The following is a 144,179-nucleotide window of genomic DNA, read 5'->3' as shown; positions in this document are numbered from 1 at the left end:
GATGAATAACAAATTAGAGGAAGAAATGCAACACATGAGGACAAACCATGGATCAGCTACAAGCTTATAACCGCATGTTAGAGAATCAATTGGCTCAACAAGCAAGCTCATCGAGAAATAAATCATATGGTAAACTACCTGGCCAACCATAAAACTCCCAAGAACAATGTAAGGTGGTGACCTTGAGAAGTGGAAAAAAAGTTGGGCAAGAGAATGCAAACAAGAAAGAAGAAAAAGATAGCACAAAAGAAGAAAAACCAGTTCAGAGCAAGAAAAATGAAAAAGAGAAAGAGAGCAAAAGTGAGTAAGATGAGGGAGAGAAGCCACACATTCCACCTGAACCTTATAAACCTACCCTTCCCTACCCTCAAAGATTCTTCAAGCAGAAGCTAGACAAACAATTTGGCAAATTCCTTGAGGTGCTGAATAAGTTGTATATCAATGTCCCCTTCATTGAGGCATCATCCCAAATGCCAAGTTTTTGAAGGAAATTCTTACTAATAAAAGAAGGCTAGAAGATTATGATACTATCAACTTGGGAGAGCAATGCAGTTCTAACAAAAGAAGTATTTGGGCACCCAGAAAGAACTGAATTTGAGACAGAGGAGATGGTTAGAGTTAATAACAGATTATGATTGTTTAATAGACTACCAGCCAGGGAAAGCTAATGTTGTGACTGACGCTTTAAGTCGCAAGACTATGGCAAGTCTACGGGTTACTCCTTTGTGTATGGTACATGAGTTGAGATCATTACATGCCAGCTTAGAGATTAATGACGAGGGGCAGACAACAGTTGCATGGCATGTACAGCCAGTGTTGATTGATCATATCAGAATGGCTGCTCAAAATGATCAGAAGTATCAGAAATTGTTAGAAGAAGTTCGACAGGGCAAGAAACCAGAATTCTCAATAAGAGATGATGGTCTATTGCTACACCAGGGCAAAATATGTGTTCCTAATGGTGTTGATTTGAGGCAGATCATTTTGAAATTACACATGAGTCTCCTTTTGCCATGCACTCTGGTGGTACAAAAATGTGTAGAGGGCTAAAGGAGCATTACTGGTGGATGGGTATGAAAAGAGATGTGGCAGAGTTTGTTTCTGAATGCCTAACTTGTCAGCAAGTGAAGGCAGAGTATCAAGTACCAACTGGATTGTTACATCCACTACCAGTACTAGAATGGAAATGTGAGAGAATAACAATGGATTTTATGATGGGACTTCCGAGGACACAAAAGATTCATGATGCAGTATGAGTCGTAGTTGACAGACTGACCAAGTCTGCTCATTTTCTGCCAATTTGGATGGATTATAGTTTAGAAAGATTGGCCATACATTGATGAGATTGTGAGACTACACAGAGTGCCAGTATCCATCGTATCAGACAGAGATCCTAGGTTCACTTCTAGATTCTGGGGTAGTCTTCAGAGAGCCCTCGGAACTAGATTGAACTTCAAGATGCGGATTCCACCCACGCATGCATGGCCAGTCTGATAGGGTAATTCAGATCTTGGAGGACATGCTACAGGCTTGTGTGATTGGTTTGAGGGCAGTTGGGACACACACTTGCCTTTGATTGAGTTTACTTATAACAACAGCTACTAATCAAGCATTGGGATGCCTCCATATGAAGCTTTGTATAACAGAAAATGTAGAACCCCATTGTGGTGGGATGACGTGGGTGAAAGGAAGATGATTGGGCCCGAAATTATTCAGCAGACTGAGGAGAAAATCAGGGTGATCAGAGATCGACTTAAGACTGCATCAGACCGTCAGAAGTCCTATATTGATCTGAAGAGAAGGGATATTGAATATGCAGTGGGTGATAAAGTATTCCTCAAGGTTTCCCCTTGGAAGAGGATTATGAGATTTGGTAGGAAGGGGAAATTGAGTCCTCGTTTCATTGGGCCATATGAGGTTCTGGAAAGAGTGGGTCCTTTAGCATATCATTTGGCACTACCTCCAGAGTTAGAAAAGATACATAATGTCTTCCATGTGTCTATGTTGAGGAGGTATCGATCAGACCCATCTCATGTACTACCAGTAGAAGAAATTGAAGTGAATCCAGACCTCACATATGAGGAAGAACCCATAGAGATTCTGGATTATGAGGTGAAGCAGCTACGAAACAAGCAAATCCCGTTAGTGAAAGTGTTGTGGAACCATCATTTGGGCCAGGAGGCTACCTGGGAACGAGAGGAGGACATGAGGAGACAACACCCACAGCTGTTCAGAGACTGATACCAGGTAAAATTTCGAGACGAAATTTATTTTAAGGGAGGGAGAATTGTAACACCCCTATTTACATAGCCTGGTATATTTCATTGTTCAGATGACCGGTGTCGATCCAGATAATTAAGGGGATTAGAACCACACTTAAGACAACTAGATAAGTCCTGAACACAAATAATTAGTAATTGTCAATTAGTTAAGTATTAATAAGAAAAACAAAACATAAGAAGTTAAATGAGCTGAGAGTCACAGCGATGGGTGACCTTCTCGGGAAGGTTGCGAAGTCAATTTAAACTCAAATTTCGAACTATAAAATGTGACGCTGCAGTCCTTAGAACTATTGCGAACACAGTGGAAAAGAGAAAATCATGAAAAAGAATTGTTAAGCCAGTCAAATAATTAGGTCAGGGATCCGAAAGAAATATTGAATTATTTGCAAATCGGGTCAAACAGGTGATGGGCAATTTGGTCAATTGACCCCGAGAGCTGACTCTTGACCTAACTGTCAAATAAAATCGGAGAAAAGAAAATTTCAGAATCGGGAATTAAATTAAAGAACTAATGGAAAAATAAATAGAAAAAAAAAAAGAAAATGAAAAAATGAAAAGAGATGACATCATGCATGACATCATGCATGATGCCATAAATATTATAATTAAAAATTTATTTAATTTAATTTGTGGTCTTCCTAATACACATAAAAGAAAAGAAAAAAAAATAAAATTCATTTATCTTCATCTTGTTGCCGTCCCTCTTCCTTAGCTCTCTCTCTCTCATTTTTCTTTCTTGAAACCATCATGGGAGCTCACCTTAAGCTCTCATAAACCCTAAATTCAGCCACAAATTCCCTAACCCCCTTAAGCAAACCTTGCAAGTGAACCTTAATATGAAGCTTGGATACCATTAAAACCAATAAAGTGAGGAGAATTGAAGATTAAAATTCTGCACTAAGGTTAGTAATCCAACTTGAATTTTTTTTGTTTGATTCTAGTATTTATAGCATGAAGAACTTGGAAATATACTTAAAATGAAATGAAAATAATTGTTGGAGGACTAGAAGTAAATTTGGCCAGCTAGGGTTTGATGGGTGTATACATGTGTTTTGATTGAATTAAAAGTGTAGGTAAGTTTGTATGAGTGTGGAATTGATGTTGGTATGCTTAGAATTAATTAAGTGTAACAAATTGGTGAATTAGGGTTTAGCACCTAGGGTTTAGAAGACAAAAATATGAGAATATGTTAAATGGTGTGTTGGACTTGGCTTGAGGTGAGAAATGGTCATTTGTGACCAATTGGAGTATGTTAGAAGTGTTGGAACCAAATGCAAATTCGAATTGCTTAGGGTCATGCTGCAGGCAATAGGACCAAGGTCCCTTTCAGGGACCAAAACTGAAAATTTACAAGTCCAATTGGTGTGAGGCCAATTGAAAATGAAAATAGACACAAAATGGAACATTTTTCATTTAGTAATTATGCCTAAAAAGTGACCAAAACCTAGTGAATAAATTGATCAAATCTAAAATTAGCAATCTGACCTGTACAAAAATGACCAAATGAACAGTGTTTGTTCATTTGGCCATAACTTGGGTTAGGCAGGTTTAAATGATCTAAAATTTTACCAGTGGAAAGCTGAGATAACTTTCATGAAGAACACAAACCCAAATTATGCCCTTAACCAAGTCATCTAGCCACCCAAAGTTGGTGACCTAAAACTGCCAGAACCAGTTTGGTGCCCAAAAATCTGGGTTAAGTCCAATCTGGCAATCATGATTCAAATGGCTATAACTTGAGCTACAAAACTCTAAATGGAGTGATTCAAAAAGGAGAATAAAGTTAAGACATTAAGGGACAATTTCTATGAAGAAAACTTAGCCCAATTCTAACAGCAAAATGACTAATGGAACAGTGCAACATAAGACACAAAAACTAAAAATTTGCAATTTTGCCTAAAAGACCTAAGTTTTGAGAAAACAACCAAAACCAACAAAATTGGTGACCAAAATGTGGTATGTGGGTGAAGTTGGAGTTCTCATACCTGTTAAGCCTTAGAAAGTCAATAAATTGACTTGAATAGTATCATGAATAGTAACCTCAACATGAAATTGCAAGAATGTAAGTTTAAATATATTGGAATTAGTTATTTGAATTGTTATGAAGTAAAGATACTGAGACACTATAAATTTTATGTTTCAACTGAAAAAGATTCGAAAAGTCTGAAAGACTGAGTCAAGTCCTAGAGGTGATTCACGTCAGGTTTGTGCACAATAAACCCTATTTCAACATTTTATCCTTGAAAATTTGATTTAATACGCATTATGAGTTTAAGAACTTTTGTGTTGCCACTTTGTGATGAAATTGTAACTTTGGAAATTGATTTGATTTTTGTATGCAATATTTGAATAAAATGTTTAAAATGGATTTCTGATTCACACTTAGCATGACAGTACCTTATTATTCCTTCTCCATTTATAGGGTTGAGATCGATTATTTTCCTCCCTCTCTGGTTTACCAGTTGAGGTTGTAGATCGGATGAGTTCTCATTAGCTAGCTAGCCACCTCCCTCATTGATTTCGATTAGTGGGGTTGTAGATTGCTTTGTCGTGGTGTACAACATGGTATTGATCGAAAATTTTGTGTCATGGCTTAAGTTGTGTATGAATTGGCAACACTGTGTTTATTAAATTATTTGATCAAAATTGTGCTATAATGAGTTTTAATAAATTGTGAAATGTGATTATGAAATATTCAAATTGTGAATTTGTCAAGGAATATTTTATGTATTGCATTTCAATTTTTTATTGTGCACCACTGAGTATTTTTATACTTAGCGATAGTTTATTTTGCTGTCGTAGATAAGGGCAAGGAAAAAGCAGCAGAGTGAGCTGCTGGATCAGCAAGAACTTCTGTGATCACTTTTGTACGGGTATTTATTTAGACCCTTGTAGTTAATTGATGTCAATATTATAATGTTTTATGTATCAATGTAAAATTGAGTAGTTGTATAATAAATTATAATAATATTATTTTTGTATTTTATCTTTGTAAATTAAACTTGTGAATATAAATTAGCTTTATTGAATGAAATGATAATATATTTTGAGATAACAAACTTGGATTAAATTGTGAAATTATTTTGAAGTGGTTTGATTTGAGAATTTTGAGTTAATTTGGGTTGGGAGTTATGAAAAAATTTATTGGAAGTGTTTTTCTCAGGTATTTGAAGAACTGTTTTCTCAAAATACAGGCGACACTCTGCTGAAATTTTTATAAAATTTGCGAAAAAATAAAATGGACAAAAGTTTTAACTAGTTTTAAAACTTCAATTAAATGATTTTAATTCCTACCAAAGCGCTCACCACTTCCTAAATATAAGAAAATGGTTTTAAAATCCCTTGTAGTGTACTTAATGAATTATCGATAGGTGAAGTTTGGTAGTTCATTAGGTATTCTACGGGATCATGTTATGCCTTATAGAGGGGTAAGGTGTGACATGTTTTAGTGGTATCAGCTCTATGAGCTTCCAGCTAACAAAAAAATTTGTGTTAAGAATGAGACTACACAGCTCTATGAGCTTCCAGCTCCAGTAGCAACACTACCAGATTTCCCTGCTACAACTGGTTCCCCTACACCATCTGTACAACCTTCTAAACAACCCGTAGCATAACCTTCGCATCAAGCTCCACCATCAGCATAACCTTCTGCATCAACAGCTTCTAGTCCTACTAACTCAACCCTTCTGACATTCATTGAAAATATCAGTGATGAGATATATGCCTTCCATCAGATGGCAGATATGTCTTTTCAGACATTAAGGGATCTCGCACATATTTATTTGGACAGGAGTGCTAAAATGAAAGATGAGTTGCAAGCTATGCATACTAAGTTAGAGTAGATAGAGACTAACCAAGCACTAATTCTGAGCATTATTTTCCCATAACAGTCACCAAAATCACCGCCACCTCCATCAGATGGCAAAGGAAAAGGAGTTGTTATTCTTGGCTAGACAACTTTCAATTATAGCATTTATATTTCATGTCTTTGTTTAGTTTCTTATTTAGTTAGTACTTTTAGTTACTTGTTCAGTTAGCTTTATGCTTGCATAACTTTCTCATATCGTTAGCTTATTTAGTTAGTACTTTACTTGTGTTTTTTATTTGAGATAGTTGCTTATTCAGTATTTTTACTTGCTTATAAGTACTTTAAATATGTAGTTTCTTTCTATTTTGAATCTTTAATGCTTTGCTCACTTATTTTTTATATTCTCATTTGGAATTTCACTTGTTGAATGGCTATCTCATGCTTATATTCTTAACCTCCATATTTCATTTTTTAGCTTAATTGATTTCATGGATTCCATTCTCTGTTTCTTTTTGCAAAGTGTGCAGCAGCTGTTCAAAATTTTCTTTAATTAAATTAACTACATCTTCACTATGGTAACACTTTTTATCTCAACTTGTGTTTTTTATAGCACAAGTTGTGCTTTACTTATGTAGCAAGGTAAAATCTATACACATTCTTTTAAGTTCATTAGGCTTACTTATCCATTTTTTATACACATATTAGCCATATATTCTTTCTGCGTTGTATTTGAGTGAGCCTCTTGAATTTATTTTCTAGCTAAATTATCCCATTCCTTGCAATCTATTTGACATTGAGCACAATATCCAATTTGAGTATGGGCGAAAGGGTAAATTTTTGCAAAATTATTTTTCCTTTTCATTTGCATATAGTTACACAATCATTCATTAATTAATACTTGTACACATTCACACATGTTCACGGCATATAGTTTTATATACTTAATTATATAAACTTAGTTGCATATAGGTTCATTATACATTCATGCATTTCATTTATTCATTTAAAATTTTTGGATTTAAACTAGTCTTTGGAATTCTAGAATTTGCTTATTCAAGCAATTTAACTTGCCTCTAGATGGTTAGTAGAATGAAAGTTTCCAGCTAGGTACAAAGTTTTAAGTATTATCCTTTCTTTTACTTGATAGCTGAAAGTTAATTAATTAATCTAGGTATGTAAATTCTGATTAATTATTTTGAGTTCTTGAGTGTCTGAATAAGCCTTTGAGGAAGAAAATGGTCATTGTTGTCTCACCATTCTTAGAACAAGCATATTAGATATTTCAAAGAGAAATTTTTAACTTGCATTTGATAAGATTATGATTTAGGCATTTCTTCATAATTTAAACCCTCATATTTAGCCTTAACCGACGCTTAACTTTGTTTTAACCCTTACAAAGCCCCTTTGAGCCTTAATTCTCTAATTTTTTTGGAACCCAAATCATTTACCTAGCCATAAACTTAAACACTACTACCCATTTACCAGAATAATATTTTAGTAATCAAGTGCATTTGATTAAAAAAAAATTTAAAAAAAATAAAAGACAAAACCAAACTCTTAGATGATTGAAATATCTTAAAATGTGCTAGAATAATTGTGACAATCTCCTAAAAAGTCACCAAAATATCTCAAAGGTAATTTTGGGTGTGACATGAAATAGGGACAAGTACAAAATCAAAAGAATATAAAAAAAAACCCTCTATATAATCATAGAAGTAAGTTAGCTCTTGAGGTTCACTGTGAATTTCTTTCCTCTTGAGTTATTATAATAAAACACACACACACGCACACAACACATACACACACACACACACACACACACACATATAATGAGAAAGAAAAGAGAATATTTGATGCACTTTGAGTTTCATGATTATTATTCTCATATTTTGTTTTCCTTATTACCTTTCTTTGTTAACCATAATTTTACTCGATTTGACCTCATAACAACCCTTAAAAGACCTAATAATTCTTTGAAAATGCTTGTTATATTAGTGGAGTTAGATCTTTTATGCTTACATATAGGTTTGGCAATACAATCCTCCATATATTACTCATCATCTATTTGAGACACATTGGCTATCTATTTCTTCTAGGTTTATTTAGGCACAATTGACTCTTGTAGCTAATTGATATTTGTTGCTTGGGTTCATTAGTTAACTCTTAGCTATTCTGTAATTGTTTAAAGTGATTGCTTTATTCTTTGTGCTTTGCTGGTGGGAATTTGGAATGTTGGTGGCTAGAGGTAAGTTGGTAGTTTGGATTAGTTATTTTTGTATTTTTAAAGACTGATCCCCTTCTAAATGAGTTTTAATGAAATTTTGCTTGGGGACAAGTAAGAGTTTGAGTCTGAGGGAATTTGATGCATGCATTTTATATCATTGTTTGGGTATAATTTTGCAACTAATTTATCTTTGTTTATGACTTTTATAGTAGAAATTAGCCTTTATTTAGTTAATTTTATCTTTCCATACTTTTTAGTTTAATTTATAGAATTATTTATTTTGCAAGTTAAAATTTGGAGAATTTTAATGATATTTTGATCATAGCAGTCATTTGAAAAAAATCAAAGCTGAAGTGCAAAGTTTTAAAGAGAAAAATTTGAAGTTGAGTTTTAAAGAAACAGAAACTTACACAACCTATAACACAACTTGTGCAGCTTGCGTCGCAGATTGTGTCACAGTTAGAAATAAGTTTTTCTCAGGTTGAAAAGTTACACAAGCATGGATACAATCTCATTTAGCTTGTGTTGATGCACTTGATGAATCTCAGAATTATCGAGAAAGTTACACAACTTGCAACATACGACGCAAAACAACTCGATTCAGCTTGTCTCATTTTAATGAAAATTACTGACGTGACACCTTTTCTCCTCTGACCTAATACAACATTTCTCTCTAGAATCTTTTGTCTTTTAACCTATTCTAGGGCAGAACCTTGAAGGATATAAAAGTATATTTTTCTCTTTCTTACCCGAAGGAGAAGAGAAGGACAATTTTGCTAGAAAGAAAAGGAGAGAAAAGGAGCATTCTTAGGTCTGATTTTGCATCAGTTGAAGGGACTTCTTATCCAACGTTCCAGCAGCAGATTTTTCACCATTTTACTAAGTTTTTCTTTTCCTTAACTTAGTTTTTCATTTCTTCTTCATTTCTTTACTTGGGTTTGTCTTGAAACCATGTTTAGTGAGTAAAACTTTGAGATTCTAGAGATGGGTATATAAATATTGCCTTGTAATATGGTTTTTAAGTTGATTTAGCTATTTAAATGAGATTTACTGCATTTTTTATTTATTACTTGTGAACTTATTGTCTTACTTGATGAAGAGCCCTCATTACGTTAAGTCTTAATTTACAGATGGACTAAAAAGTGAATGTTTGGGATAGATAATCTTGCAATGAACTTGATTTTCTCAGTGTTAGAAATAAGCTAAGAAGATTAAGAGGACTTTAAAAATCAACTAGAGATTTAAATAGGTTTTTATCTGGTTTGAAATACTGTGAAAACTATGGGTGAGCATTTAGTTAGAACTGAACCGAACCGAATTAAATTATAAAAATCGAATTATATATTTTCGAAACCGAACTGTCACGACCCAACCTATGAGCCGGACCGGCACTAGGACCTGGGCCAGCCTAAAGCCCCCGAGGCCCGTAGTAAGTCTAACTATTCCTCAACCCAACTCTAAGGCCCATTTGGGCCCAATTTCAAGAATTCAACCGGACAGAGTCCGGCCATAAAATGGACCTTTTAACGGAGAGTTTTTTACTCACTCGACCTGTAAACACAATATATAATCAATTGGGGAGCTCAGCTCACCCTCCATATACTCATAATATCATAAAGTCAAATGGGAGCTCAGCTCCCTCATCCAGTCCAACATATATGCATATAATAAGTTTACAGGTCCAACATGGCAAATTATATTACAGACCCAAATCAAATAAATATTTTTAACACATGTGAAAATTCTAGGAGTTAACAGAATTAAACAAATATTACAGACATTAATAGATGACCTGCGAAGAAGAAAAGTAGGTTAACCATAACAATAATTCTCCTATAGCTTGGAAAAATAATGAACAGGAGTGAGCGTTCGACTTAGAGAGTAAAATATCAATTTTAACCATAATCTCTATAGCTATCTAAAACTAATGCACCCTGTGAAGTGAAATGCAACACCGTCATAATTTTCATACAAATCACATCAAAAGGGCAATTTGGAGCACTCACACACCCAACACTGTCAAACAATACATATATGGGAGCTAATCTCCTATACAGCCCTCTTAATCCAATCTCTACCAGCGAAGATCTCAAGCCAGACTTTCGCTTAATAAACCAATACGGGGTCTCAGCGAAGAACTGAAGCCGTGTCTACCACGAAGGATCGAGTCCCGATGAAGATCTCAAGCTGTGTCTACTCATCATGTCCATATCCAATACTATACCACACGCACGCCAACGCACACACACTGCTCCAAATCACCACAAACAACATCCATGATACTTCAACATTTATAAATGCAATGTAAAATATGCCTAGTGTTTAACTACATAGATACATACATATAAGTGATGCATGGACATGCTTGAACATATAATAATATCGAAATTATAATTAAAATTAATATTTTATTCACAGACTCAACCGAAGTCACTGTGGCAGCTGAGCGGAGGAGGAAGGCTGTCCCGGCTCACCTGACAATTTTTATTACAATTATTTAGTACATTTGACTCAATACAAGCTAAGGAAAAGATCAAAGATGTCCTAAGTCGTGCCGAAAATTCGGCAGAGTCTCCCCTATATCTAGGACCTACCCAACCTAGAAAAAGGCTTAAAACACACTTCTATATCCACAAACCATACATCCACAACTCAATCACATCACACAGCCCCTCCTGAGCCCATCCAAATAGTCATCAATCACAATATGTAAAATTACAGTTTAGTTCTTATAATTAACCATTTTTTTTGCAAAAACTATCCAAATAAGCTCCAAAAATTCTAAAACTTTGCACCGCTGTCCTTAGCAATATTACTAAGCTAATGCAAAAAGAATCATAATTTTTTGAGCTACCACGAATATTTTATGAATTTTTAATCCAATTCAAGCACTAGAAAATTACGAAAAAATCAAGGTTCGGGTTTATCTATGCCGATTCTGACTCTGAGGACGCGCTCGAGACATTTGACAATAGTGGGATAGCCAAAATCTCGATCCAATTCTAAGACTTTTTCAGTAGCATGTCTATCTGGCCGAAAATTTGTAAACCTGGGCAACTGTCGAATTTCCGTGAATTGAAGGTACCTACACGAAGCTCACAACACAGAGGTTAGTACAAAATTTTTATGGAATTTTCTAAGCTCATTTAGTACTTGGAAAAATACTATGAAGTTTCGTGGGACCCACCGAAAATGGTATCAAAAAATTTTGAAATTTATATTGCCGCGAAGCTCTCGACGAGTATAGCTCTTTAGTACTCTCGGATTTCTCGTGGGGTTCACGGTTTGCGAGAAATCTAGCCCAAAAATCGAAATGGGCTAAAACTTCCCGAACAAAAATTGGGCAAACCGCTCAATGGATTTTGGTGTTCTTGGTGTCTATGGAAAGCTCTTGAGGTGTAGATGGTGTTTGACACAAGATCCGATCCAATCGGTGGCCGAATTGGCCGGGAAGCTAAAACGGCGCGCTGCGCGTCACGTCTCTTCAGCCACTTGGAAGGTCGGCCGGCGGGCTGTGGGGAGGGCTGGGTGGCAGCGGCGTGGCGTGGGGAGGAGGGAGGAGAGAGAAAACGGGAAAGAGAGGAAGAGGGGTCAGGGACGCGCGCGGAGGAAGAAGAAAAGGAGCTGGCCAGTTCGATTCGATTGGTCCGATCCGGTCCGGTTCGATTCTGCCGGTCTGATTCAAGATACAAAATTTTAAAATTTTTACTCTGCCTTGGGACCGAAAACGAGGCCCAAAAATTTCAAAAAAATTCTAGAAAACTCAAAAAAATTCGTAGAGTCCAAATACATTTTTAGTTTTACCACGTCGTCTTTAAATTAATTTTTAAAAATAATCAAAGTTTTATATTTTCAAAAAATCGAACCCAATTTCTAAAATCCGAAAAATTTCAAATGATTTTCTAAAATTTAAATAAAATAAAATATTAATATTTACTCACAAAATAATAAATTTAAAAATTAGAGGTGTTACACGAACCAAATCGAAATTGGTAAAAAATCGAATCGAACCAAATCGCTCTATTTCGGTTCAGTTCAGTTTAAACCGATCGGTTTTGATTTTTGATTGATTTTTTAATTTAGACTTGAATTTTCAATTTATTTGGTCTAATTTTGACTTTAGTTTGAACATAATAACCATTAATCAATAAAATTAAATAATTAATATATATAAAATAAAATATAATTCATAAATTTCTCATAAAAATAAATAAATTCAAAAATTGATTCGGTTCGATTTGGTTCGATTTGAACATATAAATTACTATTTGGTTCGGTTCGATTTAACCAATTTTTTTTCTTTAAAATCGAACCGAACTGAAATAACTAAAATTTTTATAATGTAAAACCGAACCGAACCAATTGAACCGAAATGACTCGGTTCAGTTCGGTTTTTTAGTTTGAATCGAAATCTGCTCAGCCCTAGTGAAAACAGGGTTTGATTTGAAGAAAACCAACTTTGAAATGCTTGAGAAATGTTTCAAAGAGAAAGGTTTCAAAGAACTCAGAATTAATTTCCTTCAAAATTGCAAATCTCATGTGTTTGGCTAAATTAGGGGTAAACCACATATAAGCAACATTGAAAAGCCCTATCTCTAGAATCACTTTAATTTTTATTAAAATTAGATTTAAATCATCTCAAATCTGTAATTTATAATTTTAATTTAAATTTTAATCATCTAATTTAATTAATTTAATTAATCGTTTAATTTAGTTTTAATTTCTCAAATATCAGTTTCATTTTCAATTTTATTTTAATTTTTTTAAAACAAATCTTTGACATTCTAATCAATTTGTTCTTTTATTTTTAATTTAAATATAATTTTTTATAAAAATAATATTTTTAAATCTATACTGACATGTGCATTTGCGAGAATTATTTTACAGCACATCACATGGATATATGTCCAAGTGTCTGATCCATCCAAAAGTCAAAACATAGGACACATGGACACACATTCAAAGGGGGTACGTTGTGCGCGATATCAATGATGAACATATGATATTGATTTCTTGTCATAATCATTATTGTCTTTGTCATGATGCCAGGGACTGAAAGCTGGAACCTTGGCAGTAAGCGAAGGAACAAAAGACCTGGACAGGACTGACAATAAAATGGGCACCAGACGCTGGTGGCCAGCCTGATCTGTTCGAGGAGAATTTCAAAGAATTTCAAAAATGGGTTGATGTGAAGTCCTCTAAATATGGCACCCCCTTAGTGGTACGTGAAAGACGACAAGGGAGGCTTGGAACGGCTCTAAAGGTAATTTTTCCTTTTACGTACTTATGACATGTTACCTTGATAGCTTGTTCCTAAACAAAAGAAGTTTATTTTTATCATTTTATCTTACTGCCGAGGCACATGCATCGAGTAGTTGTTTCAACCCTAGCTCCTACTTCATCATAATGATGTCTGAGAAGAAAATTATCTGGGGAAGAATAAATTGGCTTTCGATATTCTCATATCTCAAGTGTGTTTCTCATTTCTTTAACCCAACAATTCACTGGATCAGGTGTTGAATGACATGATTCAAGACGACGGGGATCCTCCAAAGAAGAAGCTTTACGAACTGAAGATCTCCTTTCTTGATGAGATTGGATGGAGTCATTTGGCAACCTATGAGAGACAGTGGGGCAAATTACCAGGAGGGGGCAAATAAAAAATTTAAATACTAAAAGGGACAAGGTATAAAATATTTATTAAAAGATGGTGAATGCTACTGAGGTGGAGGAGAAAGAAAATGAGATTCCTCTATGACTAGCGTCTAGGAGTTAATGTGCAATTTAAAAATTTTTTATGGATTGAAGCGTAAAAAAAAAATTAAACAGCATGTTGTAGGCTATATAAACAAGCCACCAATGTCTCATCAAAAATTTCTGCAACAATAAAAAAAAATTGTTGCAATTGGGTGCTACCCATAGTAGCACCTAGCTGCCTAGTCATGTCAAAAGGTAGCCAGATGCTACTTATGATTGCGTCTAACTTGTATGGTCTTCTCATGCGCAGTCCCACACAGTCTCACAGCAGTCCCTTCAGATCATATGGTGCTGCAACAGTCAGTTCTAATAGCATTTTGGCACGTAAACTATATTTATAATAGTGTCTAATGACACTATATAAATGAAAATTTCAATGCTATTTTAAATAATTGGACCATTTAATGTATGAGGGCAAACTAAAAATATATTTTCCTTTTCGATTAAACCAATCGGACCAATAAGCTCCATAATATAAAATTTTAATATTATTATTTGCAATAAATTTTTTTGGGTTCACATATATATAAATTAACAATTAACTATATAATAAATATAAATAACTATATAATAAATATAAATCAATTATAAAATATAACTGATTACTAATCCTTTTTTTTCCTAGAAATGAGGATCAATTGCAATATCTTCAAATTCAAAAGTCTCTTAAATCCAGGTACTTGACTTCTACCAAAATAAATTTACATGTACACATGAAAAATTATATTATTTCTCTTCATATTAGTATCTTCAATTGAATTTTATCAATTTAAATTTAAATTATCAAAATTTTATGAATAAACAAAAAATTTAATTACAATTACTAACAATATATTGTTTACACATAAAAAATTATCACACATACATTTTTTTTCCTATTTTTCTAAATCAAATAATATATTCACAATTAAAGTACAGAATTTTTTTTATAATAATATAAATTTACATATTTTAAATATAAGACATATAGCAAAAAAAAATAATTTCAATTTACGATTTTTACTAATACAAACTTTTTACCATACTAATAAATTTATTATACATAAAAAAATAACACATATGTAGATTTTATCCTATTTTCCTAAATCTAATAATATATTGAGAATTATACTACATAATAAAATTTTTTTAATATATTGAGAATTACACTACATAATAAAATTTTTTTAATAATATCAATTTACCTCATATTTATTTTAAATACTCTATAAAAATTTATATTTTTTTCTTATAAAATATGTAATATATTATCTATATTTTACCTAAGTAGTTTTGCCAAAAAAATATAATAAACTTAAAAAAAATTAACGTCCGAATTTTTTACAACTTTTTATACTGTTAATATTTTTTCATTATATATAAACACAAATTACATTTTATATTAATTTCACCTAATTTTTTTCCCTCAAAAAATTTCTGAATATATATTCAAACTAATATTAATATTTTTTTTCCTTTTTTAACTATTGTATTACCTTCTTTACACATAAAATTATATTCTATACCAAATCATTTTTCTAATTAAATTTTATAATACAATATTTATATTTTAATAATACAAATTATTAACTACACTATTACAATTATCATATCATGTTTTATTTCATTATTAATTTTTAAAAATATTTTATTAGTATATAAAATTATATTTTATTAGTGTGTGCATATATATATATACACACATTTTACTTCATGTCATTTAAAAAAACATGCATATACACACACACCCCTTACTGCATATTAATTAAAAAAAATTGTATATAAATACACATACCTTAAAATGTTGGAGAGAGTCGATGCATAAGATGAAATGAAGTGGGATTTATATATAAATATAATTTACTTGCCAAAATGTTATTTGAACTGACTGTTACGGCACTGTACAATGTGAAAGGACTGTTGTAGGACTGCACATGGTGGAGAAGACCATACAAGCTGGACGCTACCATAGGTAGCGATTGGTTACTTTCTGACATGATTAGGCAGCTAGGTGCTATTAGGAGTAGCACCCAGCTGCAACAATTTGTTTTTACTGTTACAGAGATTTTTGACGAGACGTTGGTCGCTTGTTTATATAGCGTTCAGTATGCTATGTAATTTTTTTTTTCATTTCAGTCCATAAAAAATTTTTAAATTACACAGTAACCCCTAGACGCTAGTCATAGATGAGTCTCCTTCCCTCTTTCCTCTACCTCAACAGAATTCACCCCCTTTTGATAAATATTTTATACCTTCTCTTTTTGATATTTAAAATTTTTATTTGCCCCCTCCTCGTAATTTGCCCGAGAAAGTGGATGCACGTGCGTTTTCCACCAAGTTTGCCTCTTTTTTAAATGAGTGCTTTATATTTAGGACAACTGGACATGCCATACTGAATAACTTGGTCTGACACCAGACCCACTTCAATATTTCCAACATTGTAAGGACAATTCCATCATAATAAACTCAATACTCTTTCTGTGACTGATTTCCACCCACACCACCCCACCCGCCCCCACCCCCTCCCCCATACTTCCTGTTAATATTTTTCACTAATTGTTATTTACTCGATCCACCAGATCACGCTTTTTTTGTAGCTATAGATGACTATAACTGACTACAAGAAAATGAATTGCGTTCTGTGGAAGCTATAGTATGTGAATCACTTGATTTCCTTGGTAACAAAAAGTAGTAATAATGCCCTTAGCCCTTCAGTCGATTGATTAATGGGAGGGGTTGCGTGGATAAAGTTGGTATGGAGCTTCATGTTGGGTGTTTTCCCAGATAGAGGCCAGTGCGGTTCTATAGCTTTAGTACAATTACTTCTAATGCTTTACTTGATGTGGAACGACATCTTTTTATTCTGTTTTGATGATTAATTTGGTTGAATAGAGAAGCACGGCATACTCACTCTATAATCACCTGGAAGACTTATGCAACGAGTCTGTACTGTTGGTAATTTGACAAAACAAACCTTGTAAACAGCTAAAGGTCCACAGTAAATAGAGGAAATCCTCTTTCAGTCTTCGTGCTCTGTCTCTCTCTTTTTCTTATTTTTATTTAAGTGTTCTTATCATATAATGACAACTTTTGCCCCTTGATTAAAACCATGAGTTATTACATGGTAAGATGCCTAACGTTGCAAATCTTGAACACTTACGTGTTAAATTGTCCCTGTTGAAAATGTTAGTAACAATAATGCTGTTCCTGTCTTGCCGAGTAATTAGGGTTTGACTATTCATCTAGTATAGCGCGTTCATTACCTCGAAATTTATATGTTTGACTACATTAAAACTTTTTCCCTTTTTTAGGTCAGTTAGGTTTGAAGTTTGAGTTCCCCCCTTAATTTTCATCCGTACCAGATCAATTTCATTAAAAGTCATTTTCGGATAACCGACTTGAACCAATCAAAGTATCAAATGACAAATTATAGAAGCATTCAATAAGAAGAGAATGAACAGAGGAACATGCTTTCAGTTATTTTCCACATATATTACAAAACATCAAAACCACTACGAAAAAACACAGGCCCATGGTGGCTGAAAGAGTACTGCACATGATGATCAAATTATTTTCAGGGTAAAAACTACTACCCTACAGGGGGTGAACAATGAGAGGCAGCCCAAAATTTGGTCTCAGGGAGAGCATAATAGAAGGAGAATGAGAATAATTTGGGGACAGGGAGAAAGAAAACCTAGTCAGAATTAAGGACAGAACAAGCTTATACTCCATCATGGTCAAGTGCCTACCTACACACATTCTCCCTCCAAACCCAAATGGTAAATACCCCATCTTGTGGTTGCATCCACCATACAAGTCATTATCGAACCTCTCAGGTTTAAATTCGTAAACACCTTTTCCCCAAAGACTCGGGTCATGGTGCATGCCTACAACATCAATCCAGACGTTGGTTCCCTTGGGGATGGTGAGGTTATTTACAGTAATATCTTCTCTGGTTTGCCTTTGAACATTAGGTGCTGGGGAGTAAAGCCTCAAAACTTCGTTCATCACCCATCCCATCTGCAAAAAATTTCACATGGTTAGCCGAAATTCGAGAAAAAGGATAAAGAAACGACACACACGTTCTACACCCAATTCCAGAATTTCCCTCGTGCTTCTCATGTCGTATTAATTTCCAATAACAGACAAAACGCTAAACGCAATGGCTGTCATCGTCTTGTAATAATAGCTGGCTAGATAGAGCCACGGCCGCGTCCACTACCAGGCCCAGCTAGCACTTTTGGCTGGTCAAAGGCTTTGGGGTTTAGCCACTTGCTGTTTTCAATTCTCATATCGCACGGAAGTGATGTTTTGTTGCTTGCTACGTAGTTTTAATGACATTGACTTGTCATCTTTTCTTTTCTTTTCTTTTCTTGTCCTTTCTTTTTCTTGCCCCAAATCCTGAAAGCGCCATGACAGCATTTCTGTGATCATGTGCGCGTGGACTGTTGCTAATGCTGTTTTGACCTTGACCATTGTGAATATGGTCTATGAACACCACCTACCCAATGGTACTCTTCAAATCCAATTCCACTATTCCAAACTACTAGAAAAAAGATATAATATGTTTTATTTAGGCCATTTTCTTTTAAGTACCAGGATCGAAACACCTACTTTAAAACATTGAAAATTATTTTTAGGTGTTTGGTAATTAAAGAATACTAGTCATGCATGATTATGTATTTGATTTTTCAAAACTACTAACATTATTTTAATGGAAACCTCTTCATCTTAGCTAGGTTAATTTTAAATTAATTAAAGATCTCTTCACAGAAATGAGATACCCCAAATCCTTTTTTGGTTAAGTAAAACAAGTGCTTTTCATCGTTGTAAGTGAGAAATGTGTTTTATAGTGGAAGAAATGCATGTGATGGTATTGTTAATTTTACGTATGCATAGTGCATGTTCACTTACTCTAATTCCAATTTTTTCACCTACAAGAACTCAGATCTCTGAATTATATACACACAACTCATCAAGCAAGTAATAAAACGTTCAAATATGTGTGAGAAACGTGTATATGTATACCTTCTTAAGCCCAGCAAGCGTGGAGAAATCGATCTCTTTGTCCCCAGTAACTTGTCTAATTTCCTCTCTTAATTGATCTTGCCACTCTGGATGTACCGCCAAAAGCAGCAATGTCCATGACAGTGCCAGTGCAGTGGTCTCATGGCCACCAAAGAAGAAAGTCTTGCACTCATCGACTAGTTCCATCGTTGTCAAGGTCTTCCCTAGCCGCCCCTCCTCATGATTCTCCTCCAGCAATAACCCTAATAAGTCCTTCTGAGAATACCCTCCATTGGAATTTCTACGATCTCTTATAATCGTCATAAGAAGGTCATCGATTTCTTGTCCAAGATTTTTGGCCTCTAGGGTTTGCTTAGGGCACAGAAATCTGCTGAAGGGCACTCCCACGTAACGGTTAGTCTTGAACAGAATGAACTGCATGGCCCTCAATTTCTCGAACACTTGCCTCCCATTTTCGTAGCCTATCCCAAAACTTGTCTTGGCGATGATTTCTCCGGCTGTTGCAATGATTTCTCTCTCGACGTCAACTTCTTGGCAGCCGGAATTTACGAGGCTTGTCCACTTGTCCAGCATCTTAGTGGTGGACTCCACCATTAAGCTTGCCATAGCCTGTTTATAGGTCATGCAACAGAATTTAGTGGGTTGATAATGTAAATATGAATATAAGACAAATCACTAGATAGCTAGCTTAGACATATAGGTTGTATCTCCTTAAAATTGTAAAAGTAACACTTCGATGCAGAAATTTGCTTATATATATATATATATATATATATATATATATATATATATATATATATATATATATATATATGTATATATATCATAGATTAGGATTCATGACTTCTAAGACAGTTAAATTCTAGGCATTCATTCTGCAGAATTTGTACCCGCCAATCTTTTAGCTTTGGCCATAATTTTGTAGAAAATTTAATTAACTTCTAGATTCGTAGATAGTCACACACACCTTTATCCATTCATTTGATTTAACATTTATATATATAAATATCAAGTTTTCAGTGTTTTTTTTTTCTATCTTTATTCTCAAAAATTCACCATTCTTCAACTTACGCAACTTATATTAATATTAAATTATCATATACTTTTGCCACGATAACGCTTCTCACTCACATTTAAGTGGAATTCGTTAGTGAATTTTCACTATACAAAATTCATAATAATGAAAGAAGTAGAAAGTAGCATCATATTGATTACTTATAATTTCTCATCATGTTAGTGATTGAGTGATCATGGTGAACGGTGCAGCTGATTGAAAATCAAAACTGTTGAATGTAAAGAGTGAAGATTTTTCCACCGAACCAAATAACTTAAATATGTAGAATATTCCCTGAGACAGAGAGAGAAAGAGAGTTAACCTTCACGCTGGCCGGTGAGAGTGCAGGAGTGATAATATGGCGGTGACGAACCCAGTCATCACCTTCAACCATAACCAAACCATTACCGAACATTGGTTTCCTGTCATGTTTAAACACATTGGGCTTTCCCCAGCTTTTGCCCATGACGCCTGTTGACATCCTTTTAAGGAACTCTGGGTCTGCTATGTATAAAAATGGCTCTGTACCTAACCAGTATATGAACACCTTCCCTGAAAAACAAAAATATACCCGTATTAAGGACCTTTATCATTATTATCTACGTACCATGCGCAATCGCAGTGCAGCGAATAGTTCTCAACAGAAATAGAAAAGAATGATGATAATAGTGTGAAAAACCAGAAGAATTACACATACCATGAACCTTCTGCCATTGAGCAAAGTAAGGAAAGACAGCAGAGTGAATATCATTGGAGACTGCTAAAGATCCAGCAGAAGCTGCAGCAACACTACTTCTACTGATCTTTTTCATCTCCTCAATATTCCCTAGAGGGAAATTTGGGGTTGGACCTCCAAACCCATTCTTTTTAAGCTTCATATAAGTCCTAGCAGGTGAAATCCACAAAGAAATCGCTAGTCTAAACAACAAGTAAAGGAAAACGCCAGTGAAGGTCAAGTTAAAAAGCTGGAAAAACTCCATCTCTCTCACAGAGCCAGAGACAGAGACAAGAATCGAGCTAGTTAAAACAACACAAAGAGACAGCTATATCTTTGAAGTTGATCGCTAATATACGTTGGTTGATGTAAAGGAGAGAAACATAATGGGTATTTATAGATGGAAAAGGTCGGAGTTTGGACTGAGGAACTGCACATTTATATGTCTTTTTGAACATTTTTCAAGCGTCTATTGTTCAACTTTTTGGGTCTCTCTTATCTCTTTTTTTTTTTGACCGGAAGACTTTTGCCAGCCTGCGTTTTTAGTTGGCCAATTTGCTCTATAAGGAAGCCGTCCAAGTCCAGCCAATAGAACTTCGCCACATAAGATATTTGACTGATCTTCTGCGCACGTGGACTCATAAGAAACCGTCTATTTTTAACAATAAGAGCACTATAGTAAATTAAAATTGTCCTACATTTTTTTTTCGTATTCCGTGAGCCGTGATCTCATATGTGTAGGAAATAAATATATCCACACCACCACCAACAACAATTCTAATTCTAATTCTAATTTAGACTGAGAAGCCTTCAAAATCAAAGTCATATTAAACTTTATAATGTGAAAATATAAATATGTACATGCAAAATTACAAAATTATGAAAGCGTGATGGATCGCTTTTATAGTAAAGGTTTGGTCATTTTAACAAAAATATTTCTCAATTTTAAATCATTCACACCCAACAAAATATTCATATTGAAGTTTTGTTTTTTATTTGAGTTTTGAATTCAGTTGCATCACACCCTTCTTCTATAGCATTAGAGGGACATACATATCTCATTCATCGCGAGACTCACTCAAGTCTATCTGGTCAAAGATCAAATATTGAACGCATAAGTCAATGATCAGATTCTCGTTTTTTCTTAACGATGAATAATCAAATGTAATTGATTAACAACCTCCCACCCATCCCAAGATGAAGAAAGCCAAGGTTATATCCTTTTACTGATTCCTTTTTTTAATTAGATAAAAATGATAAAATCAATTTTTTTTTAAGCTGGTTAAAATAAACTACTTTTTATCCAAAAGGCTATAATTGGTGAATTTTCATGCATTGCATTCAATTCATTTTTAACTTTATCTTAGCTTATTATAAGCTGGTTATTATACGTTTTAAAAATAGATCTGGTTATGATCTTGCTATTTGCTTGAGTTTTTTTTGTTTGTCTGGTGGGTCAGTTTTGTTTTCTGTCTGATCCTTTTATACCGTGTTCTCCAAGTTTTTTTTTTGCTTGTTTTGCTTTTTTCTAAGCTGGTACGTGCTAGGGAGGCTTAATGGTTGGGCCTTAACTGAACGTTATATGCTAAGTTTCTCCTGTATTTTATAAATAAATATAAAAGCACTTATAAAAAAAAATAATAAACTGAGTGAATCAGTTTTTATTTCGGTGCTTATAAGTTTTGTGTTTATAAGTTAGTTTGACTAAATATTTTATTATATTATTCTCATTTAATTTTTAAAATTTATCATAAATCTCATTTAATATCTTTTTAAGATATTTTAATAATAAATATACTTATAAGTTATTTTTTTATCAAATACATTAGTTATTTATCAGTCACTTATAAGCACCTTAACAAAACACGTAACTGTATAAAATTTTAAATGATTATAAGTTAATTTTCATAAACTAAATCAAACACCCTCCAATTAAACGAAGATCATTAACTTCAGGCAGTTAAGAAACTAGAATTTTACAATAACTCAATTGAATTGATTTTTTTTTTTTATCAATTCTCATATTAGAAAACTTAATAAATGAAAAAATTCAAGTCTTTTTAATTTAAAAAATCATTTTAAAATAAATAAAAATCATGTTAAAAATAATTATAATTATGTAAGAATTGAATTGAATTCTTTTATTATAAATAATTTTTTCCAAACAAAACCTAATAGTGTCTAACCCAAGAATTAGACTTTGTAGATTAACGTAAGGTACCAAACCGTTGAAAAATGAAAGAAAACCCATGATTTTGTCACCAATATGAAGCCAATAGTACAATAAATGAACACAGACAACATGATTATAAACAAGAAAATAAAAGCAACTATAGTCCTTTTCTTCTCATGATATTTTTCATTTAAACTTTTAAATATAGTCGAAAAAAATTAAAATTATTATTCGAGGTAAAATATTTGTTGAAAAGCAAACAATTCTATTTGTTGTAATTGATTTTTGTTTTCTTTTTGCAATGTGTACTGAGCAAGCACATAATTACAAGTTTGCAATGTAACATGAGTTTATGCATACGGGAAAATGCCGTGTTAGAGTACTCCATCTCTGCAGCTCCGACAATGCATTCCATGGAGAATTAACTAGATAGCTTAAGGAGATTATTAATATTTAAACTATTAATTCCATGTTTGTAACACCCTTAAATTTTTTTAAAATACTTATTTTATGTGTAAATATTAATATTTTATTTTATAAAAAATTTGAAAATTTATTTGGAATTTTTTGAATTTTAGAAATCAAGTTTGATTTTTCAAAATCAATAAATTTTGTTAATTTTTAAAAATTAATAAACTTTGTTAATTTTTAAAAATTAATTTAAAGACCATGGGACAAAACTAAAAATATATTTGAACTCTAAAAATTTTTTTGAGTTTTCTGAAATTTTTTCAGAATTTTTTAGCCTCGTTTTTTGTCTCAGGACAGAGTCAAAATTCAATTTCGAGTATCATGAATCAGGCCAATCAAATCGGACCGGCCTTCTTCTTTTTCTTCTTTCTTCCTCGTGCGCCCCGACATTCTCTCTCTCTTTCATTTTCTCTCTCCTCCCTCCTTTCCACCTCAAGCAAGCCGCTCCCCTCCCTCCCCCACACGTCGACGACCACCCTAGTACCCTCCCCCTCGCCGGCCGCCATCTGAAACCATCAGAAAATGCACCCCAAACCTCCATTGTGGCCCGCACAGTATCGCCCCTTTTTCGACTAAAATCTGGCTGATCTGACTACTAATTGGACTGAGTCTTGTCTCAAACACCTTCTATTCATTGAGAGCTTTCTATAGACACAAAAAATATAAATTTTCTTCGAGTAGATTTGCTTAGGAAGTTTTAGACCATTTTAAATTTTGGGCTAAATTTCTCCCAAACGGGAAACCCCACGGAAAACCGAGAGTACCGATGTGCTCTACACGATGAAAGCTTCGAGCTTCACGAGGATATAAATTTCAAAATTTTCCGACACTAAAATTTCAGTGTATCCTGTGAACTTTGTAGCATTTTTCCAAACTTTAATTGAGCTTAATTAATTTCATAAATATTTTTTTCTAACCCCTGGTATTGTGAGCTTCACGTAGGTACCCTCGTTTCACCGAGATTCGACGGTTATTCGGGTCTGTAATTTCAAGCTAGACAGACGGGCTGCCAGAAATACTTTAGGACTGAGTCGAGATTATAGGCTACTTCACCATTTTCAAATGCCCCTGACACGTTTCAAGTGTTAGAACTGGCATAGGTAAATCCAAAACCTAAGTTTTCTTAATTATCGAGTGCCTAAATTCGATTAAAAATCTATAAAATATTCGTAGTAGGTTAGAAAATTATAATTCCTTTTGCATTAGCTTAGTAATATTGCTAAGGACTGCGGGGCAATATATTAGAATTTTTAAAGCTTATTTAAGTGGTTTATACTAAAAAGTTGGTTCTAGGGATTAAATTGTAATTTTCTCAGATTGTGAGTTTTGATTAATTTGAAGGGTCCAAGAGGGGCCATATGTTATTGATGTATTATGATTATGGGAAATTACGAATTAGAATTGTTATTTAAACTTTTTTGCAGGATTGGTAGATTCTAAGTATAAGGGAAACTATACCGGATTTTCGGCAAAACCTTATGGTTGTCTTTTAATTCTCTGTAGCTTTTATTTCAAGTTGTTTATTGATAATTTTGGTATATTATTAGGTGAGCTGGGAGATTCTTCTTCCTCTGCCCAGCTACTACAGTAAGCTTTAAAGTGTTGTGAATAGATATTTATTTTATTTACAATTTTAATATTATTATATTTCTGGCATGCTCATGCATCACTTATATTTATATAGTTAAATATTAGGCATGCTCTGCTTTGTATTTATACTTGATGATATTACTTTGGTTGATGTGTTTTGATAATCTGGAGCTGTGTGTGTGAGTGGGTGTATATGTAGTGTGTATGGATATGGGTAGGATAGGCAAATCAGCTTGAGCTAGTCTCGCTTGGGACCCGGTCCTTTTTGAGAAAGTCAAGATGAGTACGACTTTGAGTTGATCTCACTGACCCCCGCATATGAATTATCAAGCGAAAGTCCTGCTCGAATTGATCTCGCTGGCAGGCTTTGGATTAAGAGAGCTGGGTAAGGGATCAACTCCCCATATATGTATGTGTGAGTATGGATTTGATACAGATGTGTGAGTACTCCAGATTATCTTTGATGTGACTTAATATGATCTATATGACTTGTATGAAGATGATGCATTTTATTTACAAGGATGCATTAGAATTAGATAGTTATAGAAATTGTATGTGAAATAAATATTTACTCTCTGAGTCGAACTTTCATTCCTGTTCACTATTTTTTCGGGTTACAAAAGAGCTTTTTCTATGTGTTTAACCTGCTTTCATTCTTCGCATGTCTACTGCTATTAATTTTATGTTTTGTGTTGTTAATATAAATCCTAGCTTTTCACATGTGTAGAAACATATTATTTAGTTTGGTATTGTAATATTTATTAATATTTGGGATTGTAACTTATTAAACTTTATGTATATATAATTGGGTGGTCAGATACCTATGATGGATGAGGGAGCAGAACTTCCATTGATTTTATTTTGGATTGTGGATGATTGATGGGTGAGCTGAGCTCCCAAAATGTATTTTTATTGAGATTATAGGTCGGGTGAGTTAATAACTCCCTATTGAATAATTCATTTTATGATCGGATGCTATCCGGTTGATTTTTTGAAATTGAACCCAATATGGGCCTGCTGATAGGCTAGAGTTTAGTTGGGCTTACTACTAGCTTTGTGGGCTTTATAGTGACCCAAGTCCTAGTATCGATTCGGCCTATAATTTGGGTCAAGACAATGTTATTACTAGAGCAATTAAATACTTATCCATCAATGAAACTTTATTTTTTGTTTTTGTTCTTTGACTAAAATTTGAATTCAATATCTTGTTATTTTGAAAATGAAAAAATACCCAATATTAGCATGCTAAAATTCATTGGTTCAATAAATTTTACTTTAATAATATTTAATTAGAAAACTTAAAAAAAAAAAGATTTCATAATTTTTAGCTTACTCAGGAGAATAGATCAAAGAAAAAATTAAGAGGGTATTTGGATTGACTATTAACTTTGAACTTTTAATTTAAAATGTATTTTTGAACTTATAAGTTAATTTAAAAATAAGTAATTAATTTTTTGGTAAAACTAGTTAAAATTAACTTTTAAATAGTTTAAGTGTTTAGTTAAAAGGCGCTTAAAAATAATTTAATTTATCGAAATGACTAAAATAGATATATCATTAAGTATCGTGGTTATTAAAATAAAGATAGTACTGATATTTTAATTAAAAACTTTTTAGGATAATATAGTCCTTTGCTTAGTTAAAATTATTATGATTATGACTTCTGCTTTATTTTAAGTAATTTTTTAATTTATAAGTCCAACAAAATACTAATTTACTTTTGATTTTTTATTTATAAATAGATTTGATCAACTTTTAAGATAAAACAAATACCCTTTCAGTCATTTTTAAGAAAAATGACCTTGTCTTTTCAAAAAAAGAAGTCACTTTCATTTTTTAGATTTTGATAATATTATTAAAATGTGAAAATAAATATATATACATGATATAAACATATAACATTAATTTAATATTATAGCTAAATAATAAAAAATATTTTTATAAATAATATCTTTTAAAAAATATTTTTTTATATACAAATTATTTTTCACGAAACAAACTGATCATAATCTCTTAATACTTTCTCCTTTACTTTAGCTTTAGATACAAAATAATAACTGACGCTTTAGTGGTGTGATTAAAATTTGTATACATATATGTTTCTTCATTTATTATTGTCAAAGCTTATATTTTGTAATATCTCATATTTCAACTTTGAAATCCTGAATTGAGTGAGTGTATGACTAATAATATATAATATTATGTTAAATGTTGAAAATGAATGTTTCTTAAAAATGAAAAAAAAAAATCTTTCTTTAAATTTGTATCAGGTGTTATGTGTATTAATTCATATGAAATTGCAAATAAACAAGAAAACGCGTATTTGTATTCATAGAGTGCAATCTCCACTGCACCACTTCAAATTGGGTCAAGACCTGAAAAACCCTTAAATCCAGGATTCAAGCCTGACATGCCTCTGTCAGTTTCAATTAATGGTGAGCCTTCTCCCTTTTCTTTTCTTTTACTTTATTTTCAAAAACGGTAAATTGTAGAATATATTAAAAATATGACAAGTATACCTATATAATTGTTAGCGAAAATAGTATTAAAATCTCATATTTATTTGTGATAGAGGTAATGTATTTTTTATATAATTTTAAGTATTTTATTTTTAAAAGATATATAAATATAAAAAATTAAATTATAAGAAATTGATTATAATTTAATTTAATTTGAGTTAATTTAATACTTACAAATTTTAAAAATTTTCTTTCCTTTTAAAAAAAAAATCAATTGGAAGTGAATGGGACTTTGTTGGGGTACAACTAAGGCTAAAAGAAACAACTTTTGACGCATTCAAAAAAAATAAAAAGGAAGGCAGCAGCATGCTATGCCGAAGTTGTAACACCGCGTGATAAACAAGCATTTTCAACGGTTAATAGTTGATTTAGGACTCATTATCAAAAGAAAAAGGTTGATTTTAGGACAGGTACTATTTATGGTCGGTGAGCGATGATATTGGGGCCGTAACAGCCATATATGTTAACTGAACTATTAATGTTTTTGCGTTGACAATCAAATCTGCCGTGGCCGTTATCTCCACACTCATGTGGGCCTTACGTACATTTTTTTTATTAGTTGGTGTTTGCTGAGGGTCAACGCCCAATCCAACTCAACCAGGGTCTAAGCCCTTTTTTTTTTTTTTTTTATCAGAACCAGGGTCTAAGCCTAGTGGCCATAAACAAGGATTATTCATATTATAAAATCATTTCACCACATGATCATTGATTTTTTTTTTCGAAGACAACATGATCATTGATACATGACAAAATTACAGATATGGAATGTCTCCATGCTTTTTTAATTATTGTCATTATTAATAATTAATGAAACTTCATCATCCTGGTGTTGGAGTTCCTTTCATTTTCATAATAAAATAGAACATTATTATAATAACCCAACAATGGGGCCGATATATACCCACCGAATTTTGGAGACGATCAACCATATATAACTGCATGAGATTTTAGTTTTTCATTTATTTTTTTTTTCTCTTTTAGTGAGAAAAATACTTTAAATTATTTTTTAACAAGATTAAAAAAATATTGTTTTAAAAAAAAAAAGAAAAATTCAAACTCCTAATTTCAAGCCCAAACAAAGGAAGACTTTAAGTCTCAATATATAAGGGTAATAATAATGTGTTAAGTGTGTGCCAAAAAATTTGGAAAATGCTATGAGATTACACGCAATTTATAAATAGAAGCATGAAATTATCATGTGAGATATATTTAGGTATTTAGGATACAAAATTTGCAGCAAGTATAAGCAGTGCGTATCTGCTTGCAGCTTTTGCCATTATCTTTTTACTTTTATTATTAAATCCATCGTGAAAATTGTGGCATTTTTTATGAAATGCATGGACGGTCACAATATAAAATTTCATTTCATCTTATTGCGCGAATTATTTTTTCACAAACTTCTCTATTTAATTAAGATAGTAAGAATTTGTTAAAATAATGGTAATATTTGTATTTTAAAAAATTATTAAAATAATATAATTTTTTATTTAATTAAAAAATAATTTTATAATATTAAGTAAACTATTAAAAAATAATAATTTATAATTTTTTACTTAATCTGAAATTCCTTTTTAATTTATAAATCAAGTCAAATGTTATTTTATTTATAATTTTTTATTTAAAAAATTTATTGACTTGTAAATTAACTAAATTGTGGGCCGGCTCTGTAGAAGGGAACGATGGAAAAGAAGGCAGAAAACAGCAAACTCCGAAGTCCAAACTCTAAAGTCCGCCCAATGGCCGTGAAGATCTGCGCGCATACCAACTTTTTCTTCCTGCGTGTTTGGACCATATCCTTCTATGCAACTATACACACAAGGCCCAGCATTTTTCATGTGATACACTGTCCTTGCCGCATTATTTTACTACTACTTAAACATTTAATTACAGTTTTGTTTATTTCTATATTATCTACTTTCTCTCTCTAGACTCATAGAAGATTTGAGAGAGGGATAACTTCTTGTTGGTAACAATCCCTGCCTCTATCTTTTAAATCTTCTTTTCTTACCTTTTTTTTTTTTGTCTTTATTTTTTTTTCAATAACTTTGAAATACATTACCTTTACAATAGATATTGAAAATTTTATTATCAGATATATCATTCTTTATAGGTCTTAAATTTATTTCTCTCAATTTTTATAATTATCTCTTTTATTATGAGTGTTTAATTTTTAGTTATTATAAATAAAAGTATGTTTATTAAATTTATATGGTTAGAAATTTTACATCTTAATTTGTAGATGTAAATTTTTTACAAATAGAGTCTGGTAATGCGAATTATTTTTTCATTGATGTATAATAACTTAAACTCATTTATACAAGTCATATGCATTATATGCATCAAGTTTCTAAAAAAAAAAATCACGTATGAAGGATTTAAATCAATTATTTTATCATACAAATCAAATAAAAAATCAGTGACTATTTAAAAAATTTATATATTTTGTCAATATCATTTTTAAGCAAAAAGATTTAATATTATTATTTTAAAATATTCATAAATTTTATTATTTATAGTAGTAAGTTCTATGCATGATCTACATGATTTGAATATTGTCTCTCTTGTAATTATTTATAATAATTAAAATTTTGATATTATTAATGAATTTATGCTTTTATAAAAAATTACATCTTTGTTTATTTTACATATAGATGACCTTTTTGTATACATTCACTTAATAGGAAATTAACATATTGAAAAAAGTTAAAAGATCCATCTTGTGTTTTATTCATACTTCATGAATGGATAAAATAAATATGCACATGTTGAATATATCTGTAATAAATATTACAAGTGAAACGAAAATAAGTTCACTGTTTTATTAATAGAATATGAAGTTTATATAATTATAATTTTATTTTAACAATTTAGGATTATGCTTTACTTAATAATAATTATTTATAAAATTAAAATATGATGCAAACCTCACGTAATGCGCACGCAAATATATTGCAAATATTGGGAGTGGGGAGGAATTAGGGTCTGAAAAATTCGATTGGCCGGTGAAGAATGTTCAGCTCAGGCCTTGCAGTAGTTGTCGCACGCTAACTTCATCCATGTGCGTATGCTCTAATTCCTCAACATTGTTGGAATATATATACACCCCGAGCATTATATATACGATTACCTTGAATTTTCCAAATGATGCCAATCATGAATTATTATTATTATTATTATTATTATTTACCTTTAAGATGTAAGATATAAGAATGTCTTAAATTTGAATTTTCTCATTTATTTATTTTATAATTATTTATTTTTATAATAAAAAATGATATTTTATTGTGTAGTCAATCAAATTATTATTTATTATGTTCTATTGCATTACAAGAATTTCTAATAATTAAAAAATTATTTAATATTTTATATATTATTAATTGAAAATAATTCAATGGGCAACATATCAAACTGTACCTAAATGATTAATCTTTGTGAATCTATGTTAGGATGATAACGAATGAATATTTATGATACTCAATTTAATTGAATATTAATATAATATATTTAAATAGTATATAGTTGAGTTTGAAATGTTTTTAGATTTGATAAATAATACTTATATAAGATAGGGTTTGTATATTAGGTACCTATTATCAAAACTTATTTATATAAATAATTAATTAAATATAAATATATTTTTTATAGTAACATTTTTAAATTTTTATATGTACTATATTTTAAATAAATAGAATTTAAATATTTTATAAAATTATTAAATTTTTAAATATAATTTATTAGTAAAAATATTATTTAATATAAACTATTAATTAAAATATAAAAAATTAAATGAATTTGAGTATTTTTTAAATAATAATAATTAAATTTAAGAGGAATTGAGGCGGTTAATAATAAATTTTAATTAAATTAGTAGCCTGAGCCTAGCAAGCTTAAGCCATAAATAAAGCCCAACTTCACATCAATTAAAAATAAAATAATTAATAATTTAATAATATTTATAAATTAATTAAATAATATTAAAATTTAATTTAAATTAAAAATTAAAATAATAAAAAAACTAAAAAACTAATAAAAATAAAAAATTTAACACAAATAATAAACTTTTATAAAAAATAAATAAATTAAAAAATTGTTCTTAAAATTTAAATAAATCAATTAACAATAACTTATTCTAAGTACAAAATTTATTTTTTAGAATTTAAACAATTAAAAGATTTTAAAACAATTAAAAAAATAAAAATAATAAAAAATAAAGAAAATGAAAAAAGAAAAAAAAGAAATCTTAAAAAATATGACTCCTCAAATTGGAAAAAAAAAAATGTCAAAATTAATATTAATCGAAAAATCTAAATACAATTTTAACTCTAAGAAACTAATGCAAATATAATACTAAATGCTATTATAAATAAACTAAATAACAAGACGACATCAACATAATAACATCAAAATAGCATCAGGTAATATCAATAATACAAATATCAATAAAAATCATCAAATTCTCACGAATCCAATATTAATAATAATAATTTCCTCAAGGACTTTAAGCCCTTCAACTAAATCCCTTAACTTTAAGACAGAAAAGAAATCGCCAGAGAACTAGAGGGAAAGCCCCACCGGTGAAACCCGTCTGCCAAGATCTCGCAATGTCACTACCACACACCCCCACACACCCACACACACACGCCACCAATACCACCACCCATCCCGCTCCAAATTACCACAACACCATCCATCATAAATTAATACTATAGTTGCAACAATAAATAATTTACATATAAACATATATTAATACATATAAGTGATATATGCATAATAAATTGAACATATAATATAATTAAATTAAAATTAAAATTAAAATTTTAAAATTAGAAAATTAACGAATATTCATATAACGGATGCGTAAAAAATAAAAATCTAATAGGATCTAATATTAAATTTAATTATTAATTAATAATATTAAAATTAAAAAAAAATAAAACAACAATTTGCAAAATTTTTCAGTGAAAAAAATAGAACAACCTCTATACAAAACCCCTAAAACCAAACAAAAAGGCTCAAACAACACTTCTACCTTCTCAATTTTCAAAATCACATCTCATCAACATCTCTCACTCCCTCCCAACCTACCCCAACAAATTAATCAAAAAAAAATATAAAAAATTAAAAAAAATAAATTTTTTTAAAATTTAAAAAAAACCCAAAACAAAATCTAAACAAAAAATAAAATTTCAAAAAATTATAATATTATATATAAAATATATTAATTTTATAATAATAAATATAATATTTTTAATGATATATTTATAGTTTTTATTTTTAATTAATGATAAATTTAAATTGCAAAGTTGGTATCGTTTGAATATCTGGATGAATTTATAGAATGATTTGTAATTATGATTACACAAGTTTTGATTGTAATTATTGAATCTTAGTCGACATGCTCAAATGCAAATCCGATCGCCGGGCCCAAAATTAAATCAGCGATGAAAATTTGAAATAAATTTTGTTATTAAATATTAAAATAATTATTTTTAAAAAATTATAAAATTATTTTTAAATCAAAAAAATCAAAAAAGTTCAAAAATCTCATTTTTAGCGATTTTATCGCTTTCGATCATGTTTTTTTTCACCAATCGATCGATCTATCTCGAAGAGTCTGTCGTTCATCCTGTTGCCTTGGTTCCTCCGTCGGTCGGATTGCCGAAGTGGCCAAAAAAAAAAACCCATATGTTTCTTTTTCATTTTTCTTTCTTTTTTTTCTTCTTCTCCCTTCTTCTTTGAAGCGTCACCTGTTGGAGGCGAAGCGTTTGCGCGTGAGTGAGTTGCCAGGGCCACGTCCCAACCGATGAAGCAGGCCAACGACAACCACCTTGAAGTGGCGGCCTCTGCAGTGCATCCCTCTCCTCTCTCTTCTTTGCCTTCTCTCTCGGTCTTCTCTCTTCTGCTTGTGGTGCCGGGGAGTGGGGCAGGCTCTTAGGTAGAAGGCTTCAGGAGGAAAAAAGGGAGGGTGGAAGGGAGGGGAGGGGGGGAGAAAGTGGGGGGAGAGTTTTTTTTTTTTTTTTTTTTTTTTTTTTTTTTTTTTTTTTTTTTTTTTTTTTTTTTTTTTTTTTTTTTTTTTAAGGAAAAAACAAGAAAAAGAAGAAAAAAAAGAAGAAAAAAAGATTAGAAGAAAAGAAAAAAAAAATTACTCCTCAAACATTTATTAACAACTAAAACAAATGGATTATTCAACTATATATTATATTATATACGACATTATATTCTATCATCCATCTACTATTGTGTCTTTTTCTCTAGTCTCTTTCTTTAGGGCTTTCTTCTTGAGGGCTTTATCTTGTAACTTTCATTTGACCATTTTCCCGATATTTTTTTACATTTACTCTATACTTGACTTCTCATTTGGATTTTTATTGAATGTGCTTTACTTTCTTATATGCTTGCTTTTTCTCTCTCTCACACTTCTTCTTTACTCTTCTTTATGTAACTTTTTCATTATTATAATGATTTTGTTATCATATCTTATGTTCCTTATCTTATCCTATCAGTAGCTTTAGGCATCCCTAATCTAGCTTTCTCTTCTCATCTTCTCTCTTCTCTCAATCCCTATAAATCCTATAAATCTAAATCTATCTCTCAATCCTTTACTCAAATTACTAATCATTTTTTCATTACTTTTGTATCATTACTTTAGTTATCCATCATATGTCTTATGTAATCTCTCCTCCAAGTAAGTAATTAGTCTATAATTTATATCAATATCATTTATCAACATTGGAAATATCTAAAAGAAAATCTAAGATCAATTAAAAAAAAATCATAAAATCGATCCATCAAACTTCAATCCTTCCGACTTTATCAAATCTAGACTTCTTCTATCTAACTTCTTTATAATAGCTTTACCTACTACATATTTCCTCACACACACTTTTACACTCTCGGCTCTAATACTCCTTTAATAATTTATCTTATCTATCTCTGTTTTGTATATCTCTTAGTGTGTTTATATATATATATTATCCTCTCTCATACTCTCATTTTTTACTCTTCCTTTCTTCCTTCCTTTATCCTTTCCTTTTATCCTATTTTCTTCCTTTTCTATTTTTTTATTATTTTTCTTACCTTTTTTTCTTAATCTTTAATCTTATCCTTATCTCTTTCCCTTTTCCTTTTCTTCATCATCATCATCAATCATCAAATTTAACTTTCATTTTATTTCTTTATCTTTCTCTATTTTATTTCTTCTATTTCTATATTCACTCATTTACGATTTACTCCTACATTACACACTTTTCTTCCTTTTTATAATTAAATATATAATTTTATTTTTTTGTATTTTCTATCCCCTATCCCAAACAACAACACAACATTATTCCCTCTCACCTCTCTTAATAGGAAATTACACATGGATAGGGATATAAAACTATAAGAAATAAGTTCCATAATACTGGGGAGGAATGTGTGTGTCATGCCTTCCATTCCAACAAACAACTTCACGTGTTCATTCTCCTTAATATAAATATATACATCGCCCATAGCCCAAAAACTTCAGCCTCATCTTTTCTCCTAGCAACAATCTCATCATTTTGTAACTCATTCACAACTCGTTTATTACTCGATCGTCCTTTCATACTTAATAGATTCCAAACACTAATTCCACCCTTATCTATGGTACCTTTTCACTAGTTCTAGATTTTAAATTTAAAAAGATAATAAAACAATTAAATAATTAACAATTAAATTATAAATTTATTAGTACTAAGTTAGAATAAAGGAATTATAATTTTAATATTTTATGAATTTTATTCTAAATCGATATTTAAATTAAGTCCAAATTTTATTAATAATTATTATAAAATTATTTTTTGATAAGGATTCTAATATTAAGAATATTAATAAGATTTGAATTTAAATTCAAGTAAGGTAATTTTCTTGATACTCTGTCTATTATCATCATAAATTTCTCTCTCTATTTTTTGTTTTTTCAAAATCTCTACATGGTTTAATTGGCTCATTATCATTAGATGTGAGGCCATAATTCTGATGGTTGACTGACTCCTTTCATGCATGGACCACAGACTTGTTGATTGAAAGCACCTAAACCAATAATCCCATCGAAACGACCACGCAATGCATGTGATTAGAGTTATAAAACTTTGCACAATTTTTCTAAATATGCCCTTAAAACTTATTTAGTTAGATAAATTAATTATTATAAGCATTACGCTACCTTCAAAACCACTTGATTATAATTATTTGAAAAAAAAATGCTCAAACATAACTATTTATTTAATTAATTTATAATATCACTAAATGAAAAAAAAAAAGAAATTATGTATTTAATTATTGAAAATTGATATAGTAATTTTGGTGTAATTTTTATATTATAATTTAAATTATATAAATATAAAAATATTATTTTATTGGTGAGTGCAGTTCATTCACATAATGAATCGGAAGCTGCCATTCCCACTTTCTTTAGAAGCACGCAAAAACCTTAGATCAGACCGGGAGCTCAATATTCAACAAAATCCGGCTCAGCCCAGTCCATTGTCATTCCTATCCTAAATGATTTAATGATGGGCTGGGTCAAGCCTGGAGAGCAAGCCCATATAACACCTATGCCATCGCTCGGTCAGAGGTGAGACGGTGAGGGTCCCATAACAATTCACGCCTTCTCCTTCCCATAACATCCAAGTTGGAACGGGGAAGGACAATTGGAAAGCAGAGAATTGATTGAGAGAGAAGCAAATCAAAAGATCCACGCTCCGTGGTTGTGTAGGCCATAGGGTTCTTTTCAATGGAAGAAACAAAGCCCGTTCAATTCTCCACAGATCCACAACCACCACGAACCCACTCCAACAAAAGAAAGCTTAGCAGCGTCGAACTCCGCAATTCCTCCTACTTCAAAATTCGCGCCCTTGTTCGACAACTCCGTCCCCAGTTTATCCAGGTAAAAGCTTGGCGTCTGTTTTATCATGGTGAATCTGTTGGTATGTTTCTTTTGTATGCTATTGTTAGACTTCAGCGCATGATTCTTTTCTTATTGTTTATTAATGAAAGAAGATCAAAATTTGATCTCTTTTCGTTATATGAGCAGTCTGAAAATACTTACCTGCTAACATGGTGATTCCATGGATTAAATTCTGCATTTAATTTCTGTTATGGGTTTATTATATTTGTCGAGTCGGTTTCTTTGAAGTGCATACATTTCTCGATCACTTTTTGCTTTGGTGCCGAGAAAAATATGGAAGTATAACAAAATATTGAAGTTATGAATATCAACTCTTTTTTTTTTTTTTAAATATCATTATCTTCTTTTTCTTCTAATTCTCCGCTTTTGTATAATTTCAGAATATTAAGAAATTATATGTGTTTATTAATTAATCGATATGAAGTGCTAATGTTGTTGGAGAATAACTGATATGACTATTTTTTCCCTTCTGGATTCCTTTTGCTTTTTCTATATTGTCTATTTTTGTTTGATTTATTGGGGTAAATGGGAACCTGTGGCTACTTGTTTTGGTGAATTCTTATTTGGGTTTAGATCTAGTTGTTCATGGATAATAGCTCCATGATTAATCCATTCAAGGAAACAACTAAGAAGAATTTATGTTGCTATTTTTTTCCTAACTCTAAATGCAAATTACAATCTGTCAATCACTAGTATTTGGAATATTGTGTTATTTCAATTAGCTATAATTCACATGATAGTTTTTGAGGTTATGGATTACCTTAGTATGCTGAACGGTTGTTGCATTCTGTAACTGGTGGGCCATGCTTTTTGGAGCTTCAAGGCAAGCTCACCAAGTTTGGATTATGTTTTGCAATATGGGCCAGTATAATTCTCTTATTGATGGTAGAACTTAAAAATTTTGTTGCTGATAGTTGAATTTTGGTATGTTATTTGGCATCCATAGAGGGTTAATCTTGGTGTAACCCTTAAGGTTGCTCCTTTGTGACTGTAAAGTCACAGATTTTTGTGGAAATAGCCTCTCTGCAAAATGTTAAAAGAGAGGCTGTGTTTGCTAAATGATTGCCCCTTGACCCTTGGTAACTGGGGAGCCTAGGTGTGCCCTTTATTTGGGCTTCTGTATCTTACCATTTTCAGGTTTGTTCTTAACTTGGTCTTTGTCAGTTAAAAATGGTTTCTTGGCTTCTTATTGTATTATTTTAACTTAAGTCTTATGAATGGGGATGGGTAGTGGCTGTGCTGCAAAGTGCAAGTGTGGTTGTGAGATTGAAGCAGGTGCATAGACAATTTAAGTTTTGTTTTTGGGAATTATTTTACCAAGAAGTTGGCTTTATTTCAAGCATTCACGTGTTATTATTGATCTATCATTTTGTCTTATATTTTAAATTTAAGAATTTGTATATTTCCATTTCAATAGTACATTGTTAAGCACTTGAATGATTAAGTAATATGTTGACACCATGTGAAACCCAACGACTGCAACCAGTGGTACCAATTTGTTTAACCCTGCATGGACACTAAATTCTAGATCTGTAGTCCAATCAAGTGCAATGAACGCGAGATGTAGAGAAACAGATGTTATCAGGAAGAGTATCATAAATACAGGGTGCAATGAGAGGCATATTAAAAGCACGTAAAGAAGTAATATTCGTCATTTTTCTTGAAAAGGCAGTTGAGGATGTGCTCATCCAGGCCATTGCAAAGCCCCCAATATTTAGGGACAGAGAGGTAGCTGGATCGCTAGAAGTTGTATTATCTTCACTATGGCATTTAGTTTTTCAATTATTTCAATGAATCTAGGGGATTAGTATTGGCATGCATGAGATTGAACTGATAAACCTTACCGTGGGCTGACCTATGATTTATTATCCCCTTATTGTAATTCTCAGGGATTCCAAAAATGATAAAAAATTATAAATGGCACATATAGATCAGTGGTTTGAATATAACCCTGGATCTTTGTTATCTTGAGTTTTATAAAACTTTTGTATGCATAATACCTGTGGTGATCATTTATCATGCACTTTATTTTATTACATGATTACTTCTAACTCTATGATGCAAAGTTTTGACTTTTGATATAAAAGTTGACGAAACAAGAGCCATTGCAATTGTTGCTGCTTTCTTTAACGGAATCCCCTAGGAATCCTAGAGTAATTCAACCTAATGGTCTCCTTTCCCCTTTGTTATGTCTTACATATGCCTTTTTTCTTTTTGCAAACTAAATAATGTTTCTCAATGCAGGTGCTTCAGTCACCTGACTTTCGGAATTGTAAAGCAGCTCATGAACTTCGAATACGTTAGTCCCTCTTTTTTAACTGTCTTGCTTGATGCTGTTCCTTATGGAATTTTGATTGACATATATTGGCCGTATTAATTTTCTCATATTTGTAGGATTTGCTGTATGGTGATAAGAAAATCAAAATTTCTGTCTTGCTAACTCATGTTCATGTATCCAACTTGTAGAAATGAAGCTTGTGATGGATTCATGCAAGCAGATGACCATGGAGATAGATCCCCTTGAGAAGTTTGTGTTGGAATGTCAGCCTTCCTCAGGTAAAAGCATGCCTGTAAAACAATCCTGGGACAGACAAAAGGATAGAGAAGTACCAGAGTTGCTTCGGCATAACAAGCCATCAGAACAACCTGCAGAACAGAAAACACATACAAATTTCAACTCACAGATGAAGCTTGATGATCGCCGGACACGAAAGAGTTATATTGTTGGTGGTTCAGTTTTTGGTTGGAACTTCATAACATTTGGAGGCAGTAGCCCTGTTTATTATGGGGTGACGAAGGAGTCTTACAGAAACACCCTTAACAGGAAAATGTCATGAACTCCTCTTTTTAAGTAATAATATAGAAAATGCACATTCTATAGTGTAGCAACTTTGAATTGGCCATTGCTCGAAAGAATAGAAAAACTTTGAAGTAGCCATTAGAAGCCAGAAAATATTCATTTTGTTTAAGAAAGTTGAAAATTTTGATGGAAAGAAGCCAGTTGTCATGTTGTTTTTAACAGACGGGACCAATTTTGCCATTACTGGGTGGGAATGGATTCAGCACGGTTTCATATTTGCTTTCAAGGTGGGTAGGAGTGCAACTTATTGTTTCCATTTCTCTTGCTTCTAAGTTATGCTTCAAGGTTCAAGCACGTGCATGTTTTCTGTTTCTGGTAAATATCTTTTAGTGAATGTTGCTAATCATAGTGTTTTGTTGCCATTTTCCCTGAACTATGACAATACCCGAATATAGATCCGGTGACCTGCATAGCCAGGTGGTTCGAGCTTGGGAATTTAATACATATATGTAGAGCTTAGCTCAGCTTGCCGTGCCTAATTTATAAAAATTATTTTATCTATTTTTTATTATAGAGCTGTACATAATTAAATATAGAAATCCTAATATTTGGGTCTGTTGTAGGACATGCCTACTTATGGGTAGTGTTGTTGAACCGCGGTAAGACTGGACCTGGACCATTTTATCAACCCGATAGCTTCCAGCTCATGGCACGGCACCCTCCTTCATGGCGGGGAAAAAATTAACATTAATGCACTATAATATAAAAGCGAAGACAAATTGCACGGTGCAATTGATTTTGAGGGACTACAATTACAATTTCGTCCTTCCCTCCACGATTTTTGGCCTTTTCAAGATCTGGGTTTTGTTGTCTTTTGGTTCTATGTTGCTGTTTGACGATTTTACCCATCCTTTTTTGACCTTCTTGCCCATACCACCCCCCTCTCCCCCCCCCCCCCAACCCAAAACGACGCCGTTCAAAAGCCTTTCTTTCTGTAACTTTGCTTTTCCTTCGCGCCTGTTTTTGTGTTTTCCTCCAGCTTCTCACCCTAATCTTCTGAAAGAAATAAACATATCCAGCGCCGTCTCACCGCCTTCGGAGCATCATACCGCCATTCCGCCGCCGTCGCTCCCTTCATCAGGTCCGGAGAACCCAGTGGTACCAATCCGACAGCGTGGGGTGGCCCGCAGCCAAAGATAGGCCTGGGTTCACCACGGACTAATCAACTGCAACTTCCGTCGTTTATGCCTCACTAAAGCATAGTCAGCTCCAGATGACATCCATTGCTTTTTCAGGATCTGCAGAAAGTTGGGTCACTAACATGTTGAGAAATCAGATTTGCAAATCATATTTTTTTGCGTTTTTTAATGTGTTTTTTTCCCTCTTTCCATATGGATTATTGTATCTGGGATCTCTTTTGCAGAGACTGGTATTAAATATAAATCTGAAAATGGAAAACCATTTTCCCAAGGAAAGTCAATTCGTGGTTTTAATCATCAAAATTTGAAATTGAACAGTTAATTTCCCAACTCTTTTGCAATTAAATCAAAATCATCTTTGTCGAATCTCTGATCTTAGATATGACTGAGGTATGTTAATGCTAATCAGAAATGCCATTTCTCTTTCTATTTTGAAATTTGATAATTGGCTATATGTTGTCTTTTCTTATTGAGAAATTGAAATGGCACTTAATAAAGCCAAATCGATCTCCACTTTTGTTCCAGTCGTCGTTTAATGTCTTCGTTTTTTTGTTTACAATAAAAAACATACTGTGGTTATTGCAATAGGTTCAAGCAGCTGCTGACACAGTTAGGAGCAGGTTTCAAGGTCATTGAACTGGATGAGGAAAGTAAGAGTATAAGACCTCTTTGCCTGATCTAAAACTGTTTTTTGAGCTAAAAAATTCTGCATTTTAAATCAAATTTCTCTTTTTTTAAAGGTGATGGAGCTGAAATTCAATCAGCTTTAGCAGAGTGGACTGGACTGAACTAAGGACTGTACCTGACGTGTTTATTGGTTGTAGTGATTATAAGGCCAAACTCCACATTGCTGTTGCTTGATTTCAATTTTGTTCTCGAGGATCATTACTTGGCTATAACAATAAATTGATCGTTGGAAAAATGAACACAGATGTCAAAACGAAATCAATCCTTTTATTTTATTGCTTTGTTTTGATTGAACCCTTGGTATGTAGTGATTGGTATTTGATGGGGACATCTGCTTCAGATCCTGATGGTACATATGAATATGATCTTCGTAATACTCTTATGTACACTTTGTTTCTTCGTTTAGCTTATTATTATTATTATTATTATTTTGCTGAACTAGCTTATTTTCTGTTGTAGCAATTTTGGTTCTTAATTCTAAATTGTTAACTTCTAATCCATTGGCTGAGAATTGAGTGATCTAGAGTGTGAGACAAGGCATAAGAGATTGTGTTGGTGACCCGGTTGGCCTCAATAAAATATCTGGTTAGCGTACAATGTACGATATTTTGTTTGTTATGCCCTATATTTTTGCTTTATTCCTTTTCGTTCCTGCTCATTGTTAATGCACATTACTGTAGGGTCAAAGCAAAGGAGGGGAAGTGCTGTGGGAGCAGGTGCTAATTCTTCATGTAGACATTGTCCAAGGAGGCATCCAGCATTAGGTTTTCTTTTCTAGCTTGAATTTCAAAACATGAGCATGTTTCATTTCCCCTGGCTTTTATCATGGTCATCAATGCAAATTTTTTTCTCAATGGTTTAGGTATATGTACTGTGCAAGATAAAATATTTCGTCTCTTTTATTTTAGTTATTACTAATTTTTCCACTATTGTTACTTTTCCTTCTGTACATCCTATAATGTGAAAAATTATTTTGTACTTTTTACATATGAGTTTTTGGAGCTGATTGCTAAGTCATTTAAGAATTTCAAGGTTCTGGTGCTTTCTTCGTGTGAGGGTTTCTCCACTGATGAACTTGCTGCCAATTGCAGGTTTTCATTTTTACTCTTCGCCACTCTTGATGCATTTCTTAAATCCTAATTGTTGGGTTGTATATGCATTTCATAAATTTGTTTCCATTTCAATTATTTAACTTGATTAATTTTTAAAAAATTTTTGGTTTTTTTTTTTTTCAATAATTTGGATGGTTTTTGATTCTGGCATTCGAGAAGTTCAATGTAAAGAAGGATGTAGCTGAGCACATAAAGAAGGAATTCAATAGGAGGCATAGACCGGCTTGGCATTGCTTGGCTGGTCAGAATTTTGGTAACCTCATTTGAACCGTATTCTTTTTGTGGGGCATTTATTTTATTTTTCTCAGATTTGAAGCTTTGTGTTGCTATTTTTTCTTTGATATTGAAGTGTTTTCATGTGCAAGGATTTATGCTTTTGGTTCCCAATTCAATTCATTATTTGCTGGACGACTGATGCTATTTCTATAATTAAAGCATGGAATACTTAGATCTAAGCTTAGATTAGATGTTATTTACTTATATCTATGTTCATTGCCAATATTGCATGTATGGTTTTCTCCTCTTTACTTTTGCTTGATTGTCAGTATAAGCTTCAGCTTGAGGCTTGCCTTTTGCAATTATTTTTTTAACAAAAGGATCATAAAAGCTTGCATTTTTTTTCTCTCACGCTAATGTGAATATAATGGGTTGAATAAAATTGTGATGTAGCAGGTGTGGTTTGATTTATTTGTATTCTTTATTCCTGTATATTTTTTGTTTAGCCGTAGGATTTGGTGTAATGTACAGGATTAGCACTTTGTAGATGAGAGTTTAAACTTCGATATGGTTGAAGCAATGACATGTGACTCTTGCTTCTTCTCCTCCTTTTTGACGTGTGGATCATACATGCACAAACAGGAAAGTCAAATCCAGCAGTTGAAACTCCGAATAAATTTGGGGCAAATCTATTTCCTCTGATACTTAATTCAGTGGACGTCCAACTTCTAGACTTGATTTGTTTATGAACTAGATGCACAGTTTAAAATAAATAACCTCCAGGAATCCTTAACTTGGATTTTAACTGGAACCATCATTTGATTTCTCAATTTAGTTGACTCTTAGAAAAAAGTTACTGGCTAAAATCAGTAAATTCAACCATATGTTCCTTGTTTATATCACTTTTTCTTAATGTCCCTGCAATAATTTAATGTCTTGCGGCATAGAAAAAGTTACGACTCAAGGGTTGCACTACAAGATTATGCGAATTTTGGTATATCAACCTTCAAAAAATTTCTTTAACCAAAACTATAAGCCTAAGAGAAGTTCGCAAACTGTATCATCAACCTTAATTTATTAATAAATATGAAAATATTTTTAGAATTATTTAAAAAAAAAATTCTTGCCCGAAGCAATCTTAATTTATTAATAAATATGAAAATATTATTAAAATTTTAAAAAAAATTTCTTACCCGAAGCATGAGGGTGTATCTCTAGTAATATATGTGAAGGATATGACATTTTTTGTTGCACCGCGGTTTTTTTTTTTTTTTAAACAAATTGAATTTCATTGCAGCCTAAATCGGCATAAAAGAAGTTACGCAATGAGCTTGATCCGCATCATTTACAAGAAACGAGAAATCACGAAGGGCCTTAGAAGCCCGACCATGGGCTGCTCTGTTACATATCCTTTTACGTGTCCAACAAAAAATATTTAATTATTTTTTTATTTTTTAATATTAAAATATTATTTTAATATTTTAATTTTATTAAAAAATTTTAAATATTTTATTTAATTAAATATTATTTTAATTTTTTTTAATAAATAAAGAATATTGTTTAGGCAAATCATAATTTATTTCTTTATGTTTGGTAAAATTTATAAATTAATTTTTATATTTTTTAAAATTTACCTATTTAGTTTTGATATTTTAATAAATCTATAAAATAATATCTAATTGGGCAAAATTAAAAATTTATACAATTATATATTTTTGATTTCACAAATTAAAAATTGTAAATTATATATTAAAATTTTTAACATAATTAATATTATTAATTTTAAAAATTAATTATTAATTATAAAATTAATTATTTATTAAAATTTCAAAAGATAAATATAGATTTTAAAAATATAGAGACTAATATATAAATTTTGCTAAATTTTAGAGATAAAATTATAATTTATTCTATTTTTAATTAGAAATTATTTATAATTCATCACTAAAAACTCACGCACTAAAAACTCACGCACTCACAGGACTGGTTTCTGACGCGGCGGCGCTAAACTTTGTTTGCCTGATGGGTCATCTGCGTTTCCAGTTGTCTCGCCTTGATTTTGTAATAGCTATGTTTATTATCATTGAGATTCTATCTTTCGTTTTTTTTTAAAAAAAAAAATGAACAAAAGAAGCAGAGAGGTTGACGATATCATTGACCAAGTCTTGTATTTCAAGAGCCTCGAGTCTTTGGAAGAGAGTCCCCTTCGAGGACAACCCGATGCGATGGAAGCCTTTGGCTTTGACAAGAAGGACAGCTTCCCCGCTTGCAAGACAGTCTAAAATTAGCGGGCTAGTGATTGCTGGAACGCGCTTGCAGAACCAACCAAGGGAAAACCTCAGGTGGTCTCGGCATATGCCCACCACAGCCCCATGTTTCCTCGTTTGGGCACTGCTGCATCACAATTGAATTTGATAGCGTGAGCTTGCGGAGGGGACCAATGCATTTCCAGTTGAATGGTTGAGGGTGCTGCATGGTGGAGCTCTCTTGAGCTAATGGAAAGTCCTCAAGATGGTGCTGAGCTGCCGATATCAAGTCCTGGAAGGATGGGTACTGGTTCTGATTATAGGAGTTAGGAACCACATCTTTTCATAGAACCAGGAGAGTTCCCTCTCTTATCATGGCCAGACATCATCAATTGATCACCTTAATAGGCATATATGTGATTACACTTTCCATGGAAAACTTGTGGGCTTTCCTTTCGAGCCCATCTTCACAAACTATGATAAGAAGCCGCGATCAGGCAGCTTTCTGCTCCATTATCTGTTTCTGTAAACAGAATGGATCGCCTGCTAATTTATTGTCTTCTGCGTCAGTACATGTTTCATTTGCTTCCATGCAGGTTTCTGAAAGTCGTCTGATAATTTCTTTTCTGGCCACTCAAAAAATATTCAATGAAATAATTTACTGAATTCTGTTGTGAAAAATGTTATTACTGTTATTTTATTTGAGAGCCCAAAGTGGGTTCCCATTGTACAAGCCCAATGTCCACCCCTGGAGTTTAGGATTCTGAAAAATGCTAGGAAATAAAACCAATGGAAGTCGATTCTGGATAATATGAATATAGCAAATGTTGGGTTGCGCATGCTTGGTTTGAAACAGAAAAGCGTTTGTAGAAGGAAAAATTCCAAAAAAGAAAAACTACTCCAATTCCTCTGTAAGCCTAGCGAGCCACAACGAAGCCATAGAACAAAATTCAGCGAGATTGGGTGGTGATATTGCAGTGATCAGATGCACTTTAATTTAGAAGTCATGGAAAAGCATAATAGCATCGTCAAGCTTCATCTGTGAGGACTCCATCAAAATTCTCATTTTTTTAAGTTTCTCGTATTTATCTTTCATCGGCCCCTCGCGTCTATCAATGGGCAGATTTACAATCTGAAACAAGTTGACACAGTAATATGATTAATACCTGAAAATACTACGTTATAGCAGCCAAAAAGCAGTTGTTGCAAAATATTTATTGAAACAGCACAATATCAGAGATTAATTGCCAAACCTCCTTTTGCTGTTCTAGCTCATAAGCTACTCGAAGACTCAAATTTAAGGCAGCATGGAACAGCTCATCCAGTACATGTTCCCAAAGAACAAGCTTATTTACCTTCCACAACAAGAAAGTTGCTGTTCCCACAACTAATTTCTGCATGAACGATTCAATAACATCTTTAATTAGTGATACACTTGCACACAAACATATAAACAGAAACACTTGTTTACCTCCATAAGCAAGTAGTCATCCTGCCACAGCTTATAAAGAATCTTAGTTGTTTCCTTCTTTTCAACAAATATAGTATCTGAAATCTAAAGAAAAAGGTAGAGTGAACAATATAGCAAAAGCATCATCCAAATTAATCTCACAGAGGATAGAGAATAAAAAACTACTAAACAAAGCCAAAAAGAAAAATAAAATAAGCCCAAACAAAAAAATTAATGGGCATATGGTTTTAAGCACATCAAGTGACACTGAGATTTTGCTTAGTTAAGATTTCATCCTAGATCAAGAAATAACAGAGGCTACACATATGTTACATGATTCCATGCAAAAAAGTTTGCACTACCATGACCAATATTCAGTGTCATTCAAACTCAAGCATAGGGCAAGAATGACAAATTTCATAAAACAACTTCCTTACACCTCTTCAACTTAAAAGTCTCAAATGCACTTAACACCTGAGTATTGCATCCATCATGGGAGTTATAGCATATTGGAAATTTAAATCAGAACAATAATTCCTCTAATATTTACAAATTCAGAGGAAAGTTGGTCTAACTCATTACCTTATCAGTCTCAAGTAGGCGACTGGCCTTGGACAGTAACCTAAAAATTCTATACGCATCCCTCCCATATCTTTTCAGCACAATTGATTCCACCTGCAGTATAGGAAATGTAGCCATAATTTATTTTATAGTGAAACACCAGAGCTTCAAATTTTGAGGAAAATCCATAGATCAAACAGACCTCTTCGCTCTGAGCTGCTTCAATAATATGCTTGAAATCTGCATGATAAGTACGATGGTGTCACAAAAAACCAGAGTAATTACTCATCCAAAAGAAAATATGGAGCTCCATCTTGGAAGGAAACATAGTTTTATATTTCAAGAAGAACTGGACTGGAATGAGAAAAGACAAACGATACCTATACTATATGATTCATCAGCCACTGTTACAAAAGGTGGGGGAGAACTCAACTGAACAAGGGCAGCCCTGACATGATCAAAGGTCATGTTACGGCCTTTTTCACTCTTAATTACTTCTTCATAAATGGAATTCACCGATAATGGAACTGCAAAAGTTATAGTTATCAGCATTGACACATGTAACTGGGGGAGTTGCATGAAAAATGGTAGGGAAGAGGATTTCTCATTTTTCTTGCTCTTTTAAATTTTTCCTCCTTTTTTGTTGACAAAACATTGGAACAATATGGGAAAAAAAATTATACATAAAATAAAAATGTAAGTAAATATAGCACTAAGTGAGTCATAACTAACAATATGTGCACCTGCACTTGTAACAGATATAATTATCTGATATTATCTAATAAAGACATCTTTCACTAAATCCAGTTACAAAGCTACAAAACTGATAAATTTGAACCTTATATTGGTTAGAAGTAGCTGCTCTAACTAGATAGAACTTAGTGAACTAGGACAAACCCAATTCCTAATTTGGGCCTGTGCACTGACCAAATCATTTAGTCAACACAGAAACCATCATCTTTTGCATCACTACATAAACTCAACTCAACAACTTCAACATAATTTTTTTGCCTACTCAGATCTAGACTCAGGAATCATTAGTTGTAAATCTATTTATAGCAAACACCTTCAATTCTTCCACCTATATATATAGTGGATCTTTGTTTGTCTTATATATGGAAATACATCCAATCATTTAAATATGAATTAGAGCAAGTAAGCAATCATCTAAGAAATCTTATCACCTGAACTTGCTGTTTTCACTTTCTTCTCTTCAGTTTTAGATGCCTCTAGCATTGCACTTAAGACAATGGCAGCTCCATCGTCCAGTCGTGCTCTCACATTCTCAATGCAATCCTAGTATACAACAAAACAGAGAGCATCATTAAAATATAAACATACAACAAAGCATATATATATATATATATATATATATATATAGAGAGAGAGAGAGAGAGAGAGAGAGAGAGAGAGAAATACACAATAACCAGTGCCCGCAGGGAAGTTTAGAGGATATAATCAAACCCTGCCTCCAACATTTTGGCCTTGTTACTTTACCATCTGGAATTTTATCTAAAAGAAAAAGCTCCTGAGTTTTAAGAACTTTCACTTTACACCCACTTTAAACCAGCCTAGGCAAGGTATCGGAAAATAGTCACGCATGCATCATGTGACTTCCAGAAACTATCTTCCGCCTATTTCTTCAATGAATCCAACTTCTCCGAAAACCATGTTATGCAGAGAATACTCAACTCAACTCAACTAAGCCTTTATCCCAAAAATTTGGGGTCGGCTATATGGATTTGCTTTCTCCACTCTAAACGATTTTGAGTTAAATCCTCAGAAATGTGTAATGTTTCTAGCTCATGTTGTACTACTCTCCTCCAAGTCAATTTAGGTCTACCCCTTTTTTTCTTTCTATCTTCTAACCTAATGTGCTCTACTTGTCTAACTGGAGCCTCCGTATTTTTACGCTTCACATGACCAAACCATCTCAATCTCCCTTCTCTCAACTTATCTTCAATTGGCACCACTCCTACCTTTTCTCTAATACTCTCGTTACGGACTTTATCTAGTCTAGTATGGCCACTCATCCACCTTAACATTCTCATCTCTGCAACTCTTATCTTAGACGCACACGACTCTTTCAGTGCCCAACACTCACTACCATATAACATAGCCGGTCGTATGGCTGTACGGTAAAATTTTCCTTTCAACTTATTGAGAATCTTACGATCACATAAAATGCCGTGGCACATCTCCACTTCAACCATCCGGCTTTAATCCTATGACTAACATCTTCCTCACATCCCCCATCTACTTGAAGGACTAAGCCTAGATATTTAAAGTGATTACTTTGGGACAGTACCACTCCATTCAAACTAACTCCTTCCTATCACTAGTTTGGCCTTCACTGAACTTGCAATGCATATATTCTGTCTTCGTTCTACTTAACTTAAAACCCTTTGACTTTAGAGCACTTCTTCAAAACTCTAACTTTCTATTGACTCCTTCTCGTGTCTCATCTATCAGAACAATATCATCCGCAAACATCATGCACCAAGGAATACTCTCTTGTATATGTTTCATCAATTCATCTAAAACTAATGTAAAAAGGTAAGGGCTTATGGCTGATTCTTGGTGTAATCCAATTGAGATCGAAAAATCTCTTGTGTCCCCTCCCACCGTGCGCACAATAGTAGTTGCTCATTCATACATATCTTTCAACACTTGTATGTACCTAATAGATACCATCTTTTGTTCTAACACATTCAATAAGATATCTCTTGGAACACTATCATAAGCCTTCTCCAAATCAATAAAAACCATATGCAGATCTTTCTTCACATCTCTATATTTCTCCATCAAGCTTCTAATGAGAAAAATCGCTTCCATAGTTGAACGACCGGACATGAAACCAAATTGATTAAGAGAGATAGAAGTATCATGACGTAGTCGATGCTCTACAATTCTCTCCCACAACTTCACAGTATGGCTCATGAGTTTAATTCCCCTATAGTTTGAGCAACTCTGTATGTCTCCCTTATTTTTAAAAATGGGTACTAAGATACTCCTCCTCCATTCATCAAGCATTTTCTTTGAGTTTAGAATTTTATTAAATAATTTAGTTAACCATACCACTCCCATATCTCCCAAACACTTTCACACTTCAATTGGTATTTCATCGGGTTCACAGGCTATACCCACTTTCATTCTCTTAAGTACTTCCTTTACTTCTAAAGATCTAATCCTTCTAGTATAATTCACATTTTTTTCTATTGTTCTATAATCTATATTCACGCTATTACCATTTTGACAATTATTAAAGAGATCATTAAAATAATTTCTCCATCTTTCTTTAATGTTCTCATCTTTCACCAACACTTTTCCTTCTTTATCCTTAATGCACCTAACTTGATTGAGATCTTGACATTTCCTTTCTCTCCTCCTTGCTAATCTATAAATATCTTTCTCCCCTTCTTTAATTCCAAGTTTCTCATATAACTTTTCAAAGGCCTGTGCTCTTTCTTGACTAACTGTCTTTTTTGCCTCTTTCTTTGCTATCTTGTACTGTTCATATGTCTCATTATTATCACATTTAGGTAATTTCTTATACCATTCCCTTTTTCTCTTCACTGCCTTTTGTACTTCCTCATTCCACCACCATCTCTCTTTTGAGGGTGGTCCATGTCCTTTAGACTCTCTAAGTACTTTTCTAGCTACTTCTCTCATCTTTGATACCATCTGTATCCACATATCATTGGCCTCCATATTCAGCTTCCATACTTCGGACTCGAGAAGCTCATTTTTGAACTTCACTTGCTTTACTCCTTTGAACTCCCACCACTTTGTTCGAGCTACACTATTTCTTCTGACCTTACTTGAATTGTTCCTAAACTTGACATCCAAGACCACCAACCGATGTTTACTTGTTAAAGCCTCTCCTGGAATGACCTTGCAATCCTTCCATAAAGCTCTATTTGTCTTCCTAGTTAAGAGGAAGTCGATTTGGCTTCTATGTTGCCTACTTTTGAAAGTCACTAAATGTGACTCTCTTTTTATAAAGTAAGTATTTGCTAGCATTAGGTCGTATGCCATAGCAAAATCCAAGATACTTTTTCCCTCCTCATTTCGACTTTCAAAACCAAAACCTCCATGAACATTCTCATAACCTTGTCTATCACTTCCTACATGTCCATTCAAATCTCCACCAATGAAAACATTCTCTTCATTCGGTATGCTTTGTATTAAATCATCCATATCTTCCCAAAACCTTTATTTACTATCATTGTCTAGTCCTATTTGTGGGGCATAAGCACTAACTATATTTATTGTTTCTCCTTCTAGTACTAGCTTTACTAGTATAATTCTATCTCCTACTCTTTTCACAGCTATTACTGCGTCTTTCAATTTCTTGTCTATGATTATGCCCACTCCGTTCTTATTTCTCTCCTTTCCGGTAAACCACAGTTTGTACCCTGAATTACCCACTTCCTTACTTTTCTCTCCTACCCATTTAGTCTCCTGAATGCAAGCAATATTCATCCTTCTCCTTTCCAAGGTATCCACAAGCTCCATTAATTTTCCTGTAAGTGATCCAACATTCCAAGTACCAACCCTGATCCTCCTCCTAACCTGCTCCTTCCTAATTGGTCTCTTTCTATGATATATTCTATTGTTTTCTATGTCTATCTTGTGTTCTGTTCCACTATCTGTTCTACCATCTGTCCTATGGACTAATTTCTTTACCCACACCCGTCCATGATGTGGGAACCCTTGCTCACTTAACACCACACCCAGGCGCCGGCATAGCTAGTCGCTTTCGGTGAACGCCCTACACCCGGGCTCCGATGTAGCGCGTCGTTAGTAGAGGACGCCCCAACGTTTATATCATTTGAATCCATATCATAAGGTGTGACGAAATTTTTACGCTGGTTGTCACCTACCGCAACCCTCCTCCTTTATCTGGGCTTGGGACCGGCTAAGCGCAAACTACTTAGGCTGAGTTCATGTTATGCAGAGAATAATAGCAAAAAAGAGAAATGACCCAATTTAAAAGTTAAAGAGGGCAGTAATCTTCCAGTCCTTTACAATTTTAAGACCTAAAATATTTACCTTAATCATGAAGAGACGATACAAAGCATCAGCAAGAAAACAATTAAAAATTTACACTTGCATTTTTCAAACATTATCAATGCAAAATTTATTGGAAAAATATCATGCTCTTGTTTGTTTGAATAGACAGGTGCAATGAAATGATCAAACCAACCTTATGCCTAAGCCGGCGAATAAATTCCTCAAAATTAGCACGCCAAAGAACTACTTGATTTTCTGCAGCCTCACTATCTATATCAGGCTCTGAAGCAACAAGCTTGCGCTATAAATGTTAGAATGAAAGATTAGTACACGTGTGAAATTCATAATTTAAGAAACAATTGAACTTCAGAATTTAAGAAACAATTAAACAATTCATAATTTCATATACAACCTTGTCTCCGACATGTTTGTCAGGGGATTTATTCTGGTCCTTTTCTCCATCATCATTTAGTTCAGAATCCATTACAAGTGAAAATCTTCTTGCTTCCATAGGCACCGCTGCTGCTAGAACACGTTGTTCTATCGCTTCTGATTCTATAACTATCTGCAAATAGTAGCAGGAAGAAAAATTTTAAAAAATGAGAGCTATCTCTAGAACTATCACATCAAGGAACCTAATCATCTATTTTTGGAAGATACATGTTCCTTTAGACTACAACATAGTTCAATGATAAGTCAATAGTGGCTCATGCATAAGAAATCAACTGTTACTTCTTTTCCATATGACAAGACACTGCCAATAAATTGCATGCAAATAAGTAATAACCTTAGCAGACTTAGCACCTCGCTTCCTAGCAGGAGCATCTTCTTCAGTTGGTGATGCAAGAAAGGGTTCAGAAGCAGGGCAGTGTTCAACATAATGGGCCATCACAAGTTTATGAAGGTTTTCTTGCACAGCATCCACACCTATACTATTTCCTGCAAAAAGGATAATATATTTATTATATATAAATATTACTTGCGTGAAATTTAATTGCTTAAGTGGAGTTGCAAAAATCTTTCACAATTCAATGAACTAAGATCAAATGCTGCTCTATTCTAAACCTAAAAGCTCAGGCATCTGGAGTCATTCTAGGAGACATGGTGTAATTCATTGAGCAAAACAAGCCAATCAGGTACATATTCTGAAAAGGCCAATATGAGAAAAAACAATAAAAGCCAAAAATAAACTTTCCATCAAAAATAAAACTGCTGAAAATTTTTCCCTCATGAATATCCATCCCATGGCAAAATCATATCAAAGAAAGAACAAATGAAGCCCAATTGTGAATTTTTCATCATGGCCCACTAAACAATTGTTTGGCAGTGGCACAACAGTCCAGCAAAAACAAACATAAGGTGCCAGTAAATACTTCCAAAAGCATAGTGAAGTGTTACCTAAAGGTAGAAGCAAAGTACCTTACAAATCACACCACTGGTCATCAGACTTTAAAGCCAGTAATACATGAACAAGAGAATTTCCATTAAGAAAAGGACCAAGCCTTTTCAGCAACAAGATTCTCCATTCTTAAAAAGTGAGAAGTCCAGGTAGAATCCACAAGGCTTCCCATACCATGCTTGGCAAAAATCTTTCACTCAAAGACTCATGCCTCCTCACACACTACCCAGACCCTGTGCTACCTATCCTGGTTCAGTTCTGCTGAACAAGAAGTTGGGATGGGTGTATTTTTTTCAGTACAGGGATAAACACTATATCATCCTATTAACCATATGCACAAATGGACACAGCAGTGATGTCAAGCAATAGTTGCCGATTTGATAATCAGGTTTTACAAGATGATTTTTCTCATCAACAATTTAACCTTGTTTATTACCAATTTAACATTTTATCCAATGTTGTTTTCAATAGAGGCAAATCCAAAATAAGAAGAAACTCTGGCTTACATAAGAAGTACACCTAGTACATAAATTGCAAGATATCCAAGCATTCATTAAAAAAAAAAAAAAAAAAAAAAAACATTCAGGAGATACTTGCCCTCCTTATGACTTGAGTTGGCTCTCTCAACAATTTGCTTCAGTGTTAGCCTACCATGCTGAAGCAAACCCTCAACAATGTCTACACACTGCAAAGATCAATGGTCCAAAAATGAATTATCAAAATTTAAGCCAACTTCACAAAGTTAGTATGCATCTAAGAGAAACTAAAACAACTAACCAGTTTATCGAATTCTTGAGATATAATTGCCAAAAATTTGGAAAACCTCACACGGTGGAGTATGTTATCAAACAATGCCAAGTACTGAGTACTTTGTTTTGGCGCACTCTGAGAACCACCTACAAATACAATCATTCAAAAGATCACCGTTAAGCTTCTTACCTGAATTTGATTTAGTATTATTCCTCTAAACTAAAAGCCCTATACTTCCAAGTGCATCAAGTTATTATCAAACAACCTGACTCAGCCCTGAGAAATTCAACTAGAATTCCATTACTAAAATTTTTAGTACAGTCATAATCCGCGCAAAAGAAAACCCCACCAATCAAACGGAGAATGAACATAAATTGCTAGGGGCCAATACAGGCCTGGCTGTACACTATTTTTTTTGCAATTTCTGGGTATCCCAGCAGACAAGAAACTCAAAAAGCTATCTATTGAGGGAAAAAACAGTGAAATAGAAAAAGAAATGGTTTACCTGTTTCGTCGATACGGTAAGCTTGAACGCAATTGTGCTGGATTAAGACTAGTAAACTGTTCTTCACTTGCATCTGAGAGAGCTCAGTGTATCGGACAATAGTATGAAGAGGTAGGGGTCCTTTGCGGAGAAGACATTCACAAACTTTCTGTTTCACATTAAACTCATGAGAACTCGTAATACCAATAACGGACGTTTTAGACATAATATATAATAGAGAGAGAGACTTACAGCGACGAGATTGCCAAAGTGACTGGTGATGAGGTGGACGGCGTATCTGATGCCGTGCTGAGTCTTCACCATTGTTGTTGCTTGCTACCCTTTCTGACTAGGAGGGGCGGGAAGAAGAGAAGGGAAAGCGAGTCGAATGTGAGGTTTCATTTGGTGCAAATAATTGTTATATATTGTCGTTCAGTCTTTTTGCTATGTGCTGGGTCCATAGCTCAGTGGTAGAGCATTTGACTGCAGATCAAGAGGTCACCGGTTCGAACCCGGTTGGGCCCTTTTTGTTAATTTTTAAATATTAATTCTACTAGTACTTAAAAAAAAATATCATAAATTAATGAACTTTTAAAAATAAAATATTATTTTATATAAATTTATAAAATAAAACATATAAATTTAATAAAACTTTAAAATTTTTTTATTAATAAAGTAATTTATTTTATTGTAAACAAAATAACCATAAAATACATTTTTTAAAAATAAAATTTAGGCTTTTCTATTTATTAATGGGTTTCCGTACTATTGAGTTTTCCTGTTGTTAATTGACCTTTTCTGCTGGGCTGCTCGCAAAATTTCTGCAATTGCAGAGTGGAGTTATTAAAGCATTCCACTAACTCCTTTGATTGATTAATAAAATGAAAAAAAAATTATAATTTTTTTTATGATTGTTTTTAACTGAGATTCAAATTGGTACCTAACAGTTTAAAGACAATTTTAATACTACTAAATTAAAATTGATTGGTAAAATTTATGTTGTATTCATATCAAGCATCGTTTGATAGATACATCCTCAGAGTGATATGCTGATATTTTTCATAGTGACATTGAATTTTTATTTTTTTTTATAACTGAATATGACATTGAATCTTTCTCTATATATATAAAAAAAAAATTAATTAGAATTAATTCTTATAAGACTCTTGTAACACCCTAGGCAAATCCCACATCAACAAAACACGGGAGAGATGCTGGGTTTATAAGTTGGTGGTTCGTAACCCCTAGTGACGCGTTTTAAAACCGTGAGGGCTTCGGTCCAGAGCGGACAATATCACTAGTGGGCCGGGCCATTACATTTGTGGTATCAGAGCCGCTCCGCGTGCAATCTTGAACGATGGTGGGGCAAACCTCAACGAGGACGCTGAGTCCCATAAGGGGGGTGGATTGTAACACCCTAGGCAAATCCCACATCGACAAAACACGGGAGAGATGCTGAGTTTATAAGTTGGCAGTTCGTAACTCCTAGTGACGCGTTTTAAAACCGTAAGGGCTTCGGCCCAAAGCGGACAATATCACTAGTGGGCCGGGCCGTTACATTTGACATTGTAACACCCTAGGCAAATCCCACATCGACAAAACACGGGAGAGATGCTGGGTTTATAAGTTAGTGGTTCGTAACTCCTAGTGACGCATTTTAAAACCGTGAGGGCTTCAGCCCAAAGCGGATAATATCACTAGTGGGCCGGGCCATTACATTTGTGGTATCAGAGCCGCTCCGCGTGCAACCTTGAACGATGGTGGGGCAAACCTCAGCGAGGACGCTGAGTCCCATAAGGGGGGTGGATTGTAACACCCTAGGCAAATCCCACATCGACAAAACACGGGAGAGATGCTGGGTTTATAAGTTAGTGGTTCGTAACTCCTAGTGACGCATTTTAAAACCGTGAGGGCTTCAGCCCAAAGCGGATAATATCACTAGTGGGCCGGGTTACATTTGTGGTATCAGAGCGCTCGCGTGCAACCTTGAGCGATGCGAGCGCGGGGGACGCCCATAAGGGGGTGGATTGTAACACCTAGGCAAATCCACATCGGCAAACACGGGAGATGTCGGTTTATAAGTTGGTGGTTCGTAACCCTAGTGACGCGTTTTAAAACCGTGAAGGCTTCGGCCCAGAGCGGACAATATCACTAGTGGGCCGGGCCGTTACACTAATGATATTGTCCGCTCTGGGCCGAAGCCCTCACGGTTTTAAAACGCGTCACTAGGGGTTACGAACCACCAACTTATAAACCCAGCATCTCTCCCGTGTTTTGCCGATGTGGGATTTGCCTAGGGTGTTACAATCCACCCCCCTTATGGGACTCAGCGTCCTCGCTGAGGTTTGCCCCACCATCGTTCAAGTTTGCATGCGGAGCGGCTCTGATACCACAAATGTAATGGCCCAGCCCACTAGTGATATTACTTTTTCACGACCCAAAATTATGAATCGTGATCGGCGCATAATTTAAGTATTCTTAAATCATGCAAGCCTTATCAGAGTATCTTGAATGAATATATTGTCACTTACTAATCCCAAAAATAGACAAAATTCAAATAAATAAAAAAATGCTGAATAAACATCATAAATATCCCATAAGTAAACTGCGGAGTCTCTACAGATTTCAAATAAAAACTTAAACTGTTCAATAAACTAAACTAATTATTAGCCCGAGAAAATATGAATTCGGGCATACCATGAGAACCAATCAAAGTTGTCCCTCTCCAGAAAATGAACTGAATATTTGGATCAGCTGCAGAATTCTACTGATCTGAAACAGATAACAGACAGAGAAAACGTGGTTTGAGCTAGATGCTCAGTGAATGATAATTATAGCACACAACGGAATAGGAACAGGCAAACGCTTGATTAATTTCACAATAAATTTCTATTCAATAAAATCATGCTCATGCTGTCAAAATCATTAATAAAATAACTTCAATAAAATATAAATATAAAAGAAATTCATTCAATAAAAATTTTATGGTACAGTGCACCAGGGTGATGATACCCCACATCACCAAAGGCCAGATGGTAAGCGCGCTACCAGATATCAGATACTTTCCTCCTCCTTCACAGATATCAATGCATATGATACTAATGCAACCATAAACTGCAATGATGCATGACTCAACAATGCAACCTAATACCGTGATAGTCCACACGGCGGGGCCAGATAACAGAAACAGATACTGGGCACAGGTACCAATTCAAAACAGAAAACCAATTTGTACAAATCAATCAAAATCAATAAAAAATTTCAGATATCAAATAATAACTGATAGTGCAATTCCAATAATGTATTTCAATAATTTCAGAGAGTCGAATAAATCAAATCAATCTCAAATCAATTCAATAAAATCAAATCAATCTCAAATCAATTCAATAAAATCAAATCAATCTCAAATCAATTCAGTAACACATCGGTAAATTTTATAGTCAAATATCAATCAATATAAATACATTAAAGGCCTGTTCCCAGAATCCTAATGGGTCTAATGCAGAGATAGTTGACAAAATCAATTATTTAATCAAAATCGAGATAAAATTCAATAATAAAATAAAACTCTAGAAAATCACATATAAAATTATTGTTAAAATATTGATTTAAAATTTCATTTAATAACAAACTTAATGCTAAGAAATTTTTAAAGGGAAAAAAACGGTGCCATGTACTATAATTACCACTCACCTGGAACCTTCAAGACAATAATTATTTTCAATGGAAGAGAGACAATTTTAACTGACTGATTGAATATTTGAATCTCCTACATACCCAAAATATAAAAAAAAATATTAAATAATAATAAAATAAAATAACTTTAATATATATATATATATATTGGGTGGGACGAATTTGGTTTGCCGATGTGGATGAACAGGGGGACAAAGGTTTTATATATATATATATATATATATATATATATATATATATATATATATATATATATATATATATATATATAAAATCTAAATTAAAGGTTATTATCTCACAGTAATTATGATTAACCCAATTCAATACCAATGATCAAAGGAAAAAAAAATTTCTAAAGTAGTTATAACAAATCGAGAAAAAAAAAATAAAATCAAATTCACCAATTATTGAATAAAGAATGAGAATTTTTACCTTGAAAATAGAATCGAATGTGATGAATAGAGAAGTAAAAATTTAGGGATTCTCTGTTGAGAGTATTTGATAGAGGTGACAACCAGGTTTTGAGAGCAAAGTTTAGCAAAAGAGATAATTAGGGTATATATATATTTCAAGAGTTCTATTAGGTGTACAATGGAAATAGAGTTATTATTCAACTGGGTTGTTCAGATTGCAGATATATATTTAATTTCAAAAATAATATATATATCTAAAAATAAATAAGCAGACCATCTAATAAAAATATATATTTTTTTATAAATATATTGAATTATTGTTAACTAATTAAAATAAAATAATAATAAATAATAATTGTATATGGGTTTTCACATACTTCCCCCCTTAAAAAAAATTCGGTCCCCGAATTTGGATAGACAAAAATTCTAACCTGAAGAATCAAATAAATGAGGATATTTGGCTCGCATTTCAGATTCTGCCTCCCATGTGGCCTCACTACTTGAGTGATTATGCCACAAGACTTTGACCAAAGCCACTTCCTTAGACCGGAGTTTCCTAATTTGTCGATCTAAAATCTTTACTGGTTGCTCCTCATATGACATATCATCCCTAAATTGCATGGTTTGAGGTTGTAAAACATGAGATGGATCTGGTACATACTTCCTAAGCATAGAAATATGAAAAACTGGATGTACATGTGCAAAACCAGGTGGAAGGGCTAAACGGTAAGCAACTGCTCCAATTCTCTCCAAAATTTCAAATGGACCAACAAAACGAGGGCTAAGCTTCCCTTTCTTCCCAAACCTCATGATTCCTTTCATAGGGGAAACTCTCAGAAATACATGATCACCAATCATAAATTCTACATCTTTACGCTTAGGGTCAGCATAACTTCTCTGTCGACTTTGAGCAGTCAAAAGTCGATCACGAATTAGTCGAACCTTCTCTGAAGTTAATTGTATCAACTCTGGTCTAGTAAGCCTTCTTTCTCCAACTTCATCCCAACAAACCGGTGACCTACACTTTCGACCATATAATGCCTCATATGGAGCCATCTCTATACTTGCCTGATAACTGTTATTATAAGCAAACTCCACTAAAGGCAAATGATGATCCCAACCGCCACCAAAATCCATAACGCATGCACGAAGCATGTCCTCTAATATCTGTATGGTCCTTTCTGACTGTCCATCCGTCTGAGGGTGAAAAGCAGTACTAAAGTCTACTCGTGTTCCTAAAGCTTCTTGGAATTTCTTCCAAAATCGAGAGTACCACGATCAGAGATAATGGAAACTGGAACTCCATGAAGACTAACAATCTTGTTTATATACAACTGTGCAAGTTTAGCAAAGTCATATGTAGTCTTCACAGGAAGGAAATGAGCAGATTTTGTCAATCTGTCCACTATCACCCAAATTGCATTGTAACCACCTCGTGTACTAGGTAAACCCACAACAAAGTCCATGGCAATATGCTCCCACTTCCACTCGGGAATAGGCAATGGCTGAAGTAACCCAGATGGTCTCTGATGTTCTGCCTTAACCTGCTGACAAGTCAAACATTTAGCAACAAAGTCTGCAACATCCCTCTTCATGCCACCCCACCAATAATGCTCCCTTAAATCACGGTACATCTTAGTTGAACCTGGGTGTACTGTGTAAGCAGAATGGTGTGCCTCCTCCATGATTTCTCTTCTCAACTCATCAACATTGGGGACACAAAGTCTAGTGCCATAACGAAGAACTCCATCATCATTCAACATGAATCCTTGAGCTTGGCCTTGATGAATATTATCTATAATCTCACACAGCTGAGAATCCCTCTTTTGAGCAGCCTTAATTCGATCAATCAAGATAGGCCTAACTCGAAAATGTGCTAAGAATGATCCAGCTATGATTTCAAACTCTACTCCTTGATCTAGCAACCCATGTAATTCACCAATCAGAGGCCTCATCTTGGTAGATATATGGGCTAAACTACCAGAAGACTTCCTGCTTAGAGCATCAGCCACCACATTAGCCTTTCCAGGGTGATACTGTATGGTGCAATCATAATCCTTCAGCAATTCTACCCATCTCCTTTGCCTAAGATTAAGATCACGTTGGTCAAAGATGTATTTGAGACTTTTGTGGTCAGTGAAGATTTCACAAGTCTCACCATACAGATAGTGCCTCCAGATTTTCAAAGCAAAAATTACTGCAGCCATTTCCAAATCATGAGTTGGATAATTCTGCTCGTGCCTTTTCAACTGACGAGAAGCATATGCAATAACCCGTCCATGCTGCATCAAAACACATCCTAAACCAATTCTAGAAGCATCACAATATACTACATAACCCCCTGATCCAGATGGAAGGGCTAACACTGGTGCTGTAGTTAAACGAGTCTTAAGCTCCTGAAAACTTTTTTTCACAAGCCTCAGACTACTGAAATTTCACATTCTTCTGTGTCAACTTAGTTAAAGGTGCTGCAATACGAGAGAAGTCTTGAACAAACCGTCTATAATACCCTGCTAAACCCAAGAAACTACGAATCTCTGACACAGTTGTGGGTCTAGGCCAATGAAGCACTGCCTCAACTTTCTTCTTATCAACGCACACCCCATCCTTCGATACTGTATGGCCTAGGAAAGCCACACTGTCTAACCAGAATTCACATTTTGAGAACTTGGCATATAGCTTGTGTTCTCGTAAGGTCTGAAGGACAATTCTCAAATGTTGTTCATGCTCCTTCTTACTCTTTGAGTACACTAGGATGTCATCGATGAACACTATAACAAATTGATCTAAGAAAGGCTTGAAAACTCTGTTCATGAGATCCATAAAAGCGGCCGGAGCATTGGTAAGACCAAAAGACATTACAAGAAATTCATAGTGTCCATACTTAGTCTTAAAGGCTGTCTTGAGTATGTCTTCTTTCTTGACCCTTAATTGATGATACCCAGATCGAAGATCAATCTTGGAAAAATACTTTGCACCTTGAAGTTGGTCAAACAGGTCATCTATGCGTGGAAGAGGATACTTATTACGCACAGTTACCTTATTCAATTGCCTATAATCAATGCACATTCTCAAAGACCCATCCTTCTTCCGTACAAATAACACAGGAGCACCCCATGGAGAAACACTAGGGGGAATAAACCCCTTATCTAGTAGGTCCTGTAGTTGCTCCTTTAACTCCTTAAGTTCTGCGGGTGCCATACGATAAGGTGGCATAGATATGGGCTCAGTTTCAGGAACTAAGTCTATACCAAACTCTACCTCTCGCTCCGGGGGTAAACCTGATGAATCTTCTGGAAACACATCAGGAAACTCCTTAACCACTGCAACATTCTCCAAACCTGCACCTTCTACCTGAACATCTCTAACATAAGCTAGATACCCTTTACACCTCTTTCGCAATAATCGTCTAGCACTCACTACAGAGATAAGATTACTAGAGGCTATACTGCAATCTCCCTGAAATTGAAATTCTGCCTCCCCAGGAATTTAAAGAGTACAACTTTAGTATGATAATCCAATGAAACGTGATAAGTGCCTAACCAATCCATGCCTAAAATCACATCAAACTCAAACATATCCAAAGAAACAAGATCTGCAACTAATTCCCTATCTCCAATGTGAACTATACATCCCCTATACACCATATTAGTGTCTATTGCGTTCCTCATAGGTGTTGATACAGATGAAGGATACTCTAACAAAGTAGGTGGTGTACTAAATATCATGGAAAAGTATGGAGAAACAAAAGAATGGTTGTGCCCCAGTCTTAGCCATAGGCATCTGTTCAGATGTCTGATTAATAGTTTTAGGGGGTACCTCCCTTGTTGGATCAAGGTTTGCACCATTAAGACCCTTGACCCAAGCTCTCCTCTTACGTTTAACAGACTCAGGCACTTATTCATTTTAATAAACAAGTATTAAATTTGAAAATGTGAGCCAAATTAAGACAGGTGAAAAAGTACGAAGGACGCAGATATCTGAAGCAATGATAAACTGAAAAGACGTTAAGGATCCTATGCTCCGCAAGTTTACTAGACCTTAACCGAGCTCTGATACCAACTTATGTAACGGCCCGGCCCACTAGTGATATTGTCCGCTTTGGGCCGAAGCCCTCACGGTTTTAAAACGCGTCACTAGGAGTTACGAACTGCCAACTTATAAACCCAGCATCTCTCCCGTGTTTTGTCGATGTGGGATTTGCCTAGGGTGTTACAATCCACCCCCCTTATGGGACTCAGCGTCCTCGCTGAGGTTTGCCCCACCATCGTTCAAGATTGCACGCGGAGCGGCTCTGATACCAACTTTTTCACGACCCAAAATTCTGAATCGTGATCGGCGCATAATTTAAGTATTCTTAAATCATGCAAGCCTTATCAGAGTATCTTGAATGAATATATTGTCACTTACTAATCCCAAAAATAGACAAAATTCAAATAAATAAAAAAATGCTGAATAAACATCATAAATATCCCATAAGTAAACTGCGGAGTCTCTACAGATTTCAAATAAAAACTGAAACTGTTCAATAAACTAAACTAATTATTAGCCCGAGAAAATATGAATTCGGGCATACCATGAGAACCAATCAAAGTTGTCCCTCTCCAGAAAATGAACTGAATATTTGGATCAGCTGCAGAATTCTACTGATCCAAATAGATAATGAGACAGAAAACGTGGTTTGAGCTAGATGCTCGATGAATGATAATTATAGCACACAACGGAATAGGAGCAAAACGCTTGATTAATTTCACAATAAATTTCTATTCAATAAAATCATGCTCATGCTGTCAAAATCATTAATAAAATAACTTCAATAAAATATAAATATAAAAGAAATTCATTCAATAAAAATTTTATGGTACAGTGCACCAGGGTGATGATACCCCACATCACCAAAGGCCAGATGGTAAGCACGCTACCAGATATCAGATACTTTCCTCCTCCTTCACAGATATCAATGCATATGATACTAATGCAACCATAAACTGCAATGATGCATGACTCAACAATGCAACCTAATACCGTGATAGTCCACGGCGGGGCGGATAATGTAAATCGGGCATCACAGGTACCAATTCAAAATAGAAAACCAATTTGTACAAATCAATCAAAATCAATAAAAAATTTCAGATATCAAATAATAACTGATAGTGCAATTCCAATAATGTATTTCAATAATTTCAGAGAGTCGAATAAATCAAATCAATCTCAAATCAATTCAATAAAATCAAATCAATCTCAAATCAATTCAATAAAATCAAATCAATCTCAAATCAATTCAGTAACACATCGGTAAATTTTATAGTCAAATATCAATCAATATAAATACATTAAAGGCCTGTTCCCAGAATCCTAATGGGTCTAATGCAGAGATAGTTGACAAAATTAATTATTTAATCAAAATCGAGATAAAATTCAATAATAAAATAAAACTCTAGAAAATCACATATAAAATTATTGTTAAAATATTGATTTAAAATTTCATTTAATAACAAACTTAATGCTAAGAAATTTTTAAAGGGAAAAAAACGGTGCCATGTACTATAATTACCACTCACCTGGAACCTTCAAGACAATAATTATTTTCAATGGAAGAGAGACAATTTTAACTGACTGATTGAATATTTGAATCTCCTACATACCCAAAATATAAAAAAAATATTAAATAATAATAAAATAAAATAACTTTAAAATATATATATATATATATATATATATATATTGGGTGGGACGAATTTGGTTTGCCGATGTGGATGAACAGGGGGATATATATATATATATAAAGATGGGATGAATTCAGTTTGCCGATGTGGATGAACAGGGGTCGAATTCGGTGGATAGAATTCGATGAACAGGGGATGAAGGTTTATATATATATATATATATATATATATATATAAAATCTAAATTAAAGGTTATTATCTCACAGTAATTATGATTAACCCAATTCAATACCAATGATCAAAGGAAAAAAAAAATTTCTAGAGTAGTTATAACAAATCGAGAAAAAAAAAATAAAATCAAATTCACCAATTATTGAATAAAGAATGAGAATTTTTACCTTGAAAATAGAATCGAATGTGATGAATAGAGAAGTAAAAATTTAGGGATTCTCTGTTGAGAGTATTTGATAGAGGTGACAACCAGGTTTTGAGAGTAAAGTTTAGCAAAAGAGATAATTAGGGTATATATATATTTCAAGAGTTCTATTAGGTGTACAATGGAAATAGAGTTATTATTCAACTGGGTTGTTCAGATTGCAGATATATATTTAATTTCAAAAATAATATATATATCTAAAAATAAATAAGCAGACCATCTAATAAAAAAATATATTTTTTTATAAATATATTGAATTATTGTTAACTAATTAAAATAAAATAATAATAAATAATAATTGTATATGGATTTTCACAACTCTCGACAGACTTTTTATTTTTTTGAAGAAAAAAGTAAAATATTGTTGAAAGAAAATATCGTACTTAGGAGCCCAACTGTTGAGCATAAATTAAAAATAATAATAATAATAATAATTAATTGATTCCAACAAACCTAAGACATTTCAGTGCTTAGCATTGAGTTTCAAAATTTAAAATTATTTTTTTGAATAAAAATATTATTTTAAATGTTATTGAAAAAAATAATTTAAAAAAAAATTATTTTATTATTTTAATATTTTTATGACTAAAATTAATTAAATTTAATTTATAATTATTTTTTAATAATATCTAACTAATATATTTAAAAAAATAATTTTCTCAACAGTAATTTCAAATAAACCCTTCAAATGCTGAATTTCTAATATTGCTGAACTCCAAAAGGCATGCCTCGTTTCACATGGGAACATTAATGGATGGACATGATCATGATATAACAAGGCAATTCCTACATGACCAAACTGAAAATTACTGCCACCTCTATTTAGTATGTTGATGTAGAATGCAAATTTCTTTCCAAATAGGGCAAATGCTATGACTAATATCAAAATTATCCTATACATGATAATTATTGAGTTTAATTAATCAAACCCAACAAGAAGAAAGAAGAAAAGTGTAGATTAATTCATGTGAGATGAGATAATTTTGATGGGTTTTTGAATTGAAGAGAACTTAATTAAGGAGGGCATGGGCGTGTGAATGGAGAAGAAAAAGTAATTTAAGAGGTGAAGAAAGTGGAGAGAACAACCTAGTAAAGTGGAGGAAGAAAATGAAATGGTATTTTGGCTGATAAAGGACAAGAACAAGAAGACCCCATGTGTACCAAATCGAGGGGACACAGAGACGTAAATGCGTCGCAATAGGATCATGCGTGTGATGTGCCTCTAATACGGTCAGTGGTTACCTCTAGCACCTCACATGAGAGAAATATGGCTTATTATAATGCTTTTAATTTCTATATATATATATGATCATGTTCATGCCTCCTGTCAACTCTCAACCTTTCTTTCTTTTGATGCCTTCTTCATCAAATCTCTTTCCTGTAATAGCAGGAGGACATGTGCATGACCACCGGCCAAATTCTTTCAAATCATCTAACTTACAACATTATTTCATATGTCCCCACCGCACGCCTCAAACACCCAACTTTAAAAAAGAAAAAAAAAAATTCTAACTTCACATTCTCTTAATTGTGTTTCTGCTGGTTATTGAATTTTAACCTAATAATATTAAAATAGTCTTCAAAATTATAAGTTATCGAGTTTAAATCTAATTAAAATTAATATATTATATGAGAGGAAATTTATACATTAAATAAGTGAGACTCGTATATTTATATTTTAAACCTACAAATTTTTCGAGAATAAAAATTCAACTCTCATATGTGAACACAAAAGTGGATATGGTCGAGGCAAACTCATTATAAGTCTGCAAAATGACCTCAATTCTCGGACGAGATCATGTGTTTTCATTGTGGGATGTTGCGTCTAAAGTTGATAAGAGCACTGTAGAAATGCAAGCCATTTTCTTGAATAGGTGCAGGAGGTACAGGTAAACCACTTTATGAAAGCTATATATCCTCTCCTTGTCAGTGGCAGTCTATTTACTTTGCACTGAAACAAGTGATCAGTTAAAAAGGAAAAACAAAGTGCATGTTAATTTTAACTTCCACTAAACTGAGTTAGTATTAAAGCTAAGGTATCAGCATCTTGGGTTGGGCACACGTGTGGGCTTGGATATTTTAATTTATTGAGAGTGCATAGTGTATATTTATGGATGCGACATGGGTAAAGGCAGCAATAATGAAGGAGAAAAGAAGAAAGATGCTGGATACAGTCATTTTCTTGAATGGACTAAGTGCTGAGTTTCTTCCTAACACCAATAGCTGTTCGATTGCTACTCTTACCTGCCTTTAAATGATATAACACTCTTATTATCTTGTCTGCCCTCTTTATTACTGACATACCCCTTCTTCTTCATCATGTTAATTTCCTCAGAAACCTTGTGTTATCACTTTCATTGCCTCAATAATTTGATATACTTATTCCTAAGCTGACACCAAATTAAAGTTAGGTTAGGTAAAAAGAAAAATCTCTTTTTTTATATTTGATGTCTCACAAGGCCAAAGTTTCAAGATTAAAGTATTCGAATCTGTATCTTAGTTTAGCAGAGAAAAACAAAAAATAACTTTGGTTTTTTGAGCATTGGGTCTTGTAAATTTATATTTTATGGTGTCATATCTAATAATTTCTTTTTTCTTTTTGTTATTTAATAGAAACTTAATAAACCGATTAATAATTGATGAACTACACAACATAAGTAGTAATTATCTCTCTTTTTCATTATGAATGAAGTGAATTATTTTAAAATAAATAGATAAGGGGATTAAAATTCGAGATCTCTACAGTCTTCTTAAGTGAAGTAAGACTAATCAAATTACCCTACATAATTAGTTGAAATTTGCAGGAATGGCATGCACAGGTAAAAAGTAAAATCTATCATGGGAATTTTGAAATATGAGCGTCATTTTCCTTCCATGCAAAGGTTCTTCACTTTCAATAATTCCACGGAAAGGATCTAGTTTAGTAATTTCACAAGAAGAGATACAAAAAAGGAATCATATTTGACACAGCCTGCCTAACATCCTATCACACCCAATGCGTGAAGAAAAGATAGGAGGGTGTAACAGTCGCCTAAAACAGCCAACATTATTTCTTCTTTCTTTGTATCAATCAACAAGTAGAGCAGCTCTAGGTTTTGGATTTCCATATATATGCTTTAGCCAAAGCTACAGTTTATTCAATCCATATTCTGCTACTGCTGCTTCACTGATTAGTGCAGGGTGGAGAGTTCCAAAGGGATCGCATTGATCTGATGATGTCTACTGATGCGCCTAAAATGACCGTTAATTATCATTTTTATTCATTGGATCATGCGATCCCTTAGGAATTTTCCACCGCTAGCTCTATATTCTCACTACATCTTTCCAGGTAAGCCAACTTATCTATACATGTTCTCTCTTCTCAACTTCTTATTATGACCATGGTTTGCCTTTCATTTGTCACTGTTTTCATTTTCACATCTCAAAAATTGGGTAATTCTCTTGTTGCGAAAATTGAACTTCTGGTTAGCATACATCGATGAGCATATGCTTACTACAACTATATGTAGTCCATATCATTAAATTAAATTTCATTTGTTGTTAGTTTTAACTTTTTTTTAGCTTAATTACATAATTGAAATTATGATTTTTCTATTTTGGATATTCACTTGTAAAATCATCTCACAGCGGAGTATTTGATATAGTGATAATGGAGGGTTTTTCTTTTTCTTTTTTTTTTAAAAAAAAAAATTGAGTTGCTTCCTTTTTTTTTTTTCCTTTCTTTTTACTTTTCTCCTAAATAATTGGCTTTCTGGGATAAGTTAAACCAGTTTCATATAGGTTTTTTTTTTTTTTTTTTTTTTTTTTCTAACTTTCATTTAAACTCATCATACAATTTAACCTATATATGTAAACACTTGACTCAACCCTAAAAGAAATTGGAACAAAAGAAAAGAAAGGTAAAACCTTTCTCACAACCTAAATGGGTCTGCTACATCTGCAACTACTTGCAGCTTTTGGATATGGTTCATCTCAGAAACATTCATTTACTGGCAAGAAAATAAAATAATTCTTGTAGAAACTTACTATTGAGATGTTTTCCAACCTCAAGAAAAGGCCGACATGAATATGCCCTTATAGTAGATCGACCACTCAATCGAGTCATGGATGAATTATTAACATAAAACGTGTATATTACTCTTATGCATATGGGGCATGGCAAGTGTGAAACAGATTACTAACTACAATATATTAAAGGAATCTACCTTAAGGATTTCATTAACTGGGCTGCCAGAAGATTTCGCAGACTTTATATATGGAACTAATATTATATTTATGCACTTGAGTCTTCTAATTAAAACCACAGATTCTAGCTACATGTATTTTATTCAGGAAAGCTTCATATAATGGCAGCATATACGTACTATTTTGTTCTTCAGGTAGTTTTAGCATATAGATCATATGAAATGCTGATATGTTTCGCTGATATTAAATTTCTTGTAGGTTTGAGCAAGCAAGGTTGGGTTATTTCTTTGGCATATTGAGATTTTCATAATGATTTGTTATAACTAAAATTATTTCCCACACTTTTGTATACCTTCACTTCCATTAAGCATTTATAGTCTGATATTTAACAATATAATCTATATATGCTTGACATTGAAATAATAAAAATATTAATAATCCAATGGTTATATATATTGTAAGAAGTTAAAATTTTTAAATATTGAAGTATGATTTTTTTCTGTTAATATATAATATTCGATATAAAAAAATAATTTTATAAATATAAACTACTCTCTTTGGTGCATTAAAAATATTATATGATTTATGGCAATTGGTATATGTTAGGAATTTATTTAGAATTTGTAAAGTGCAAGTTCAGAGCATGTAGAACGTGCTCAGAGCAATCTGGATCACGATACTTATATGCTGAAGCTGATGGGTCGAAAGCCCAAAACCCATGTCTGGACCACAAATCCGCTTTCAGGCCCATTACAGTGCTAGGCCTGAATGAGCTTCTTCTTCATAAATTGCAAAAAAAGCTCAACGAATCCATATTTCCAAAAAAAAAACAAAAGAAAGAAAGAAAGTGGAGTGGTTATTTGATAGTTAAATTAATTAATTTAAATTCATAAATTACCAAAAAATCTCAATTAGGGTTCAAATTTAAATCATGCGGGTTGAATTATCTTCTCAACAAAGCAGACTTAAAAAAGTATATACTGACGCTCCATAGAAATAATATAACTCCATCTCCATGGTTTCCAAGTTTAGGACAAAAAAATCAATGCTTAAATTTGAAAAGAACAGCCAACTCAATAGTTTAATTCAGTGGGTAATGACAGAGTTTCCTTTTCTTATCAATGTGGCAAAGGCAACCATACCAAGGAAAATATAAACAAAGCCGTAAAATACTCAAAGTTTTCTCCTGCCTGCCTAACTGCGTTGTCTAAACGAATTTAAGGTCTCTACACCGTCATCTCAGTAGAAATATCCTTTCCAAGTTCACTCCGCGAATGACGGAGGAGAAAAGTCATTCCTTTCAGCTGACTTCTGTGTAAGCCGATCCTTTGATCTAGTCCCAGCCCCGCCAGGAGGCTGAAATCTTTCCTAAACCACCTTATTTTATTGTTTAATTAACCTGTTTAGTGCTTCGCTTATTAAGAATATGATTTTTTTTATTTAACTATAATTAATTTGAAATATGAGGAGGAACTAAGCGTTTTAAATTTAGGCCAATTATAAAATATTTCAGATTCATTTAAAAGTAGTACATGTTACGCTTTTAAAATTTTAGTTATTTTTTAAAATATAAAGAATAAATTTCACATGTATGTAAGAGAAAGAATATATATTCCATGTATATAAACTAATTTCTCTCAAATTGAAGCACTGCATTCAAATTATTAATGTAAAATAAGAAATGGATCAAACAATAAATCCAATTTAGTCTTCTCTTAATTTTTTTTTAAACAAAAATTTATGGGACGAAAAATGAAGAGTTGAGAATGAGAAGGCGTCACACCTAGACTCAAGTCTTCTCTTAATTATACAAGTTCAATTTCTGTTATTCCATTCAAATAGCATTCCAATCAGCAGCCTCTAAATTAGAAGTTTCAGGCATTGGACTTCTGCTTAAAGAATCACAATTTAAATTAATAACTACTTTGAATGAATATATATATATTAAAAAATAAGGAAGCATAGCTCAAAACAGACTAAACAAAATAAAAATGTAGAAATAAAAAAAAATATTTATTTTATGCAACATTATATATATAATAAATAAACTATAATTATTAATTATGATGGATTCATAAAAGACTTGTGATATAATTAAACCGTTATACATGCAAGATAGAGAATAGAGACTACTCAGGATATCATTAAAACAAGGAGTATAATCCATCGGATCACAAGCAGTAAAGCCAACCAATTAGTAGGCAAGAAGAGCTGCATAATCTCAATAATACTTTATATAATATGAGAAAAGATATTAATGTTTTTTTATCAAGTCTTTTTTAATACATAATACTTAATTATTTTTGAATACCATGGATTAAGAGGTAAACTCCTTAGCTATTATTGGTTGGCATTGGGGAGGACTAATTCTCCAGTAAAGCAATAATCTTTGAGAGATCAAACCAAACAAGACAGCTCTTCATTCATGATCAAGGACGACGAGAGTATGCAAAAGAACATTGCAGTAGATAGCAACACCATGATTAGTTCCTATCCCAAATTATTATGTCTCAACTCTCACACAACCAAATATGGAAAACCTAACTTCCATAATCAACAAGTATGTTTCGTGTTCATGTGCATCCGCCATTGATAGCGCTCGTCATTGACTGCCAAAATAACTTCTTTTGGAGGAGAAAGGCAGAACGGAACTTTAGGACACGTTTCCCTGCATGTGGGGTCAATGCCAACGACCGGAGCCTTCGCTAACTTCTAAAGTAGGGTTCCTGTCCAATCTCTTTTGAAAATCAGAAATTTCGTCGTGGACTGCCTATCTACAGTACCTCCTGAAAACAAGTATATAAATGACCGAAATCTTCTCTTCAGTCTTCGCAATTGAATCAAGCTCCTAGCAGGCCAAGCACAAAGTTGTTAGCAAATTTGTATCCTAAGTTTGCTATTATTTATTTCCCATTAAAACTGTGCCTATGGCTTGCTTCAAGACCCTGGCTGTCCTGGCTTTTGCCCTTGTTCTCTGTGCGCAAGGCACTCTAGGTAAAATTATAGTACAAATTTTTTTATTTTTTTTTATTATTCTTATTTTAAATGTGCTCTAGAAACTATTAGCTGGCTAATAAGCTTTTATGATGGTCGCAGGAGAAATAAGATGCGAGCATCTGGACCAAGAAACATGTTCTTACGCAATCTCATCCACCGGCAAGCGCTGCGTACTTGAGAAGCACGTCAAAAGGAGCGGGGAAGAGTCATTCACTTGCCGTACTTCCGAAATTGAAGCTGATAGATTAAGAAACTGGATCGAAACTGACCAATGCATCCAAGCATGCGGTCTCGACAGAAAATCACTGGGAATCTCATCCGATTCTCTCCTCGAGTCTCGCTTCACACAGCAACTCTGCTCTCCTCAATGCTACGATAGCTGCCCCAACATTATCGATCTTTACTTCAATCTTGCGGCTGGAGAAGGTACAAATGCATTGCCGTTTTCATATATGCTTGATCAATAGACTACTGCTTGTTCTTTGGTTATTTATAATTTAAATGCTTTGATTAAACATTTCTCTTCCTCTCTCATATTGCAGGTGTGTTTCTTCCCAAACTCTGCGAGGCACAAGAGGGAAATGCTCGTAGAGGATTACTGGCTGATATCCGGAGCTCAGGTCTCGTTGCACCAGGACCAATTCAACCAATGAAATACACTATTGCCCCAATAGTTGCCCCAGCAATGGCCCCAATAGTTGCCCCAGCAATGGCACCCTATTAGTCAATTCTTGGCAATGAAAACACACAGAATCAAAACATAGGTGTGAAATTAGATACAAGTATACATACGAATTAATAATGAAGTAGCACTGAGATTTTAGTAGCCGGCCGGCTCGGTTGCTCCATCTGGATGCAAGTATATGCTGGTTCTGCTATTTGAATCAACAAGGTGTTACTGTAGGTAGTTTAATTTAGACGGGTTAATTAGTATCGCCATAGTCGGTTTCTTCTATTTGAATGGAGTACAGATATACTGGAATCAGACAATAAAGATATTGTATTTCATAATTTAATTTTCCAAATAAATAATGTGATGTGTTACGAATTTCTTTAGACCTTTTGAATTAGATTATTTCAATGGGTATTTGAGCAACTTTCAACCCTTAAATTTCCGACGAATATTTAAGATTTCATTTCTATATATATAACTACTTATTCTAAGAAAATTAAATTGTTTAATTTTTTTTAATAAACATAATAGATTATATATATTTATATAAATATGGAAGCATCAAAATCCATATCATAGGAAGCTGTGTAAATAAAGACAATGAAAAATCTCTTAGCCGAAATAGGAGAGAAAAAATGAAAAATTGAAGTCAATATATCATTGAATTTGCCCCTTGTTTCACTTTAGTCATCCACGACCATCGGAATGAATTAATGGTATTAATTAATTAATTAATTAATATGACTTAAACATACAGATCCGTAAAAGTCGAGAAAAATGGAAGATATAACTTAAGAACAGACCTCAGAAATTTCGCCACCAATTAACAATCTTTGTCTATTAAACAAATTCGAATCAATGAAATTTAGAGATTTATAAGAGAAAGGTGGCATCTGACCTTCAACATTTACCCTTTCCTTCCGCAGAATGCATGACTTAGTTGACTGCTACGGCAGGTAACAGAAGATCTCCACGTGTTCATTCTCTGTCCCACTTGAGTAACGAGGTTACCACACGCACACGGAGAAACTATACACGTGTCAAGAAGGCAAAGACGACAGCACAATCGCACTTCTCAAGGATAACAGATGACAATCGGAAAGTTTCCGTTTCTTATCTCTTATTATTTCACCACTCTTCTCTTCGGTGAGCATGATGAATATCTCAAGCTGACTACCGTGTTACACCATGATGAAACACGAACAAGCAAACTGCGCAGGAATGCGCAAGATAGAATATCCGCCAATTGCCACGTGGCAATCTACACCAATTGTAACCTTCACCATAAACATCGCATACAGAACGACTTGGATATATAAATAACGGGATAACCTTCTGCTTTTAAAAATCTGATATTTTCTCCTTTGCTTCTCTTAACACATTCTACCTTGTCATCCGTTCTTTATCTTCTTGTCGGCACTTTCCCAAATAACAGAAACCAGAAAAGATTATAGACCAAGATGGATAGTCTTACGCTCACTAGGTTATTGAAACACGTCGCCGGAGACTTCCCTCATGGGAGAGCGGTGTCAGTTTCGGGCAAGTTTGATTTGACGCACTCTCAACTCCACGAACTGGTTGAACGGGCCGCTTCTCGTCTTGTTTCAGCAGGGATTAATCCAGGCGATGTTGTTGCGCTAACTTTTCCTAATACTATCGAGGTTTGAAACTTCCATTTCGCTATCAGTCTCAAAAACTCTGATGTTTTTATAAATAATCCAAAGATGTCGATTTATTTGTCTTTTTCTTGTGATAATTACAGTTTGTAAGTATGTTTTTGGCCGTAATCCGAGCCCGAGCCACCGCTGCGCCACTTAATTCAGTCTACACCACGGAGGAGTTCGAGTTCTACCTATCGGACTCTGAGTCAAAGCTTTTACTGACCCCGCAGGAAGGGAACGCCTCCGCTGAAGCAGCGGCTTCCAAGCTTAACATTCGTCACGCGACCGTTTCACTGCCCGGAGCCGATTCTGAATTGGTGTTCTCACTCCCGGAGTCAGACGTTATCTCTCTCGCTGGCCTTGCCAACGAGCCAAACGACGTCGCACTCTTTCTTCACACCTCTGGAACTACGAGCAGACCCAAAGGAGTGCCATTGACACAACTCAATTTGGCGTCTTCTGTGAGAAATATAATGGCAGTCTATAAACTCACCGACTCAGACTCCACCGTCATAGTCCTGCCGTTGTTTCACGTTCATGGATTGGTAGCCGGATTACTGAGTTCACTTGGATCAGGAGCCGCCGTGGCTCTCCCAGCCGCTGGCCGATTCTCAGCATCAACATTTTGGAAAGATATGCTCAAATACAAGGCTACGTGGTACACGGCGGTCCCCACCATCCATCAAATTATACTGGATCGACACTTTAGTAATCCAGAAGCAGTTTACCCGAAGCTCCGGTTCATCCGGAGCTGTAGTGCATCCCTTGCACCGGTTGTATTAGCTAGGCTAGAGGAGACTTTCTGTGCGCCGGTATTGGAGGCGTATGCAATGACGGAGGCAACTCATTTGATGTCATCGAACCCGTTACCGGAAGATGGCCCGCATAAGTCCGGGTCGGTGGGGAAACCAGTGGGTCAAGAAATGGCGATATTGGATGAAAATGGCGAGGCTCAAGGGGCAAATAAAAGTGGAGAGGTTTGCATCAGAGGTCCAAACGTAACTAAGGGGTATAAAAATAATACTGAGGCAAACAAGGTGGCATTTCAATTCGGGTGGTTTCATACTGGAGATCTGGGTTATCTTGATTCGGATGGCTACTTGCATCTGGTGGGTAGGATTAAGGAGCTTATTAACCGTGGAGGTAAGTTTTCCACTATTTTCAGTTTCGTGTCATTTTAATGTTTTAGTTTTGCATGTGTTAGACCAACGACAAGTGACCAACCACAGATATGGTTGGACAGTGACCAGCCTCTAGCCATATCCTGAAGTTGAAAGCTATTGTTTCCCATTGAAAAGTGGCCATATATCTTTGAGTGGTTGGGAGATATGGCAGATATGCAACTCATGTGATTTACATCCTGCAATTATCATTTCATAATTATTACTGCTGAAATGATAATGGCTGTGTCCTGAGAACACTTTCCAACGCCCGAACGGGATGTAATAGGAAGATGAGAGCTAGCAGGAGCAAGAAATGAAAAATCAGCTTAAGCTAACCTCTTATTTTATACTAGATATGCAGAGGACATGAAGGATGGATATATTTTAACAGGGATTTTTTTCCCCTCACAGCAATCACGGTTTCCCATCATGTGCATGCATTTTTGAACATCTTTGCTGACTTATATTTGCACCATTTTCAGGGGAGAAGATATCGCCAGTAGAAGTGGATGTAATTCTTCTATCTCATACAGACATCGCTGAAGCTGTTGCTTTTGGAGTTCCCGATGATAAATATGGTGAAGAGGTAAAATCAATAAATCAAGACTCTCCTAAATTATTAATTTTCGACCATCCCTTTCCAAAACCTCCACCCGATGTTCATGTGTAATTGTTATGGTCTACAATTTATAGATAATATCTCCTCCTTCAATATATATACCACAGGCTTATGCATATTGCCCTAGGCACAGTTAAGTCGCTTGCCCCAGTATGATGTTTAGCCGTAATCAGAAAAAGTACCAAGTCGTTGATTAATTATGGTTTGGGTGTTGTTTGACTTGACCATCCACTCCAAATTTATGGTGGTTAGCAAGATATTAGGTTTGCTCCTTTTTACTGGACATTTAACCAAACAGTGTGCAAGTATCTGACCACGATTATGACAATTAGACACCTTTTAGGCAAGGACTGACTCTGCAATTGCCTATCCTGGAGCTTAGGTTTCTAGATTTCCAGATTTTCTAATGCATCTTTTTGTGTCTCCAATAGATAAATTGTGCAATAATTCCTACAGAGGGATCAAACATTGACGAAGCAGAGGTTCTGAGGTATTGCAAGGAGAATATGGCAGCTTTCAAGGTCCCCAAAAAGGTCTTCATCACCGACTCTCTGCCGAAAACTGCCAGTGGAAAAGTCCAACGACGAATTGTAGCTGAGCACTTCCTTGCTCAAATTTCAACCGCTAAACTTCCCAAGTTCGGAGCTTAAAACCAACTGCTATTCATCTGCCTTTGTACAGGGGTGTAAAAAAAAACCTATGTATCCTGGGTCTTAGTATGTATAGCATATATGAATTATACTTGGTAGAGAAAAGAAAATGATGTTACCTTCTTAGTGTGGTCTAATGATTTATCTGCAGTATCTTTTCATTTTTTTTTAACTAAAAGAGAGAGATTTTGTCAGATTAACAAGATTTAGATAACGTATTTACAAAGGGATTATAGAGTAAAACAAAATGAAACAGAGCAATAGATTCTGCACATTCAAAGTGTGAATGACCCTTGTTAAGACTAGAGCAAATTTGCTGGAGAAACTTGAAACTGTTTTCAGAAAATTGTTTATCATCAATACTGCCATATTGTTATCTTTTTCTTCGCTGTACAAGCCATATTGTTAATTCAAGATTGTGTCAGTGATAATGAATTATTTATCATCAATACTGCCATATTGTTATCTTTTTCTTCGCTGTACAAGCCATATTGTTAATTCAAGATTGTGTCAGTGATAATGAATTCATCTGAACAGCCATAATAAATCGAACTTATATTAGTCCTAAATCGAACTTATGTCAGTCCTACTTAAAACAGAGGTTATAAAAGCAGATATTGAAAAAAAAAAATATATATATATATATATATATATATATAGAGAGAGAGAGAGAGAGAGAGAGAGAGAGAGAGAGAGAGAGAGAGGAACTTTCATCACAATACTCATTGAAATCTTCTCTGTTGACTTCTGTTTTCAATATTCATCTATGCTTTCACATATGCAATTCTTAATTCGAAGCGTCACATGTAGATTTTACATGATACTGTAAGACAAAGTTCACATCCTGATTGGCTACAAGTTCAAAAATGAAAATACGTAGTCAAGCACAAGATAATGAGCGCGTTACATCGTTAAAAATTTTAACTAAATAACCGATTAGAAGACCCACAAATGCTGCTTTCCAGCAGATGAGCAGAACAAATAGAAAATGAGCACAGAGAATCAACTACAATCATTATCCTGTCCAGAACACGTATGAGATTTAGAGTAGTTTAATCAACCACTTAGAATAAGGGCTTGTTTATTTATGCAAAACAGTGATAATTTTTTGGAAAAATTTTTTAAGAAATTTGGCAGAGTTTTGTGCGCATATCTACTGTAATTTTTTAAAATTAAATTAATATTGAAAAGGCAACTTTAGTTTATTTTTTATCATTTATCTTCATAATAAAGATTATGTTTTTCAATTATTTTCCAAATGAAAGATAATTACTTATATATATATGTGTACATGCAAAAAAATGTAAGATTATAATGCTCATTGAAATTCCATATTTAAGTTTCCAAATAGAGTAATATAATGTTTAATACATTGTTGCATTTCGCTATATCAAACACAGCCTTGAGATGATAACCAACCATTAATTATTGATCGCTAACGTTGAACTAAACAGAATGTTAATCAGTCAAAACAGAAATATGAATTCACCCACAAATAGTACCTGGTTGCCTAAACTAACGGATCACATGTTCCCAGTCAACATATCCATTCAATAATAATCCAAACTCCCAAACAAGATATTCAGGTACAAAGAGAAAAAAACACAACAAACATAAAGCCTGACATTAACAGTAGATTACTTAAACCTCCTCAGGGATGTCCTCTTCATCCTCATAGTCATAACCTTCGTCATCTGCTGTTGCGTCTTGGTATTGTTGGTACTCGGAGACCAAATCATTCATGTTACTCTCTGCCTCAGTAAACTCCATCTCATCCATACCCTCTCCTGTGTACCAATGCAAGAAAGCCTTCCTGCGGAACATGGCAGTGAATTGTTCACTAACCCTACGGAACATTTCCTGAATTGACGTTGAGTTCCCAATAAATGTTGCAGCCATCTTTAAACCAGTTGGGGGGATGTCACAAACTGTAGATTTGACATTGTTGGGGATCCACTCAACAAAGTAAGAAGAGTTCTTGTTCTGAACATTAATCATCTGTTCATCCACTTCTTTAGTGCTCATTTTTCCACGAAACATGGCAGAAGCAGTCAAATATCGGCCATGACGAGGATCTGCAGCACACATCATGTTCTTCGCATCCCACATTTGTTGAGTTAGTTCAGGTACGGTAAGGGCTCTGTACTGCTGTGACCCACGAGATGTGAGTGGAGCAAACCCAACCATAAAGAAATGCAACCGAGGGAATGGGATAAGATTAACGGCAAGCTTGCGAAGGTCAGAGTTGAGTTGACCAGGGAAGCGAAGGCAGCATGTCACTCCACTCATGGTGGCAGAAATAAGATGGTTGAGGTCTCCAACTAGATTTAAGCAAAAGGATTAGTCAGCATGGGATTATTCATAAATTGATTCATTTAGAAGTAACATAGTATAATTAAATCATATTGGTTTTGTCTCAAACTCAAATCCCCACAAACACATAATGCGAGACAATAATATACTAGCAAATAATAACTAATAGAGTATATAAGCTCATGCAACCTACGAACTTAATTATTCAAAGGCACAAAATGCGTGCGTCTTACAGGCCAAATCAAATTAGATCCATATGGTCCGCCACAACAGTAAATGTTGCTGCAGGGGACCAGGTGAGAACGAGATTTGACTCTAAACGTTAGTGACTACCACCCAGGTCAGATCTAGTTTCAAGATTTTATTTCCGGGAATAACACCTAAAGCTAATTAAACAAATCGTTCTGCACAATGGGAGTCGAGATCTTCACTAAACTGCCTCCCATTTCTCCGAACGTAAAAAGCAAACCTAGACCACGTGCAACCAATGGCTCACAACTGTAGAGAACATGATAATGCCTTAACTTTTTGCTTTAGCAGCAAAAAGAACAAATACTGATACCAATTCCAAAACACAACAATTAACAAAGGTTCCTCACAGTAAAACTAGGGAAACACTTACCATTACAAGAAGCCATGTCAAATTCCTAGGCACCGAGATACCAGTAAATCATCAAATATTAAGCCACATTAAATTCATAATGATGTAGGAAAACTCAAGGATGATAAACTGAAATTGCAAAACATTTGGAAAAAACCAAGACTTACAGCTGGGAGTAGTAAGCTTAAGAGTTCGGAAGCAAATGTCATACAAGGCCTCATTATCCAAAACCATGCACTCATCTGCATTCTCAACAAGTTGGTGAACAGAGAGGGTTGCATTGTATGGTTCAACAACAGTGTCCGACACCTTTGGGGACGGGAACACAGAGAACGTGAGCATCATTCGGTCTGGATATTCTTCTCTGATCTTGGAAATGAGTAGCGTTCCCATGCCTGAACCAGTACCGCCTCCCAAAGAGTGGCAAACCTGAAACCCTGCAACAGTTGAAGAAACTTGTAAATCCTGCAACCCACAGACATAATGATGGATAAAAATGAAAATAAACAAACAAAGAGGGCTCTGCACTTGGTTTATCCTGATTAAAAAATTAGCAAAAAAATTCAAAACATATAAGTGCCAATTACAGAATCCTAAAAAGAAGCTGAACATTTAGTTCCCCCAGACACTGTAGCTGCAAACTGAAAGTTCAAGTTGTTTAATGCCATTGTCATAGAAAAATAAACGCATTGCTCAGGAACTAAACTCCAACTGAGCACTTGTTGGTACAAATTGGTCCTTCTGATTCATGTTACCTAAACTCCGGAACTCACCCTCTGCCAGTTTCACACAGATCAGTGAACCAAACACGACTTCTCAAGAAATTTTAGACTGATTAAATAAGTAGCCATCACAGCATGTTTTAAGAAAGTGCGTTAATATACAGCTTCAAAATAGTTGGATCCCAATCTACTTCCATGTCCAAAGATTCGCCTTGGAAACACTACGAAGACAAATATAAAATAGTTCCACAGAGAACACATTTAAAACCACCTCCAATCAATAATGATAGAGAAGCAAAAATATTTCCTAAGCGACTGCTTTTCAGAAATACGAAGTACCTTGCAAGCAATCACAGTTCTCGGCTTCCTTCCTCACAACGTCAAGCACCGAGTCAATCAATTCGGCTCCCTCCGTATAATGTCCCTTGGCCCAGTTGTTTCCGGCTCCAGACTGCCCGAAAACAAAGTTATCGGGCCGGAATATCTGCCCGTAGGGCCCTGATCTGACACTGTCCATGGTGCCGGGCTCCAGATCCATGAGGACGGCGCGTGGAACATACCTTCCGCAACTGGCCTCGTTGTAGTAAACATTGACTCGCTCGAGATGCAAATCGTTGCCCCCTTGGTACCTTCCCGTGGAATCGATCCCGTGCTCGGCGCAAACCACCTCCCAGAACTTGGCACCGATCTGGTTACCACATTGGCCTCCCTGGATGTGAAGGATCTCACGCATTTTGATTCGAAACGTTGAGTTTTGGAAAGGGAAGAAGTAGAAAAGATGGAGTTATTTGGAGCAACCACTGAGAACAGGAGAGAAAACGAGCTCGAGGTTGGGAAGTGGAGGAGAGAAAAAGAGAGTTATATATTACGGAAAAAACGGAGGGGTTTTCTGCCGTTATAGTGGCAATAAGTTAACGAAGAAGGTGACGGAAGTTTTGTTTAAGGGGGAATTTCAAATTTGAATTTTGAAATTTGGTAAAACCCTCTCTAGTTTTATCGTTTTAAAGTGTTATTATGGTTCGTTAGGGATGGGACTTGGGAGGCGTGGAGGTTATTGCGGAAAGCCCACTCTCCGTTAAGGAAATATAAGAAGACGCGCTTTGGCATCTTCATAAATTAAAAGAAAGCTGTGCACGCACATGAAAGTGGTTGAGAAAGCACGTGACTTGGAAGAGTATCATGTGACTACCAGCAGTGGACAGAATACGATTGCCTTTTGCCGCAGGCCCCACGCTTCTTCGATGTGAAAACCAAACCATGTATGGCCCACACATGCCTTCTATTTTTATTTCGATATTTTCTCTCAGTTGATTACTTATTTTTTTGCTTAGCTGAATTCAAAAAGATTAATTATTTTTCGATATTTTTTTTGTTTAAGAAAGTAACTCAAATCATTGATATACTGAGCTATGTGGGACCCATATCTCTCAGAGAGAAGTTATATGCACATCAAATATATTTAATATAGAAGGTAAATTCAATAAAAAAAAAAAGTTTATTTTATAAATTTAAAATTACTTAATTTGATTAGAAAAAATTATTATTTAATTTTTTTATTTTAATAAAATTAAATATTTAATTTTTATATTTTAAAAATATATTATTTAGTCTATATATTTTACTTTTATTAAATTATTTAATTTATTTATCAAATATTTTATTAGCAAGTGCATTTTAATATAGTTAAACTTGGACATTGCAACGCCAAATCAAGTGGCTTAATAAATAGAGAGAATGGGCCGAAGCAAGCGTAGTTTGCCCTCGTGCAAAGGGAAATGAGGATTGAGGAAAACAAAAGAAGGCGGCTTTGGCCTGAGTTGACAAGAAGAGAAGCAAATTTCAATGTAGTAGTGAGCACGAAACCCTTGGCTGATTTGTGTTATTTTTTGTGTTGGTTTTGGTGGGTCCATTGCTCAACTAAAGGATTATCATTTCTGAAGTTAAGAATCTGATTCAGCCCATAGTTACTTTCATTCTCTTTGAAGCAACCTCGTATATATTTTACCACCATTGTTCGCGATAATGATTGGGTGGCCGGCAACTACTCCTGCAATAGTTCTTCCAATCATTAGAGACCCCTTCTGTTGCAGCTTTATTTGAGTAGAAATTACGGGTTCAACTCTATATCTTTTATGTATATTGTCCTTTGGACAAGTGCTCTGCCAGTACCCTTTTATGGCCGCTTAACATTCTGCATTACCAACTTCTTTTCTTTGTTTGTTAATATTATTTTAAATCAATTTTCTCTTCTGCCTCTCTCTTTCTCTCTTGTTGGACTTTATCAACTTCAACTATTTTCCACCACCTCCATTTGTTTATTTCTCTTTATTCTTCGCGTCTCTCACACTCTTTTTTTGTCTCTCTCATTCTGAATCCCATTATCTGTCTTTGCCACCCCTACTCGACATTGTCTTACAAATATGATCCATGATTATACAATACTCCTCCTCCATATCCATTTGTTTGCTTCTTGTATTGGGTTTTCCAATAGATAAATAACGTACATGAAACCATTATCCAAACAATAATTTTCAATTTATTATATATATTCCTTTTTTGAATAAAAAAAAATGAAAGGATGACAAAGAGGTCAAGTAGGTAAAGACGTGGCAATAGGAAGAGTGTTTTGCTCTGTATTTTCGCTTCCTTCGATGGATAAACAAACATGAAACCTTTTGTTGTGGACATGATGAGCTTTGAAAGCTTAAGAGAATTCTCAACCCTTGTTTTTGTCCCTCAAATTTCTCTTCCTCCCCTTATTTGTCTGACCTCTCAATATTAATGTGTCCCCAAAATTAAGGATCTCTACCATTTCTCCTTTTCATTTTCCATTTCTCTTCTTTTCTTCAATTATTTTCCCCAAGGCCCTGGCTCTCACAGTTGAACAGCAAACATGGTACACTCTCTCTTTCTCTGTTTCTTTGATCTTGTTATTGTCATTGTGCCTGAGAAAGGGACAGGCAAGAAATTTAAGTTTAATGGGATTTACACAGGTATGTTTAATCTATCACATAGCATTGTATTTGGAGCCCCCTGACATGTTGGATCGCATATGAATTTATTGAATAAGCAATTTTCTTTCTGGAAAACACCATTGAAGGTTTCTTTTAAACTCTGTTCTTTGATTGCTACATAGACTTGTCATAAGAATGATCTTATCATGATTCCTGAGAATTCAGAGACAGAAGAAGAAAAAGAAAGAAAAATGCTTAGCATCTATTGATTAAAAGCCGATCTCACACTAATTATCTATCCGCATTGTCCTTTTATTGTGTTCTATTTTTATTTAATTAATGGTTCTCTGGAAATCTTTGGATTCATACGTTTCTTAGTATTCTCCCCTTCATTCATTGTGTATGGTCCAATCAAATTGTTGGGTTAGGCGAATTCGGCATCTGGAATGGCTGTGCATGATGACTGTAAGCTCAAGTTTTTGGAACTAAAAGCAAAGAGGAACTACCGATTCATCATTTTCAAGATTGAAGCTCAGCAAGTGGTAGTAGACAAACTTGGAAGCCCTCAAGAAACCTACGAGGATTTCACTGCATCTCTGCCAGCTGATGAATGCCGCTATGCTGTCTTTGATTTTGATTTCACGACTAATGAGAATTGTCAGAAAAGCAAAATTTTCTTCATTGCTTGGTAATTTACCAGTTTCTCATATTTTACTATTTTGTACTTGGCATGCATAATAAGTTGATTGTTCCATATGTCCTTATAGGTCACCTGATACTTCAAGGGTGAGAATGAAGATGGTGTATGCAAGCTCCAAAGACAGATTTAAGAGGGAACTAGATGGCATTCAGGTTGAGTTGCAAGCAACAGATCCCAGCGAAATGAGCCTCGACATTGTAAAAGGGCGAGCACTTTAGACACTAATCCTTTCTCTTGTTTGATGTTTGAGCCTTTTTTTTGACAAATTACATGTCATCAAAGTATCAAACTCAGCATTGTTTATTTTGTTTCATTTCATTTCATTTATTTTCTGTTGCATGGGGTTTTTACACCAACCCCTCTAGTTTGATGTAATATGCGAACTCGGTACTTCTATCTTGTTTATTACTTTTTTTCTGCCGTTTCATTCGGCAAACTACTATTCTTTCCTCTTGTAATTGTCCTGTAGTTTCAGAGAAATATCGTAATTAAGTTGCGTGAGAATCTTTAATTTGCTCAAGCGTTGTTTCTCCAATTTGCATCATCATCAAGGGAATTTATCTAAGATGAAAATATTCTTCAGCAAGGATAAATCGCCTTCAAAAAAAAAATCAATACATTCTCTTTAAACAAGTCTTTCTTTGTGGAAAAAAAAAGAAGGAGAAAAAGAAGCTGGCACCCAACCAAACAGGGGACGCTGCCTCATAAGCCCAACAAACATCACATACCACGCAGTCTAAGCCACAGCTTATTCAAGAATCGGTATTAAGAATGTCTCCATGACTTGCAGTACAGTAGTGGACCAAAAATGCCCCCAAATCCCACCACAAAGCCCAGGTTAAAGCCCATCTATCTTTGCTCCATCACATTCCTATTCACTTCCATCGCCCATGTCCCGGGGTACTGCACCCATGCTACACTTTCTTGTAAGTGGAGGCCCGCAGAGTCCGTTGCTAACAAAACTAGACGCATCTAAGCTCTGGAGTCGAGTGCTTGATGGAATTTCGCCTGATAGATTATTATAAGATAGATTCAAGTAATTCAAGTAGTGAAGACCGGTCATGCTTGCAGGAATTTTGCCCCCAAAAATTGTTTCTTGAAAAATCAACTGATTCTAGCGCTCGCATATTGCCAATATTCTTCGGGATCTCTCCTGTCTAATTGTTGTCAGACAAATTCAACAATCGTAATCCCAACAGAGCAGTTATTTCCTCTGGAACCTGTCCTGATAGTTTGTTGCTTGAAAAATTCACTAGTTACCAGTGTTGAAAGATCAAGGCTTGCAAGATAAGTTCGAAAAAAAAAAATTGGGAATTGGACCTTCAAAGTACAAAAACTCAGATCAAGAGACGTGAGATTATTAAGAGTATAAATCCACTAGGGAATTGAATTCCCAAAATTATTTTGAGAAATTTCAAAAACTGATAGAGATGTGAAATTGACTTTAGATAGAGGAGGAATGGCAACAGGACTGCATTTCGACAAGTGTAATTCTAGTAAAGAAGGGAGAGTATTCATTATCAGCAACCAGTCTGATGCTGCAGTGAGATTCACACAGCTTAAATCTAGGAGCTGAACACTTGAAACCCAACGAAGATTATCAACATACATTTTGGCTTCAAACCAATACACACAAGCTCCACGAACACCAAGGTGGGGTAAACTAGAAAGGTTTCCTAGTTGGTGAGGGATTAATCCCTCAAATCCAGCTTCATATAGTTTTAGATATGTTAAACTCACCATAGAACCAATGAAGCTGGGAATTGGAGCCCCTCCAAAATCGTTGTAGCTTAAGTCCAGGTATACTTCAGATTGAGCAAAGAAGGGTTTATGGATGGTACCCTGCAACTAGAACCTTTCTTAGGTCTCACGTTGAGTCTGGGGAGGATCCAGAGGATTTCTGAGGTTTGAGTTCTTTGGCATGGCCAGTTAAATTATCGCAGACAATTCCAGCCCACTTCCATTTCTGCAGCAGTCCAAGAAGACAGTCTGTCAGAAGGATCTTTAAGATCTTGCCTGAATCTAAGAAGAGCCTGTCTCTTGCCTGTTTCTTGCTTTCGATGCATAAAACATCAGTTTGCCATAGCAACGACATCTCCAACATGACCAACCTGAAGAAAAGAACTCTGGAAAATTTCATGATCCTGACAGACTAGCAGCTAGTAAGTTTAGAGAACAGAACGTGAGAAACCATAAATTATCTGCTTCTGATATTAGAATTGGAAGCATATGTCCAAAGATCGCAGGTCTGCATCTGGTCCTTATCATGGAAAGGAATGAAATGTCCATATTTCCAAGTCTTTCTCTCTGTGCCAACTGCCAAGTAAAAGTCTATGCAAAAGTCAAGAAGAAAAAACAAGCAAAAACAATTTCGTGGAGAAAAAGCCAGGAGCTAAGACTTACTATTCCAAAGTCTGGACCTCCAAAACCAGATATTAAAATATTATCCTTTTGACAGCAGAAAAAAGGTCCATCTGGGGTATTTGATATGACAATATCACTAAATTACAAGCATATAATGTTTTAAAACATAGAACTTGATATGCTTGAAAGGATTTAATAGATTATATTGAACCATCGTAGCTATATCCCTCGAAATTTCTGATAAATAAAGAATTCCATCGACTGACCAAAAACTATAAAATATACTTTTATTTTTAATTTAATGTGGGAACTAGGTTGGATGCACCATAAGTTCTGGAAGAAAGCAGCGTACAACCGAAGGATGTTGTCATTAATAAGTTTCACTCTGCAATATAGATTTTCCTGCTAGCTTTTACTATTCAAACAGGCAAACCATGGAAAAAATTTAGCAAACTCAATTTTTAGCAAATATGTATTTCAGAAATAATTTTTCTTGAAGCAGGATGCAGTAGCTGTGTTTTTATTATTTCAGATAGGAAAATCACATCATTTAATGGAAATTGATATATTATTAAGCCGAAAGCTTTTGCTCAACATTTGACTAACGAGGCAACTAAATATAAATTTAGTTGCCAGCATCTTAAATATTGATTCTAGATGGGAGATCAACATAGAGTTTGTTGACTTGTGCTAACAAATGATCAACTTTGGTTTCAGTAATTTGAGTCTAATCAATTAATAAGTCAATCTTCAAATTTTTGCAAGAAAGTGTTTTGAGCCTTTGCATTTGTAGTTTATCCATTCCGTCGCTTGAATATCTGACGTCTAACGTCCACTAGACTTGTATAACCTTTGAGAACTTAAAGGCTCAATATGATATCATAACCTTGGTTGCGGAGGAGGATGAAGGGACGTGTGGAATGAAATCCAATAGCGCTTGAATATCTTACGTCCACCAGACTTATAATAATTTGAAAAATACATAGCAGAAAATATGACAATAAAGTCTGGAAAAGCAGAAAGCCAGTCCCAGTATGCGGAGGGAAGGTTTCAGTTACCCTACCTTTTAGTAATCTCATTTGATTCTTTATGAGCAGAAAAATTCATGTTTGTAGACATGCACTAAAATGTATCAATGTTTCTCCTAATCTAACTCTCAAGATCCTTTCTTTACATATAAAATAGCATTACAATTAGTTCGTAGATTCTAAAGAAAAAAGGGAAAAAAATAAAAGCAGCAGCAGAAGAATTCACAAAATAAATAATGTGTATGCTCAGAATTATAATATTTATATAGATAATAGATGTAGATGAATTTGGATTACAGTTGCAACACAGGCGGAAGTAAACAGAGGACAGCATTAACAGAAAAACAACTCATCATTTTACTGGTCATTTTCAGACAACACAGGTTAGTTTGCAAGACGAATTTATTAGAATTTCTGGCATTCATAAACCATAGGACGTCCTCCAAAAGTGACTGCTCTTTCTCAGAATGACAGGTCCTACAGAGATTTGTCGTTCACAAACGACAACGTTCAGAGTACATTTCTTCCCTTTAAATGAAAGTCATATAAGGATCCGTTGTTCATATCAAATATGAGTTTCAACTTCACTAAAGTGACGGCTGGCCTTCAAAGGGGTGAATATGAGTTTCACACACTTGAATAATCTATCATATGGTTTGATGGGTGCAAACACACAATTAAGTTCAAGATCAACAGAACAATTATACTGAATACTAAAATGCTATATATTTATTCCATGGAAAAATTTTCCTGCTAACATTATCTAAGAGGGAATAATACACAAAGGAGGGGGAAAACTATAAAATTTGAGCCTATACATGTCCTCCTTTGGTTATAAGCCAAGACGAGCTAATAGGCTTGCCTATGAACACGCCTCTAAGACTGCTTGGTTTGATTCTGCCAGTATTTGTTCTCCCATAACTGCACCAGCTTTATAGCATTTGCTTTTCTCCTTATAATGGCAAGCAGAGAAGAAGGGTCATAGGGAGGAGGCATGGTGCAGGGACAAGTATCTGCAGGAACCTTCACCAAAGAATCCATCATAAACTTCTTCTCCAATCCATCCGCAGGGCAAGCCATTGTTTCTGAACACAGTTCAGTAGCATTTCTAGGTATAGTGGGCTTAAATGTCAAAAGCTTTGCATACTCATTTAAGAGATGAAACATGTAGTCATACACATAGTCTATCTTCAACTCTTCTTGAATGAATTCACTTGCTGCATTTCCAATTTCCTGGGCCTGACAAACCCACGGAGAACAACTGCATAAGAAAATATAACTTGAAAAACAAGATGACTAAAAAATTTAAGGACAAATTAGTTCATTTAACATTTCTCCCTTTCTCTTAATGATCTACTCATGAAGTACAACAAGACACTAGGAACCAACCAGATGATTGCACACGTTGAATTCCACATAAATTTTAGATCAAAAAATAATTCTACAGCAGGCTTCCCCATAAAAATTCATTTTAGAGTCTGTTTGTCATTACTGTTAGAACTGCTGTCGAAATTATCACTTTTTAAAATGTACGAGTTAGAGAGTATTAAAAAAATAATTTAAAATTAAATTTGATAAGTTTTATCCACAAAAACACTAAAATAAAAATAGTTTTTTTCAAATTATTTTTTTCAACGGTATCTAAAATTATGCTTTTATTGAAAAAAAAAAAAAGTTTCCGCCTCTAAACACAATACCAAGCACTTAGTAACATTTGGAGCAAAAATAGCTAATGGGGTTAACAGCAGAACAACAGTTAGAAGCCTACTATAGGCCTGAACTGTGGTGCCAGATACTTGACATTTCTCAATTTTCATGGCAGAATAGAAAAAGTTTTGAGTAATTACAACCATAAAATTTATGGATAAAATTTACAGTCAAAAGTTGTTACCTTCTGTCTGTGGCTGTTACCCCAGTCTACTGCAAACTTAATAGACTTGCATTTATCGGCCTCCTTTACAGGCCAATAGTGGTGAATTGGCATCAAACCTCTTGAAAAGAAATCATAATAATGGGGCTTCACAATAAGGGTGACTGAATCACAGGCAAGGATATACTTTTCACTGACTGACCATGCAGACCCCTCAATATAGATCTTATACCTGCATGAACAGTAAATTTTGAAGACAAGGCAAAATATGCATTAAAGATGAAAGAACGAATAAACAAAACGATGTAGTACCCATATGATAAATATGAACTTTTTACCTGTGAATGCATTGATTTGCCAAGTCCGATTGCTTGTATCCTTGCTGGGATTCTCGGACCCAATCCTGCAATAGATTTCAAAATCTTACATCATTTCGTTTCATTACTCCGAAAATTGCAATTCATTGAAAATTATCAGAGTTATGGTTACCTGTCTATATAAACGAGCATTCCAGTCCTGTTGTTCGGAGACATTACATTTGATAAGGTCTAGCCTCGTCTCAGCAACATCTGGATTCCCTTTCCAATAAGCATAAGGTTCCCTTTCCAGCCATCTAGTCCTTTCGTTGCCTTCTTTTAGGTCCCTCAGCAAATGCTCCCATGGCTTTATATTCGTCTCAGCCCTGTAGAATAATCTGTTAACTCCTGCATTTGGCGCATTCATGTATTGAAAAAATTAATTGAAGATGAAAAGTTAACATGTCTTGCCATCCCCAGAAGGACCAATCAGGGAAAACAATGTCCAATGTGTCTTCGTTCCCGCAATAGCGAAACAGAGGCGGTGGGGCCGGCGCATCTGGCCCACTATAATCAACGGACTTGATAACCGGCCAGTCTACGCAATCAAACATCATCTCTAAATCTGGCAGTCTCCCCGGATACCTCCGTAACAACTGTAGGATTCCCCAAAGTGTAAAAACATCTCTAGTCTGAAACGCCTTCTCGTATGTTTCAAGGTAAGCTCTGCCGCTCACTATCACCAATCTGAAATTGGCTGTTGCTTTAGCTCTTTCTACCATGTCTCTGGTGATGCCCGTATGGGCCCATGGACGTAAATCTTCGTGGATCCACCGGAAGTATTCTGGACAGCTCGGAGGTAATGGACGGTCAGGATCTTGTGAAAACGTTGTGGGGTAGTCTCTAGGGCATGTTCGTGTGAGGTTGAGTGCGTTGCAGTTTAGTGGAATTTCGATATTATTTTGCGGCTTGGTTGTTTTTGCAGTGACTATTGACTTCTGAGCCGAGCTGCCAGTAATGTCCTACAACGAGAAGCCCAAGGTGAAAAAGTTAAAAATGGCCTATCAACTTAGCCCAATTCTGCGGTTTTAGTTAAAAAGAAATAATTTATTCAAAAAAAAAAAATAGCCACAAAATTCACTACAATTACGCCGGAGTTACGGATGGCAAGAGTCAGGCTTCAGACCACGTCGTGCAAGTGTAACCCATTTTAAGCTCACTTTTCTTGCCTTTCTTAGTAGGGAAGAAAAAGTCAAAGATCTTGTAGGAATGTGACATTATTAATATTGGGTTGCTTACACTGGACTGGAGGAGGCGCGTGAAGACAAACGCGCCGAGCATCAGGAAGAGAAAGAAGACGAAGGCAGTGGAGGATTGCACGACTGCCTGCATAAAAAGCCGCCTGATCATCTCGGTGAAATGGCCAAAAACCCCAGATCCGTTCAACAAAAACTATGGTGCATGTTACTCTCTATCTTCTCTGCGTTCTCCTTGTACCTCTAACGATAATTTGAGACAGACTCGGGGGATTTCTTCAAATGGATCTTCCTCCAGTTTAAAAATGGAGAACTAGGTGATTTCATTGAAGGCCGTCAAGCTTTGAGTTTCTCATTGGTGATTTCGTATTTACTTGGAAAAAGGGGAATTTTTTAAACTGCAAATTCATGGCAAGCCAAGGTCCAACTGAGCATCAAGAGACAAACGAATGTGACATGTGGGACAATGTTAGAAGGTAACATTAATATTTACAACTCATCAAAATTAGCTCTGCTTGAGCAGAAGAAATGTGAACAGAGGAAAGTGGAAGAGCTTGAGAATAGAAACATTGAACCACAAAACTTGGAGGCATGTTTTGCTCGGTAGAAAATGGGCCAAATGGCAGATTTAGGTAGGTAACTAGGTACTTAGGCAACCTGCCTTGCCTAACCATCCGTGTTCAGGACTCAGGAGGGTCCAGCTGCTACTACTGTACTATGGTTATTTAATTTACTCATCCCAAACAAATATAAGCTAAATAGCAAATTTTTTTATTATTGAAGGATCTATTTGTTTTAAAAATAAATTCTAATTAATTATTTTATTCATGCATTGCATTGAAAATCATACTATAAAATTTTATTCTTATTTAATTATATTAAATATAATTAAAATTTTTATTAAAATATTGAATAATTATATTAATATTATTATTATTATTAAAACTAAATTTAATTTTTATTTCTAAAATTTTATCAATTAATTTCCTTTAAATATTTCTTTACAAAAATGTTTACTAATATAATATTTTTATAATATAATTATATTTAAAAAAGATTAAATATTATTAGAAATAGTTTGTTCATAATAATTATAATAATAAATATGTTAAAAATAAAATAATTAATAAAATAAAATATGAAACGTTCCAGTGTCCATAAGGACATCTAAGTCTAACCCATATATTCTATGAGATTTTTTTTCAAAAAACTAATTCTGCAGGACTCTATGAAGCACTACAAGACCCTGAAAATTTTGCTCCATTAATTACTTTTTTCTTTTATTCGATGGAACGTCATATCATTAAGCAGAATTGGCCTAACCATCCATAAAATTAATGTAAATAAATAAATATATATATATATATAACAAATAAACATATAATTTATTTTTTAATTGTGATTTGATTAATTTAATCTACATAAACATCGTAAAAAAAAGGGCTAATGAATATTCAGGTTCTCGTGTACCATTCTAGTTGTATTGCTGCTTCCTGGTAGAATGAATATGGAAATGTTATTGATGAATCTTTGTGTCCATCAAGATGGTTGACAACAAAGTGTGTTTGCCTTTGCATAATTGCATGTATCAGAGTAAAGGGACGTCCAAACAAGATAAATTCTCTATTTGCTTCTTATTTTTTGTATTTGTTACCTTCTTCATAGTTGTTGTTTGGCTCTTGGGGTTTAGTTTGACCTGTTTGTTTAAAAATTTATTTTGTTGAGTTTGTCTTAGGGTTTTGGGTTAATCAAGCCAAAGCCATTATTCTAGCTATCCATCTTGCTTCCTTCATTTTGATATCAAGTATGAGAGATTATTTGGGTCATTGAGTTCAACTTACCAATTTGGCCTGAAACTGTACCAACATTATTTGGGTATGTTTAAGACGTTAGGTGTAAATTTTGGGGGTTGTTTGATATTGTTTGCCTACTGAACCAAAATTTTACGGCATACGCGATCAAATCAAGTTCACATAGCAAATAGACCCAAAAATTCCTGAAAATTTACAAGTTTTTATACCCCATTTCAGTAGTTCCCAAATTAAATTTCAGCTTAAAATTCGTCCGTTTGTGTGGGGAACCAAAATTTTGCTGCAGAATCGATTAAAATAAGTTCACATAGTAAATATACCCAGAAATTTCTGAAAATTTTCCGGGTGTTTATACCCCATATCAGTAGTTCCCAAATTAAATTTCAGCTTAAAATTCATCCGTTTGTGTGGGGAACCAAAATTTTGAGGCAGACACGATCAAATTAAGTTCACATAGCAAATCAGCCCGGAAATTCCTGAAAATTTACAGGTTGTTTTTGCCACATTTGAGCTATTCTCAAATTAAATCTCAGCTCAAAATTTAACCGTTTGTGTGGGGAACAAAATTTTGCGGCAGACAAGATTAAATTTGGTTTACATAGTAAACCTGTCAAGAAAAGCCTGAAATTCTAGCAGCAATTAGTCAGTACTAGATTGCATTTGCCTTCTCAATTTCAGATCAAAACACACTCGTTTGCTTGGTGATCCTAAATTTATGCAATTCTTAGTGTATTGTGTGAACTGCTGGTAATTGTGATAAGTTGGTGGCAAACTTGGATATTTAAGCTTGATATCTCTTCTTTAGGTTGTCTCTTTTCCAGCTTACTACTCTTTTATTTTGGTGTCTTCTTTCTTTGTCACGACCCAACCTATGGGTCGGACCGGCACTAGGACCTGGGCCAGCCTAAAGCCCCCGAGGCCCGTAGTAAGCCTAACTGTTCATTTACCCAATTCTAAGGCCCATTTGGGCCCAATTTCAAGAAAACAAACGGACAGAGTCCGGCCATAAAAATGGACTTTCCAACGGGGAGTTTTCGGCTCACCCGACCTGTAAACACAATAAATACTCAATTGGGGAGCTCAGCTCACCCTTCACATACTCATCAGCATAAAAATAAATGGGAGCTCAGCTCCCTCATCCAATCCATCAAACATGCATAGAATATTAGGTTTACAGGTCCAAAATAATAATTTAGTTTACAGACCCAAATCAAATAAACCTTTCTAACACATGCGGAAATTCTAAGATTTAACCAGTTTATATAAACATTAGTAATCGACCTGCGAGGGAGAAAGCAGGTTAACCTCAAAAAATATCCTCCTGTGGCCTGTAAAAATTTTTGAACAGGAGTGAGCGTTCGACTCAGAGAGTAAAATATCAATTTTAACCATAATCTCTATAACTATCTAAAACTAATGCAACCTGTGAAATGAGGTGCAACATCAGCAATAAATTCACATCATAGCATCAAAAAGGTAATTTGGAGCACTCACACACCCTGTAGTATCAATCATAACATATAGGAGCTGATCCCCTATACAGCTCTCTTAAATCCAACCTGGTGCTAGCGAATTACTCAAGCTTGGACTTCCACTTAATAACCAAATCGAGGGTCCCAGCGAATTACTCAAGCCGTGACTACCCCTCCAAGGATCGGGTCCCAGCGAATTACTCAAGCCGTGACTACCCCGTCCTATCCATAGTCCACACCACATCACACGCACGCCAACGCACGCACACTGCTCCAAATTACCACAACAACATCCATGGCACATCAACAGTTATGAATGTAACATAAATCGTGCCTAGAGTTTAACTACATAAATATATACATATAAGTGATGCATGGGCATGCTTGAACATATAATAATATCGAAATTACAATTAAAATTAATATTCTACTCACAGACTTGACGACAATCACTGTGGCGGCTGGGTGGAGGAAGAAGGCTGTCCCGGCTCACCTGACAATTTTATTACAATCATTTAATAAATCTGACTCAATACAAACAAAGAAAAAGACCAATACGTCCTAAGTCGTGCCGAAAATCCGGCAGAGTCTCCCATATACCTAGGACCTACCCAACCTGCAAAAGGGCTCAAAACACACTTCTATACTCACAATCCATATATCCACAACTCAATCACATCACACAGTCCCTTCTGGGCCCATCAAATCAATCATCCATTACAATATGTAAAATTTCAATTTAGTCCTTATAATTGACCATTTTTGCAAAAACTGCCCAAATAAGTTCTAAAAATTCTAAAACTTTGCCCCGCGGTCCTTAGCAACATCACTAAGCTATTGCAAAAAGAATCGTAATTTTCTAAGCTATCACGAATATTTTATGGATTTAAGCACTAGAAAATTACGAAAAAGCAAGGTTCGGGTTTACCTTTGCCGATTCCGACTTCGGGAACACGCTCGGGATGCATGACAATGGTGGGGTAGCCAAAACCTCGATCTAATTCGGAGACTTTTCCGATAGCTGGTCTGTCTGGTCGGAAATTCACAGATCCGGACAACTGTCGAATTTCCGCGAATTGAGAATACCTACACGAAGCCCAATAATAATATATGAAAAAAATCAGGGGTGTTACATTCTTCCCCCCTTACAGAAAATTCGTCCTCGAATTTTACACAAGGCAGAATAAAGTACATGATTACACATTGAACAGATAAGGGTACTTGCTACGCATGTCCCGTTCTGACTCCCAGGTGCACTCTTCCACTGACTGGCTCCTCCACAAAACCTTAACTATAGGGATCTGTTTTGATCTTAGCTGTCTCACTTGGTAGTCCACTATGGCTCTGAGTTGCTCCTCAAATGTCAAGTTCTCCTTTAGTTCTATTACATCCATCGTAGTACATGAGAAGGATCGAGAATGTATTTCTGAGCATGGAGATGTGAAACACGGGATGAGCGTGAGAAAGGTTGGGTGGTAGCTCCAGCGGTGAGCAATCGCTCCAACTCTATCAGTAACCTCAGAAGGTCCAATAGACCGAGATGCCAACTTGCCCTTCTTTCCAAATCTCATGACTCCCTTCATTGGAGAAACCTTCAGAATACATAGTCGCCTACTGCAAACTCCACATCCCTCCGTCTGGGTTGCATAACTCTTACGCCTCTTTGAAAGTTGTTTTGGTCGTTCCCTGATTAAAGGAACTATCTCTGAAGTGTACTGCACTAGGTTTACATCATGCACCTTCGCTTCCCCCATTTCTGTCCAACACAGAGGAGACCTACACTTTCTTCCATATAGTGCCTCATAGGGTGCCATTCCTATGCTAGAGTGATAACTATTGTTGTAGGCAAACTCCACCAAAGCTAGCTGCTCATCCCATTGACCTCCAAAATCCAAGACACTCATGCGAAGCATGTCTTCCAGTATTTGGATTGTCCTTTCTGATCTGCATGCATGCGAGGGTGGAAAGCCGTCTTGAAGTTCAAGCTGTGCCAAGTGCCTCCTGCAACTTTCTCCAAAACTGAGAAGTGAACTGGGGCCCTCTGTCAGATATTATGGAAGCTGGAACTCCATGCAATTTGACTATTTCTCGAATGTAGAGCCGGGCTTACTGTGCCACAGAGTATGTAGTCTTTACAGGTAAGAAGTGAGCTGATTTGGTCAAGCGGTATACAATTACCCATATCGAATCATATCCTCGCGTGGTACGAGGCAACCCAGTCACAAAATCCATAGTGATCATTTCCCACTTTCATTCTAGGATAGGGAGCTCTTGCAGCTTCCCTGACGGTCTCTGGTGTTCAAACTTTACCTTCTGACAAGTCAAGCACTTGGACACAAAGTCTGCTATGTCTCTCTTTATGCCATTCCACCAATAGCTATCTTTCACATCATGGTACATCTTGGTGGAACCTGGGTGGACACTGTACAGTGTGTAGTGTGCCTCTCGCATGATTTCATTCCTGAGGTTGTCCACATCGGACACACATATCCTAGAACCTTGCACTAGGGCGCCATCATTGGCAAATCCGAACTCACCAACTTCACCTTGCTGTACTCTTTCTATAATCTTCATCAATTGTTGGTCTCTGTGCTGGGAAACTCTAACTCTGTCCCTCAAGTCTGGCCTCACTGAAAAGTGAGCCAACAATACCCCCTCATCTGAAAGATCTAGGATTAAACCTTGATCCATCAACTCATGTACCTCCTGAATCAATAGTCTCTTCTCTGCTGAAATGTGCGCCAAACTGCCAGAAGATTTTCTGCTTAAAGCATCTGCTACTATATTGGCCTTCCCAGGGTGATACTGAATGGGGCAATCATAGTCTTCCAGAAGCTCCATCCATCTCCTCTGTCTCAAGTTTAAATCCCTCTGTTGGAAGATGTACTTCAAACTCTTATGGTCGGTATATATCTCGCACACTTCACCATACAGGTAGTGTCTCCAGATTTTTAGTGCAAAGACTACAGCCGCCATTTCCAAATCATGGGTGGGATAGTTCTGCTCATGCCTCTTCAGCTGCCTTGAAGCATAAGCCACTACTTTTCCATTCCACATCAAAACACACCCTAGGCCAACTCTGGAGGGGTCACAGTACACGGTGTATCCTTCACCGCTCATAGGTAGTGTTAACACAGGGGCAGTGGTTAGACACTCCTTATCCTCATCATTATAACTGACTCTATCGAGCTCTCTTCCTGTCCTTTGCATCTTATCCACTTCCCTTTTCCTATTTTTGGTATTGTTGGTATCATTTCAACCTGCTGTACTTATTCCTTAATTTTAGTCCTATCTCATCTTTACACCTTTTCCTTCAAAGATGTCTATCCCATCATCAACTTTAACTTTCTTTTTATTTCTTAGTCTTATCTTGATTACTAGTTTCATTACTTCGAGAATTCTAACCCTATGATTTACTCCTACCAGCACATTCTTCACCTTATGTAACACTTATAATTACCCATGGAAAATTTTTCTTGTATCCCCTTTTTTTCAAACTTAACTATCGAACATTATCATTCCCTACCAAATTTAGTAGGAAATTGCTTATCTGGATGAATATGAGCCCCATAAACTATAAGTTCCATCCGAACTAACACTTGTAGGAAATAAGTGTCATGCCTTAATTACAAACAAGATACTTCACTTGTTCATTCTCATTAATAAAATAATATATAAAGACAATAGCATACTAAACTTCAACCTCAAATTACCCATCAGCAACAATTTCATCTATTGAAACTCATCCATAAATAGTACTTCATCTAGCTCATAGTTTAAAACAGTCGCAAGCCTTAGTAGCTAACTCAATTTAACTCCTGTCATTACTCTGATCGTCCTTTCATACTTAACACTAGGTATGCACTTACTGTCATTCTCATATCAGGAAATTGTATATGAATTGGTGCCTATCAAAATCTCAAATAACTAGGTCTCCTTGCCTCAGTCTCTGCTACTTATATAACGCTCTGGAATCAAAAACACGAGCTAAACTTGAAAAGAAAGAAAATATCCTCTTATATTCAACTACACCCGATTGTCATATTATAACGTTTCACCTAAGTTTCTTGGTCTTTCTCTCCAAATTTCATCATCTCCTAGCACAATTATGCTCTACCTATAAGGTATCATCTGCATGAACCCTTTACCGTACCATTTTCCTTCTTGACATAATATTTTATAATTTATTAACTTTACTTATACTCGACCTATGATTCATATCTATCATCGTTTTTATTGTGCCCTTAACTTTTGTTGATTCCTGAAAGATTTCTCTCACTAATAAATTCTTCCAACACTAATTCCACCCTTATCTAGGGTCATTAATTTGATCCTTGAACTTTCTAGTGATTTATAACCATCCATACTTGTCACTTTTTATTCTACCCCTACTGTTGCTCTGTCGTTATTGCTTCACTGCAAAGTGATTCTGTTGATCACACTAAAAATGTTTGCCTGACATTCATAACGAACCTCTAACTACCTTCTCACTATCTCAAAAGTCTAACCTAAAACCTATGTGTCATTATCTATCATTCTTTTCCTCTCATCATAACTATTTGATCCCTTAGACTGACTTTTATTCAACTTAGTTAGTTCTAAGTTCTATTTCTCTACCTATTTAGGTAGTCCGCAATACCATCGCACACCTTCTAACATTTACTCATTATTATTGTATTCCATACCTCCATCACTTTTCTCACTAATGTGGTCCCATTTTGGATTTTCCATCCTTGTCATTCTCCTTGCCAAGAATAACACTTAGCCTATCCTATATCTTAACTTTGTTCCTTTTATTATGCGCTCTTTAGGTTGTCCTTTCATTTATTTCCTTTGTCTTACCCAAAATAGAACTTGACTATTCTATCCCTGGTTCCATTCTTCTTCCTAACATATGACTCTACTTGCTAACTATATCTTTCAGAGTCTCTATCGCGTTATCATATGTCTGTGCTACTCAGATTTGGTCCTTTGACCACTCTAGCTAGTACTCCCACTGGCACTTAGATTATATTGCATCTGTAATCAATTATCCCAATTTTCATTCTACACTTTCTCTATCTACTGGCCATCTGTGATTTATCTTCGCTAATTTATTACTCTTAACACTATTATAATTAGATTATACTACTGTTTGAACAATATGAAGTCAGAAAGGAACTCAGGAAATTGCAGTCATACCTTTATCGTATGATTTCTATTCTTATCCTTTAGCTTACATAATACCCTTACTACCTCGAGAACTGATTCTGCAGTAATTTTATTTATTATTATTATTATTATTATTATTATTATTATTATTATTATTATTATTATTATTATTATTATTATTATTATTATTATTATTATTATTATTATTTTCCATGTTTACTCAATTCCAAAACTTAAGATTTCGGGCAACCAAATCCGTCATCCAATTCAAAGGATTTACATCCATCGTGATCTGATTATATATGATTCCTATAATGGAACTTGTATCCTCTCCAGGATACCCGAGCCAACTACTCTCTACCACACTCTACAGTCCCATCTGGGGCACTATTTTGTGGGTCACCATTATTAGTAATAACTTTCGATCCCTTCTGAAAAGATAGGACTATACCCTAACTTGCTGCAACAAAGGTACTACATTTACCACCTTGCCCAAAACCATGTCAAACTAATGTCTCTCTTATCATATCATAGCTCTGTAAATCATATATTCATAGTTTCGACCTTCTCTAGGTAGTAGGGTTGTACTTTATTCCATACTGATACACACAAGGTATACTATTCTCACTAAGCTCTAAGCAAAATGTTTGTCATACTGCAAAAACCATCCAAAATTCCATACCGAAGACTAGATGGTCTCACTCTATAGGTGTCACCTTTACTTTGCAACTCTTACTGTAACTCTAGCTCATGCTAGGGTAACTGGGTCACTGACTCTAGTTACCACCCAACTGTGACCTTCGATATTCTAGCTCTAGATCCCTAACCAGGAGTTCCCAACTCCTTTGCAGATATAGAACTCTGTTCTGGCATTACTGTACCAAAACAGAGACTGCCTGCAACATCCTCATCATAAGCACTACAGGGAAGTACGCAGCTCTACACAATAATCTCATGTCTGCATCAGAATCTGCAACTTACAGAGCAGACATCGAGAACATTGTATAGTTACTACGATACGTCCTAACAGACTAGGTCTCCTAATTTCTTATCTCTCTTGAATCTTCTATTATCACAAACTTATTCTGACTGGGTCATCTACTGATGACTGCCAGTAGTGGTATCCTCATCCTTATCTAGGGCAACTGTACTTTTAAGACTCACTTTTATGTACTCGTGTCTTACACGAAATGGGCACACCATTTAAACCCATACTGACAAAAATATAACATTTCTTGGAGTACGTATCCTCATGATAGATCTCACATGTCTACTAACTCTATTTCACATTTCTGTGTACTCCACGAAAATCAAGACACTAACTGAGGTAATCTTATATTTCCCGAGGTATAACGTAGAATCTAGAAACAAAGAATTACAGGAAAAGACGAAACAGAATCCTATACTCCGCATGTGACTCCTAGTAGACTCTTTCCAACACTTAGATAATTTTTCCCTATGAATCTGGAGCCTAAGCTCTGATACCACATCTGTCACGACCCAACCTATGGGCCGGACCGGCACTAGGACCTGGGCCAGCCTAAAGCCCCCGAGGCCCGTAGTAAGCCTAACTGTTCATTTACCCAATTCTAAGGCCCATTTGGGCCCAATTTCAAGAAAACAAACGGACAGAGTCTGGCCATAAAAATGGACTTTCCAACGGGGAGTTTTCGGCTCACCCGACCTGTAAACACAATAAATACTCAATTGGGGAGCTCAGCTCACCCTCCACATACTCATCAGCAAAAAAATAAATGGGAGCTCAGCTTCCTCATCCAATCCATCAAACATGCATAGAATATTAGGTTTACAGGTCCAAAATAATAATTTAGTTTACAGACCCAAATCAAATAAACCTTTCTAACACATGCGGAAATTCTAAGATTTAACCAGTTTATACAAACATTAGTAATCAACCTGCGAGGGAGAAAGCAGGTTAACCTCAAAAAATATCCTCCTGTGGCCTGTAAAAATTTTTGAACAGGAGTGAGCGTTCGACTCAGAGAGTAAAATATCAATTTTAACCATAATCTCTATAACTATCTAAAACTAATGCAACTTTGTGGAATGAGGTGCAACATCGACAATAAATTCACATCATAGCATCAAAAGGTAATTTGGAGCACTCACACACCTGTAGTATCAATCATAACATATGGGAGTGATCCCTATCTGACTCTCTTAAATCCAACACAGGTGCGGTGAATTACTCAAGCTCGGACTTCCACTTAATAACCAAATCGAGGGTCCCAGCGAATTACTCAAGCCGTGACTACCCCTCGAAGGATCGGGTCCCAGCGAATTACTCAAGCCGTGACTACCCCGTCCTATCCATAGTCCACACCACATCACACGCACGCCAACGCACGCACACTGCTCCAAATTACCACAACAACATCCATGGCACATCAACAGTTATGAATGCAACATAAATCGTGCCTAGAGTTTAACTACATAAATATATGCATATAAGTGATGCATGGGCATGCTTGAACATATAATAATATCGAAATTACAATTAAAATTAATATTCTACTCACAGACTTGACGACAATCACTGTGGCGGCTAGGCGGAGGAAGAAGGCTGTCTCGGCTCACCTGACAATTTTATTACAATCATTTACTAAATCTGACTCAATACAAACAAAGAAAAAGACCAATACGTCCTAAGTCGTGCCGAAAATCCGGCAGAGTCTCCCCTATACCTAGGACCTACCCAACCTGCAAAAGGGCTCAAAACACACTTCTATACTCACAATCCATATATCCACAACTCAATCACATCACACAGCCCCTCCTGGGCCCATCAAATCAATCATCCGTTACAATATGTAAAATTTCAATTTAGTCCTTATAATTGACCATTTTTGCAAAAACTGCCCAAATAAGTTCTAAAAATTCTAAAACTTTGCCCCGCGGTCCTTAGCAACATCACTAAGCTATTGCAAAAAGAATCGTAATTTTCTAAGCTACCACGAATATTTTATGGATTTAAGCACTAGAAAATTACGAAAAAGCAAGGTTCGGGTTTACCTTTGCCGATTCCGACTTCGGGAACGCGCTCGGGATGCATGACAATGGAGGGGTAGCCAAAACCTCGATCCAATTCGGAGACTTTTCTGGTAGCTGGTCTGTTTGGTCGGAAATTCACAGATCCGGACAACTGTTGAATTTCCGCGAATTGAGGATACATACATGAAGCCCAATAATAATATATAAAAAAAATCAGGGGTGTTACATTCTTGATTCCTTATTGCATTACATTTCCATACTTGAGGTTTTCTTTTATTGATTTCTTGAGTCACATTATTGCTTTTTTACTCATTTTGATCCGTCACGTTCAAGAATTTTATTGTGTGTTAAATTTTTGCCAGTACAGTCTTGGTTTGAGTTACTTGAGTTTGATAAGAACTTGTGGACATAGCCAAGAGAGGTAAAAGGCACAGAGTGGTGAGTTCATAAGAGGGGAAAAGCCTTGTTGAGTTAAATACGAGTGGAGTGTCCCCTGTTGAGTGTAAACACGTAAGGGAGTGAGTGAGGTGTTTTCTTTACACTAACCATTTTCTTGCAGGTCTGAAAACATGTATAGAAGGGGTGATGGTAGTGAGGGGGAAGGTGAAAATCCATTCTACATGCAGGCTGTCAGACAACAATTTGAAAGAATGAATGCTGTGTGCAATGGAATCATAGATAGGTTGGAAAGATTGGAGCAAAGAGATAGGCAAAATGAGAGAAGGCCAAATAGGAGGGATCTTGTACCTCCAGTAGTTGAATCTGATGAAGATGAGGTTGATAACTACGATTTTGAGGTTGAAAGACCTAGGAGGGGTAGATATGAGAGAAGAGCTGAAGATAGGAGGAATGGGGATAGGAGGATAAGAAGAGAGGAAAGAGAGAGGAATAGGGTAGATGACAATATCAAAAGTATTAAAATGAGCATCCCTTCTTTCTAAGGGAAAAATGATCCGGATGTGTATCTAGAATGGGAAAGGAAGGTAGAAGCTGTGTTTGATTGTCATCACTATTCAGAGGAGAAGAAAGTAAAATTAGCAGTGAGAATTTCTTGATTATGCTTTGGTATGGTGGGATCAAGTGTTGATTAGTAGAAGGAGAAATTATGAGCAATCAATTGCAACCTGGGGTGAGATGAAATCTATAATGAGAAGGAGATTTGTTCCTAATCATTACTATAGAGAGCTACATCAGAGGTTACAAAGATTGACTCAAGGTTCTAAAAGTGTTGAAGATTATCATAAAGAAATGGAAATTGCTATGATTAGAGCAAATGTAGAGGAGGATAGAGAAGCCACCATGGCCAGATTCTTGAATGGGCTAAATAAGGAGATTGCTCATATTGTTGAGTTACATCACTATGTTGAGTTGGAGGATATGGTCCACATGGCTATGAAGGTAGAAAGGCAACTTAAAAGCAAGTCAAAATTTAGAGGAAATGCAGGTACTTCTTCATCTTGGAAGTCTAACTGGAAGAAGGAGGATAGGGAAAAGGCTGTTAGCAACTATAAGAAAAATGAGGAAAAGGAAAAGAAGGTGGAGAAGAAATTTATAGAAAGTAAAGGAAAGGAGGTTGCAACTACTACCCGAAATAGAGATGTGAAGTGTTTTAGGTGTTTGGGCAGTGGACACATAGCTTCTCAATGCCCTAACAAGAGAGTCATGGTCATGAAAGAAAATGGTGAGATAGAAACGGAGGAGGAAATTGTGAGTGATTCCACATCTTCAGGGGAGGAGCATGCAGAGGTAGAATATGCTGCTGAAGGAAGTGCTCTAGTGATTATGAGAGCATTAAACACTCAAGTAAAGGAGGATGTTGGTGATGAATTGCAAAGAGAAACAATTTTTCATACAAAGTGTCTTATCCAAGACAAAGCTTGTAGTGTCATCATTGATGGGGGAAGTTGTGCCAATGTTGCTAGTACTATTTTGGTGCAGAGATTAGGGTTGAGGACTTTGAAACACCCTAGACCCTATAAATTGCAGTGGTTGAATGAATGCGGTGAGGTGAAGGTAACAAAACGAGTGCTGATTTCCTTTGCAATAGGAAAGTATCAAGATGAGGTTATGTGTGACGTGGTTCCAATGCAAGCTGGCCATTTATTACTTGGCCGACCATGGCAATTTGATAGAAAGGTGATCCACGATGGGTATAAAAATAGGTATTCTTTTGAAATGAATGGAAGGAAAATCATTTTGGCACCTGTGACACCAAAACAGATTTATGAAGACCAAACAAAGCTTAAGCAAGCAATGGGTGAGGTAAAATCAAGAGTGGCCGAAAAGAGAGCAGAGAAGAAAAGAAGGAGTGAAAAGAAATTGAGTGAAAATGTTGTGAGTGAGCAAGACAAGGGTGGTTGTGAGGAAAGAAAAGACAGTAAAGAAAACATTTCAAGACTGCTTGAAAAAGGTGAATCTTTGGCGCAAAAGGAGAGTTGTGCAGAAAGAGGGGAGAGAAAATTAAGCTTGTATGCTAAAGGAAGAGATGTGAGGAATGCCATGTTTTCCAACAAGCAAATGTTATTAATTCTGTTTAAGGACTCTTGTTTATCCACATCTGACCTTGACCCCAATTTGCCTAGTGTTGTTGTCTCCCTTTTGCAGGAATATGAGGATGTGCTACCTGAGGAGATGCCAGCTGGACTATCACCTATTCGAGGGATTGAGCACCAGATTGATTTTGTACCTGGAGCAGTTATTCCCAATCGTCCAGCCTATAGAACTAACCCTGAAGAAACCAAAGAATTACAAAGGCAAGTTGAGGAATTGCTAGCTAAGGGTTATGTGAGAGAAAGTATGAGCCCTTGTGTTGTACCCGTCCTTTTTGTACCAAAGAAAGATGGCACATGGCGCATGTGTGTGGATTGTAGGGTGGTCAACAAAATCACTGTAAAGTATCGCCACCCTATACCTAGATTGGATGATATGTTGGATGAACTTTGTAGTGCTTGTGTGTTTACCAAAATTGACTTGAAAAGCGGATATCATCAAATTCGCATGAAAGTAGGTGATGAATGGAAGACTGCATTTAAAATAAAGCATGGACTATATGAGTGGTTAGTGATTCCTTTTGGGCTAACTAATGCTCCTAGCACTTTTATGAGATTAATGAATCATGTGTTGTGTGCTTTTATTGGAAAATTTGTTGTTGTTTATTTTGATGATATATTGGTTTACAGTAGAGGCATGAATGAACATATGCATCATTTAAGAGTTGTATTCGATGTGTTAAGAAAGGAAAAATTATATGCTAACTTGAAGAAATGTTCATTTTGTATGGAAAATGTTGTCTTTTTAGGATTTGTCATTAGTGTTAATGGTGTTGAAGTCAATGATGAAAAAATTAGGGCTATTAGAGACTGGCCCACTCCAAAGTCTGCATCTGAAGTACGTAGTTTCCATGGACTAGCTAGTTTCTATAGAAGATTTATTAAGAATTTCAGTACTATTGCAGCACCATTGAATGATCTTGTCAAAAAGAATGTTAATTTTGTTTGGGAATAGAAACAAGATGATGCTTTTCACAAATTAAAAACATGTTATGTTCCGCTCCTATGTTGGCTTTACCTGATTTTTCTAAGACTTTTGAGATTGAGTGTGACGCATCAGGTATAGGTATTGGAGCCGTTTTAATGCAGGAAAAGAGACCAATAGCATACTTTAGTGAGAAGCTTAATGGAGCAGCTTTAAACTATTCTACATATGACAAGGAGTTGTATGCATTGGTACGTGCCTTGGAAATATGGCAACATTACCTTTGGCCAAAGCAATTTGTCATCCACACAGATCATGAGTCATTGAAGCATATAAAGGGGCAAAATAAGTTGAGTAGGCGTCATGCAAAATGGGTTGAGTTCCTTGAGACCTTCCCATATGTGATTCAATACAAACATGGGAAAGAAAATATGGTGGCTGATGCCTTATCTCGAAGGTATAACCTTCTTGCCCTTCTTGATGCAAAGTTATTAGGATTCGAATATGTGAAAGAATTATATGCTGAAGATGATGACTTTGCTAGAGTGTATGCAGCTTGTGAAAAGAATGCTTTTGAGAAGTTTTATAGGCATGATGGATATTTGTTTAGAGAAAATAGATTGTGTGTGCCTAAGAGTTCCATGCGTGAATTACTTGTGAATGAGTCTCATGCTGGTGGATTAATGGGTCATTTTGGTGTTGCCAAAACTTTAGATATATTGAAGGAACATTTTTATTGGCCGAATATGAAAAGAGATGTTGAAAGAGTATGTGTTAGGTGCATTGTGTGTGCTAAGGCTAAATCTAGAGTTTTGCCACAAGGTTTGTATACACTTTTGCCTACCCCTAGTGATCCTTGGGTTCATTTGTCTATGGATTTTGTGTTGGGATTACCTAGGTCTAAACAAGGCCATGATTCAATTTTTGTTGTTGTTGACAGGTTTTAAAAAATGGCACATTTTATTCCATGCCATAAAACTGATGATGCTACAAATGTTGCAAATTTATTCTTTAGAGATATTGTTAGGTTGCATGGCATACCTAAGAGTTTAGTTAGTGATAGGGATGTTAAATTCCTCAGTCACTTTTGGAAGGTTTTGTGAGTAAAATTGGGCACCAAGTTGTTATTTTCCACCACTTGTCACCCACAAACCGATGGTCAAACTGAAGTAGTAAATAGGACACTAACTACTCTTTTGCGTGCTGTGGTTAAGCAAAATTTGAAGTCATAGGAAGATTGCATTCCACTTGTTGAATTTGCATACAATAGAAATGTGCATTCTTCTACTGGCTATTCTCCATTTGAAATTGTGTATGGTTTCAATCCTTCAACTCCTTTGGATCTTTTACCTTTGCCTGTGAACGAGCTTGCTAGTTTAGATCGAAAAAGAAAAGCAGAATTGGTGAAGAAAATCCATGAACAAGCCAAGCTTCAAATTGAAAAGAAAAATGAAAAATATGCTAGTCAAGCCAACAAAGGAAGGAAGAAAGTCATATTTCAACCTGGAGATTGGGTATGGGTTCACTTGCGCAAAAAAAGGTTTCCCTCTCGAAGGAAATCAAAATTACAACCAAGATGTGATGGACCTTTCCAAGTGCTGACCAAAATTAATGATAACGCCTACAAAATAAACCTGCCCGGTGAGTATAATGTTAGTGCCACCTTCAATGTTACTGATTTATCTTCTTGTGTTGATGCAGGAACAGATTCGAGGACGAATCCTTTTGAAGCGGAGGGGAATGATGAGAATCAAGCTACATCCACGCCAAAGGATTTCATCCAAGGTCCAATTACTAGAGCTAGAGCTAAATCACTTCAGAATTTAATTTGTGAAATCATAAGGAGCAAGGAGTATAAGCTGGAATGGCATGAAGAAAAATATAAAGGATCAAATTTGGTGAAAATTATGCTTGGAAGTGACCAGGTGTCATGTGGAGCATTAGATTACATGGAATAACCTGTGGACATGCATGCACCAGATCCAACCCATGTACATGTATCTGCTGGCACCTTTTTCAAGGAATATTCCTTGCTGTTATAACCACCTCTCTTTTGGACTTAAATGCCCTTACAGCTGTTACTAAAGTAGGGATATTTTTGTCTTTAGCTTTGAAGCCAAGAGGCTATAAATACAAGTGTAATGAGAGAGTGGAGGACACACTTTGAATATCAATGAAAGATTGTTTCTGCTCCTTTAGTGAGTAAATTGGCTATTGCCTTTGTTCTTGTGAAGCTCATTAACTTGCTGAGATTTCTATCTTGCAAGGTTTAATGTGCATAATATTCTTGGTTTATTCATTCTCCATATGAATTAGGTCAAGAATCCCATTTCTGATATTTTCTTTGAATTACACAACAATCTGATTGTGCTGGTTCAAAGAATCAAATTCATACATCTTGATTTGGTGCTTTTCATATTGTTCATTTAATTCTTGAATGTAGGTTTTCAAGTTACCAATTACTTGAAGGTTCATATCATTTGGTATCAGAGCCTCACTCTGTATAGGTCGGTGGGCCATGTACAAAGGTTCCCTGACGTTATTCGGGAGAGGTCGGAGTGAACGAGTAATGACCCCGGTTACTTCACGAGGACGTTCAGTCTAAAGGGGTCGGAAATGATGCATCCCACATCGATTCTGCAGGGAGGTCTTGGGTGTTATATATATGAGTTTGTAAACCTCCCATTGTGAACTAGCTTTTGAGGTGGAGTTAGGCAGTTTCATATCAATAATGAATATCCTGCAAATTGATAATCATATGGCCACAGAATGTGGATGAAGCCCTTTTTTCTTAAAGAAAGAGTTCACGATGTTGGATAATGATTATGGATTTTATTTTAAAGCACAGGAGATGCTTAATTATTTTTCGATTACCAGAGCAAATAAGAGTGGCTAATGAATAATGTATTCAGCTTAATGCATCGAAATTAATCCTTAGTTATTTTAATTAACCCCAGCAGTTTTCTCCCATAACTCAACTTGTTTTATTGAATGTCTTTTCTGCTAAAAATGGCATTAATAATAATAATTAAATAATCATATAAAGGAAGGCACTACATATATATATTCCTATGTAGGATTACTCAACTATTTTTATTGTCCCAGTACTTCTTCTCCCATAACTCCACTTGTTTTACTGTATTTTCTTTTCTCCTAAAAATGGCGTGAAGAGATGGAGGATCATAGGGAGGAGGCATGGTGCATGGACTTGTCTCTGCAGGACTCTTCACCATGGATTCCATAGTGAACTCCTTCTCCAGTCCACTCAATCGGCAAGCCATGGATTCTGAACACAGTTCAATAGCTTTTCGAGGTATAACGGGCTTGAACGTCAACAGATTAGCATACTGGTTTAAGAGATGAAACATGTAGTCGTACACATACTCCATATTCAATTCCTTCTGAATGAATTCACTTGCTGCCTTTCCAATGGCCTGTGCCTGCCAAATCCATGGAGAATATAACTGAATTTTTGAGCCTAACACAATATATGCAATTAAAAAAAAAAAGTAGCTCAGAAATTTACCTTCTGCTTGTGGCTGTTACCCCACTCTACAGCAAACTTAATGGACCTGCACTTGTCATTATCCTTTATCGGCCAGTAGTGGTCAATTGGCCTCAGACTTCTCGTGAAGAAGTCATAGTAATGGGGTTTTACAAGTAAGGTAACAGAATCACAGGCAAGAATGTATTTTTCGCTGACTGACCATGCAGAACCTTCAATATAGATCTTATACCTTCGCCATTGCGTTTAGAAAGCAACAACAAAAATAGTGAGAAGATAATTAAAGAGAGCATTAATTAGAAAACACAAAAGCAGAACATGAACAAAATAAATTCACTTGCTCACACATATTAGATTAGAAAAAAGTGCAAAAATTATAACTTGTTTCTACCTGTGAATGCATTGGCTTTCCAAGTTTGATTGTTTGTACCCTTGCTGTGATTCTCGAAGCCAGTCCTGCGAAAGATTTGGGGCATCACAACGACTGCTAGACTTGGTTCCTTACATATATTTCCTCTCCTCTTATAGAAAAGGTGATGAACAACAATGTTGCTAAGAAAATAATGCTCAAAAATTAAGCTTTCATACTAGAAGACGCAGGCTAAACTGAATGAAGATAAAAACAAGGATGGGGAAAGTCGATTATTTACCTGACCATAGACACGAGCATTCCAGTCTTGTTGTTCTGAGACATTGCATTTCATAAGGTCCTGTCTGGTTTCAGCAACAGCTGGATTTCCTTTCCAGTAAGCATAAGGTTCCCTGTCCATCCATCTGGTCTTCTTGTTGCCTTCTTTTAAATCATTCAGCAAATTCTCCCATGGCTTTATGTTGATCTCAGGCCTTCATAAAGTTATAGAGCCATGTTCAGGAAGTGAAATTAGGCCGCTTTCCACTTTCCATCCCAGAACGGGACAAATATGAAGGAAGGAGATTAAAAGTCAAAAGGTCTTACCATCCCCAAAAGGACCAATCCGGGAACACGATATCAAGTGAGTCATCATCCCCACAGTACCGAAACAAAGGCGGTGGGCCCGTTGCACTGGGCCCACTATACTCGCTTGATTTCACAACCGGCCAGTCAACACAATCAAACATCAGCTCCAAGTCCGGCACTTTTCCTGGGTATCTCCGTAACAACTGTAGGATTCCCCACAGCGTAAAAACATCTCGGGTCTGAAACGACTTCCGATACGTTTCCAAATAGGCTTTGCCATGTACAATCACCAACCTAAAATTCGCCGTCCTTTTAGCTCTCTCGACCATTTCTCTCGTGATCCCCGTGCGAGCCCACGGACGTAAGTCTTCGTATATCCAACGGAAGTACTCTGGACAAGTTGAAACAGATGGACGGTATGGATTTTCTGAAATATTCGCGGGGTAATTTGCCGGACAGGTTCCTGTGAGGTTGAAAAAATCGCAGTCGAGTGGGATCTCGATTTTGTTTATTGGCTTTTCGGGAATTTGGGTAGTTGGTTCACTAGTTAACAACGGCTCTTGAGCCGAGCCGCTAGTAACAGCCTGCAGAAGCACAAAGCCCAAAGTTTGAGAATTTAGTAACAGTCAAATAACGGCCAATCTAGCGCTCGTCATGATGGGACCCGCGCACATGAATAACATAAGCAAGCAATGACACGAGTACCACAGGAGACCAACTTTTTGAAAAATAAACCGACACCTACGGCGTACATCACTGGATCATGTCTTACAACAATGTATAATTGCAAAGAAGTGCTTATGTGCAAACGACGCCGTTTCAGAGTTGAAGGCAATGCTGTCTCATGCCACTTGCCATTTTGCCTTGCATTTCTCGAAAGGAACGATCGGAAATTTCATCAAATTTCTTATCGCGAGTGAACCACCTTTTTTGATAACAATGTAGCTTCTACTATATATTACGTTTTTGACGAATCACACAAATTTTTGTTATTACTTAAAAATATAAATTTAAATTAATAATATATTTCAATTTTAAAAAATAAGAAAAATTATTTATATAATAATTTCTTATGATTTTAAGTTAAGTTAATTTATTAATTTAATTAATATAATATTTTTTAAAAAATTCATTATAAATTATAATAATATATTTTATCATATTGTATTATTAATATAATATATGTTTAATTTCAATATAAATATTTCCAACAAAATCTAAAATTCGATATAAAAAAAATATATTATAACATAATTATATTTGTTTTATCTTAAATATATAATTATTTAAATAAAAATTTTTATTAATAAAATTTTAAGAAATTAATAATTTTAAACCAAAAATATTTTAATTATTTTTTAAAAGAAAAATATTTTATTTATTCTTTTGAATAATAAATATTTTATTTATTTAATTTACAATTAATAGAAAATTGAAAAGAAACAAACTGACGATAATTATTAACCCACTTCAAAAATAAACTTGAAATTTACGCTTTTATTTTTGTCGGGAAGTAACTTTTCTTTGTGTGAGTGGAAGCGACTTTGATAACAAAATAGCGTTTACTTACAGTGGTGTTAAGGAGGCGCGTGGAGAAAAACGCGCAGACGACGAGGAAGAAGATGAAGATGACGACTGAGAATCTTGCAGGTAACTTGATGGAAGGCCAGATCGTCTCTTTCAAATGACAATAAATCCCCGATCCATATTGCAAGTATCTCTGCACCCTCTGTTGCGCCCTGCTATTTTCTCTCATTTCTCTCTCTCAATCCTGTTAACAACTCTCTGACAATTGCTTGTCAGCGAGCATACTCGGATGATTTCCGGTATTTGAGTTCTGGCTGGTACGTACGGAGATCTTTAATGCATAACTAAAACACGATCATTTCTAAAAGCCCTTATAAAGAGTTTCTGAATTGGGAAGTACGTACTTTCTCCTTGCTGACCACCAACTTTAGTAAGCAGATGGATCGAGATCCAAAAGACACTATAAGATACAAACACAGTGGTATTTTGCTTTGCTAATTGCTATTGAAGTTGGGTCAGGCATAGCTTAAAGACAGAAAAACGATGATTAAAAGGAAAAGAAAGAAAGAGATGGACCTTATTATTCCCAGCTAGCAAGCAAAATTGACTAAGATAGAAAGTTTGGAAGAAAAGAAGAAATTGAAGATGGTACTCGGAAAGATAGAGAGAAGCAAATAAAGAAAGAGAGAGAGAGAGAGAGAGAGAGATCCAAGAATATGTTACAGTGCGGTGGGTCTCGTGATACTGCGGCTGCTTCTTCACTTGCCACCGTTCTCAACGGGGAAGGAAAAAGAAATATGTAAATGCCAAAGGTGGAGATGGAGAACAACCTAACAAAGGAAATTTCTATAAGAAAATGAAACGTGAGGATCTGTGGGACTATTTGTTGACTATGCTACGTACGACCAAGTGCGTATGTATATTCTATGTCAATTAATTACACTAATGTCCCATATGCTTTCTCATCATATATAGAAAAAAATGAAGCCAACTAAATTAGGGCACCCATTTTACCAAACTCCCTAGCTATAAGGTTGAAAAATCCTCCAATTACTTAAGGGTTTTATTATTGCTCATATAATGGTGAACCTGGTGATTGGGAAGACAGTTTGGAGAGAGGCCTACTGTTTTTGGGCTTTACATGTAATATATCCTTTCCAAAAAAATTGACCTCTGGGCTATGGCCGCGGCAGTCCAGTAGGCCACATAAATATGAAGCTCCACTCCCAACTTGCAATAATACAATTCTTACCTCTTAGAAAAAAATACTTGGCAATATCAATTCCAACACTCAAAAGCTTTTTTTGAACCTTCAAGTGTAATGGGATCAATTCATAATCCCGACAGGCCCTGAAAGGAATTCATTCCTGCATGATTGAGTTTCTGATTTTCCAATTTTAAAATTATGAAAATAATATTTCAATGAATAAATGAACACTTAATGAAAATAATAATCACGTATTTTTTTTTCAGATTTAATTAGATTAAAATTATAATGTGTAAAATGTATTTGATATTTGATTCTAAATTAATATTAACAATTAATTTAAGGGCTTAAAAAAATGCTTTAGTGGAGAATACTCTCATTTTGCATCGTTTTACAAATAGCCAAATTACATTGTCAACCATTACTATGATATAAATCATATATATATAAATAATTTTTTTTTCTCTGTTAAATTGGTGACTTAAATAATTTACTTATAAATTAAAATGCCCAAAATAATGTGGGTTATTTATAGAATTATAGTTGTATTTTTGGTTTTCCTTCATGGAATATATAATTATCTCTAAATAATTAATGTACTGGTAAGCAAACCACATAAGTTAAATCCACATAGAATGGGTACATTTATTAAAGAATAGAAATTAATGGAAGTGACTGGTGTTGACTGCTTCAGTAGGGGATGTTCTTTGTCTGCAATGGTGTCTACTTTTTCATTAATTGAGAGAATCTTTCAACAAATTAAATACTGAATTCACCGTCATCAAATCTATACTTCATCCTCAATAATTAAGCTTTTATTTTTCACCTTTTGCATAGAAAAATCAAATTGTAGAGATTTTTTCTTTGATTTTTTTTTCTCCAGAAAATAAAAGGTTTTCGTATTCAAATCATATTTTTATATGATACATTTTATTATAGATTTAAATCCTGAAATAGTTTCTATTTTAGTAATAGAGTTAAATTACAAACAACTCCATTGAAATAAAATAATTTCACCAATAAGGCGGCTGAAACTGGTCATAATGACAGCGTTGGCCTTGTGAAGGAGTGGCATATGGCCACATTCTCTACGATAGCTTCCGCCTCCACCTGTAGACTGTACGGTGCAAATGAACTTCTCGTACGTCTCAGCCTTTTAAAAGGGCCACAGAGAGAGCACTCAAAAAAAATTCATTCATTTTTCTCACTTTCTTCAAACTTCATATCATTCCCCTCTTCTCATGGCTCAGGTACATGCCCTCTTCTCTATTTTCTGCCCCTTGAATAATATATAATTCTGTTAATTTTCTTCCAGTAACTTGTTTAATGCAAAGCTTTTGTAAGAAATTTATAAGAAAGATGATAATATATATATATATATATATTTTCTGTTCTTCTGTCTAATTTCTCTGGTGGGATTTTGTAGCAGAAGGCAGTGTTAAAGGTCTTGACCATGACCGATGATAAGACTAAGCAGAAGGCCATAGAAGCTGCTGCTGATATTTTTGGTATAGATTCTGTATTTTTGTTTTTTTAAATTTCTTAAGCTAAGACTTTTGCACTCATTTATTTTTCCATAGAAGAATATAGATCACGATGTGTCAGATTCATATTAAAAGATTGATAATAACAGGAATTGATTCGATTGCCGCGGATCTGAAGGAACAAAAGCTAACAGTGATAGGGATAATGGATCCAGTTGCAGTGGTCAAGAAGTTGAAGAAAGTAGGGAAAGTGGACATAATTTCAGTTGGCCCAGCCAAAGAAGAAAAGAAAGAAGAGAAAAAAGAAGAGAAGAAAGAGGAAAAGAAGGAAGAGAAGAAAGAAGAGAAGAAAGAAGAAAAGAAAGAGGAAAAGAAGTGACCCATTTTTCACTTGCTATAAATTATTCAAGTTTTTAAGAGAACTTTGTCCATTAAAGATCCCTTTCTTTATTTTCACATGGTTTTCAGGAATCTATGGGTACAAATATATTTCAGCAAATAGTACAAGGAGTGTTAGTTTAGGGTGAGCCTGCTTTCCTGCATGTTTTCACATGGTAGTAGTGCTAGCTCTCATGGGTTTTTGTCCATTTTCACTTTTTTTTTTTTTTTGGCAATAAACTAGCAAATGTAATTTCAATTTTAAAATGTCAGCAATGTAACTAAGAAATGTAATTGGCCTTTTGTCCGTTTTAAATTGGTTAGAATTGACTGTAAAGAATTCATTGAGGGTCTTGCAGAAATGTAACAAAACGAATGAAAAATGGGGTTAGAAAAGAGAGTTAAGGGGTTTCCCATTCCTATTAGTTAAGGGGTCACTGTCCTTTCTAAACGAAAGCACACAAAATTCTGCATGCACCGACGAATTCCTCACCAGAAAGGAAATAAGCAATTGCGTCACTTGTTATCCTGAAGCTTCTTTCAGGTCAGGTCACTTAAACCACAATCAATATTCTAATAAGCTATTCGTCATCCTTTTTTTTTTTTTTCCTAGTTAGTACAATTTGAAAGCAACAAATTAGGCAGATGTCGCCTCATGCAATAGCCATCCACCCAACGGGAGGCTGTTCCTAGATCTTTACCAACTCAAAATTCCAGATATCTTAGCTCTGACAAGTGAATAGTGATGATGATTTTAATATTTTACTGCTTTTTGGTTAGTCATTAGATTCACAAATCACCAGTCTATTCGCCCTAATTAATTTCTGAAGTTTCAGCATATTCCAGGTCACAGTATATCCAAAATCAAAATTAAAATTAAACTAAAATTAATCAATTTTGAACTATATTGAAACTAATCGATGTGATTACAAGTTAAAATCATTTAAAGAAAATAATACTCATCAAATTTGATTAAAATTGAAACTGAACATGACTTCAACATTTATTGGTCGATTGACCAAATCTAGAAAAAATGTATAAATTCACCTCAATTGCTTAAACATTCAGTGAAACATCATATTTAATACGAATAAATTCAACATCTTAATAAATATAATGACCAAATGCTAATATAATATTATATACTTTAAAAAATGGAGTGAATTAAACTCTTCTCCAATTCAAATCAAGAGCGAGGAAAGGAGAACCATTTTCAATATGAAAAGGGCAGAGAAAGGAATTTGCATTTGTCTTTGTTAGGCTAAAACTTTATATGTAGTGGGCCATTAAGCATGACAATTGAAAAGAAGCCATCGAATGGTAGTAGAATGCTTGGCTGGGAGTTCACGATAATGGCTAGCATGGACACGGCATTGGCAACCCCCATTTTCAAACTCTTGGCCAGTGAGCTTTATGAAAAGCATGCTGACCTTGGATTTCCATTCCCCCAAACAAAATGACAAATTCATCAAATACCAATACCTGAGAACAATATAAAATTTCTTGTTTTCTCATTTTGGGAAAATTATCAGGAACAATATACATCTGCTATTCATGTGAGAAAATGAGAATGCAACTATTTTACCTCATCATTTTTGCTAATTTATGTAAATACTATAATGGATGAAAATTACAGCTAAAGATGACATGAAACAAAGAATAAAACGATAACAACACATGCCTTTCGTAAGATTTAGAACAATAACAGAAAGAAATAGTTTATCTTGACAGTGGGAAGAATTCATACCTGGAGCAATCATGGCCGACAAAGCCAAGCAAATTGCAGATCATAGAACTATCCACTTCGCCATATCTATTAGGCTGCACTTAATGGTGATAAATTTGCAAAGTGATGTTACTTGATAAGCTCTATAGGGTGTTTACAATCATATGAAGCCTGTCGGTTAGTCTGTTAGTTTCACAAATGCAAAAGATATCAAGACTGCACCAGATATTAGTAATAGGGGACAATGAAGTCAAGCATGTACTACTTGAATATTTAGCGTCGCACTTCAGAAGTATTATGTTGTATTCAGTAAATAAAGTTTTACCAATATCTTGAGCATTCTCCTCTAACTAGGGCCAGATCTCCAATACATAAAATCTCCTGCTTCTCAACAGATCAGAAAAGTTGTTGAAAATTAAATTCAAGGTGTCATTCTGGATTCTGGAAGTCTTCATTGTGTACAGCTTGTTGCATAATAAAAGAATAAGTTGATGAAGGACTTAGGGTCAAAGTGAAAGACAGATTGAAGTAGGGCTGCTCATTGCTACATATGGATGATGCTGGCAAAACCTGAACACTGATAGTGAGTCTGTTCTCAGAAACTATGCTCATAGTGCTGGACTTTGGAAAGAATGACATCACAACACAGCACCATAGAGAATTACAGCAGCAGAAAGTATCATGGTGGAAAAGGAAAAGAAAAACAGTGGGATGCTAATCCCACGAGCATCCATCTGCATATGTTTGCTGACTTCTAAGAGACTTTATTAAGGTTACGAGAACAAAACCATAAACTGGACAAGCTTACAACCTCAGCTTTGATGTCCATCAAGAAGCTCTCAGTTTCTACCTTCTACGTAAGCCTAAAGTCTTTTTCACTATGCAATTCCTTCAAAGTGGTTCAGACTTCAGATGAAAAGGAACCTGCATAGATATTAGAAAGAATCAAAGAAAGGTTATTGATCATTTTATCTTCAGCCTCTTTCCTAAATGCCCCTTCTTTCTTTAGCAACTACAGAAGTGTATACTCAAATAATGTATTCCTTTCCCCCAAATCTATCTCATATTACTAAATTTTACTGATCAGGTAGCTTTAAGAAAGATAAATTCAAGATGAAGTAACTGAAACACATGAAAAACATATAAGCTAACATAATTACCAGCACAATGGCGTATAGAGCTGACCGGACCAGGTCAATGGTTCTGGTCTTTGAATTGGACAAGGACCGGAGGGGGTAGGCGGGCCGGTTATGGTTCCCGCTCTCTTGAACTAGAACTGGCCCAATTTTTTTTTTTTAAACATTTTTACTGTAACACCCTCCCGGTAGCAACTCCGTACATTCTACTGTTCCGGTGACCGGTATCGGTCCGGACAGCTAGAACGTCCGGAAAAATATTTAAACTAAAGTCAGGAACCATAATTAACTCAGATATTAATAAGAAAAATTTAGTAAAAATTTTAGAAATAAAATACAACCAAGTTAAATGAGCTGGTGCCAAAGCGATGGGTAACCCAGAGGAAAGTTACGGTTCTTGCAACTAGGAGCCCTAGACCCGGGGGAAAAATTATAAAATAATTTTTGGGGCTCCAGAGAAGGGTCATTGAGGTTCCTATGGCATTAGAATGTCAAGAAAATATTTAGAAAAATTTTTCAATCGGTACAGACAATTTTGACCCGTTAAGCCAAACGGAGGGCATTTTTGTCATTTCGCTTTCAGAGGTGATTTTTGGCCGACTTGTCCAGTTGAGTAAATAATTATTATGACATAAAATATGAATTAATGTTGATGAAAAATTTATTTAAAGTTAGTAGAAAAGAAAAGAAAAGAAAAATCAATATAATGCAAATTATGACATCATTATGATGTCATTTACAAGTTCCCACCAATCACATTTAAACAACCACTTAATTAACTAATAAAAAGAGATAATTGAGACAAAAGAAATCAAAATACCATCTGCTCTTCCTCACCCAAAAATGTTACACTCTCTCCCAAACCCATTCCTCCATGGAAGCTTAATGGAAGCTTTAGACAACCCACCAAATCACTTTGAAACCACAACCTTGCTTCACTAAAAATTGATTTTGCAACTTGAACAACCTCTAGCCAGCAAAAAGAAGAAGAAAGAAGGGATTTTTGGAGACTTGGAAAAGTTAGCAAAAGAGGTTAGTGCCCAATTTATTCTCTCTCACTCAATTCATGTTTAAGAACATGATTTAAGTTGAAATTGTAAGTTTAATGTATAAATTGAACTTTGAGAACTTGGAGACTTGAACAAAAATTAGGGTTTGCTTATGAAATGATGAGTGAACATTCTAATGGTCAATTAGTGACTATTTGAGGTAAGTTGACCATAATTTGAAGTGAACTAGAGTGTTACAAACTGAAATGGTATGCTGCCTAGTGAGGGCAGCAGGTGAGGCTGTGATTCCAGCCCACTTGGACAGCCATAACTTTGGCTGTGTAGATTCAATTGGTATTTGGCCAATTGGACATGAAACTAGACACATAATGACACAATTTTGCTGAAGAAACCATGCCCAAAAGACCAAAGCAAGTGGACCAAAAACTGGCCCCAATCCGGATACCCTGCAATCAAATTCTGCAGGATGACCTGTTCATTTGGCCATAACTCACTGTAGAATGGTCCAATTGACCTGAAATTTTTACAGCAACAAGATAAGATATAGACAAACAACTTTCATGAAGAAACCTACCCCAAATTATGACCAGAACCTATCCAACAAGGCAGTGGCAGTCACTGTTCACTGCACTGTAGATATGGTCAATTCTGCAGTTTTGCAATCTAGCCAGCTGTGGTTTTTGAACCATATCTGGAGCTACAAAACTCCAAATCGAGTGATTCAAAAAAAGAAATTCAACTAGACAAAATAAGGAACAACTTTCATGTTTACCATTTCCTCAAATTTCCACTGTAACAGTCACTAATGGAATAGTAAAGTTGGGGTACAAAAACTGAAAATTCTGCCCCCTTAGTGCTAAGCTTAGAAATGGTATTGGTGATTAATTCCAACAAGTTTTAAATGCAAAATGTGGTACATTGGGAGTGTTAAAACCAATGCACCTATTTTCTATCCAAAAGTCAACATTTTTGTTGACTAATGAAGTGAATAGTAACACTAAAACTTGAAATTCAAAAATTGAAGAATTCAAAAGTATCAATGCCCTAGTATACCTAACAAGATTGGTTTGGATAGTTTGGTATGCCAATAGGGTTCAGTTAGCAGTACTGCACATGGCATTATGCCATTTTGTGATTTTATGGCTTTTAGCCATTTTGACATTGTGTTGAGACTTGGCCTCGTGCCTCATATTATTTACAACTTGTTAGCTGTTCTGTTGCACGCCGGGAGATACATATGTGACCGATGGTATGACGGCCCGAGGTACTTGATACCCAGTGCCAGTTTACCCGTTTATCCAGTCCAGTCGTTCAGTATAGGTTACTTGGGCAATCAAAAGAATGAAAGGGGACAAAGTTAACGAAATAAATGAATATAACAAACACAAAAAAATAAGACATATACATTCAATACATATTTATTTTCTGTTATTTCCTGTTATTTTATTATTGCACCACTAAGCATTATTGCTTAGCGCGTTACTTTTGCCACGCGTAGGTTCTGGAGATACTGATCGAGAGCCCAGTAGACCGCAGACTGGGTGAGACCGTCCTGCAGCTCTACATAGTGTCCGTGTCACCTCACCATCCACAGTGCATTGGTAGGACACTAGGTTTCATTTTGGTATTTTGTAACTAACTTTTATTTTTTCATATGTAATTGAACTTATGTAATGTATTTTGATTTTCATGTAAATAATGAGAATTGTGTTTGTGAATGGAAAAGTGAATGTTTATCTGTGTTTTATACATGATTACCACTTGAAATGATTGATTGAGAAATGTTGTTGAAAAATATTGAGTTTGAGATTTTGATATTGGAGTTTGAGAGTGATGAGATATGAATATTGGAAGTGTTTTTAACAGGTTCCGAAGAACTGTTTTCCCCATTTTTAGCCGGCACTCTGTCGGATTTTCTACAAAATTTTCGGAACCTCAAATAAATAATAATTTTGATAAATAGCTTAAATAAATTATATTTCATAAATTATATTCAAAATTACGATAAAATATAATTAACGTAAAATAGAGTGTGCCGGTACACCGTGTGACATATCTTACCCGGATATACTGTAGACGGGTAAGGGGTGTCACATTTACTATATTATATGGATGATTTTAAACATCTTTAATTCTTGGACCATTATCAAATAAGTTTAATTCTCAGATCATTATCAAATAAAGTACATAATAATTTTTATAACTTTTTGAAGTTAATTAGCATATTTTAGATTTTTAAGTTTAATTTCAAATTTTAAAAATTCTATTTTTTAAACATTTTTCTGAGATTATGTAGATAAGTTTGAGAATTTTGATCATTGTTTTGAATTTTGAAATAAAATTAATTAGTATATTTCAGATTTTTAGGTTTGATTTGAAATTTTTTAAAATTATAATTTTTAACAATTTTCCTAACTTCTGCAGATGATTGTGAGCATTTTTAATTTTTGGATCATTCTCAAATAAGCAATACGATGATTTGAATAGGAACCGGAATTGAAACCGTCTTGAACCGGACCAGTCCGAAGTCTAACCGAAATCAACAAAAACCAGAATCACTTTTAAACCAGCCCAGAACTGTGAATGAACAAGAACCGGTTCGAACCAGCTACTCAAGGGCCAACTCCAGTTCAACCTAGACAAGGGCCAGGAATCACTGATTCCGAGCCAGAACCAAACCAGAACTGGCCCTTGGCCAGTTCTAATGGCATATATTGCAAAATAATTACTGAATATGGGTGTCCGCATCTGTAGGAGTTATATAATAGGACCGGGAAGATGGAACTTCATGGAGAATTGCCAACATCTTCCAATAATTGCAGCTTAAAGAAGACAAGGCTCTTCAGTTACTCTCGTCATTTGTATCAACAACATAGTTCTTTCTTGAATTAACTGTTTCAGAGTTGGGGAAAATTAAAAATATAAAGTATTTTTCTAGTTGCTTCCACCAAAAAGTTCAAGTATAGAATTTAGAACCTTGCACTGCCATAAGCCTCTGCTCATTTCAAGAAAATCTTAAATCTTGAGATCTTCATTTATCAGAGATTCAAATTCAGGAAAAACAATGAAGAAGGATTTACCGAAGATCTCTAAATTAGTTTCACTATGCCTCTGTTCTCAGTGCCAACATCATCACCATTTGGCATTTAGTGCATCCTCATTCCATCTCTCTGACAAATAGCAACTGCAAAACCAATGCTGAAACAGCTATTATTACAATGACATTGCAACCCTTAATCCATACATTGCTGCACCTTGCCTCCAAGGGCGCAACCACAAACTTTTCTATTGTCACTTTTTCTTCCATTCCTTAGCCCTGCTTAGACTTTCAGAGAGAAAAAGGAGGGGCAAAAAAAAATAAAAAAATGCAAAACAGATAAATAGTTACAAAATGAGCGCAGTATGTCACTATGTCAATGATCCAGCAAAAAAATCTAAGATCCAAGTGGAAATAGAGTCAGCTAAGTAAAACTTTCTTAAAGAAAAGCAAAAGTAAGTAGTACGCACAGAACACTTTAAACAATGCAGGCACATAGATTTAGTTTAACTTATCAGGCAGAAGTTTAGAAACAACTTGTGAACCTAAAGTATGTGGCTAACCAGCCAAGCAGCGATAAAAGGAGACACATGCTATAGATCGACCAAACAGCGCACTTTTGCTCCTGTTAGAGGGGAGATATCAAATTGATGGAATGGCAAAACACATCCTTAAACATTCGGTTGAACTTTTCCCTTGCAGTTCTTGAATCTTCTAAGCATGTAGGCTCCATGCCCAAAAAGGAAAGGAAAAGTAAGCATAATCTAGTGAACAGAATCCCATCACTCACTAAGAATTGGGCATGAAGTTGAAGAATGAAAAACCTCTAATTGCTGCTGGAGAAAAGCAAGAAGCTAAAAAAAAAAGGATAAGCAAAACTAGCAAACAACAATAGTTGATAATTGATAGTAATCTCCATCTTATAACATGTAGCATCCACCAGTCAGGCCAACATCAAAACTATACAAAGAATTACAAAAGGCAACATATCTTGAGTTTTTCTCATGGGACTACGTAAGCCAAATTCTTATTTTTATTATTTCACAACAAGATGCAAGGCCAAAAAGGCTTAGCATTAGCCATTAATTACAAAAGAAATTTAGCATCCCAACTTTTAATATGTAACTTATAAGATCGATATATAATGATATTGCCTAGTAGAAGGGCGTAGTCACTTTCTATCCATACGAGACATTGGGAGACTAAGTTTAGTGGAATCTAAAAGAACATAAACTATCTAAATGCTTCAAAAGAGAAGGTCACTGTAAATTTTTGGACCATATTTTATCACCAAATTTTTCTCCAAATATTTATCAATTCATGCCAACTGCTTTCTAAACTCAAAAGCAATCATTCCATCTATTACCATATTTTTTACCCCTTTTGAGAAAATTGATCGACAATGCACATGATGACAGTAAAATTTCAAAATCCACATTCAATAACAAACAATTTTTATCCTCAGCTTTTGGTGGAAATTTACTAAAAAGCATGATGTGTTATCATAATTAAAGATGTTACAGAAACATGTCAGTACTTTAATAAAGGTAGTACACAAGTATTTTGAACACCAAAGCAAGAAGATTATGAGAAGTAGATGATCCATACAACTATATCTCACTAGTTGCTCCACAAAAATTCTCAAAATGACTTTACTCAAGGAAGGGCAAAAGAAAAGGTCGGAAACAAAAAAAAAATTGCTTTCTTTTTCTATTCCAGTTACACTCTATGAAAAAAGAATGACAAGGTTAAAAATTACCCTTTCAATTTCCAGGACATCTATTAAAGGCAGCAGGTACAAGATGTCAACCACCTATGAGTATTATACCAGTGAAGTTACAGATTAAAATTCTCCATTGTAGACGAAGTTACAGATTAAAATTCTCCATTGTAGACGGTCTATTACTTCATCATCTCCTATATCCCTTGAACTTTGAGACTAGATGGACATTATGCCCTTTCTCTATCATCTGTCTTATTACTTTACGAGCTTCAGAAAGCTTTCCAGCATTTCGCAAATTGCTCACTAGGGTACTGTACACAAGAAAATTAGGATTACATCCTCTAGATTCCATTTCCTTGAGCATGGAGCAGGCCTCCTCAAACCTCCCTGCCATACAAAACCCCCGTATCACAGAATTATAGGTAAATACGTTTGGTAACTGGCCCATTGCTATCATCTCATCAAACAATGCCAGAGCCTTTTCAAGCGCACCACCCACTATGCATCCAGTGATCATCACAGTGTAACAAACAACATCGGGCATGCATCCATTTTTTATCATTTCATCAAAGAAGTACTTGCAGGCTTCTAAATTCCCAGCTCGGCTCAATCCATCAATCAAAGTAGTGAAGTGAAGAACACTGGGATCAAAACCGATTTCCTTCATATGATTCAGAAGATTAAGTGCAGCAAGTGGCTTGTCCCCTTTACCAAGAACATGGAGAAGGATATTATAAGTATGAAAATCAGGTGAAAATCCACTCCTGCCCATTTCATCAAGCAATCTATTAAACTGATCCAACTTCCCCAATCTATACTTTGCATACATAAGAATATTATAAGTTAGAATATCTGGGGAATGACCCTCAACTAGCATTTGCTGATGTACCCACTCAATCAACTTGTAGTGATGAACCACAAAAAGAGAATATAGGATTGCGTTGTAAGAATGTTTGAAAGGCCTATAATTGAATTTCTTTGATTTAATGAACCTCTCCACAACTTTCCTAGCCAATCCTGCCTCACCACAAGTACAGATCAATATGTTAAATGTCCGTGCTGTAGTTGGGAATCCATTCTCAACCATCTCATCAAGCAATCTCCACATTGCCTTGAACTCCTCACATTCTGCTAATATCTTCATTATCAAATGATACGTATTTGCCGTATGCCTGTAATTTTCCTGTTGACCAGACCACAAGAAAAAAGTATAGCCTAATACAGCAGACCTTTCCTTATTCTCATAATTTATGTTCTTCAAAATTCCCACAAGGACTTCCCTGACAAGGAGCCCCGATACCTTTATATGCAACTCATTTAGAGCTGCTTTTGCATCGAAGCCAAGGCCATCTTGGCGTAGAATATCAAGAACTCTTGCTGCATCGCTCCTCACGTTCTCAAAAAAACGCTGCCTAAGGGAGAATCGCTCCTCATTATGGCTTCCATATCCAGAAGAATCAAAATCTGAATATCCCCACACTCTCTTCAAGGGTTCCTCAACGTACTGAAATCCATTATCACTTCTATCACTATCAAAACTATAGTCACACAATTTTCTCGAAATGAACGAGCTAAACGATAACTTATAGAGAACCATCCTTGCACCAAAAAAAGCTACAGTGTTCATTGTTCGAGTCTATTAGACCCATTATCTCCGTAACCTAGAAGTACTGAACAAATCCAATAAAAACACCAACAGATTGGCGTTTTTAGACGCAAATAGCTCAACAGACCTTATAAAATCGAATTGAAAGATACCCATTAAATTGGAAAAACCCAATTGCACAAATTCGCTTTATTTGAACCGGAAATGTTCATTGAATAGACGTGCTACTTGGTTAATTTTACCGATTTGACCAGAGAGAACTTCTAAGAAATAAGCAGACTTAGGAGTTACCTGGTACAAGGAAGTCTGTCAGTGTCCAGCGTTCTTAAGCTGCCTCAAGTCATGCCCGGAGTTGAGTGCTTGTGTTTCTGTAAGGGTTTTAATACGAAAGTATGTAAGCGAAGTGGCCAAGGTATAAACCCAGCCCAGGTGCGAGGGCAATCTTGTGTTTTCAAGGAACAGAATACTCTTGGCGAAGGCTAATCAATTAACGCCACGTAAATAAAGTATTTTCTTAAAAATGTTTTTTTTAGAACAATAATAGGATTTTTCACAATTCATTGGCAATGTTGTTTATAAAAATCCTTCATATAATGTTTGAATTGTATTAAAAAAATCTTTATAAAAGTTACCAATTTAGGTGTATTATATTTTGCTGATTTAATGTATTTTATTAGAATTTTTTTAAAAATTATAAAATAGCTAATTTAATTTTAATTGAGTTAGATAAATTAAAAAAATAACAGATAAATGACATAAGTAGGAATCAAAAATAGATGGTAAAGCAAATAAATGGCACAAGTAGGAATCTAAAATGGAAAGTAAAACAAAACTTCTCCATCCAATATAATTAAACTCTCACTTCATGTATCAGCGTGGTATTGCACTATAATTTATGCATTAAATTTTACCTATCACAGTAATTTATTTTTCTTAATTTATAAAGTCTAGTCAGTATAGAAGTTATTGGAAGCGAAAAATATCTTAAACTTAATCCATGCAACAGTTCAGTTAATAACTATTATATTCGTTTTTCTCATCTTTCACAAGGAAACTTTCACTATCATTTCTATCACATAAACCCGATAAACCATGATTTGGGTTTGAAATTTGATCTTTTTCCGCTAGTTTATTTATGTTGACTCGTGTAGCTCAAAATGAACATTGATTTTGATGATAACAAAATTTAAATAAAATATATCTAAGTCAATTTTAGTGATATGTAGATTCTTTCTCTTATTCATGAAAAATCTTTGAGGTTGTATCTAAGGAGGAAGAGCACTTAAAGGCATCTCAAGATGAATCAAAGTTGAGAAAGAACAAGATTATGAAAGTTAAAAATCAAAGTAAAGGTATGAAAGTCATAGAGTTAGCAATTGAGTTTTAAGACTTTTGTAAAAGAATAAGATGAAAGTTTTAGTCAAATGGAGATCAAAATTAATTTTTCTTTTAATTAATTTATAAAATTTTCTCTCTTCTTGACCTTGGATATTGTTATTGGAATATATATTTTTCTTAAGGTCTAAATTAGATTTTTAAATATTACAATTTGAAATAGGCATCAGGTAAATTAGTTTGCTAACTTGTTTGCTAAAATATTAGTTTGCTAATGTGTTTGCTAAAATTATAGTTTGTTAATTAGTTTACTACTGTTGCCAAAAATTTCATTAGTTTGCTAAATGATCAGAGTTGCTCTACTTCGTACAAAAAGACAAAATAACAGCTACTTTGCCTAGAATATAGTGTATAACATTCCAAAAAGGTTTCAAATAGTTTAAAATGATTTAGAACTATAAATACACTATCTTTACTTCATTTTACATTTGATGAAAGCTTGCAATTGCACTCCAATCTTAATTTTTCATATATTGCTTTCATTCAAGAGCTTTAAAGTGTTTGAGCTACCATTGGCAAATCAACTCATCTCTTCTTTATAGTTTGATTTGTATTGAGTGAGAGTGAGTGTTAAAACTTTAAATTGCATTTAAGAGAGGTTGTACAAGCACTTATTAAAGCTTGAGAGTGTGAGTGCTTGAGATAGCACTTGTCTAAGGGTTCAAGCTACCTTGGTAAAAGCTTGGTGTTGAAAAAGTTATAAAGGGCTTTTGGTCTCTTACCTTTAAAAGAGAAAATAGTAGAGAGAAGACTCAAAGAGGGTTCTTTGATAGAGTGGATGTAGGCTAGTTAAGCCGAACTACTATAAAAATTATTGTGTTTGATTTCTCTAACATTAATCTCTTTACTCTTATGTAATTTAAATTCTATGCATGTTATGTTAAAAATTGTTATAAATATTGATTGAGGCTCGAATTGCAATTTAGAGACATATTCTTGAAACACATATCACTTTCACTATATGTATATTGGAGCACCTAGTTAAACAAAGCCACAATTTTTTATTAGGCTACAAGCAAGGGCCGAAAAATTAGTTAAGTTCAATTCACCCTCCTCTTTGACTATTTTGGGACAACAAATTGGTATCAGATCTTGTCTATCTTGCTTAAGGTGTCACAACCTTAGAGTGATCCCCAATGGCTGGTTCATCTAGTAACACTGTCGGTATACCCGCAACACTAGTTGAAGGCTACTCAATTACTAGACCACCACTCTTTAATGGCACTAATTACTCATTTTGAAAAGTTAGAATGAGAAATTTCATACAATCTGTAGATATTGATGCATGGAGAATTATTAAAAATGGTCCATATGTTCCTCAAAAGAATGGTCAAGGAAATACTAAAGTTCCTAAAAATGAAGATGAATATGATGACAATTATTGGAAGAAAATTTATGTAAATGCTAAAGTTATTAATATTTTGCATTGCTCACTTGACCTTAATGAATATAATCGTGTTTTAGGATATCAAACTGCTAAGGAAATTTAGGATAAGCTTGAGGTCACTTATGAAGGAACGGATGTCGTCAAGGAATGCAAAGAAAACCTCCTTATCCGAGATTATGAGCTATTTGAAATAAAGCCAGGAGAATCAATTGCGGATATGAGTATGAGGTTTACTGATCTTGTCAATCTTCTCAAAGCACTTGGTAAAAGATTTGAGGAAGCCGAACTTGTGAAGAAAATTCTTAGATTACTTCCAAAATCTTGGGAAGCAAAGACTACAGTTATCCAAGATACCAAGGATTTTAAAACATTCACCTATGATGAACTCATTGGATCTCTCATTGCACATGAGATGGTATATAAGAAATATGAAGTTGAAAATGAGCAAAAGAAAAAAAAAGCATTCCTCTCAAGTTAAATAAGGATGAAGATAAGAAAAAAGGAGTTGTACTTAAAGTTGACTCAAGTGACAACTCAAGTGCTTCAAGTGATGATGATGATGAAATGGCTATGTTGAAGGAGCAGAAGCATGAAAATTATTAGATTAGAATATTGAATTCAAAAAATTTTCTTCTAGAGTCCCATGCATCATACAATATTCATTATTTACTTATTGATTTCAATGTTCAATAGCATATTAAAACACTTTTAATATGTATTTGGATCTATATTTGCCATTTAAGATTTTAGAATTAACATATTAATTCATTAGAACCTTAGATTAATTCAAGAACATGTGCACTAACCTTTTAATGCACTGTAGATGTGTTTGGTACCTTTGGGAAGCACTTAAGACCCCAAATGTTGTCCATTTAGATTGTCCACACCAAGATTACCAATGGTAGCCCCTTGAACAGCTTCTAAAGCCTTGCCAACCAATTAGAAAATAGAGATTTGCCTTTAGAGAGATTGTAGATGTATACAGGACACTAGAAACGATTTCTAGCAATTTTAATTCAAGAGAATATGGGCAATTCTCTTTGAATTGATGAAAGAAGAAGAAGAAGAAAGAGGAGAGCCTCTTTGGGTAGCGGCACCTTGAGAGAATAATCAGATTGTTATATTATTCTTTCATAAAATCACATTATATAATTAGGTCATCACTTAAAATCCTTGCCACATGTCATCTTCTGATTAGCTCAGAATTTTAATTGACCTAATCACATTAAGCCAAATATGAAAGCTAGATTTAATCTTGACTTTGATCATCTTACGCGATTGGAAGACAAATGGCAAGCTTATATGGTGCCATGTGTCACCATCTCATGGTGTCACATGTCACCCTGTGAAATGACCAAATTACCCTTGTATTGTAATTTTGAGTTCTCAACCCAAAATAATTATTTCTCCTCTTCTAATCAATTTATATCAAATATAAATAAATTAATTAATCTCTATTAATTAATTTATCATAATTAAATTCATATTTAAACATTTTAAATATAAATTTAACTTATACTATACATCCAATAACCTAGATTTGGTTTCAAGCCATGCTAGGGACTTTGCAATCTAATTGCAAACCAAACCTATTTAATTAATCAATTAAACTCTTTAATTAATTAATTAAATCACATTTAACTTGGTGATTACTTATGCATGTGTATGACTCACTAGGCTAAGAAAATTGATTAAGAAAATTGATATAATATAATATGCTAAAACTGATTCATAATTACAATTGATTGCACTAATAAAACGAACTCCATTTTTTTTTTATTAGACTTGTCGCAAGGTGTTTTGCGGTCGCCTGGACGAACCCTCACTGAAGTGGGAAAGAGTGAGGAGTCGCCACTTTAATTTTGAGGGAAATTAAAGAAAACCATTTGTGAAAATAAATTAAAATGAAACCACTTCAAAAACAGAGATTCTAGGTTCGGGGTCCGTAAATGGATGGGGAAGGTGTTAGGCACCCCACCTCATCTCTCAATGAGGGTAAACAGATTTAACTTTAAGCTCTTTATAAATTAAAATCGATAGTTAGGAGGTTCGAACGGAGATGTTAATCCTTTTGGTAAAAGGGAATATTTGATTTTTCACTAATTCGGGTTACCCAGATACATAAATAAATGAGATGACCCTTAGTGAGTTGCTGTTGCGTATCAGTTTTGTTTAAGAGGTTATTTTGCATATTTGTTAAAATTCGATTTGAGAATCCGATAAGAACTCTCCTCCGATCTCTTTTTAGATTAAAATTTCGATTGGAGATCGGATAAGAACTTTCCTCCGATCTCTTTTAGATATTTATGAGAATTTTTTATTGAGAATCGGATAAGGACTCTCCTCCGATCTCTTTTAGATACTTATTAAAGTTTTTGGATTGAGAATCGGATAAGAACTCTCCTCCGATCTCTTTTAGATATTTATTAAAATTTTGGTTGAGAATCGGATAAGAACTCTCCTCCGATCTCTTTTAGATATTTATTAAAATTTTGATTGAGAATCGGATAAGAACTCTCCTTTGATCTCTTTTAATATTTATTAAAATTTTGGTTGAGAATCGGATAAGAACTCTCATCCGATCTCTTTTACTTGAATGGGAGTCGGATAAGGACTTTTCCGACCTCTTGAAATCTGATTACATCTACACATCATAAGAGCCTAAGACTAAGGGTTCTGGTATTCAAATATGCCGAGGACCTGAATAAGGCTTCTTTTAACTCATTGGTACCTCGTGACTAGATAGGGGATACCAAACTGAATTTTACCGACCTTCTATGTGATCGCCTTACCAATACCTTTCGGCAGGCAACATTTGCTCTATTTCATTTGCTATTCCGAAACTCAATTTTACTCCGACCTCCCCCACCTTTACCCAGTCATATTCTCGAGCTAGTCTAGTGGTTCAACTTCGTAACTCTCTGATTTATTATCCGAACATTTATTTAAAAAAAAACTCTTATGTTAAGACACTGTTACCAATGTTTTATCAAACTACCTGTACGTTACCCGTAAATAGAACACCTACATTAAGAGATAATAAAAGATCAAGAACACATAAATAACATGAACTGATATCAAAGATAAACTCGAGAATAACCACCCACGTGGGACCTTCTAACATAAAACAAACTTTAACGAAAATTACGAGCGTAAAAAGCAAATAAAGACGAACACTGGATAAGGCAACGGTTCAAACACTCACCTGCAGGAAGTTGAACCTATTGAACTAACTATGGAGTCACGAATGTTGCAGAGTTTCGGGCTAATAGTCTGGGGACTAATGCTTGCCTTGAAATGATGAATGCCTAGTTAGCATATAATCGAAGCGGAATGATAATGAATGAGATTGAACTCAGAAAATAAAAGTGGATGTAAAGATGGTGAAAACAGAACTGAAACTTAAGAAAGGGTAACACAGAGCAATGAACAAACTGAAAATCAGGAGTTCCAGTGTCCAACACTTCTTCAAAGAAAATACTTTAGAAAACTGGTTTTAAAGTCTTTTTAGCTTAAAAATAGCAGAGTAGCAAAACTGAATTAATTTTCAGAGCCTTTCCACTATAATCACCACCCTTTTTCTTCGTCCTCCTCCATCAATGATTTCATGCAGGTATTTATAGGGAACGGATGTTCCTAATGAAGGGTCAGGATTCCCTTTGAGGAAAATGGAAGGTTTGGATTTTAAAGGACACGATCAGATGGTTGGGAATTAAAGAGAATCAAAACGAACGACCGAGATCCTTTTTTGCATATTTGTCCTTTCTCCTTTCTAATCTGACGGCTCATAATTTTCTTGTCAAGGGTGATCCGAAGGCTGAGAATAAAGAGCGCCGGTCTTGTCGTCTTGTTCTTTGATCCAAGGGCTCTGGACTTGTCCTTACAAGTAAGATCAACGATGGAGATTGGGATGTACAGCACTGTCATGACATACTCTGGCACCTGTCAGTAATGTGGGCGATTCTGAGGCGTGCGGTGGAGATTTCGTCTGCAACGCTTTAACTACCTCGACTCTGATTATGATGACAGTTAGCGGAAGTTGTCTTATTCTCTTTGTTTTTCGACCTCCTCTCCCTTCCGATCTTTCTAACACGATCCTTTTCCGATCTCTCATGCCGGGCTCAGGAAGCAGTATCCCGAGGAGGACTTCTCCTGGATGGTGGATCTGGCTCCCCAGGACGAAGAGGATAGTGAGGAGGAGGCCGAAGGTGATAGAGGGGGTGAACAAAATATAGAACAGGCTGGAGGTGATCCTCCAGCCGAATGACTTGTATATATTTGAAATGAAATGAAATTCCTTTTTTTTTGTTCAATGCTTGGATGAGATCGGAAAGTATCTAAGTTGCATAAGCACTTGATTGTCTGAACATATTAGAACAACAGCTAAAAGTGATTATTAATCTAAGTGTAAAAGGTCGGAAAACATTGTAAGCAAGAGATCGGCAAACGCCAAATGGGACTTGATTAAAATTGGAAACTTGATTTGAACACATAAGATCGGAATCATCCTTAAACCGGATTGAAACCTTAACTTTATCAGACGATTATCACCAAACTTTTAAAAGGGAGATCGGCAATAAGACTGGTGGCATGAAGACCTGATGTTGGTTTGGCTTCGCTAGACAAGAGATCGAAAATGTAATTGACTGGTCAGGAGACTTGACAATTGGTTTGAGAGATCGGTGAGGCTTTAAATGATATGGGGACTTAGTATTGATTCGATTCCTTTTGAGGAGAGATCAGAAATGTGATTGGCTGGCAAAGGGAGACTCAGTGCTGGGGATCGGTTTCAAAGTTTATTGATTTCGGGGATAGGCCAAAATATGGTGTCGACAAGACTCATTACAAGTCTAATGAGTTTGATTTGTAGTTTGATTTATATTGAGTGAGAGTGAGTGTTAAAACATTAAATTGCATTTAAGAGAGGTTGTACAAGCACTTATTAAAGCTTAAGAGTGTGAGTGCTTGAGATAGCACTTGTCTAAGGGTTCAAGCTACCTTGGTAAAAACTTAGTGTTGAAAAAGTTATAAAGGGCTTTTGGTCTCTTACATTTAAAAGAGAAAATAGTGGAGAGAAGACTCAAAGAGGGTTCTTTGAGAGAGTGGATGTAGGCTAGTTAAGCCGAACCACTATAAAAATCATTGTGTTTGATTTCTCTAACCTTAATCTCTTTACTCTTGTGTAATTTAAATTCTATGCATGTTATGTCAAAAATTACTATAAATATTGATTGAGGCTCGAATTGCAATTTAGAGACATATTCTTGAAACACATATCACTTTCATTATATGTATATAGGAGCACCTAGTTGAACAAAGCCACAATTTTTCATTAGGCTACAAGCAAAGGCCGAAAAATTGGATAAGTCCAATTCACTCCCCTTTTGGACTATTTTGGAAAAACAAATTGGTATCAGAGCTTGTTTCTTTCGCTTAAGGTGTCACAACCTTAGAGTGATCCCCAATGGCTGGTTCATCTAGCAACACTGTCGGTATACCCGCACCACTAGCTGAAGGCTACTCAATTACTAGACCACCACTTTCTAAATCATTTTATGCACCTCATAGACCATAGTTAATACCTAGCATAGCATGCTATGGCCACCCAATTAGTAATAAGAAATACCTTAAATGAACCTTTTATCACCTAACATAGCATGCCATAGCCACCCAATTAGTAATAAGTATTTCCTTAAGGAAAAGAAGGTATGGGTGTCAAAGGGAACCTTACCTAAAGTCACTAACCCCCAAAGACCCAAAGTTGCTTGGGTACCTAAAGCTAAATGATTAAATTTCAGGTTTGTTTCAAAAGAATGAAGGAAAGTGAAAAATGGTATATAGATAGTGGTTGTTCAAAGCACATGACTAGTGAAAAGGACAAGTTTTCAAAAATCACAATGGTAGATGGAGGACATGTGAAATTTGGAGATAAAGGAAAAGGAAAAATAATTGGAAATGGCACAATTGGAACCAAGCCTTACATTGAAGATGTGTCACTTGTTGAAGGGTTGAAATACAACTTGCTAAGTGTAAGCCAACTTTGTGATAAAGGTTTTGAGGCAAAGTTCACTTCTTCTCATTGCACAATTAATAACTTAGATAATGACACATTGTTCATTGTCAATAGATCTAATAATGCTTACTTGCTTGACATTAATAACTTTGAAACTAATCATGGTACATGTCTAATATCTTTTGATAACTTTAGTTATTTATGGCATAGAAGATTAGGACATGCAAGCATGCATACACTCTCAAAATTATCTAAGAAAGAACTTGTTAAAGGTCTTCCTAAGATTAAGTATGAAAATGAATTTTAATTTAGGGCATGTGCACTAGGAAAGCATATTAGAATATCTTTTAAATGTAAAAATATTATTTCTACTACTAAGCCATTAGAATTGTTTCATCTTGATTTATTTGGACCTGTGTCTCCTGCTAGTCTTGGTGGGAAGACATATGTTTTAGTTATTGTTGATGACTATTCAAGATATACATGGACATTCTTCCTTGCTCACAAAGATAAAACTTTTGAGAAATTTACCTCTTTTAGTAAAATGGTTCAAAATGAAAAAGGTTTTTGCATCACATCTATAAGGAGTGATCATGGAACTGAATTTGAAAATCATTTATTTGAGAAATATTATGATAAACATAGAATCAACCATAACTTTTCAGCTCCTAGAACTCCACAATAAAATGGGGTTCTAGAAAGGAAAAATATGACCTTGCAAGAAATGACTATAACCATGTTAAATGAAAATAATTTGTCAAAATATTTTTGGGCTGAAGCTATTAATACTCTTACTATGTGTTGAATAGAATTTTGATTAGACAAATTTTGAAAAAAACCCCCTATGAGCTTTGGAAAGGAAGAAAATCAAATATTTTATATTTCAGAGCATTTGGATATAAGTGCTATATCTTAAATAACAAAAAGGATAACTTGAAAAAATTTGATGCTAAATCCGATGAAGGAATCTTTCTTAGGTATTCAACAAAGAGTAAAGCATATAAGGTGTTTAATAGAAGAACATTAGTTATTGAGGAAACTATTTATGTTTTGTTTGATGAGGCTAACTCTTCTATTATAAGGAAAGATGTTTTTGATGACAATAATGAGCAGGTGTTTGGAAAAGAAAATATAAAATCAAGTCAAGAAATGGAACAAATTGATGACAAAGATGAAGAAACTCAAGGAGATACCACAATAGATGTCCATAATGCTAATAATGATCAAATTAATGAAGAAATGTCAAATTTGGAAGAATTACAAGTAAATGAACCCCAACATGAAGATTTACCTAAAGAATGAAGATTCCATAGAAATCATCCCCAAGAAGACATCATTGATGATCCATCTTAAAGGATGATGACTAGAGCACAATTGAGAAAATATTTTGGTAATGTTGCCTTTGTTTCACAAATTGAACCTAAATGTTTTGAAGAAGCTGAAAATAATGAAAGTTGGATTCTTGCCATGAAAGAAAAACTCAATCAATTTGAGAGAAACAAAGTTTGGAATTTGGTGCCTAAACCTAAAAATCATTCAATTATTAATATTTTGGTAATATTACTTTTGTTTCACAAATTGAACCTAAATGTTTTGAAGAAGCTCAAAATGATGAAAGTTGGATTCTTGCCATGCAAGAAGAACTCAATCAATTTGAGAGAAACAAAGTTTGGAATTTGGTGTCTAAACCTAAAAATCATTCAATTATTAATATTTTGGTAATATTGCATTTGTTTCACAAATTGAACCTAAATGTTTTGAAGAAGCTCAAAATGATGAAAGTTGGATTCTTGCCATGCAAGAAGAACTCAATCAATTTGAGAGAAACAAAGTTTGGAATTTGGTGCCTAAACCTAAAAATCATTCAATTATTGGTACTAAATGGGTATTTAGAAACAAAATGGATGAAAAAGGCAATGTTGTTAGAAATAAAGCTAGACTGGTGGCTCAAGGCTACAACTAAGAAGAATGTATTGATTTTGATGAAACCTTTGCTTCGGTTGCTAGAATTGAAGCTATTAGAATGTTGTGTGCCTTTACATGTTACAAGGATTTTATGCTTTATCAAATGGATGTCAAGAGTGCATTTTTAAATGGTTATATTGATGAGAAAGTGTATGTTGCACAACTTCCGGGCTTTGAAAATCATGAGCATCCAAATTATGTTTATAAACTTACTAAAAGCTTTATATGGTTTAAAACAAACTCCTAGAGTATGGTACGAGAGACTTAGTAAATTCCTTTTACAAAATGATTTCCAAAGAGAAAAAGTGGACACAACACTTTTTGTCAAAAAGCATCATCATGATATGCTTATTGTGCAAATATATGTTGATGATATATGTAACACCCCAAAATTTTAAATTTTATTATTTTATGAGCATTTTGGTATTTTAATTTTATTTAAATTTTAGGAATTTTTTTTTGAGATTTTTCAGATTTTAAAAATCGGGTTCGATTTTCCCAAAATGTAAACTTTGATGATTTTTAAAAATTAATTTAAAGACCACGTGGCAAAACTAAAAATATATTTGGAGTCTACGAATTTTTCTGAGTTTTCTGGAATTTTTTCGAAATTTTTGGACCTCATTTTCGCTCCCGAGGCAGAGTAAAAAATTCAAAATTTTGTATTCCGAATCGAACCGACCGAATCGAACCTGATCGGATCGGACCGATCGAATCGGACCGGCTCCTTTTTCTTCTTCTCTTTTCTTCCGCGCGTCCCGACCTCCTCCCCTTCTCTCTCTCTTTTCTCTCTCCTCCCTCCTCCCCTTGCTGCGCCGCCACCTCCCTTGCCTCCCCACCTCACTGGCGCCCCACTTCAGCCCTCCCCCATGGCCGGCCGCCGCCTGAAACGCCAGAAAACGGCCCCAGAAACAACGCGCAGCATGCGCGCGACTCCTCCGCTTCCCGGCCAAAATCCGGCCGATCCGGCCACCAATTAGACCGGGTCTTGTGTCTAAAATCATCTACTCGTCGAGAGCTTTCCATAGACATCAAGAACACCGAAATCCATCGAGCGGTTTGTCCAATTTTTGCCCGGGAAGTTTTAGCCCATTTTGACTTTCGGGCTAGATTTCTCGCAAACCGTGAATCCCACGAGAAAACCGAGAGTACCAGAGCGCTCCACTCGTCGAGAGCTTCGCGGCGACATAAATTTTGAATTTTTTCAACACTGTTTTTCGATGGGTCCCACGGAACTTCGCAGTGTCTTTTCGAGCATTAAATGAGCTTAGAAAATTCTGAAAAATTTATGTACTAACCCCCGTGTCGTGGGCTTCGTGTAGGTATCCTCAATTCGCGGAAATTCGACAGTTGTCCGGGTTTGTGAATTTCCGGCCAGACAGACCTGTTACCGAAAAAGTCTCTGAATTGGACAGAGGTTTTGGCTACCCCCCCATTGTCAGACGTCTCGAGCGCGTTCCGGAAGTCGGAATTGGCAAAGGTAAACCCGAACCTTGCTTTTTCGTAATTTTCTAGTGCTTAAATAGGATTAAAAATTCATAAAATATTCGTGGTAGCTCAGAAAATTATGATTCTTTTTGCAATAGTGTAGTAATATTGCTAAGGACCGCGGGGCAAAGTTTTAGAATTTTTAAAGCTTGTTTGGGTAGTTTTTGCAAAAATAATCAATTATAAGGACTAAATTAAAATTTTACATATTATGATGGATGACTGATTTGATGGGCCCAGGAGGGGCTGTGTGATGTGATTGAGTTTGTGGATATATGGATTGTGAATATAGAAGTGTGTTTTGAGCCATTTTGCAGGTTGGGTAGGTCCTAGGTATAAGGGAGACTCTGCCGGATTTTCGGCACGACTTAGGACGTATTTGGTCTTTTCTTGATTATATTGAGTCATTTGTATTAAATAATTGTAATGTAATTGTCAGGTGAGCAGGGACAGCCTTCTTCCTCCGCCCAGCCGCCACAGTGACCGTTGTCAAGTCTGTGAGTAAAATATTAATTTTAATTGTAATTTCACTATTATTATATGTTCAAGCATGCCCATGCATCACTTATATGCATATATCTATGTAGATAAACTTTAGGCACGATTTATGTTGCATTCATAACTGTGAAAGTATCATGTATGTTGTTGTGGTAATTTGGAGCAGTGTGCGTGCGTTGGCGTACGTGTGATGTGGTATGGACTATGGATAGGACGGGTAGACACGGCTTGAGATCTTATTTGGGACCGGTCCTTGGGGTAGACACGGCTTGAGTTCTTCATTTGGGACCCCAATTTGGTTATTAAGTGGAAGTCCGAGTGAGTTCTTCTTGCACAGTTGGAATTAAGAGAGCTGTATAGGGGATTAGCTCCCATATATATTATGATTGATATTACCGGGTGCGTGAGTGCTCCAAATTACCTTTTTGATGTTATGATGTGAAATTATTGCTGGTGTTGCATTTCACTCCACAGGGTGCATTAGTTTTAGATAGTTATAGAGATTATGGTTAAAATTGATATTTTACTCTCTGAGTCGACGCTCACTCTGTTCAATATTTTTTCAAAGCTGAGGAGGATTTTATTGTGGTTAACCTGCTTTCCTCCTTCGCAGGTTGTTTATCAATATTTGTGTAATTTTATTTACTCCTAGAATTTCCGCATGTGTTAGAAGTATTTATTTGATTTTGGTCTGTAATATTATTACCATGTTGGACCTGTAAACGTATAATGATATGCATGTTTGATGGACTGGATGAGGGAGCTGAGCTCCCATATGTTTTTATGATGATATGAGTATGTGGAGGGTGAGTTGAGCTCCCCAATTGAGTATTTACTGTGTTTACAGGTCAGGTGAGTCAAAAACTCCCCGTTGGTAGGTCCATTTTATGGTCGGACTCTGTCCGATTGATTTCTTGAAATTGGGCCCAAATGGGCCTTAGAGTTGGGTTAGTGAATAGTTAGGCTCACTACGGGCCTCGGGAGCTCTAGGCTGGCCCAGGTCCTAGTGCCGGTCCGGCCCATAGGTTGGGTCGTAACAAATGTGGTATCAGAGCTTAGGCTCCAGATTCTTAGGGATTGTTTGTCTAAAGCGTTGGGAAGAGTCTACTAGGAGTCACATGCGGAAAATAGGGTCCATATTCGTCCTGCATTGTCATCTTTGCTTCTAGTCTCTGCTTTACATAATTATGTATAAATATGAGTCTATAGAGCTGTGTAACATGTTTTTTTGAATTTTGTGGGCTAATGCTGCTGAATTTCAGAAAAAATGCATAGAAGCAGGATAGCTGCCACTGCACCAGAACCAGATGTGCCTGATGAGGTGTCAGCACAGGATGAGGCGCCTGCCCCGAGGAGGCGGGGTAGGAGGCCTAGAGCTGCTCAAGTAGAAGAGCAGCTGCCAACAGTTCAGGATCAATCTTATACGGCACAGGGTCCCATGGACCCCATGGCAGCTACTATAGCTGGGTTACAGAGAACCATCAATATGATGGCGTAGTATATGGTCCACCCTCCACAGCAGTAGCAGTCCACCGCACCAAGAGGGGAACCTTACAAACAGATCATAAATTTCAAGAAGTTGGTGCCTGGTACTTATGATGTGTCAGATGATGCATATCGGTTTTTGGATTCTATGACAGGCGAGAGCAGTGCTGATTGGCTGATAGAAATCTAATAGAGTGTATGCAGCATGTCATGGGACCTATGCCTAGACAATGGATGAATGACTACATATTACCTCGGATGGAGGGTTTGTCGTGGACTCAGTTTGTGGAACTGTTCATCAATCGGTTTGTGCGAGCTTGAGGATCAAAAGCAGTGGGCCTTTGAGGCCTTAAGACAGAATGGCAGGTTTGTAGATGAATATGCTATAGAATTTCTGGAACTGAGCAGGTATGCCCCTACAGCAGTAGCTACATAAACTATGAAGGTGAAGAGATTCCTAAACGGGCTTGACAGGAGGTATGCAAACATGGCCATGATGTCGGATCAGTCTTTTGATGTGGTGGTTGATCGAGCCAGACAGATAGAGATTAGCTATGTTGTGGATGACAGCGGAAGAGCAAAGAAAAACAGAGTAGAGGGTTCTTCAGGTGTTCCCCACATGGGTACTACGGATAGTGGTGGCCAGACTACTTACAGAGGAAAAAGCAGGAATAAGGAGTGGTTTTAGGCACAAATCCCGAGGGTTGGACGAGTGCGGATCCAGCGGTGGTCACGATTCGAGTACAGATTAGTGCAGTTCAGATCCTCCTTGGCACCTTGTGCACGGTGTGGAAGAGGACATTCTGGACCTTGTATGATGGGTTCAGAGTATGCTTGTGTGTGGCCAACCAGGTCACTTTGCTAGGAATGCCCGTGTTGTGAGCCACGGATGGGGTCACAAGGTTACATTGCAAATGTTCCTCGTCGATTGTATCCGGTGCTTCGGCATGGCGGCGATCGATTCGATGGCCAACAGGCCGAGGACAAGGGGACATGGATTTAGAGCGGATCGGGAGGTAGAAGTCGATATCAAGGTTCTTCCACTCGGGGTAGAAGTCGGGCTCGGGTTTTCACCGACCCACCAGGGATGCTCGAGCTTCCAATGCGGTTGTGGCGGTATTCTACTAGTCATTCCTACGAGGCTCGTGTTTTGATAGATCCGGGTGCTACGCACTCATTTGTCTCCCCTGTGTTTTCCATGAGATTGGGTAGAAACCCTACAACTCTAGAATGCCCTTTGTCGGTAGCTACCCCACTTAGTGACAACATAGATGTAGATATGGTTTTTCCGGGTAGCCTAGTAGTAGTGGATGGAAAGATCCTCCCAGCAGACTTGGTTCCTTTACCAGTAATGGATTTTGATGTAATTTTGGGGATGGATTGGTTGGCAACTCATTATGCCACCTTAGACTGCAGGAACAAAAAGGTGTATTTCCACATACCTGGTGTGGAAGAGTTTAGCTTTGATGGTGACAGGAGCGTGGCTCCATGTAACTTGGTGTCAGTAATTAGTGCTAGAAAAATGTTGAGGCGTGGATGCCAAGGGTATTTGGCATTGGTGAGAGATACATCTGTAGAAGGTGTCAACATGGAGAATGTTCCTGTTGTCAGAGAATTTATGGATGTCTTCCCTGAGGAGCTTCCAGGGTTGCCACCAGAAAGGGAAATAGAGTTCTGCATTAATGTTGTTCAGGGTACACCTCCCATATCCATGCCACCCTACAGGATGACACCAGCAGAATTGAAAGAGCTAAAGGAGCAACTACAGGAGCTTTTGGACAAGGGTTTTATAGGTCTGAGCACTTCACCCTGGGGTGCTCCGGTGCTATTTGTAAGAAAGAAAGATGGGTCATTGAGGTTGTGTATTGACTACAGACAGCTGAACAAGGTGACTGTGAAGAATAAGTATCCATTTCCTCGGATCGATGATCTGTTTGATCAGATCCAAGGAGCTAGATTCTTTTCCAAGATAGACCTGCGATCAGGCTACCATCAGTTGAGAATCAGGAATGAGGACGTGTCCAAAACGGCATTCAGGACAAGATATGGTCATTATGAGTTGTTGGTGATGTCTTTTGGACTCACTAATGCACCAGCAGCCTTCATAGACTTGATGAATAGGGTGTTCAAGCCTTTTTTAGACCGTTTTGTCATCGTATTCATAGATGACATTTTGGTATACTCTCGGACCGAGGAAGAACACGTGTGGCACTTGAGGATGGTGTTGCAGACTTTCAGGGAGCACCAGCTATATGCCAAATTTTTGAAATGTGAATTTTGGCTAGAAAGCATCTCATTCTTGGGACACGTGGTTTCTAGTGAAGGTATTCAAGTGGATCCCAAGAAAATTGAAGCGATGGCCCATTGGCTTAGGCCTACATGATCCAGCGAGGTGCGAAGTTTTACGGGTCTAGCTACTATAGGCGTTTTGTACAGGATTTTTCCAGGATGGCAGCTCCCCTAACTAAGTTAACCCGAAAGAATGTTCCATTCATTTGGACAGATGACTGTGAGGAGAGTTTCCAGAAGCTTAAGGAGTGTCTAACCACTGCCCCTGTGTTGACACTACCTAAGAGTGGTGAAGGATACTCCGTGTACTATGACGCCTCCAGAGTTGGCCTAGGCTGTGTTTTGATGCAGAATGGAAAAGTAGTGGCTTATGCTTAAAGACAGCTGAAAAGGCATGAGCAGAACTACCCCACCCATGATTTGGAAATGGCGGCTGTAGTCTTTGCACTAAAAATCTGGAGACACTACCTGTATGGTGAAGTGTGCGAGATATACACCGACCACAAGAGTTTGAAGTACATCTTCCAACAGAGGGATTTAAACTTGAGACAGAGAAGATGGATGGAGCTTCTGAAAGACTATGATTGCACCATCCAGTACCACCCTGGAAAGGCCAATGTAGTAACAGATGCTTTGAGCAGAAAATCTTCTGGCAGTTTGGCGCACATTTCAGCAGAGAAAAGACCGTTGATTCAGAAAATACATGAGTTGATGGATCAAGGTTTAATCTTAGATCTTTCAGATGAGGGGATATTGCTGGCTCATTTTTCAGTGAGGCCAGACTTGAGAGACAGAGTTAGAGTTTCCCAGCACAGAGACTAACAATTGATGAAGATCATAGAAAAAGTACAGCAAGGTGAAGGTGGTGAGTTTGGATTTGCCAATGATGGTGCCTTAGTGCAAGGTTCTAGGATATGTGTGCCCGATGTGGACAATCTCAGAAATGAAATCATGCGAGAGGCACACTATACACTGTACAGTGTCCACCCAGGCTCCACCAAAATGTACCATGATGTGAAGGATAGCTATTGGTGGAATGGCATGAAGAGAGACATAGCAGACTTTGTGTCTAAGTGCTTGACTTGTCAGAAGGTGAAGTTTGAACACTAGAGACCATCAGGAAAGCTGCAAGAGCTCCCTATCCTAGAATGGAAGTGGGAAATGATTACCATGGATTTTGTGACTGGGTTGCCTCGTACCACGCGAGGATCTGATTCGATATGGGTAATTGTAGACCGCCTAACCAAATCAGCTCACTTCTTGCCTGTGAAGACTACATATTCTGTGGCACAGTATGCTCGGCTCTACATCCGAGAAATAGTCAGATTGCATGGAGTTCCGGCTTCCATAATATCTGACAGAGGACCCCAGTTCACTTCTCGGTTTTGGAGAAAGTTGCAGGAGGCACTTGGAACACAGTTGAACTTCAGTACGGCTTTCCACCCTCAGACAGACGAACAGTCCGAAAGGACAATCCAAACACTGGAAGACATACTTCGCATGAGTGTCTTGGATTTTGGAGGTCAATGGGATGATCAGCTAGCTTTGGTGGAGTTTGCCTACAACAACAGTTACCATTCCTGCATAGGGATGGCACCCTATGAGGCACTATATGGAAGGAAGTGTAGGTCTCCTCTGTGTTGGACAGAAATGGGGAAAGCGAAGGTGCATGATGTAGACCTAGTGCAATACACTTCAGAGGTAGTTCCTTTAATTAGGGAACGATTGAAAACAGCTTTCAGTAGGCAGAAGAGTTATGCAGACCCCAGATGAAGGGATGTGGAGTTTGCAGTAGGCGACTATGTATTCCTGAAGGTTTCTCCAATGAAGAGACTCATGAGATTTGGAAAGAAGGGTAAGTTGGCACCTCGGTATATCGGACCTTTTGAGGTTACGGATAGAGTTGGAGCTACCACCCAACCTTTCTCATGTTCATCCCGTATTTCACATCTCCATGCTCAGGAAATACATTCCAGATCCTTCTCATGTACTACAACCGGAGGTAATAGAGCTAAAGGAGAATTTGACATTTGAGGAGCAACCTGTAGCCATAGTGGACTACCAAGTGAGACAGCTAAGATCAAAACAGATCCCTATGGTTAAGTCTTGTGGAGGAGCCAGTCAGTGGAAGAGTGCACCTGGGAGTCAGAATGGGACATACGTAGCAAGTACTCTTATCTGTTCAATGTATAATCATATACTTTATTCTGCCTTGTGTAAAATTCGAGGACGAATTTTCTGTAAGGGGGGAAGAATGTAACACCCCAAAATTTTAAATTTTATTATTTTATGAGCATTTTGGTATTTTAATTTTATTTAAATTTTAGGAATTTTTTTTTGAGATTTTTTGGATTTTAAAAATCGGGTTCGATTTTCCGAAAATATAAACTTTGATGATTTTTAAAAATTAATTTAAAGACCACGTGGCAAAACTAAAAATATATTTGGAGTCTACAAATTTTTCTGAGTTTTCTGGAATTTTTTCGAAATTTTTGGACCTTGTTTTCGATTCCGAGGCATAGTAAAAATTCAAAATTTTGTATTCCGAATCGAATCGGCCGAATCGAACCGGACAGGATCGGACCGGTCGAATCGGACCAGCTCCTTTTTCTTCTTCTCTTTTCTTCCGCGCATCCCGACCTCCTCCCCTTCTCTCTCTCTTTTCTCTCTCCTCTCTCCTCCCTCCTCCCCTTGTCGCACCGCCACCTCCCATGCCTCCCCACCTCACCGGCGCCCCACTTCAGCCCTCCC

General features: G+C 35.2%; 11 protein-coding genes, 2 long non-coding RNA genes and 1 other non-coding gene across 21 annotated transcripts; 8 read left to right on the top strand and 6 right to left on the bottom strand.

Annotated features, from left to right (window-relative positions):
* Positions 1-17,506: 17,506 nt before the first annotated feature.
* On the bottom strand, positions 17,507-21,195 carry LOC110658376 (cytokinin hydroxylase). Its single transcript, XM_021815951.2, has 4 exons — positions 20,830-21,195; positions 20,455-20,684; positions 19,079-19,687; positions 17,507-18,070 (listed from the first exon to the last, which is right to left on the bottom strand). Exons 1-4 carry the CDS (start codon positions 21,110-21,112, stop codon positions 17,645-17,647), a joined length of 1,548 nt encoding a protein of 515 aa, XP_021671643.2. The 5' UTR covers positions 21,113-21,195; the 3' UTR covers positions 17,507-17,644.
* A 15,007-nt stretch (positions 21,196-36,202) lies between these two features.
* On the top strand, positions 36,203-39,604 carry LOC110658377 (uncharacterized). The gene is made up of 3 exons (XM_058132724.1): positions 36,203-36,508; positions 38,774-38,828; positions 38,996-39,604. The coding sequence occupies exons 1-3, from the start codon at positions 36,356-36,358 to the stop codon at positions 39,364-39,366; spliced, it is 579 nt and encodes a 192-aa protein (XP_057988707.1). The 5' UTR covers positions 36,203-36,355; the 3' UTR covers positions 39,367-39,604.
* A 688-nt stretch (positions 39,605-40,292) lies between these two features.
* On the top strand, positions 40,293-43,445 carry LOC110658378 (uncharacterized). Of its 4 annotated transcripts, none has more exons than XR_009142675.1 (5): positions 40,293-41,178; positions 41,269-41,800; positions 41,896-41,979; positions 42,248-42,306; positions 42,487-43,445. It is a non-coding gene; the product is annotated as an uncharacterized LOC110658378 (long non-coding RNA). The 4 variants fall into 4 exon arrangements; XR_009142674.1 differs by having other exon boundaries at positions 41,896-42,306; positions 42,487-42,580; positions 43,075-43,445; XR_002495555.2 differs by lacking the exon at positions 42,248-42,306.
* Positions 43,446-45,570: 2,125 nt separating this feature from the next.
* On the bottom strand, positions 45,571-54,858 carry LOC110658379 (DNA-directed RNA polymerase III subunit rpc-3). Its single transcript, XM_021815954.2, has 14 exons — positions 54,702-54,858; positions 54,471-54,618; positions 53,993-54,111; positions 53,813-53,900; positions 52,604-52,755; positions 52,229-52,381; positions 52,010-52,117; positions 47,985-48,096; positions 47,181-47,327; positions 47,003-47,040; positions 46,822-46,914; positions 46,261-46,344; positions 46,043-46,183; positions 45,571-45,921 (listed from the first exon to the last, which is right to left on the bottom strand). The coding sequence occupies exons 1-14, from the start codon at positions 54,771-54,773 to the stop codon at positions 45,787-45,789; spliced, it is 1,590 nt and encodes a 529-aa protein (XP_021671646.2). The 5' UTR covers positions 54,774-54,858; the 3' UTR covers positions 45,571-45,786.
* Positions 54,859-54,902: 44 nt separating this feature from the next.
* On the top strand, positions 54,903-54,974 carry TRNAC-GCA (transfer RNA cysteine (anticodon GCA)). The gene has a single exon. It is a non-coding gene; the product is annotated as a tRNA-Cys (tRNA).
* A 12,612-nt stretch (positions 54,975-67,586) lies between these two features.
* On the top strand, positions 67,587-69,242 carry LOC110658362 (uncharacterized). Its single transcript, XR_002495552.2, has 2 exons — positions 67,587-67,988; positions 69,104-69,242. It is a non-coding gene; the product is annotated as an uncharacterized LOC110658362 (long non-coding RNA).
* A 1,964-nt stretch (positions 69,243-71,206) lies between these two features.
* Positions 71,207-72,898, top strand: LOC110658380 (uncharacterized). The gene is made up of 3 exons (XM_021815956.2): positions 71,207-71,839; positions 71,942-72,268; positions 72,385-72,898. The coding sequence occupies exons 1-3, from the start codon at positions 71,773-71,775 to the stop codon at positions 72,564-72,566; spliced, it is 576 nt and encodes a 191-aa protein (XP_021671648.2). The 5' UTR covers positions 71,207-71,772; the 3' UTR covers positions 72,567-72,898.
* A 770-nt stretch (positions 72,899-73,668) lies between these two features.
* LOC110658382 (oxalate--CoA ligase) lies at positions 73,669-76,734 on the top strand. Its single transcript, XM_021815957.2, has 4 exons — positions 73,669-74,176; positions 74,278-75,319; positions 75,822-75,925; positions 76,390-76,734. The coding sequence occupies exons 1-4, from the start codon at positions 73,976-73,978 to the stop codon at positions 76,606-76,608; spliced, it is 1,566 nt and encodes a 521-aa protein (XP_021671649.2). The 5' UTR covers positions 73,669-73,975; the 3' UTR covers positions 76,609-76,734.
* A 1,278-nt stretch (positions 76,735-78,012) lies between these two features.
* LOC110658383 (tubulin beta-1 chain) lies at positions 78,013-81,177 on the bottom strand. Its single transcript, XM_021815958.2, has 3 exons — positions 80,584-81,177; positions 79,690-79,959; positions 78,013-78,929 (listed from the first exon to the last, which is right to left on the bottom strand). Exons 1-3 carry the CDS (start codon positions 80,975-80,977, stop codon positions 78,250-78,252), a joined length of 1,344 nt encoding a protein of 447 aa, XP_021671650.2. The 5' UTR covers positions 80,978-81,177; the 3' UTR covers positions 78,013-78,249.
* Positions 81,178-82,260: 1,083 nt separating this feature from the next.
* Positions 82,261-84,418, top strand: LOC110658384 (actin-depolymerizing factor 7). The gene is made up of 3 exons (XM_021815961.2): positions 82,261-83,140; positions 83,627-83,886; positions 83,966-84,418. The coding sequence occupies exons 1-3, from the start codon at positions 83,138-83,140 to the stop codon at positions 84,114-84,116; spliced, it is 414 nt and encodes a 137-aa protein (XP_021671653.1). The 5' UTR covers positions 82,261-83,137; the 3' UTR covers positions 84,117-84,418.
* Positions 84,419-87,991: 3,573 nt separating this feature from the next.
* Positions 87,992-91,311, bottom strand: LOC110658385 (uncharacterized). The gene is made up of 6 exons (XM_021815962.2): positions 90,756-91,311; positions 89,928-90,478; positions 89,650-89,842; positions 89,499-89,563; positions 89,182-89,392; positions 87,992-88,529 (listed from the first exon to the last, which is right to left on the bottom strand). The coding sequence occupies exons 1-6, from the start codon at positions 90,864-90,866 to the stop codon at positions 88,167-88,169; spliced, it is 1,494 nt and encodes a 497-aa protein (XP_021671654.1). The 5' UTR covers positions 90,867-91,311; the 3' UTR covers positions 87,992-88,166.
* Positions 91,312-108,592: 17,281 nt separating this feature from the next.
* On the bottom strand, positions 108,593-112,548 carry LOC110658386 (uncharacterized). Its single transcript, XM_021815963.2, has 6 exons — positions 111,645-112,548; positions 110,093-110,658; positions 109,788-109,980; positions 109,529-109,593; positions 109,159-109,369; positions 108,593-109,072 (listed from the first exon to the last, which is right to left on the bottom strand). Exons 1-6 carry the CDS (start codon positions 111,828-111,830, stop codon positions 108,716-108,718), a joined length of 1,578 nt encoding a protein of 525 aa, XP_021671655.2. The 5' UTR covers positions 111,831-112,548; the 3' UTR covers positions 108,593-108,715.
* Positions 112,549-113,842: 1,294 nt separating this feature from the next.
* LOC110658388 (heavy metal-associated isoprenylated plant protein 39) lies at positions 113,843-114,986 on the top strand. Of its 2 annotated transcripts, none has more exons than XM_021815968.2 (3): positions 113,843-114,058; positions 114,238-114,316; positions 114,442-114,986. In XM_021815968.2, the coding sequence occupies exons 1-3, from the start codon at positions 114,050-114,052 to the stop codon at positions 114,669-114,671; spliced, it is 318 nt and encodes a 105-aa protein (XP_021671660.2). In that variant the 5' UTR covers positions 113,843-114,049; the 3' UTR covers positions 114,672-114,986. The 2 variants fall into 2 exon arrangements, with proteins under 2 accessions (XP_021671660.2, XP_021671659.2); XM_021815967.2 differs by having other exon boundaries at positions 113,847-114,058; positions 114,235-114,316.
* LOC110658387 (pentatricopeptide repeat-containing protein At3g60050) lies at positions 114,880-125,308 on the bottom strand. 4 transcript variants are annotated; one of them, XR_009142670.1, is made up of 5 exons: positions 123,339-125,308; positions 122,143-122,433; positions 121,623-121,867; positions 116,418-117,320; positions 114,880-116,152 (listed from the first exon to the last, which is right to left on the bottom strand). XR_009142670.1 is itself a non-coding variant. In XM_058132723.1 (2 exons), exon 2 carries the CDS (start codon positions 124,927-124,929, stop codon positions 123,490-123,492), a length of 1,440 nt encoding a protein of 479 aa, XP_057988706.1. In that variant the 5' UTR covers positions 124,930-124,972; positions 125,200-125,303; the 3' UTR covers positions 123,311-123,489. The 4 variants fall into 4 exon arrangements, 1 of the variants encoding a protein (XP_057988706.1); XR_009142671.1 differs by having other exon boundaries at positions 122,143-122,306; XR_009142672.1 differs by lacking the exon at positions 122,143-122,433.
* Between the last annotated feature and the right edge of the window lie 18,871 nt (positions 125,309-144,179).

Source organism: Hevea brasiliensis, chromosome 13, assembly GCF_030052815.1.
Source record: "Hevea brasiliensis isolate MT/VB/25A 57/8 chromosome 13, ASM3005281v1, whole genome shotgun sequence".
NCBI lineage: Eukaryota > Viridiplantae > Streptophyta > Magnoliopsida > Malpighiales > Euphorbiaceae > Hevea > Hevea brasiliensis.
The sequence above is the reverse complement of the archived record's forward strand: the minus strand, read 5'-3'. Positions and strand labels throughout refer to the sequence as shown.

Bases quoted from the DNA above. Each gene is read 5' to 3' on its own strand.
- LOC110658376 (XM_021815951.2), bottom strand. From the start codon at position 21,112: ATGGAGTTTTTCCAGCTTTTTAACTTGACCTTCACTGGCGTTTTCCTT. The intron at 20,685-20,829 runs GTATGTGTAATT...TTTGTTTTTCAG, and splicing joins TCAATGGCAGAAGGTTCATG to GGAAGGTGTTCATATACTGG. The intron at 18,071-19,078 runs GTATACATATAC...AATTTTTTGCAG, and splicing joins CGCTTGCTGGGCTTAAGAAG to ATGGGATGGGTGATGAACGA.
- LOC110658377 (XM_058132724.1), top strand. From the start codon at position 36,356: ATGGAAGAAACAAAGCCCGTTCAATTCTCCACAGATCCACAACCACCA. The intron at 36,509-38,773 runs GTAAAAGCTTGG...TTCTCAATGCAG, and splicing joins TCCGTCCCCAGTTTATCCAG to GTGCTTCAGTCACCTGACTT. The intron at 38,829-38,995 runs GTTAGTCCCTCT...TCCAACTTGTAG, and splicing joins AGCTCATGAACTTCGAATAC to AAATGAAGCTTGTGATGGAT.
- LOC110658379 (XM_021815954.2), bottom strand. From the start codon at position 54,773: ATGGTGAAGACTCAGCACGGCATCAGATACGCCGTCCACCTCATCACC. The intron at 54,619-54,701 runs GTAAGTCTCTCT...AATGTGAAACAG, and splicing joins ACTTTGGCAATCTCGTCGCT to AAAGTTTGTGAATGTCTTCT. The intron at 46,915-47,002 runs GTCTGTTTGATC...CCTATACTGCAG, and splicing joins AAGCAGCTCAGAGCGAAGAG to GTGGAATCAATTGTGCTGAA.
- LOC110658380 (XM_021815956.2), top strand. From the start codon at position 71,773: ATGGCTTGCTTCAAGACCCTGGCTGTCCTGGCTTTTGCCCTTGTTCTC. The intron at 71,840-71,941 runs GTAAAATTATAG...TGATGGTCGCAG, and splicing joins CTGTGCGCAAGGCACTCTAG to GAGAAATAAGATGCGAGCAT. The intron at 72,269-72,384 runs GTACAAATGCAT...CTCATATTGCAG, and splicing joins CAATCTTGCGGCTGGAGAAG to GTGTGTTTCTTCCCAAACTC.
- LOC110658382 (XM_021815957.2), top strand. From the start codon at position 73,976: ATGGATAGTCTTACGCTCACTAGGTTATTGAAACACGTCGCCGGAGAC. The intron at 75,320-75,821 runs GTAAGTTTTCCA...CACCATTTTCAG, and splicing joins GGAGCTTATTAACCGTGGAG to GGGAGAAGATATCGCCAGTA. The intron at 75,926-76,389 runs GTAAAATCAATA...TGTCTCCAATAG, and splicing joins ATGATAAATATGGTGAAGAG to ATAAATTGTGCAATAATTCC.
- LOC110658383 (XM_021815958.2), bottom strand. From the start codon at position 80,977: ATGCGTGAGATCCTTCACATCCAGGGAGGCCAATGTGGTAACCAGATC. The intron at 79,960-80,583 runs GTACTTCGTATT...CAACTGTTGCAG, and splicing joins GAACTGTGATTGCTTGCAAG to GGTTTCAGGTTTGCCACTCT. The intron at 78,930-79,689 runs GTAAGTCTTGGT...GCTTAAATCTAG, and splicing joins TAAGCTTACTACTCCCAGCT to TTGGAGACCTCAACCATCTT.
- LOC110658384 (XM_021815961.2), top strand. The intron at 83,887-83,965 runs GTAATTTACCAG...ATGTCCTTATAG, and splicing joins AAAATTTTCTTCATTGCTTG to GTCACCTGATACTTCAAGGG.
- LOC110658385 (XM_021815962.2), bottom strand. From the start codon at position 90,866: ATGATCAGGCGGCTTTTTATGCAGGCAGTCGTGCAATCCTCCACTGCC. The intron at 89,843-89,927 runs GCAAGACATGTT...ATTATTCTACAG, and splicing joins GATTGGTCCTTCTGGGGATG to GGCTGAGACGAATATAAAGC. The intron at 89,564-89,649 runs GTAACCATAACT...AATCTATTGCAG, and splicing joins ATGCTCGTTTATATAGACAG to GATTGGGTCCGAGAATCCCA.
- LOC110658386 (XM_021815963.2), bottom strand. From the start codon at position 111,830: ATGAGAGAAAATAGCAGGGCGCAACAGAGGGTGCAGAGATACTTGCAA. The intron at 109,981-110,092 runs GTAAGACCTTTT...AACTTTATGAAG, and splicing joins GATTGGTCCTTTTGGGGATG to GCCTGAGATCAACATAAAGC. The intron at 109,594-109,787 runs GTAAATAATCGA...AATCTTTCGCAG, and splicing joins ATGCTCGTGTCTATGGTCAG to GACTGGCTTCGAGAATCACA.
- LOC110658388 (XM_021815967.2), top strand. The intron at 114,317-114,441 runs GTATAGATTCTG...TGATAATAACAG, and splicing joins AGCTGCTGCTGATATTTTTG to GAATTGATTCGATTGCCGCG.
- LOC110658387 (XM_058132723.1), bottom strand. From the start codon at position 124,929: ATGAACACTGTAGCTTTTTTTGGTGCAAGGATGGTTCTCTATAAGTTA.